Here is a 121,896-nt window from a genome sequence, read left to right as displayed (position 1 = left end):
GTCCCTGGAGGTGGAACCAGCACGTGCAAAGGCCCAGAGGCAGGAGTGCAAGGTGTTGCTTCTCATTGTGGCTCTGGGCTTATCTGTTGATGCTCTTACCCCTTGCTTCTCTGTGCCTCTTTCTGCTCACTTGAAGGCCACCACCATGGACCAGGGTGACAGAAATCACCTCACTGGCTCACTTCTCAGATCAATGTTTGACTGTTCCATCTTTGGATTGTTGAGGAAGAGGCTGGAGCCGGAGCAGGATGGATGGGACCTGGAGTTCAAAGTTGGGTTCAGGGACTTCCCTGGTGGTGCAGTGGTTAAGCATCGCCTGCCAATGCAGGAGACATGGGTTCAAGCCCTGGTCTGGGAAGATCCCACATGCTGCAGAGCAACTAAGCCTGTATGCCACAACTACTGAGCCTGTGTTCTAGAGTCCGTAAGCCACAACTACTGTGCTCAAGTGCCACAACTACTGAAGCCCGCCCGCCTAGAGCCCATGCTCTGCAACAAGAGAAGCCACTGCAATAAGAAGCCCATGCACAACAATGGAGAGTAACCCCTGCTCACTGCAACTCAAGAGAGCCCGTGTGCAGCAGTGAAGACCCAACACAGCCAAAAATAAATTAAAAAAAAACAAACAAACTTGGGTTCAACGCTCAACTGTGCTATGAATTGTGTTTTGGGGTAGGTCCTTCAGCCCCTGAGCCTCAGGCTCCCCATCTATAAGAAGGGTCTTTAACATGCAGAGTTTTAATTTATTGATAGAGTTGAGTAAAGAAGATGTTAGCAGATGCCATCATACAGAAATGAGGGAATAAGGTCTGAAAGCAAAAGCATCCCCAAATTCGTGGCTCCCCCTAGAATGATCCAGCATAGCCCTGATAAGGCTTCTGCAACTCTCAGCCTTGACTTCCTGTCACGTGGAGCTCAAACCACCCCCTAGTACGGTGCCTAGCAGGGGGTTGAGGAATGTTGACTCATGATAGCTGGCGCTTAGGTGCTGCTCTCAGCTCTGTGGGCTTGTTTCACCCTCACGACAACCCCATGAACTACTACCATCCCATTTTACAGAGGGAGGAACTGAGGCACAGAACAGGTGACTAACTTGCCCACAGTCACACAGTCAATTAATGGAGCCTGGCCCTGCATCCCCTGGAGAAGGTGCTGGAAGCAACCAGGGCTCCCCCCAAGGCTGCTGACCAAGATCAGAGATGTCCAGGCAGCCAGGACACTCTGGCGCCCTGACGTCGGTGAAACCCACACCCTTTTTGAGGAAAACAAACCCACCCAGAATAATTGTTGAGCCAACAGACAGCTTACGCCACGTGTTAAGCCTGGAGATGCCCAGGAGGGATGAGGCCAGGCAACATGCTGCTGCTGCCCGGACGGGCAAGAGTCGCCCTTTTTGCCAGCTTTTTTTTTGTGTGTGGCTGTTTTTATTGTCATTATTGTTTTGGGGGAGGAGAGATGGGCCATCTCAAGAATTTGCCTGCACCTTTTAAAAGATTAATTTTCACCTGTAGCATCATGTGGGGCTAATAACCACTCCCTTTCCTCTGTGCCGTCATGTTTTATTGCGCTCTTTCATTTCACCATGAAGAAACCTGATGGGAATGTTCTAGAAACTGCAGCCTCGGGGTGGGGATGAGGGACGCAGGGGAGAGGACAATTCGTTCTCCCTGGCGGCAGGACTGGGTTCAGATGCCAGAGAGGGCCACTGGGTGTGGGATCATGGGAGAGGCTTATTTTTTCTCCTGCTTCTTAAGACATTTATGGGCTTTTCGAACTGGCATAAGCAAAAAGAGTGAAAAAAAAATTATCGTGATAATAGCTAATATTTATTGAGCATTTACTCCATGCTGTCTTTACATGGATTAACTCATTTAACCCTTACAACCACCCTCTGGGGTGGCTATTCTTATCAGTCCTATTTCCAGATGATGAACTGATGCGCGGGAAAAGTAGGTAAGGTAATGAAAAACTCAAACTACCAAAATTTGAAAAGAGATTGGCAGTGGAAAGGAAGGCCCCACCGATGCTATAACATGGATGAACTTCAGAAACATGATGCTTGTGAAAGAAGCCAGACATGAGGGATCGCACATCGTATGATTCCATTTATAGGAAATGTCCACAAAAGGCAAATCTGTAGAGACAGAGAGGAGATTAGTGGTTGCCTGGGGCAGGAGGTGGAAATAGGGACTAACAGCAACTGGCACAGAGATCATACCAGGAGAGATGACATATTCGAAAACCAATTCATGGTGATGGTTGTGCAACTTGGTTAAGGTACTAAAAACCGTTGAACTGGGTGGATTATACGATATGTAAAAAACGCCTCAATAAAGCTGTCAAACCAAGAAATGTGATTAAAATGTGAAAATCTCACATTTATTGAACACCACTTAGGCACTTTACAGGAACTTTTTCCAGTGCCAACAGCTCATGCAGTTGTTTACTTAAACTCATCTTTGTTGAGGACCTATTATGTGCCAGGCCCCATGCCGGGACATGGGGGTGCAGTGGTGAACTGGACTTGGTTCTGGTTCAAGATCTCTGCCCTGATGGAAATCATGGCCTAGCAGGTGTTGGGGGGTGGGCTGGGGGTGGGTTGGAGGTGCTGATGAAAAAGCCAGCAATGGCAAGAGAGCGTACCTGGGGCTGTCATGCGGTAGGCGTGGTGCTGGCACAGCTCAGAGGAAGCACCCCCATCCGGAATTGGTGGGTGCTGGAAACACAGAGAGGCTGGGACCTGAAGAATGAAGGCAGTTAGCAGGTGAAATGTCAGGGGGGTAGGGTGGGGGGGATGAAAGCTGTTTGACCTTTCATTCATTCATGCTTTTGTTCATTCATTTAGTAACTGTTTATTGAGCCTGCCAGGGGCCCAGTACTTTGACGGGGCAGTCAGTCAGTGTGGCATGCCAGAGGCAGAGGGTATAAGAAAGGCCTTGTGGGTGAAGTCTTACCCATTTCACTGATGGGCCTCAGAGAGGTAAAGTGACTTGCCAGGATACACAGCTGGGGTAGAGATACAAACCTAAACCAACTTTGGTTCAAAAGCCCATCTCTGGAAACTCTCTTCTTCCTGCCTCCAAGAAGAGGCCAGGCAGGTCAGACACACCACTGTGATTTTGCGGGCCATGGGTGGGTACCCTGCTAAGAATACCCCTCCTTGATCAGCAGGTGGAGGCTGGCATCCCTCTTGGGGACCCTTCTTTGTTGAAATGACCTCTCCCCGAACCCGGAGAGGACCCATCTGTAGCCCCTTTGGATGACGGATGGGGGAGGTGAGGGTATCCAGGGCTGAAGGGAAGGGACCACTGATTTCACTGTCCAGCTTAGGGAAGTACTGAGCATTGGACAGGGAGTGGGGCCAGAATTCTAGGCCAGGCTTTACCACAACGTATCTGGGCAACCTGGGGCTAGTCCCCAACTCTCTCTGGGCCTCCATTCTCTCGTCTCTGGGCTTGCTGCACTCTCAGCTTTGTCTGACTGACCTTGATGACTACAACTTCTGGCCACACAAATCTCAGGAGCTATATGGGCTGGAAGTAGGGTGATCCGCTTATCACGGTTTGCCTGGGACTTTTCTCGGTTTTAGCGCTGAAAGCCCCACATCAAGGGAAATCCCTCAATCCTGGGAAAATGGGGACAGTTGGTCACTCCACCTGCAGGAACATTAGGTTGGCCTCCCCTGCCATCTTGCCCACAAAGAGCAAGACACACAGCATCTCACTTTTGCCCCTATGTGGCCACAGAACTACTTTCTAGCCATTTTGTTTGTACAAATCACGTTTCTAGGACTCAGCTGAAGAGTCCTTCAAGTCCAGGTGCCACCTCCTCCATTTTCTTCAGATCTCCTGGCCTTGCTCATCCATCTCCTCCGGGTCAGACGTCCCTCCTCTGCACCCTGTCCCCCTGTCTCAGGGTGGTCCATTTGGTTGTCTGTCTCCATTATCTCCCCCAGGGCTCCTGGAGCTCTGGCATTGCTCACGGCTGTCTGCCCAGCATTAGGGCAGGGTCTGTGCTGAATCAGGAGCTCAATAAATGACCTTGGACTATCCGGAGCTCTCCAGGCCCAGGACAGGGCTGTGTGCCCCCCGCCCCACCCCACCCCGCCCCCTCCAGGAGGGCTTCACACCCCAATTCCAGGGCAATGCTGCTGGCAGGACAGATCCTTCCAAGAAAAGAAGGCAGGAAACCACTCCCCAGGTGTGGCCTCTTAACCCTTTCTCTGGGTTAAGGCCCCTTGGACATTTGCTGAAGCCTGTGGATGCATCTCATAAGCATTTTTAAAAAATTGCATTTGGTCAACGGTGAAAACAAGTTTACTAAAATACAACTATCAAAATACTAAACAATTTTGTGATATAGTAACATATGTTTCTTTATTAATACATTAAGCTTCAGTGGTAAGTCAAATATGATTTTAATTTCAGAGTGTGGTAGCTTACATAATACTTTGAGATATATAGAAACTGAGGGTGATGTGAAAATATGCGTGATTTCTATTAGTGACAAAATCACAGGGACTTCTACTTGTTGCCTGCATGCATGATCAAGGAAAATACTGAATGCCACTTAGGGATTAGTGAGAATAAAGATATAATTGTTATCCATGCCATGGACCTCTGAGAATTCTATCCTCATCCCCGCACCGGGGTCGGTGAACTCCTGCTTTAAGGCAAAGGGCTTTGGTTCTCTATGTTAGATAAACAAGAAAATCACCAAGGGAGAAGAGAACAGAGTGAAGAACAGTGACCACATCGGGTTGGGTTAAGGAGAGAAAGGTTTCAAGACAGGTGAGTTTCAGCTCGGGGTGTTGGAAAGGTGAGCTTATTTTTGGAAGGGAGCAAGGAACTGGGGTTGAGGGAAGGAAATCTGGGGAGGGTTTGCTCTTGTGACTGAATCAAAAATAGCCAACTAACATCGCAGCCACGACCTCGCCCCAGAGCCTGCCTGTGTCTTCTTTGTGTCTCTTCTGTCACTGAGAACACCAAGCCATTGTCCCTGTGAGACAGGGTACCTGCCCTCAAGCCTACACACAAAGAACCGGAAGAAACACAAAGTTAATAGCAAGACAAAAAGTAAATTGCTATTCAAAAAATGCAGCCAGAAGAATGTGCAACATGCCACGTATCTAATTAAGTGCACACAGTGCAAGCCTCAGGCGTTCAAAGGTGGGGGTCACTTCCCCTCTAAGGTTTGTGGTGAGGATCCAACGGGGAAATGGACAAGAGGCCAGCAGCACCAGTAGGCGGGTTAGAACATGTGTTTGGGGATGGATCGCTGTTCCTCTAGTTTCAGCGACCTCTGTAAATTCGGGATAACAACTATGGCACCTGACATATACTTAGCACTCAATAATGGGAACTATTATTAACATTCAAAAAATAACCATAGATGTTTGCAAAATGGTTTAAGAGACACCGGGAGACTGGAGAACTTTGTCTTTACGGTAGTGAATCTGAAAACAGATTTGAATGAATGAACGAATGAATGAATGAATGCGTCCTCGGGTTGGCTCCGCCCTCTAGGCCTGTTCTGCCCTCAAGCTGCCCCCCACGCGGTTCGATGACGCGTTCTGGAGTCAGGTGCATCTCCACGTCTGAGCGTGCGGTGGTGGGGAGGTGGTCATTCAGGGCTGGGGAGCGGCAGCGGCCCAGGCTGAGCCTGCGGGTGTCACATTCCCAGAGGGTCTTCGCTCCGTCTCCCCACTCCTGTCTCCACCATCCACGCGGCACATCTTTGCGCTCGAGGACCAGCGGCCTTGGCATTGCCCAGGCCGTCTCGGGACGAGGCCCGCAGTTAGAGGCGGGGGCAAGCAGGCGAGAAGCACTCCCGGGTCCACCGCGTGGGGGACGTGCCGGCGGAAGCGCTGCTTTATCCTGGGAAGGTCGATCTAGGCTTCCCCAGGCTGTAGTGAGGATGGGGTGCGGATGCACCTTCGGAGGCTCTGGTCCCCCAGCCCTTCCAGGCCGAGGTCTCCCTCACCCCGTGGGAATTTGGGGCCGGGGGAGTCGAGGTGAGGTGGGAAGAGTAGCGGAGTCTCCTTGGCAGAGGACGTAGGGGAGAGGACTCCATAAAGGGGGAAGCGAGCGCTGCCGAGGCTGCTGGTCCCTTTAAGAGGCAGGGCTGGCTCTGCGGCGGTTCCACCTAACCGCGTGCCTGGTGCAGCTCTGCGGTCTGTGTCCCGGGGCAAAGAATCGGAGCCGAGCTGGGCGGCAGGACCCGGCGCAGGGGAGGGAGTGGTCCAGCCCGGAGCTGGGCGGAGACCAAGCTGCAGACGGCCTTTCCACCGAGCCGCGAGAGCGGCGGGGCCCGGGAATGGGAGGAGCCACGCGGCCGTGGGAGGGGCCCGGCGCTGCGGGCCTCTGGGGCCGGGCCTCCCGCTTGGCGAGCGCCGCAGAGGCAGGCGGGGTGGGCGGGGCGAGCTCGGGGGCGGGGCCTGTGTCTGCAGTGGGCGGGGCCCGCCGCAGAGGGGCAGTGCCGGCGGAGAGTCCTCTGGGCGCTGCTGCCGCGGCGCCTCCACAGCGTCTCTGACAGCCCCGGCGCCGGCATCCGAGACCCTCGCCACCCCGCGCAAGCCGCCGAGGCCTCCGCCGCGGCCCAAGTCCATCCCCTCGCCTCGGCGCCCACATCCGGGGGCGGTCCGGCTCGCCGTTGCTGCGGAGGCCGCATCTGGCACGCATCTGGAACCTCCCGGCCCGCCGCGCTGGATCCCGCGCCCTCCCTGGCCCGGCCGCGCCGGGATCCCTGCCCGGAGCTGGAGCCGCACCTGGAGCCGCGGGCCCTGGGCCCTGAGCCGCGCAGCCGGCGCATGGTGAACTCGCTGCTCTTCGGGGAGATGGCCTTGGCCTTCGGCTGCCCGCCGGGCGGCGGCGGCGGCGGCGGCGGCGGGGGCTGCCCCGGCGGGGGTGGCGGCGGCGGGGCCGGGCCAGGGCCATCGCCGGTGACGGCGGCGCTGCGGGACGACCTGGGCTCCAACATCCACCTCCTGAAGGGGCTCAACGTGCGCTTCCGCTGCTTCCTGGCCAAGGTGCACGAGCTGGAGCGGCGCAACCGGCTGCTGGAGAAGCAGCTGGAGCAGCAGCAGAGCGAGCGCGAGCGGCGGCTGCGCTACAAGACCTTCTCCCGCGAGCAGGCCGTGCAGACCGGGCCCGAGCTGCTGCGGCCACCCGCGCCCGGCGGCGGGCACGGCGGCGGCGCGGCGGCCGGCGCCAACGCCAACGCCGTGGCCCTGGGCGGCCTGCCCCCCGGCGGCGGCTCGCACCCGCAGCACTACGGCCGCCTGCCCGGGACCATCTGGAGCTACACGCAGGTGCGGCGCACTGGCGGCGGCGGCGTGGAGACGGTGCAGGGCCCCGGCGTGTCGTGGGTGCACCCCGACGGCGTGGGCGTGCAGATCGACACCATCACGCCCGAGATCCGCGCGCTCTACAATGTGCTGGCCAAGGTGAAGCGCGAGCGCGACGAGTACAAGCGGAGGTGAGTGGGGTCCCGCCCCTCCCCCTGCGCTCCCGGGGAGGGGTCGCCCCTGTCCCGGCGGCCACGGAATGTGTGCGTTCGGGAGGGGCTGGGGGCGGCCAGCTGGTCCTAGCAGGTGGGCTGGAAGCAGTGTTTGCAGAGCGCCCTACACGCGCTTGGAAAACTCAGTTATCCGGTTCCAAGAATGGGAGCGAGCGCTGACTACGGTGGGGGACACCTCCGTTCCGTCATTGGACCAGGCATATTGTTTTCTAGGTGACATAATGACCATCGCTGCTTTATGTGATCTCATCTAATCCTCATGGCAACGCAAAGTGTGGGGCGTTTTTATCCTCATTTTGCAGATGAGAAAACCGAGGCACAGAGATGCAAGTGACTTGCCTACGGTGGCTTGTCTAATAGGTGGTGAAGGCAGGATGTGAACTACTCCTGGCTATCTGCTTCCAGTTTAGGTATTTTCCCAGTGACGTATAAGGTGGGCTCCCCTCTGTCAATGGGTGAAAAGAAAGAACTCTTAAGTAATCCACTGGCTTCTTGTTCCTTGAATTAAAGGATCATGTATTTAAGGATGGTTGGATCTGCCCACTGAGGCCAGGGTCTGCTGTCTTGCTCCAGCTCTGTAAGGTCTAGCTGGCTGGGCTGGATAACCAGACCTACATCAGACCAGCCATGAGCTTTTAGAAACACCTCCTTTCACCTCTCTTCTCCCTACCCCCAATTGGCATGGCTTTTTTGGACCCCAACAAACTCTGCCCTAAAGGCCCACAGGAGGAGATAACCTTAGGCTGGAAGACTGGATACTAAATGGACCCAGACCACCTTCTCTGGCTGGAGTGTGGCGCAGACTGCCTGCTGAACTGGCTCGCACATTCCTGCCCAGCCCAGAATCCCCAGCTGGGAAACTGACATTGCTTCCTGCCTGCAACCTGGCTGACAGTATTGTCAAATTGGCCTTCTGATAAGAGGAGAGGGGTCTGTCTGTAGTATCTCAGGCCTGGATGGGGGCAGGGCCCTCTGCTGTCCCAGTCATGGGCAACTCTGCATTGGGAGCTGTGGCTCTGAACTCCAGGGCTGGGAGGATGCACTGAGAAGCATCTTTCCTCCACTCCTCGAGTCCTGGTGCTCACCTGAGCACAGAGAGCTGGGCATGGGTCTCCTTCCCTTTCCTCTACTGGGAAGGTTGGCCACTGGGCAGGATTGAAGTGCCAGCTCCATCACCTGCCAGTGAGAACCACTGGCTGAACCGAGTGGTCATTGAACCACTCGGAATCCTGTTTACTTATCAGAGAAATGGAAATTATAAAATCCATCCACAGTTGCACAAGGGGCGAGTAGGCTGGTGATGCTTTTTGAAAAGTGTAAAGTAATCAAATTGACATTATTAAAGATGATCAGCTTTGTCAAGCTGTCAGGAAGCAGTTGCCTGGAGTCTCAGGTCTCTCGTGCAGGGCCTGGCTTCCTGGGGTTAGGTCTTGGACCCCATGGGAAGACAAGCTACTCTTCTGGGCTGGTTGTCTCTCTTGAGGACTTGAGAATGGCCTTGTGCCTTGCCATGGGGAGGCCACATCTCTGCCCCTCGTGGGCAGCTTCCTTGGGGTGGGGCAGGGAAACAGGCAGTTGCCCTCAATGGTGAAACTCGGAGGGATGGGCCCTTCTGTCTGCTACTGTTGATTGTGTCGTCATGCCCCAGGCTTGTGCTGTGTTTGTTTTATTGTGTGCGTGCTTTTTGGACCTGGCTACTAAGGAGATGGAAAAACCGTGCCCAATCTTAGAGGGAGTTGGGTTGGCATTGAGCAATGCCCTGTTCAAGTTGCACCCAGGGTGTGGGGTGTGATGTCAGCTTCTGGCACTGGCCTGGAATGACATGGGCGCTGCTGAGACAGGTGGAGTGTGGGTGTCTCTCTTCCCGCCCTTCTAGGGTGCGTGTGCACCTTCTTGGGTGCATGTGTACTTTCTCTTCCCCCATCTTTTTTTGTGAATTGGGGAGATGCATCTTTTCTGAAGTTGATTCCAGACTCAAGTTGGATTTTTTCCAAAGCAGATCTACTCCTTTCTTTGGGCCTCAGTTTCCCCAGCTGTAAGTGTGAGAGGAGGGTGGGCTAGAACCATCCCAGGCTGCCTCAGAGATCCCTCAGGCGGTTCCTTGAATATTAAAGAAAAATTAATATTTAAAAAATGTTAAAATGGGCATAACGTGTGCTCAGTCACCTTTAAGTTCCTACTGCTAACACAGGAAGTCTACTTAACATTGATTTGTTAGTACTTGGCCTCAAGTTAGAGCCCCCCCCCCCGCCCCCGCCTTCTCTTTGTTGGAAGAGTATTCTGCGATTACAAAGCAAACTGCTAAAAGCTGGTCCCATTTGTAGCTACTAATCTGTGTGAGTCAGGATTTTCTTGATACTCTGCAGCCAAAACTGGGGATAGAATTAAACCGAAGGTGGACTTGTCATCCATAATCCCAGTTCTAAATGTTAATGGATCAACATAGCCTCATCCACCTCATGAATTGAATTTAGAATAGGTAATTTATATCGTGGAGCCCACAATATAAATGTATACAAGTCACATTCTGTTTTTACTTGTTTCTATATTTGGGTTTCTGATAAGAATTTTCTTTTTGGAAGAGGATAGGCATATGATCAGCTTTTTGAAAAGCCTAAGAACCACTGGGCTGGATGATCTCAAAGGGTCTTCCCAGCCTTGACAATATATAAACCTGAGTTTGAGCTCCCAGCCCCCTTTTCATAAGAGAATGAGACCAAGGTGTTTACCTGGGCTCTGGGTCACTAAAGGCCTCAGATCCTTCCAGGATGTGTGGCATGGAGCCCCAAGCAGTGACCAATGGAAGGAGTCTGTGCCGGGAAAGGAAAGGTTCCAGGGTTTCCTGTGGTCCACCTGGAAGAAGTCACAGCCTTGGAGATGCTCACTCTGGTTCTCCAAAGGGCAACCTGGGATGTGTAGCTCAGTGTTCTCCAAGCTGGGGGCCTTTGGGGTTCTACCTCCATTAACTGTAGTCATATTCATGTATCACCATCTATATTATTACTTACATAAAATATTTTAAACAGCTTTATTGAGGTATAATTTCCATATCACAAAATTCTCCTATTTTACACATACAATTTATTGATTTTTCGTCAATCCGCTGAGTTGTGCAACTATCACCACAATCTGGTTTTAGAACACTTGCATCATCTCAAAAAGATCCTTCCTGTTCTTTTGTAGTGAATCCCTGTTCCCACCCCAGACCAGGCAAGCACCGATCTGCTTTCTAGTTCTATAGATTTGCCTTTCCTGGGCATTTCATGTGAATGGAATCATACAGTATGTAGTCTTTTGTGTCTGGCTTCTTTCACTTAGGTGATGTTTGTGAGGTTTACCCATGCCGTAGCTTATATCAACAGTACGTTCCTTTATAATGCTGAATAATATTCCACTGTGTGGTAGACCACATTTTGTGTATCCATATTCATGTACGTAGTCAATAAAATGTAAATTTAAAACATCACCTGTGTACCACCTCACATCATCTTGTGCTGTCAGTGTTACAGGATCTGTGCTTTGGAAACACTAACCCAAACCAGAGCCCCTGGCCTGGGATGCCTGGGCCCTGGCACCGTCTACTCGTGCTTTGATTTCCTTTTGGTCCAATCAGCTCTGAGCTCTACCATGAGGGAAACGTGGTCACTGAAACTGTAGCCGACAAGGTTGTCAAGCGTTGATTTGGAAACCAAAACAAACATCTCTACCCTGTCACCACGCAGTGCCACCAAAATATCCTGTTCTGAGTTTGCAAGCTGGGGGCCTTTCCCGGGGAGATTTCTGCTGAAACTAGCTGAACTTTAGACAGGCGGGGAGTTTTCTGAATGGGCATCCTAGAGACCCAGACTCTAGGTCTGGCTCTGCCACTAGGCACTGTGTGACCTCAGGCCAATTGCTGCCCTCTCTGAGTCTTAGGTCCTCCACCTATACACAGCGGAGTTCCTTTAGGTGATCCCTCCCAGCTTGCTCTACGTTTCGGTCTGTGACTTGGAGGGGCCCAGTTCAGGACTGCTCTTTCTGCCTCCTGGGATGACAGTGTGGCCTTTCTCTGTTCTGGGCCTCCCCTTCTCCTGCCTTGGCCCAGCATGGTTTGGAACCAGCTGGTTTTGTTCCCTCCCCTTGCAAGTTGCTGAGTGTCTGTGCCCCTGACTCCAGTCAGCCTGAAAGTTTGTTTTCCCTAGAGCTTCATTTGAGAGCCAGGAGGACCGCAGTGACCATTTAGACTGGTGGTTTTTAAGTGGACTCTTTGGAGCCCTGGGGTCCAGAGCAGGGTGCCTTGGGGCAATTCTGGGCACAGTCGGGGGGCTGAGCACCTAGGGTTTGGTCAACATCAAACACAGTAGCTCCATTTTCATGACTCTCAGATTGATATTCCGAGGGAGATTCGATTGGAAACCAGGATTTTACAGTTTAGAAGAAAAGAAAGAAAGAAATCGCTGATTCAGCTGAATACTTTCATTTTTAGAGATGGGGAAACTGAGGCCCAGAGGGACCTGACCCACAAACCGCAGCTGGGCAGAACTTCTTTCTGCCATTGAGAGCTTTCTCCCCTGCCCCGAGGTGATGCCCGCATCATTTGGGGCTCTGCAGAATTCCCTCCACCTTTTTATGTGTCTGCCTTTAAGCATTTTCTAAAAAGCCACTTTCAGGGATGGGAGGGACTTTTGTCACAGCTATTTCCGATCATGAGCTGGGCGGGGCTGGGCTGTTGGCCCGAATGGCGGGCTCCAAAAAGGGCTGGTGGGTGAGCCAGCTGGAGTGTCCCTTGCCTTTTCCCATCACACCCTGGGAGGCCCTTGAGCAGGTGGGTGCTGGTCCCTGAGTGCCCCAAAGCCACAAGACTGCCCGGGAAAGCTGGTCAGAGGGCTTTGTTCCCTGCCACTTCCATTGTTTCCAAAGCTGCTGCTGATAGGGAGTCTTTATTTCTGATTTTCCTGGGAGGCAGCCTGGGATGGTGGAAAAGGGGATTGAATCCCGGCTCTGCCACTCTCTGTGTGACTCTGGGCAATTGCTTGGCCTCTCTGAGCTGCCTGAGCCGCTGCTTTCTGTAAAAGAGGGAGAGTAACTCTCCTAGAGATCGGAAAGGAGTAAATGAGCTCATTTGTTAAGGCGCATGGGGCTCCCGGGGGTCGTCCCCCATCCCCGCCCCCCCCCCCCATATGTTCCCTTCATTTACAAAGATTTCTCGGCACAGCGCTGGTCTGCCCGCCACATCCATTTCAGGACACGTCGCTGTCTGTCCCGTGGAAGGCGCCAGAGATGGTGCTGGGGGCGGAGGGAGAAAGGGCTACTTCTTTGTCCAACATCTAAGGCGGCTGTTCTTCCTACTCTTAGTGGTTGATTTGTGCCTCCGGAAATCTCTGGCCACCCCCTGCCCTTTCTCCCAACCTCCTTTAAAAGAAACACACAACACCCTTCCTCCCTCCCATTTAACTCCTCAGTGTTCCAACGTCTCATGGTTAGGCTGGCAGGCTCTTTGGGGACAAATTTGGGAGGGATTTTCAGAGCCTCCAGCTAGAAGGAGGGGAATGAGGTCCCAGAAAAGAAAAGGAAGCAGGAAGCAGAGAGACAGCTGACGCTGAAGATTCCTTCTCCCAGGAATTCGAGGCGGGGCTTTTGCCTTGGCCACCGGATGCAGGGCCCCTGGGCCCCACCAGCGCGCGCCTGTGCCCGCGCTCTCAGGCTCTCACTCCAAGCATCGTCACATGTGTCAATATTTGAAGGGCATGGAAGGATAGACCCAGAACTTGCACACATCCTTTGCTGCTGGAAATACATGGACTTCTGGGGGAGTTGATTTGAGCCATGCCATGTGTCAGTGATACCCACGGCTATGGACTTTGCATGTGGTGTCTTGGCTTTTGATCACATTGATGAGATGCAGCCTGGCTGGTGCTCTGTTTATTTCCCAGGTCATAGATGGCTGGAGGCCCACGACAGGGAAGGAGACAGCCTTGTTGTCCCCTGTGCTCAGGTTCAGGATGTGTTGCTCTCCCCTGACTTCTTGCATCGGGCATTCTTGAGCACCCCCTACCTCCCTGATCACAGCATCCTGCATCCTGAATTGTAATTGCCTGGGGTGTATCTGCCTACTCCGCTGACTGTAGGCTCTGTGGGGGCCGGCTCCTGGTCTGCCTTCTTCGTCTTGTGCACAGAGAGCCCAGCCAGGGCCTGGCCAGAGTCCATGCTGAGCAAGCATTTTTGCAGTGAGGGAGTTCTGTGCCTGGCTGCTGCATGCTGCTAGGCCCCAGTGGGCTGGGTGGATATGGATGCCCCACATGCATGGACTCTACATCTGGCAGACTCACAGCTCGTGGAGGGAAGGGTCTGGACCTGGAGTCAGGAGACACGCGCTCTGGTCCCAACACATCGGTTCAACAAGTTTGAACCAATACCTGTCTCCAGGTGTCAGATGCTGGGCCCTCAGAGCAGGAGTTAAAAACTGAACCAGCTTGGGCTATCACTTTGCCTCTCCCAGCCTTAGTTTCCTCATCTGGAAAAGGGGGATGCTGAGAGCTGTGTCCCAACATTGTGGGAGCAGTCCGTGGACTCACGGAGCTACAGTACGTTGTAGATGGTGAGGTTCCAAGAATTACCTGGCCAGATTTCACAGGGCAGAAGGGTGGGTGCACTAAGGGGTGAGCAGTGCTAGCTTTGTGAGGTGGGCAGAAGTCAAGAACAGGGCTGGGACCTGGGGAGAGGGTGGACCGTGACCTTGCTGGCAGCCTCCAGGGGTTGTGCCGTCTCTGGGCATGACTGGCCGTGAGGTACTTAGAAGATTCCAGGCCAGATGGGAGGCTGGTGAAGATTTCTGATGCTGCCGCCTGGCTGCCAGGGTAGTGCCCTCCCACCCCCAGTGGGCACCCATTCTTGGCTTCCTGGGCAGGATGTGGTTTCTTACTCTAGTTCTTGGTACAAGAGTAGTTGTCACCCAATACTAAACCTGACAAATGCCTGTGGTTCCGTCGAGGGGCTGTGGCCTGGCTGAGCCCCCTGGGGTGTGGCAGGGGGCAGCTAGAGCCTTGTGGAGTCTAGGTCGTGGTCCTGGCTTGCCTGGGTGTGATCTAAGCTTCTCGTTGCCCACCTGGGAATGGGGTCGGTGGGAAGATGGGCTCGCCCTTGGACACTGTTGTCTCTAACTTTATTGGAGTGATCTGGACTCTGTGCATGCCGTTTAATCTCTTGCACCTTGATGTGTTGCTCTGTAAAATGGGGATAAGGTTTCTTATGTGTTCCACTTCCTAGGGTTGATATAAAAATCAATTGAAACAGTGGAGTGTGAAAACATTTGTAAAAAGGTTGAAAATAAATCATAGTGAGTTAATAGCCTCCATTCATTGAGTACCTACTACGTGCTAAGCTCTCTGATGCATTCTTTAAATAAGTGAGATTTAATTATTAGAGCAATTCCAAGAGGTGGGATTGATTATGTTCATTTTACAGATGAGAGGTTCAGATGGGTGAAGAAATCTGCCTCAGATCTCACAGTGAGTCCAGCCTGGGTCTGTAGACCCCAAGTTCAGTGCTCTTCCCAGGGGAGATACAGGTTGGTGCAGATGTCTCATGCCGCCTGGTAAAGCTGGCACAGGGTAGAGGAGGCAGGCGGGAGGCAGGCTGAGGTGTGGGTCTCCCCGGTGCCTGTCACAATATTGCCGCGGCGGGTGGCAGAACAGGAGGTGGCTGCCATGCAGGGAAGACTTCCTGCTGTGACTTTAGAGTAATTATTTCTTGCGAAGCCAATGAATCACTGGCAACGGCAAGCAGATGAGCTTCCTTGGCCACCGTAGAGGGTGGTCCAGTCCCCCTGCTCTCTGAGGACTGGGCTGTGGGTAGGGGGGTTCCTGGGTTGGCACATCTAGGCTGTTGGCGGGGGCGGCAGGGATGGCGAGCACGAATCATTACCTGTCAGGCACTTTCCATGTGATCCGATTTAAACCTTGTGACAACCCTGTGCAATGGAAACTGAGGCTCAGAGAGGAAAATTAACTTATCCCAAGTCACATAGCAAAGCCAGGGCTGGACGTGGGTCTCAAACCCTAAGTTAATGCTCCTTTTGTCACACCCAGCACCGGAGCGCTCCTAAGGCAGTGGCCAGGGGCTGTCACTGCCTGGTGACAAGCAGGAGAGCAGCGGGTATTCTGGTGGCCGGAGGGAAACCGGCCTCCATCCTGGGCTCAGGTCTGATTTTGCTTTCGGTTGGTGCTGTGAACTTTGCCAGGGTACAGGGAACTTGCTATAGTCATTCTGTGCCTCTTGTTGGGGAAGATGAGATTGCTGCGTGTGAGTGTCTGAGACACCAAGGTTCTGTTCTCTGGACAGTGGCTGGGCACCCACCATATGCCAGGCCCCATGCTGGGCACTGGGGTGAAGCAGACACAGCCCCTGCCCTCAGGAGCTCAGAGTCTGGGGACACAGGCAAATGGAACAATGCCACATGACAAATACCTGCCCAAATAGTGCCTAGGTGTACTAGAGGCACAATAAATATTAACTAATTAATTGAAAAATATTTAATTCCGTTTACTCTCTGCCAGGCTCCATTCAAAGCAGTTTACGAACATTTAATTCATGTAAGCTCATAATAAGCCTATGAGTTGGGTACTATCATTAGCCCATTTTAGAGATGCTGAAACTGAGCCACAGAGACATTGAGGGAAGTTGGTCCAAGATAAGAAGCGACGAGCCAAGATTCAAACCCAGGAGGTGAGGCTCCAGATCCAGACTCTTACCCTGTGTGGTACGCGGGAAGGGGCATGTCCATTGCGAGCAGCTTTCCTGCTCTGAGCCTCAGTTTTCCCTTCTGTGAAATGGGCGTAATAAATCTGCCCTCATGAGGCTGTTTGGAAGATTACATGAAGTGATGCCTGTGGAAGCATTTTATAAACTGTTGAGTGCTGTGCCCACGGTGACTAGGTGATCGGAAACCCTGGGCCCCACTCACACTGCTGTTTCTTCTCCAACTTCCTGTGCAATCTGGGGCTACTTGAAGCTCCATAAAAGATCTTATCCTCCCCTTGCCTTTTATCACATCTCCCCTAGATCCCAAGTCAAGCTGGGATGGAGTGCTGGACAAAAACCTTTGAAACTAAACAGCTCGGAGCAGAGCGTTTGTGTGGAACTTGGAAGCTGGGAGGAGAGGAGTCTGAGAGTGTTTCCACTGTTTATCAGTGCCGTGACCTTGACAGAGTCCTTGCTTCCTTATCTGCAAAATGGGGATGGATAGGCATATTGCGTGGGTGGCATGAGGAAGGGAATGAGGTGACGGTGCTCAGACGTTGGCAGCTGCCATGGTGATTCTTTTTTTTCTAAACTAATTTTTATTGGAGTATAGTTGCTTTACAATGTTGTGTTAATTTCTGCTGTGCAGCAAAGTGAATCAGCTGTACGTATACATATATCCCCTCTTTTCTGGATTTCCTTCCCATTTAGGTCACCACAGAGCATTGAGTAGAGTTCCCTGTGCTGTACAGTAGGTTCTCATTAGTTATCTCTTTTATGCATAGAGGTGTGTATATGTGGTGCGATGATTCTTCAGTGAGGCTGGGGGGTTCTAGGAAGAGGAGCAAGGGGGCGCTCTGGTGGCACTGGGGCCCTGAACTGGGCTGCACTGGGCGGGGGCTGTCTCTGCGCCGGCTCTGAGATGCTTGCTCAGCATTCTCTGGCCTGTGTGCTCCGACTTAGGGATGTGCAGTTGCACACAGTCCCCCCGCTCGTCTGCTGCTCGATGGAGAGACACCCTCGCAGTGGAGACACTGCCTTCCACCCTCTTAATTGGCCATTTTTATTACTTGGGTTATTTAAGAAGCTTCTTGGCTCGCTGCCACCTGTTTGCCATCTGGGGGGAGGGGAAGAGCTGCTGGTCTAAGTGGACCTTGTGAAATTCCCTGGCAGACAGGCTCCTCTCTGGGCAGGGTCGGTACATCTTCCCAGGGCCCATGGGCACCCCTGTTTTGCCCCGGCCTGCTGTAGTAATGGGCAGAAGACCATCTGGGGGCAGGGTGGGGGTGGAGACTGAGACTGGAAGAAATTTGGGGAACGCTTGTTGCAAAGGCAGAACACTGGACCAGAGAGAGCCTTGGAGTGCAGGGCCAGACCCTGGTGGGACCCTGTAGTGCCTGGAAGCCAGGGATTCTGGAAGGCAGCTTAGGGGCAGTCAGGGAATGCTTCCTGGAGGAGATATCGGCTGAGTTGTGTTTTGAAGGTCCAGTAAGAGTGGAAGAGAAGGGGGAAGGGTGCTGCGGGTAAAGAGAACAGCTTGTGCAAAGGCCTGGAGCTGAGATTGCCATGCTGGTGCGTAACCCAGGCCCGGGCTGGAGTCAGGACACAGCCAGAACCCGGCCTGCCTGCTCCTTCTCCTCCCTCTTCCTGGCCTTCCTCCCTCCTCGTGGGCTTCTTGGCTCTCTTTGTTCTCTTTTGCCATCTCTCATCCTCTCTCCCCTCCCTCTTTCCCTTCTTTCTTGTCTTGGTCTCTCACCCTGGTCCCGTCGCCCATCCCATCCAAGGCAGGGCAGGGCTCTGAGGGGGCGCTGTCGCCCAACCCCTTGCCCAATGCCAGGCCTTGGTGGGGGGCTCTTTGTCTGCCGCTGGGGCTTTGTGAGCCCGTGTGTGAGCCTGTGTGTTTGCTCGTGTGTCTGTGAGCACAGGGCTGAGAGCCTATGTCTTGGAGCCCCTGGGGTCAGGACCCTGCCTCTGTCCACCCCAGACCCCTTGTACGACAGGGTTGGGGTCTTGACATCATGGTGGGGGCAGGGGAGGGTACCTGGTGAGAGGGATAGCTGCTGGGTTAGAAGTCAGTGCCATCAGGGGGGCCGGCTTCGGCTTCCCTGGCCCCCATCAAGGTCCGGGCCTAGGATTAGACACGGGTCGGGAGTGGGCTGGGGAGGAGGTTAGGCTGCTCACCTTACCTCTCCCGCCTGACGGCCTCGCCTGCCCCTTCTCCCTCGTACCTGTGCCTTCCTCTTACCCCTTGATGGGCCCAGAGGGTTTGAGGCTCTCTCTGAGGTCATTTAGTCCATCCCCCTGCTTCTAGGAGATGTCGTTCCCCTGTCATCTCAGGTGACTAGGTTTGCCGGTGATTTTTGAAGAAGACCTTCTGAGAATTCATCCCTCAGTGTTTTATCTTTTTCTCTCTCTGCCCACTCACATACCCATCACTGTTTTACAGATGAGAAAACCGAGGCCCAGAGGAGAGCAGCTCCCTTGAGGGCCACAGCACAGCAGCGGGGCTAGAACCCAGGTTCAAAAGGAACAGAGTTCCTTTGAAACCCTTGGGCTAAGGAATCCTTCTGGAGGCTGCTGGTCCTTTAAGAAGGGGTTTGGAAAATTCCCAGAGGCCAGAGAACTTAGAGTGAAGAGGCCTCAGAGCCTGTCAAAGTGGAGCCCACAGAGACGGAGCCCTGCCCCATCGCCAGACATCCAGGTCCTCAGTGCTGCAGATGAGGCTCTCTTGGCTTATAAAAGAGGCACCCGGGGTCGCCTTGGGTTTGTCTCCTTGCAGCAGGAGGCACTTCCCTGAGCTCGGCCTGACGTAGGCGCCGTGGGGTATTGACTGACTGACTGATCTACCGTCCCCATCTGCCAGCCGTGTGCTACGCTGTGCATTTCTCTGTGCCTCAGTTTCCTCTTATATAAAGTGGGATGATGAGACCCACAGGATTGTTGATGAGCCTGGTCCAATGAGGGCCATTCCCACCCCCTTTTCTCTGGGATGAGCCCTGGAGTTGGAGGTCTGAGAACTTTGCCAACAGTGAGGAGTTGGGTGAATCACAGAGGCCGATCCCCCAGTCCCCCTAAAGACCATGTTTCTTGAGTCCCCAGGCTGGGGCTGGGGCCTGACAGATAGTATGTTTGGATTTGGATACAGTTTTATATGGAAAGTCTTAATATTACATTGCAACTGGTTTGACACTTGCCTTTGAAGAAAATGCTGACGTTGAAAACATCAGGACTTATTCAAGTTATGAAAACTGAGGCTGAAGCTCGCCAGGCTACAGACAGAACCAGGATTAACCTGATGCTGAGTTCTGGGGAGCCGTAACTTATAGGTTGTTCCTTTCTGGACTTAATGCATAATACATCCTTGGAGAATTAAAAAAATTATTTGTTTACTCTTCCTTGGTTGCACTGTTGGCCTGTGAGGGCCTTTCCTTGGGTGGGAGCTCTGATCCTGGAGTGAGATTGCCTGGGTTCGCATCACCATCCCAGGCCTCAGTTTTCTCATCTGTAAAATGGGGCTGACAACCTTAGCTCACAGGTTGTAATGAGGATTCAGTGAGATGGTGCATGCCAAGGGCTAAGTGTGGTGCTATGTGTGAGCTATGATCGCTCTGTCCCTTCTGCCCCAGCCTGGTCTTGCCAGACCCCAGACACCACACAGTGAGGACTGCCTCTTCCCTCCCGCTTCTGGCTGCAGAGTGGCCTTTGTGCTCAGAACACTTCCTTTCCCCAGAAGAGCTGCCTGTCCTCCCCAGCAGACTGTCAGCGCAGGATCACTGGTAGGGCAAGACCTAGCATTCGACGCTGTGGCCAGCATAGTGTGTCGCCTGGAGCCTGTGGCTTCCAGTGGCCTTTTTGGAGCGTGGTCTTGAGTGGGGAGTCTGTCCCTGTCCCTGCCTCCCTGGGCAGGCGCCCCCCCCAATTCCCGGCATCCTTGTGCAGATATGTAGGCAGCCTCAGGAGGTTCTATCCCTGGCCTGAGGTCTCACTGTGAGGCAGGGGCAGAGCTGGGATTGGAACTTGAATCTCTTGGACTCTTCCAGAATACTTCTGCCACCACACTCGCAGGCTCAGTCTCCCAGGTAGAGGAATGGGCTGCATGTTCCTGGCCCTGGCCCTTGGGCTGAGATACAGGGGTTCAAGTCCTATCTTGCACCTCAGGGGTCACTGAGGCAGCTCTTCTTCCTTAAGGCCATGCAGTGATGGCTTCCGGGTTCTTGTCCAGCCCATAGACCATCTCTGCGAGGCCTTGTGGGTGAAGCGCTCGCCCCCAGACCTTGGCAGAGAGGTGACGTTGAAGGCTGTCCTGGAACTATTTTTCCAGGATTGACGTCAGAGCAGCTAGTTTAGGGTTTCGTCTTGCAGACAAAGGCGGCTTTGTAGCTTCTGCTGGGTTTAAGTCCAGGCACATCACCCCCCAAGGTGGGAAACGAGGTGGAAGGGATTGTAGGGCCCAAGCAGAGAAGCCCTGGGAGACTTGGCTCCTCCAAGAAGGAAGCCAGGATCTCATAACCCTGTGATACTACTCTCATCATTCCCTGAGCACATTCCATGTTCCCAGTGCAGTTCAGAACTTCCCAGGTGTGTTCTCTTGAGCCTCACAACACTCTTGAAGGGTGGCTGTGGTTATGCCCCTATACAGATGAGGTGAAATGACTTGTTACTTGTCATGGCCAGGAAGTGGCAGAGCTGGCATGTGAACTTGGGTATTAAAAGATCGTCACTGGGGTTCCACCACTGCCCAGTGTCATTCCAAACCCAGCTTTGGGAGGGTGCTTCAGGAGGCGGAGGCGCCTGGAGCAGATAAGTCTCAGGGCTTTTGGGAGCCATAGCTTCTATTCTCAGGATTCAGAGTTGGGTCACAGTGCTTGGAGCATGTGTTGCATATTTAAGTATGTGTGTGTAGGTATGTGCACATCTATGCACAAGTTAGAGAAGGGGGTTGAACACTGGAAGGACTGTAGTCATGCGAAGGTGATTCCAGGGAGGCCTTGAGGGCAAGTGTAAGGAATCATCCCAGGGGATGCCTAGAACCTTCTGCTCTTCTTTTTCAGGAATTATTACACTTGATCAATCATCCTCCATGCATCCATCCATCCATGCATCCATCCATCCATGCATCCGTCCATCCATGCATCCATGCATGCATGCATCCATCCATCCATCCATCCATCCATCCATCCATCCATCCATCCTTCTATCCATCCATCCATCCATCTATTCATCCATCCATCCATCCATCTATTCATCCATCCATCCATCCATCCATCTATTCATCCATCCATCCATCCATCCATCCTTCCATCCATCCATCCATCCACCCATCCATCCGTCCATCCGTCCATCCATCCATCCATCCGTCCGTCCATCCATCCATCCATCCATCCATCCATCCATCCATCCATCCATCCGTTCATCCATCCATCCATCCATCCGTTCATCCATCCATCCATCCATCTGTTCATCCATCCATCCATCCATCCATCCATCCATCCATCCATCCATCCATCCTTCCATCCATCCATCCATCCATCCACCCACCCATCCACCCATCCTTCCATCCATCTATTCATCCATCCATCCATCCATCCATCCATCCATCCATCCATCCATCTGTTCATCCATCTGTTCATCCATCCATCCATCCATCCATCCATCCTTCCATCCATCTATTCATGCATCCATCCATCCATCCATCCATCCATCCATCCATCCATCCACCCACCCATCCACCCATCCTTCCATCCATCTATTCATTCATGCATGCATGCATGCATCCATCCATCCATCCACCCATCCATCCATCCATCTGTTCATCCATCCATCCATCCATCCATCCACCCATCCATCCATCCGTTCATCCATCTGTTCATCCATCCATCCTTCCTTCCATCCATCCACCCACCCACCCACCCACCCTTCCATCCATCCATCCATCCTTCCATCCACCCATTCATCCATCCATTCATCCATCCGTCCATCCATCTGTTCATCCATCCATCCATCCATCCATCCATCCATCTATCTATCCTTCCTCCCTCCCTCCCTTCCTCCCCACCCCATCATTTTTAGGGTGCTTGTGCTTGGCCCTATGCTTTGGCCCTGGGGAAGTTGCTGCATGGACTGGAAAGGCAGACTTCTATCCCTAGGGAGCTCACCAAATGACTAAGTCAGAGCTGCAGGAGTCCTCAGGCATGTTCGATTTCTCCCCCAACATACTTTTCAGAGGGGTAATGACTTGCTGAAGGTTATGCAGTAAGTTGGTGGCAGACCTAGGACTCAGAGCCAGGTGTGTGGACGCCAGCCTCAGATTCTTGCATCTCTGCTGTGCTGACAGACGGCTCCACTCCTGGCTGGCAGCCCTCTTGACCAGCCCTTCTCTCCTTGGCTATTTTGATGTGTTCTTTGGCTTTTCTGGAGTCCTCTGTCCTAAGAGACACCCAGAGATCCTGGCTGGACCAGCGTGCAGGCCCCAGGCTCTAACTGAGCCTGGCTGTGCTCTGCCCGGAGATGACCATTTGGAATGTCAGGCTGCCTGGGCACCCGAGTGCAGAGACTCTGAGGCCCTGCTTTGCTTGTAGACACCGGCTTGCTGTCCCCAGAGGGTCTCCAGAGGGCATCTGTTCCTCCCTCACCTCAAGGGTAGGACCTCTGCAAATCCCACTTAAAGATTTTATTGCCTGGGAAGGACATTCCAGAGCCTTCTGCTAGGTGTGCCTTGTAGCATCCTTGTAGCTTTTTCCATTGAGAAATGCTTCCTGGTCTCTAGCCATAATCCCATATGCTGCACTTCCACTTGTTTAGCCTTCCATCGAGCAGGAGAATGGGTGGGCATCAACTTCCTGGTAAAGACCCTTCCCACCTTCTGCAGGCAGCATCAGTCCCCCTCTGAATCCCAGATGCTTACCTTCTTCCTGCCTGAAGTGCGTCTTGACTCACGCACACGTGCTTTTGTTGGGACGTGCTTTTTGGGTAGAAAGAATCTGGCTGGTCCTTCTAGGATTCCACAAGTTCCTGGGGTGGGGGGCGGGGACGGGGAGGAGGCACATTCCTTCTTCTGGAGTCATGGAGCCCTCTAAGCCAGAAGTGGCCTTGGAGCCCAGGGATCACCCTGGCCCCACCTTTCCTGATGGGGAAACTGAGGCCCAGAGAGGTTGAACAGCATGTCTGCAGCCATTCTGCTAGCCTGGCGGGGTTGGGTCTCCTCCTTCACAGGGCAGTGCTGTTTCTGGGGTTTGGGTTGGGGAGTGGGTTTTCCAGACTGATAAAGGTAACTGGTGGCCTTCGGACCTGGCAGTCCCTGCCCCAGATGGGTGTCCTGGAAGTGAGGCAGCTGGCTCCACGGGGGTCCCCAACCAGGAACCAGTGCCCGCGCCACTCATCCACTGGGTTGGCAGATTCCTGGCGGGCCAGGCCTGCCCTCAGAGCCAGGTGACGGCACCTCTTCCACTCCCACCTGCCCCGTGGTTCCCTCTCACCCCACTGCCTCCCTGACTCCCCTTTGGCCCCTGGGAGGCCCCTCACCTCCGAGGGTGGAGGGCAGGAGGCCTGAGTGATTAAGTTTCCAGGGGGATGCTAACTCCTCTGGCCGGGGTAGGAAGGGGTTAAGCAGCTCTGTCTGCTGGGGCAGGACTCCCAGCTGGTGTCCTGGCCCCTCAAGCCTACCAGGCCATCTGGCTTGGCAGACATCACAACAAGTTCCATCTGTCCCAAGGCAAAGTCACCAGGAGGAAGCTGCCTGCTGCCTTTGTGGCCCTGCTAGGGTGGGCGTGGACCGGCCTTCTGTCCCTAGGAGGCCATGCAGGTTGGGAAAGGGCCCACCGCTGGCAGGCTGCCTGGGGGTGGCTGGCGGGGTGGGGAGGGCCTGAGCTCCCGGGATGGCAGAACTTCCTTGTGCAGATGGGTCCCAGGAGGGGCTGGGACGCAGGCAGAGCGGGACTTGCACCCGGGCCCTGCTTGCTGCTCTGCCCTGGGGGCTCCAGCCCACAAGCTCATTCATCCATCCAGTGCGTAAATACCAGTTGAGGGCCTGCATGTGCTGGGTACTTGGGGACTTGGATACCAGACAGCTCCCCAGTCCCAGCGTGGGGCAGAGGGCCCCTCTGAGGGGCATAATGGCGCATCTCAGCCACACCCAGGACCCTGGCCCCTGGGACAACTCCCTCTCCCCAGCAGCTGGAATTGAGGTCTGCCCACTAAGGTGAGCAAAGTAACATGAGATGCTTGGTGTTCGTGACCTTGTATAATCTTCACAACCCAGTGAGGTACGTACTGTTGTTAGCCCATTTTACAGATGAGGAAACTGAGGCTCAGAGAGGTAAAGTCATTTTTACCAGGTCACCAGCTGGGGCATGGCTGAGTCTGTCTATCTGACCTGCAGGTGTTTGGAGATAAGGAGCAGCAGTGGAGCTGTGTGAGTGGCCTCACCCCTTCTCCCAGGCCATTCCTTCTTGTCCCTCTGTATGTGACTGTCTCCTTTTTGGCTTCCTGCTGAGTCCAGGCAACGTGTGGCTGGAGGACCAAGTCTCAGGGGAAAAAGAGGCCCCAATTGGGTTTGAGTTGAGGAAGGAATCTCTGCTGGTCCCTTGGCAGGGCTGGGGTTGGTGACCCTCTGTCTCGCCCTAAGCTGGGCACCTGGTAGGATCCGGGCAGCTTGGGGCACGGGAGGATCTCTAGTGTCTGCAGGATGCCCTGGCCATCTGAGGGTCCTGGGGGCTGGGCCAGGCCTAGGAGAACCTCACTTCAGGGGCCACTCTGTTGGGGTCCAGTGGGGCCCAGGGTGGGGCCTCTGTGCTTCACTTTTACATTTTGGAGGCGATGCCACTTAGGGTCCATTCTGACCCCCGGGAGACTGAAGTACACACTCCCTGACCTTCTGCATCACGAGGCCACCTGGCACAGAGAAAGGAGCCTAGGCTTTGGGATCAGAGGGGCCCATGTTCTACTGCAGCATCCGCCGCTCTGTACAGAGAGCAGAGGCCGGCAAGTCTGGTAGTTACGAGTTTGGGCTCTGGAGCCAGACTGCCTGGATTTAAATCCTGGCTCCATCACTTCTGAGCTCTGTGACCTTGAACACATTGCTTCACTTCCCTGGGCCTCAGTTTCCTCATCTGTAAAATGGGCATAATAATAGCACCTACCTCGTAAGGCTGTTGTGAGGATTAAATGAGTTGATAGTGCCTGTCACATTCTAACACTGCATGTTGTTAACCTGGACAGGTAGCCTTACCTCTGTGAGCCTCAGTTTCCCCATCAGCAGAATGGGGGGTGAGGAAACTAGAGGCTCCAATAAAGTGCTCTGCCAGGGGTTTATTGTCGCAGAGGGTTCTCTGGGAGTCTGCTACTTTTGATGTCTCTCTTCTCTGAGAGGCGTACCCCAGCCCTCTGGATGGATGGGAGGAATGCTGTGTGTGTGTGTGTGTGTGTGCGCGCACTCACGCATGCTTTGGGGGCGCCCCAGTGCCCTCCCCACTGGTTCACATCAAGTTGAAGGTCAGGGCTGCGTGGAGGAGGAGGCTGGAGTTAAGTCATGAGTCCGTCCCCTTGAGCTGTGTGTAGTCACTAATCCCGCTCAGCACGGGTGACCACGGTCTAATTACCTGTCCTTGCTGTGCCTGCAGCTTCCCGGCCAGTTATGACAATGACGGCTCTGCATGCAGGCAGAGCCGGCCCCAGCCCGTCCCCTGTTGCACCAGCCGCACGTGTAATTGGTTCCCTGGGTCCTTGTCACTCTTTCCTCCTTCCTTCCTGGTGATTGTTCAGGACTGTGCTCCTCCCCTTAGCAGCAGCACGGCTGGAAGCACATGGGCTCTGGGTTCTGGTCCCGGTTCTCCCACTGCCTGGCTGTGTGGCCTTGGGCATGTCACTTCACCCTCTGAGCTTCTCATTTACAGATGGCCTGGGCTTCTGAGCATCCCCTTCTGAGGTCCTGGGGGCCCATGTTCTGTGATTTTTCTTTTCTTCTCATTACATCTGGAGCCTGATGTGCTTGCCAATCCTCATTTAATCCAGGAGGGGGGTCATTCTCCCCCATTTCACAGATGAGGAGACTGAGGCCTGGAGAGGTGACTTGCTCGAGGCTGCGGGGTTTCGGTTTAAACCCAGGATGGGATATGTGCCAACTCCCGCCTGGTGGGCTTTGCTTGGTTGCCGACTCCCCTATTGGTCTGGGTGTACACAGCTCAGAGTGAGTGACGTGGCTTTGATGGGGAGATGATGTTGAACTGCAGGCCCGCAGTGCCATGCATTTACCTGCGGGGCGGCATGGTCACTTGAAATAAACAACAGAGAGGCACAGAGTGCACATTAGGTTTCCAAAATAGCCTTGGGAGTTGCTGTTTTTCCTCAAAGCTATAAACATATCCTTGGGTGGGGCTCCCCCAGCCTCCTGGGCACAGACCCCCTGAGCCTCCTGCTTCTTTGGCCTGGGTGCGCAGACCCCCTCCTGGCTTTTGGACTTGAACAAGAGGTGGAGTCCCAGAGGCTGAGAGCTGCTGACACCAGGGGTGGGTGTTGGGTGACGGGCCTCTGGGGACTCGGCCAAGCAGAGCGGGCAGAGAGGCTAAGTCCTGGGAGACTGTGAGCACCAACCTGCCCATCAGCTGCCCCATGAGAGGTAGGCCCAGGGGTCAAGGTGAGGGAAGAGAATCGTTGGAGAAGAGTAGAAGAGCTGGCAGGGACTGTGGAGGTTGTCTGGGGAAACTGAGGCTGACAGGGAGGGGTAGGGTAGGCAGGGAGGTCATGTCTAAGGCCACACAGTGAGTTGGTGCTACACTGACTCCAGATTGGGTCTCCTGAGGAAAGCCCTGGAGGTGACATTCCATGGGCCCCTTATCCAGCAAACATTTATTTAATGCCTACTGTGTACCAGGAGTTGCAGCTGGGAGCCAGAGATGGGTCTTATCTGAGAAGGGCTGAGTTAAGTAGAGGCAGCCAGTGGGTACCCAGATAACCTCTGGAGTATGCACGAGGACCGGCACCTTTGGAGTACGGAAAAGGGGCATTTGACCCTGACCGAGGAGCTAGGGAAGGCTTCCTGGAGGAGGGGGTATACAAGCTAGTCCTGAAGTTGGCATAAGCTAAGGAGAGAGAAATGACAAAGCGGAAGTGTAGAGGGAGCCTTCCAGGCAGAGTGTACAGCACAGGCAAAGGCTTGGAGGTGTGATGCAGCGTGGCAGGCCCTGGGCTGGAGGTGTCGAGGGGGATGCTGTGTTGTCTCGCCCCACCCTAGCATGTGGCCACTTGCTCCAGGGCTCGTCACACACCAGGTGGAAACTTCTACCCTTTGGAAGAGAGGTGATGGGGCCCATTTCTCATCTGAGCTTGATCACCCAGCCCTTGCTCCTTGGGGAAGGCCAAGTGCCACCCCAATGAGGGTGAGGAAGGACAGTATTTATGGTAGGGTCTTCCCCCACCCATGGGAGAGTCTTTTGACTAATGGGGAAACCGAGGCACAAAACAATGTTGCTGCTGAGCTGGGGTGAGGACCCAGGGACCCTGCTTTTCCTTGGCTCCCTGGGCAGCTGCTGAGCCCCGCAAGAGTACAGCCTTGTCACGCTCAGCGCTTTTGAGGGGCACAGGAGCCTCTTCTATGTCCGTACCCTTGACCCAGCAACCCACTCCATGGCGATAACTAGACAAATATGCAAATCTGTGTGTACCGGGATGCTCTTGGCAGTGTTGATTAGATTCTAGGACTTGGGCATGACAGCGCAGGACCCACTATATCAGCGGTGCCACGGCCGCCTGCTGTATCAGCCACTGGGAAGGGTGCTTGCCGTGTGTTGTTACGTGAGAAGAGCAGACTTGAAAACCACACATGGTCTGATCCCACTTTCACTATTGAAAGATCTCAGAAGAAGAAGGTCTCATAAGAAAGCATCAGGAAGGACACGCAGCCAATGTTAACGGCGGTTCTCTCAGGGATGGAGGATTAGGTGTGTTGTTAATTTTTTCGTTTGTTTGGCTTTATCTGATTTTTTCAATCTTTCTGGTGTAATCATTGTAAAATGCTCAGGCAATTTAAAACAAGGGGAAACTAACGGGTACTTTTGTCTTTTTAAAAATTTAAATGGCTTTGATTTTTTTGACTAGGTAATAATACGTTACATGATTCAAAATTAAAAAGATACAGAAGGAGAAATTTGGACACCGGCTACAACATGGATGAACCTCGAGGACACTATGCTAAGTGCAATAAGCCAGTCACAAAAAGACAAGTACTGTGTGATTTCACACGTATGAGGGACCTACAGTAGACAGATTCCTGGAGACAGAAAGTAGAATGGTGATTGCCAGGGGCCGGGGGGAGGGGGAATGGGAAACTATTGTTAAATGGGGACAGGGTTTCAGTTCTGCAAGATGAAAGAGTTCTGGAGATGGGTAGGGGTGGTAGTTGACAACAGTGTGAATGTACTTAACGCCATTGACCTGTACACTTAAACATGGTTAAAAAGACAAATTTTATGAGTATTTTACTACAATTTAGAAAAAGGTACACAAGAAGACATAGTGACAAGTCTCCCTCCCACCCTGTCCCCAGCCACGAGGCCCTCCCTCTGGAGGCAACCACTGCTTTCAGTGTGGTCGTGTAGCCTTGCTTTCTTCCCTCCTGCCCTGGGTACCGCTGGGCAGGGGCAACTCGGATGGGGCCCCTTCACTGATGGAATGAGCAAAGATCCATCTCGCCCCAAGAGCCCAGGATGAGCACGCCCTCCCATCTCCATTTCCAGGGCACGAGGCAGCGGTGCCCAGACCTTCCAGCCCTGTTGGGTGGGGGGTGGGGCAGAGGTCCTGCCTGGGGAGAGCCCCAGAACTCGCTGCCTCTCTTGCAGTGGGAGGCGAGTACTCTTAATTCAGTCCTGTGCCTCTAAGTGGGCACTTGGGAAATGTTTGTTGAATCTGTCGTGGGGAAAGAAGATGGAATCTAAGCCAACAGCCAGAGGGGTTGAGCTGCTGTGGACACAGGCTGCTGGGCTGGGCATCCCAGAAACACCCACACTCACTCACTGGGGCATCCTCAGTGCCGGGTCTCGTGCCAGCGCTGGGATGTGGCACTGGATTGGACACGAGGGCGGTGAGACATCCTCCTGAGATGAGACAAGCCTCCAAAGACTTGCTTGACAGCCCCATGTGTCACTAGGCGTTGAGAGCAGGGAGTCTGGTTTGGTACCCAGGGATGCTGTCTGGTGCCTAGGGCCCTGGCCATCCACTCAGCAGAGCTGCCACCCCAAGCTGAGCAGCCCATTTTCCGTGGCAGGAGAGCCAACGTAAAGACCACGTTCCGTGGCTAATCAGTGTCCCCCTAGTGCGAGTTTACTGAGAGCTGAGCTCTGTGCTAAGCACATAATGGATGCTGACTCATTTAATACAGCAGCCCCACAAGGCAGGTGCTGCCACTAGCCCCCACCTTAAAGATGGGCGCCAGGAGCACAGCAGGTTCAGTGCTTTGCCCCAGCCGGTTGTAGGGCTGGCATGGGTGGCAGGGCTGTGGGCAGGTCTGTCTTGGCCAGTGGAGGTGGAACACTAGGGCCTTTCTCCACCCGGGTTCTGGGGCTTAAGAAGTGAGTAAACAGGCAAAGCATATGCCCTGGCTAAGCCGCTGTCTTCCAAGTCAGTGACTGTGACCCAGGGGTATACATGTGTGCTGCCCCCGGCAGGGTAATTTGGGGGTGCTTTCCGAGCAGTGTGCTGGGGGCATGGTAGGCAGTGGGGTTTATGGAACTGATGGGACACCCTGCTGCGAGGCTGCTCAGACTTGGGAGTCAGATGGACCTGGGTCTGGCCTGGAACAAGTCCTTTTACCTGGACCTCAGTTTTCTCACCTGTAAAGTGGGAAGGATAACACCTGGCTCACAGAACTATGGTGGGAGTAAAGTGACTAGACTAACACAAAATAAGCATTATACAGTGAAAGCAAGTCCTTCCTTTCTCCGGGAGAGCAGAATCTGATGGGAGAGGCAGAGAAGTGAATATTTACAGAACCCTGATGCCATGAGGAAGGCATGTGCTGGGGCTGGAAACACCAGGATGGGTGTAGTGACTCATCCTGGGGAAGTCATGAAGGGCTTCCTGGAGGAGGTGATGAAGGTGTCGCAAGCCTGGAAGAGGTTGCCAGTGGTGCCCCAGAAACTTCACGGTGGCCTGCATTTTGGGACACAGATTCCTCCTCACCATGAGCTGTCATTGAGCCACTTTCCTTCTTGGAGTGGCCTGCTTGGTGGGGGACAGTGCCCACATGGGTGTGGTTTCTAGACAGAGGTGCTGGAAGGAGGGTACTGCCCCGCCCCTCCCCGCAGAGCTGCCGGGTCTCCGAAGGGGCTTTCCATAAATGACAGTAAAGTGGGAGTGACTCTGGGCACCCTGCATAGATGTGGACGCTGGGTAACTGGAACGGAAGACTGGTGTAAACAGCTGGAGCCTTGGATTGGCATTGGGACAGGTGACCAGGGGCATCTCCGGACCTGGGAGAATGGCCTTCAGTGCCTTGTGCCTGCCGGGGTGGCCCCATGAGACCAGCTGGGCTCTGGCTGGCCGGACCCCTCCTAGGCCTTAGTCTCACCTGCTGTCATGGTGGCCCTTGTCAGGACAGACCTCAGAGCCTGAGCATGTGCCCAGTCATTCTCGGGACACGTCTGGGGGCATGGAGGGCAGAAGCGGATACTTGCTGGGTTTTGCCGGCAGTGGAATCGCTGGTGTCGGCATCTGTCTCAGTTGCTTCCAGATCCCCAGGGGGTCAGGGCAGGTTGGAGAAGTGTCCTTGCTTAGGTGGTCCTGTCCCTGCCTCTGCCCTCACCCACCTGTCCCTGCCTCCCCCAGACAGGCCTAGGCAGGGCAGTGCCAGTAATGGGAATGGCCATCGTCCAGCAAGGGTGCCTGTGCACCTTCACTTGAGCTCATTTAATGTCTGTGAGCCCTACAAGGTAGGATTGCTACCCCCATTTCACAGAGGAGGAAATTGAGGTTTCTAGCTGGTGGTAAGCGGGCCCCCCGGGGACCACACAGTGGCAGACGGCTTTCTCAGTTTGCTGCCCTTCTCAGTGGGGCCAGTGGAGACTCCTCCAGTCTTTGATTCTGTCAGGCCCAAGCAGCTCGTGGCAAGCACTCCTGAACCAATCATGGAATAAACCAGTGGACAAATGTTAAATCCATGCACGCTGCCACGCCACCCGCTGCTTGCTGGTCGCTGGTGGTGAGGGCAGGGGCCGGCGGGCCGATGCTGTTACCCAGGATAACTCTGGATGGCGGCAACGTTCCTGAGGCTGTCCCCTCTTTCGGGCTCCAACAGAGGGTCACATCCAGGGTCTGCACGTCATATCCAGAGGGACTCTTAGAGATCATGTTATAGATGGGGAGACTGAGGCCCAGGCGGGGAACGGTCTTGCTGGGGTCGTGTAGTGAATTAGCAACAGAGCCAGGACTCGAACCAGGATCTGCTCCCTGGGCCAGAACTCTCTCCTCCACTGGGTGCTTCCCTATGGATGTTAGACCCCCACTCACCCCGAGGAGCCTTGCGCAGACCTCTCTGCTGGGATCCCTGGAGGCGGCGGCTGTTTCAGGTTGAGATTGAGTCCGCGTGCGTGCGTGTGTGCGCGCGCAGTGGCAGCATGCTGGGGAGAGGTGCACGCTTGATATGGCGGCTGCTCAGCCCGGCCCATCACTAGCTTGCGGCCTGTGCTCCGGCCTGCCCGGTCCATTACCGCCCGCCTGTAATGGAATCGGCTGCCCTGGTTAAGTGTTCACATTAAATTAATACCTCCTCCGCGGAGACAATCAGTTGGCATTTAATTTGTGTCTCCTTCAGAGCAGCAGAGTACAGCTGGGCAACTGGGCCTCTGATGGGCACGTCTGGGAGGAGTCCCTTCCCCGCATCAGGGGCTGGGTGCTGATGGGGGCACCAGAGTCCACAGGGAGGGGGCTGGTGAGCGCGGGGGTGGCAGGGCCAGGCGGTACCCGTGAGGGCGGCACTCGGGGGATGGAGGGGCCCTCCTTTTACTGGAGAGAGAAGATACGGTAAACCAGATGAGAGGAGGAAGTCAGGAGGTGGAGAGGCTCCACGTGGTTCAGCGATGGGCTGCCTGGGAGGAGGAACTCCCTCGGAGAAAAGTGGTTTCTCACCATGTATCCCGGGCCCCGCCCCACTCTCGCTGCCCGTTTGCTTATCTGTATTTTATTTTCTGCCGCAAATGTGAATTGTTTGTGATCTTGGACAAGGGTGGTGGCATGGGATGGGGACATTGACCCGGTCGTGATTGCCCAGCTCTCTGGGGGGCGCAGCAGACGCTAAGGGGTGGGGACCCACCGAGCGCCCGCTCTGATCTGTTGCCCGTCGGCATCTGTGAAACTGCTTCGAAGCAGAGTCCCCCGGGTCTGCCTCGTCCTCCAGCTCGGATATTAGTCTAGAGAAGGACCTGCCAGTCAGGGCCCCAGCCCGGCCCCAGCCCTGCAGCGAGGCGGGGGCAAGGCCGGGAGACGAGGGGCGCCCCTGTGCGTCTGTGGGTGGGCTCGCCCAGAAGCCAGGGGCAGCTCAGAGCCCCGGGGACGGTGGGGCAGAGCGGCTCCAGCACGCCCCCGGCCGTCTCCTGGCGGCCTGCCGCCGGCCGGCCGTGCTGCTGTGGGGGAAGCGCCCCGTGCCCGGGTGGCAACTGCCTTCCGCCCATCGGCCCTTCACCAGAGGCAGGGCCCACGCTTGGCCCAGAATGAAGTTTTCCACGGACGGCTCTGGCCCAGCCACACCTGAGCTTGCTTCCCATCACCTGAGTGAGTCGGCCCGGGCGTGTGCCGGCGGCTTGCCTTCCCTGGAAAGGTGTGGACCATTCCTGTGGCGCCCTCCCAGCTCTCTGAGGTCTGGCCGCTGGAGCCAGCTGGGAGATTCTGCAGTTCGAATTGAGCTTCAGAGCATTTGTTTTCTGCTGTGTGCCGGGGGGTGGGGTGGGGGGCGGACTGGGTGTTTTCACCCATCCCACCCCCACCCCACCTCATGTAGTTCTCACAACCCAGCCTCAAAAGGGGTGGTATGTGTCCCATCTCACAGATGAGGCAGCTGAGGCCCAGAGAGAGTAACTGACTTGCCCAAAGACACGCAACTGGGAAACGGCAGGGGCAGTATCTGAACCCAGTCTCCTGCTGCCCAGGACTCTCTGGGACTTTCTCCCCAGAAGCGCCAGCGCTGTCCCAGGAGCCTACGTGGTTTTGCTGGGGCTGTACCCACTTTCCTCTGGAGCTGGAGTCCCGGAGCCTCTTTCTGTGACTGCACAGGAAGTGAAAAATCTGTGAGTCAGTCCCTCTGCCAGTGACTTCAGCTTGGCTTTCCGCCCCTCAGCAGGCCAGGCTTCGTGGCCCCTTTCCTGTGGGTCTGTGTGTCATCCTGAGCCCATGGGGGAGGGGAGACACTGGCCCAGAGTGTTGGCTGGGGCTGGGGGCTGGCGTCAAAGCTGCCCCTCCCCTCCCCCCCAGTGGCCTGCCGAGACTTCTCGTCCATCACGTGGTCCAGCGGTGGCTCCTCAGGAATGTGGGGAGACCACGTCTGGCTGAGGCGGGGCAGCCACCTCCCCCTCCGGGCCACCTCCTCACACACAGTGCTCCGTCTGCTAAGATGGTAGCTGAGCCCCGCCAGGATCTCAGCTGCCGTGTGGGGCTGGGGAGTCATTTCCTCTCCCTGCTCATTGTCCTGACATCCCTGCTTTCCCGTCCTGGCCTGGAGCTGTGGGAAGGAGGAGAGGGAAGCTTTCTCCTTCTCCCTGCCCGCTTCCTGCCCTGGCCGGCCCTCCCCCTGGCCTGGCCTCTCCCCGGGGGAGGCTCCGGAGCCGCGTGGACGGAGGAGTCCCCGGGCTGGGGCTGTGCAGACTGAGGATGTCCGAGGGGCCCTGGCTGGGGAGGGAGCACGTAGGGGGGCTGAGTGGTTGCCGCTTGGGTCACTCATTCATTCAACAAATCCATTCAATGACTGACTCCTTACCAAGCGCGGGCGGGTTTAGGTGCAGGGAGAGCAGCGGTGTGCAGCAGTGGTGGTGATCACCAGCTCTCCGGCTGGGGGAGGGGCCGGACCTGATGATTTGTGTGATGGCGGCCCTCCTGTGCGCCCCATTTCCCACCTAGGCATCTCCCCCCATGTTTCCTCCGCGCTCCGACGGGCCAGGGCACGGGGGGCCTGAGACCTCCTGAGATGGGCAGCACACACACCCACACTGCGATTTGTGGGCTGCCCAGCCTGAGCCCCTGCCTGTCCTTTGCGTGGGCACAGCGGCCCCCAGGACTGCCCTTGCACTTGTCCAGCACTGCCCTGTTGTGGATCACGCCCAGTGGGTTTGGACACCGGTCAGTAGAGGGACTGGAGTGACTAAGTCACGGGGGGAGGAGGCTGGGCTGGGAGATGGTCCCTGGGGTCCAGTCCAGCCAGAATCAGCCCGTGGCTGGGGACCAGTCACGTGACCACCAGAGCGTATGGGCACAGAATGGCTTTTCCGGAGTGCCCCTGGGGTGTGCTGGGCTCACACTCTGTCTCATTTACAGATGGAGACATCGAGGCTCTGAGTGGTGGAAGGACGTGCCAGGGAGGCAGAGCCGGGGTTCAGACTCACGTCCTTCTGCCTCGCTCCTCGTGAGTGCTGGCTTGGGCTGGGGGAGGGGAGGGCACTCTGCTGTCCACTCCCCGGGTGACCCTGCACCTCGGTTTCCTTATCTGTACACTCAGAGGCGTGGTCTAGGTGACCTTCGGTCCCTTTTTCAGCCTTCGCTTCTGGAGATTGTCTGAGTCTCTTATTTCTGTAAAATAGAAACAACCCCCGCTTGTCAGCTGTGTGATTTTGCGGGAGGTGCTTCATGCTTTTGGAATTTAGCTTCATCAATGACATGGAGACAATAATGACCTGACTTAGAGGTTACTGTGAAACTGAAATGAGGCTCTGCCTGTGATGCACCTGAGGACGGTGCTGGGCACATCGTAAGCGCTCAGCCTGTGTTAGCTGCCCTGTCACATCATCATCATCATCAGCATCAGTATCACCGCCACCATCATCCATCCCTTCTGCTTCAGAGGCTGGCGTGAGCATCCGTAGCCGGAGAGCACTTTAAGGAGCTGGCACGCATACGAGGCTGCTGTTGAAGGGTGTCTACAGGTGGGGGGGAGAGAGAGAGGATGCTGGGGGGAGATGCTGGGGACGAGAGAAGGTCCCCGTGGTGTTGTTGGGGCATGAGCCAGATCTGGGGCCTGAGCACGCTTTGGAGGTGGAGGAGATGGAGGGTGGTCCATCGCTGTCCCTGGCATCATGGGCCGGCTCTTGGGGTGAGAGCCACGCTTGATGAGATGTCACAGCCAAGCCACCCTGGGAAGATGGCATCCTGAGGCCTTCTGCCTCAAGCCTGAGCTCAAGGAGGGAAAACAATGGAAGTGGCTGCCGAGAGGCTCGAGACTGGGAAGAGATGACATTTGAGACAAGCCTGGGAGAATGGATAGATTTCAGGAGGCTGAAGGGGAGGGAGGGAAAGGGGCATCGAGTTACCTCTGATTATTTCCTCATCCACAAAATGGGGAGCATCCTTAGGGGAGGATTAAATGACATTTTTTTAATGTATACGAAGGCCCAATGTGGTGTACACCACCCGGAAGGTGACCAGGAAATGTCCCTCTGTCCACTCCATTCAAGAGAAAAGAATTTGGAAGTTTTATGAGCTGGTGGGTCAGGACAGGCAGGGGTGGATCTAAGTGATTCAGGCTGTCTTGGTCTTGGCTAGAGTCGTCTGTGTGCTCTGGGCCTTCATTTTCCCACCTGTAAAATGGGGAGGAGGTTTCTCTGCAGCTTCACAGCCCACTGTATGAGCTCCTGCAGTGGGCTGCACGTGAAAGTCAGGAAGACAAAGGCTTAAAGGACGTGACATCCACCAGCCCCCGTCCCATAGTAGGTGTGTGCCCTCTTGGTGACAGTTGACTACTCCCTGGCCTTCCTGCTGGCCCATTTTTGCTTATGTTGGTTCTGCTGCCTGAAACTCCCGTCCTGCTGAAACCTTACTCCCGTGGGCAGAGCCAGGTCAGGGGAGGGGACCGTGCCTGGGAAGCCGGTTTGGGAATGTCAGAGCCCACAACATGGTTGACCAGTTTTGGGTTAAGCCACATGCTCCCTCCCCCTGGGCTGAGTTGCAGGGAATCTGGGGCGCCTTAAGAAACATCACTCATGCATCCTTTCACCCCAGTTAGCCAGAGCAGCTGAAGGGCAAAGCTTTTCTGCACTGTCAACATCGAAGCTGGCAAAGCCAAGCTTTCCTGCCGCGGCTGGGAGGGGAGGTGAGTGTAGGCAGAGGGTTTGGTCTGTCAAGCCAGCTGCTATCAACACACAGGGGTCCTTTTGGGTCTCCTGGGGCAGGTGCACCGGCTGCCCACCCGTCCAGCTCTGGGAATAAAAGGCTTATGAAGTCGTTTGTGCAAGCTCATCTGGGGTGCAGCTTAGCGAGGTGAGGGGGCCACTGAAGTACCTTCTGCAGGGGAGTGCATTAGAAATGAGCCCCACCCCAGACCTGCTGAATCCGTGTCTGCATGTGAACAAGATCCCCGGGTGATCCCCACGCACATCACAGCTGGGGAATGGATGCTTTAGAGCATGAGCTTGGCTTGAGTCCCATCCCTGCTTACTAGCTGTGTGACCCTGGAAAAGTTACCTCAACTCTCTGAACCTCAGTTCTCTCATCTGTGAAATGGGTTTGGGGAAAATTTCTTTACCTGAGAGGGTTCATAATTCACATGAAAGCCAATGAGATGTGTACAAGGCCCTGAGCCCGGTGCATGGGACTCAGACCGTGCTCGCCCATCAGTGGCTGCTGCAACTGCAGCTAATGTGTCTGGGGATGCAAAGACATTGCTTTCCTGTGCTGGGCCTCACTTTTCCTGTCTGTTCAGTGGGTCTGCTGACCCCTGCCCCACCTTCCTCACGAGAAGTTTGCGTAAAGGAAAAGTGAGGAGGGGCTGGGCCTCATCCCCAAAAGCCCATCTGGGAAATGGGTGTGCGTGGGGGGAGATGCCCCGGTGTGCCTGCATCTTCATTCCTCGCTGCCCCCTCCTCTGCTGCGCCTGCTGTGGTTGTCAGATGCAGCAGCGAGGCCGGCCTCAGGAGCCAGGCTGCAGCCAGCACCACACCGGGCCCTTCCCTGTCCCTGCTCTGCTCCGTGGCTTCGCCCCTCTCAGGGCAGCAAAGCCAGGAGGGATGATACAGCTTGGGACTTGTGTTCTGGGTCGTGGCCTCCCTTGAGGGAAGCCCCAGATGCCCCATGCTGCTGGGTGAGGTGAGAGCAGCCTTGAACTTCCCCCCACCTGGGATTCCTAATCCCTACGCTGGGCCTGGGGCTGGACTTGTGGCCCTGCCCATGACACACTGCGTGACCTTGGGCAGATTCCTTTTACACACTGGGCCTCCGTTTCCCTGTTTGTACAATGAGGGTGTTCAGTGAGATGATCCTGCCTGGGTTAGACCGCAAGATTCTCCTACTGTCCCCCCTTAGCTTCATTTGTGTCCCTCATCCCTGCCAGGACCCCTGCCCCAGCCTCACTGCCCACTGGGTTCTGAACTCTGCAGCCCATGGCAGGTCTGGGCCTGGCCGCCACCACTGGGGGCTGGTAAAGACTGAGAGGAACGGGGGAGGGGGAAGCGTGTGTGTCCTCTGGGAGCCCCAGCCAGGGCCGTCGTGTCTCGTGTGGGAAAGAGGAGGAATTTTCCTGTGTGTGTGCAAACAGTATTCGTTTTCTCTTGTTTCCAAAAGCCGGTGACGTAACCCACTCTTCAGCCATCCCTCCCCTCTGGCCTATTTTTAGCTGGCCCCGACAGCATCCTAAAAGGCTTCCAGACCTGCCTGCTCTGAGGCCATGTAGGGAGGTAGCCATGGGGTGAAGAAAGAGTGAAACTCCCGGTCTGTCTGTCTCAGGATGGAGAGGGGATAAGGACCTGCCCCTGTGGGGAAGAAGGGGGATCTGGGTGGGGAGCGGGTTAGGGCTCTGATGGGTCCTGGACTTACGGGGAGCCTGGCAGGGTTACGAGCACTCGATCTGGAGTCTCCAGCCTGGGTTTGAGTCCTGGCCCCACCTGTCCTCACCCTGACCTTGGGTATCTAACTCTGCCTTGCTTTCTTCGCCTGTGACATGGGGATCATGGTGGCAGTGAGGCTAGAGGGCTGTTTTGAGGATTGAATTACATCATGTAGAACTGGTGTCTGGTACAAAATAAGCACTCAGTGAAGGTGGGCTAGTACTGTTGTGGTGACTCTAAGTATGATCATCCCAGCCTGCCTCCAGTTAGTGCTGGGGGTACACTCAGAGCCCCCGTGTGCCTTCTCCCCTCTGTCCTTTCCTGTCCAACTTCAGCCAGCGTGTACACAAGCAAGGGGACACATGTAAAGGCCCTGGAGTGAAGCCTGGAGCTTAATAAACATTAAATAAGTGAGAGTTATATTTATTTTTTGTTTTAATGAAATAAAACAGACCTGGGTTTGAAATCTAGCCCCACCCCCTAACTAGCTGTGTGTCTTTGGGCAAGATATTTAACCTCTCTGGGCCTCAGTTTCCTCATCTGTAAGACAGGGATGAGAACAGCTAGGTAGATATCTTTGTTGGTTAGGGTAGGTTGCAGGACAGACTCCGTGATTATAGTGGTTGACACAGTAAAATTTGTTTCTTGTGGGTGCAAAGGGGAGCCTGAATGTGGTGCTGGCTGCAGCCTGGCTCCTGAGAGCAGCCTTAGTACCATGTCTTACAGGAACAGCAGCATTTGTAAAGCACTTTACAGTTTGTGTGAAGGGGGTGTGGCAGTCCCTCCTGCCATCGTCTTCCTATGGTGCCAAGCTCATGCCTGGAGCCTGGCCCTCGTAGCCACCACCTGGTATCATGGTTATGCGTCAACCTGGCTGTCGCACCCACCTAGTGTCCTAGACTGGGAGCTCCCGAGGGGCAGGCAAGGATGGAGTTGCTGCTGTGCCCTCCTCGCCCAGCCCGGGGATGGGCCCAGGGTGGGTGCTGGCATTGTGTCTGAGGCTGGACTGGCCTGAGGAGGCCACCCTCTGACCACCTGTCCCTCTTGGCTCTTGCAGATGGGAGGAGGAGCTCGCCAAGCGCATGAACCTGCAGACCATGGTGGACACGCTGCAGGAGGTAAGAGGTCCCGACCAGCAGAGGCTCTTGGAAGAACCACGCGGCCAAGGGGCAAAGCCGGGGGCATTTCCCAGCAGACCCACTATGCTGTGTTACCTCCTTATGCCTCAGTCTCTCCTCGATGGAGCTGGGGGCCTCTTCCGCTTCCCCTGCTTCGGGGCTGGGAAGGCGCCAGCAGAGAGGTGCGGAAAAGCTCGGGCACAGGAGTCCTGGTACTGCCCTCGGCTTGCAGGAAGACTCGGGGCTGAGTGACTTGGAGAGGGCAGTGGCCATGTCACCAGGTGGGCTCCCAGCCCCAGCGGGTGCTCTGTGGCGGGTGTGAGGACTTTCTTTTGCTCTTCTGGCTCGGTGGCTCTGTGTTCGGGGCCCTGCTTCTCACTCGCCTGCTGTGTACCCTGGGCAGCAAACGTTACCTTCTCGGCCTCTGTTTTCCTCTCAGCCAAATGGGTACGAGAATGGCGACCCCACAAGAAAGCATGAAAAGCTCTTTTTCATATTTAGAAACATTGCCTTCTGATATTTAAAGCATTGATCGTCTAAATAAATAAATAAATAACCAAAAAAAAGAAAATAAGCAATGATCTTCTAAGGAAGTTTGAGACAGATTAAAATAAAGTCCATACGCAGAAGGAAAAGGATGAATGTTCTCCTCTACCCCGCTTTCTTTTATAAGAAAAGTATTTTTTACTTTACAAACATAACATCCTTATGGTCAAATATTTGGAAAATTCAGAAAAGCACGAAGAAGAAAATAACACTTACCTCCAGTTCTCCCCCCCTCCACTGTTGATAAATTGGTGTGTGACCTTCTGGTCTTTTTCGTGCAGATACATACAAGCCCTAGATGTGCACTTTCAAGTAGGTTGATGTATGTGATGTTGCCATTCTGGAGATTGGAGATAGTCAAATATTGGCAGTTTCACATGAATTGACCTACTATTTTAACCTATTGGGATCCCTTTTACATCCACTTTTTACATCCACTTTTTCTCTTAATGTCTGCCATGGATTTTTCCATACAATCAATAACCCTTGGAGAAGTGTTTTAGGCTGAGTGGTGCCCTGTGCTGAGCAAGGGCTGAGTGGGGAGCCAGGTGGGGACAAGGTCCTTGGCACCCCTTCCTTCCCTGGCACAAAGGCACCTGGCGCTTGGTTGGACGTCAGGTGTTTGGGGCTTTGGACCCAGGTGTCCAGCCCCTCCCTCCATCAGGCAGCCCAGCCCCCCTAAAACCTGCCCCATCTCCGTCCCCCATAGGCAGCGCAGGAGGCGGAAGCCATCCAGGAGGAGATGAACGAGAAGATTGAGCGTCTCAAGGCCGAGCTGGTGGTGTTTAAGGGGCTCATGAGTGACGTAAGTGCCACCGGCCGCCATCCCCAGGCATCCTGACCTCCCCCCACACCCATCATGCCAAACGCTTCATTCACTCCGAGGCTCCGGAGCTCGGCTTCTAGTTAGAGTCCTGGCTGGCTGCGTTTGACCCGTGAGGATGACGGATGCATCGGAGACCAGGCCCCCCTCCCCGCCCCCTCCCCACTTCCGCTTCCTTCGGTCTGAGTAGAGATGCATTAATCTGCCGCTTAACCCATCCCGCCCTCCCCGGGCTCCTCTGATGGTCTGTGTGTGTTTGCTCCGACTCCTGCCGGCTCACCACGGTGAGGGCAGGTGGTGGCCGTGGGCCTCAGTGTCTAGACGCGGTGGGGGGCCAACGGCAGGTGGAAGGAGACCACCGGTCTGGTCTGCGCCGGTCTGAGAGGCTCCCCGGGCCAGCGGTCTTCAGCAGGGTTTGCTTTGTAAAGTCGGGACAGGCCAGTGTGTGCGTCCTTGGGACGGTTGGAGCCCCTCTGAGTAGCTGTGGGCAGGGGCAGCTGTTGGCAGCAAGGACCTCCTTCCTGCTGGGACCCGGTTTCCTGCCACCTGCAAGCAGCGGGTAGTATGTCGAGAGAGTCTCCACGAAGGAGAAGGAGCCCAGTAGACGTGACTCGGCCTGGTGTGGCTTCTGGTCCTGAAGGGTGTGAGGCTGGGGTGGCTGGAAGAGGCCGCCTGGGGTCCCCTCCCCGGGGTCTGGGGGACCCCCCTCCTCCTAGGCACCCCCCCCACCATCAGTTGTGGGAGAAATCTGTGCAGGGGACAGGTGGGGCAGGCCCGGTGGGAAAGCAGGGAGGTCTTTCAGCCGTGGGACTTGACTTTCGTTTTTCTTTGCTCTGACAAAATAAACACTGACGCTGTGTCTGCTGAGAGGATGCCTTCCAGCCCTTAGGGAGACCGGCAAACATGGTCTCACATTGTGTCCACTCGGCGCCGAAGCCCTCGGCTCCCACAGTCCCTCCACCCCCTGCCCTGAACCCGAGCAGCTGTCCCAACCCTTCATGCCCAGAAAAGGCTCAAGGACCCCTCGGACGGCAGGGCCTCCCGCCCGAAACCTGGGGGTCTCCCCACCCCTCTGTCCAGCCGGAGCCTGGGAGCGCCTCCCCAACCCCCCATGCTTGCTCCATCCCTCGCTCACGTAACCCCCTGCTGTCCTCCCTGCAGCCCATGACAGACCTGGACACAAAGATCCAAGAAAAGGCCATGAAGGTGGACATGGACATCTGCCGCCGAATCGATATCACGGCCAAGCTGTGCGATGTCGCACAGCAGCGGAACTCGGAAGACGTGTCCAAGATCTTCCAGGTGACTAGGGCTGCCCTGCTCACCAGCCACCACTCCCAGCTGCCCGCCACCCTCCACCCCTCGTTCGCCTCACGCCCTGCCCATGCCCCTTCCCTCCCGAGGTAGCGTTTGCCCAACCCTCTGGCCTCCCCAGGAAAAACGCAGAATCAGGGACGCATAGACTCATAGGCAAGTCCGACTCCATCATCAAGGCTGACCGCTTCATCCTGTGGCTGAGGACACCACTCACCCGGGGGGTGCGGGGGTATGTGTGACGGGCTCCAGGAAGGACATGGCAGAGCTGGGACTAGGACTTGGGTCTCTGGACCCTCCAGGGCTCAGTCCACCCGTCCACCCTGGGTCCACTGCCCTGCTTCCTGCCTCTTCCTCTGGGAGCCGGAACTGGGTATCAGTGCTATGGTCGGGGAGCCCTGGCCAGGCTGTGGGAGCCCTGGGTGAGCTGGCCTGAGCGCTGGTCCATGAGCCTCAGAATTCAGAGGAGGAACTGTTGACCTGTTGACTCTTTTTCATTCCCACATCGAGACTCATTTAATACCCCCCTCCCCCATCCCCCCACCCCCTCAACGAGCAAGTGTGTGTGTCCTGAGCGAAGGCAATGGGTTAGCCCTGGTGAGTGTCCTCCAGGGAGGGCTTGGGGGCTGGTCCAGCTGCCCAAAGGGCGTGCGTCATTCTCCAAAGGCTGCTTCTTGAGTTTTGGGTTGTGGTTTGGCTTTTGCTTGAGTCCAGGGCAGTAGGGCGTGTTGTCGCTTTAAGTGTGTGACTTTGGATGTAGTGGGGTGAGGTCTGGGCTTCCCTGGGGCCCACTGTCCACCTCGTGCCTTCTTGCTGCCCCTCTGCGCGGAAGCAAGGGATCATTTCAACCTTTGTCTGGTTTGTCACGTCTTGTGTGCTTGGAGTGGAGGAAGCTTGTTGAACACGGGGCTGCCTGCCTGTCACCTTTGCATGTGAGCAGGAGGGCTCTGGGAAGCATGGAGCTGTCTGCGCCTCTGTAGGGTTCTCTGTCTCTCTGGGTGGCTCTGAGACATCCCAGTCTGGCCTGCTCCTCTCCCCAAATCACGGGGCAGCCTCTCTGGTGAAGGGGCAAGCTGAGCCGGCCCAACCACCAGGCCTCCCAGGGCAGGGAAGGGTCCAGGCCATCTGTTCCTCCATCCTGCATGTCTCCCCACCTCACGCTTCCTGCTAACGCCTCCTGCTTCTTAGAGGACCCGGCATCTTTCCTGGCAGTGGCTGCCCCAGCCACGCTCCATCCATCCTATGGGACGCTGTCTCCCTTCCCAGTCCACCCCGCCCTCCATCCCAGCAGAACCTCCCAGTGACCTTGATCTTTTCCTTTCCGGGTCAGGTGGTCCCCAAAAAGAAAGAACGTAAGGTGGCTTCAGACGATGACATCTCTGAGCAGGACGGGGAGGTGAACCGGTTCTCTGATGACGAGGTCGGCTCCATGAACATCACAGATGAGATGAAACGCATGTTTAACCAGCTGTGAGTATCCCTGCTGCCCTGGCGCTGGGGGCTCCTCCCCGTCTCCCCAGATTGCTGGGACAGGGGTGGCACACCGGTGAGCTGGGCTGAAAGTAGTCTGCAGATGTTTTTTTTGGCCGGCACAGTGTTCTGAAAGGATTTGGATTCATTTGCAACATTTATTATTTGGGGGGTTGCACATTTTCACAAAGGGCCAAATTGGTAATGGTGGTCATATTGGTGGGCGAGTCTTTTTTTCTTTTTTTCTTTTAAATTGAGATATAACTGAAATGTAGCATTCTATTAATTAATTATCTATCTATTATTTATTTATTTTTACAGATCAGTGTCCTTTATTAACATATATAAAAGGTCTTTTAATGATATATTAGCAGGTCACAGGCTAATCAGATAACAAGAATAATAAATGATAATGAACTGGAGTATATCTCTGGGCTTCAAACTCAGTTTAAAAATTGAAAACCAATCAATATCATTCACCATATTAACAGAAGGAAAAATACAAACATATGATCAGCCCGGTTAAATGAAAAAACTGCTTAGCAAAATTCAACACCCATTGATGACAAAAACTCTCTGTAAATTAGAAGTTGAAGGAACTTCCTCCACTTAATAAAATTCATCTGTAAAAATCTGCAGCTAATATCTTAGTAACGCAAGACAAAATGCTTTCCTACCAGGATTAAAAGCAAGACAAAAATGTTTGCTCTTCTGCCTCCTGTACACAACTGTTCATTCTAGAGATGTGACATCGTTTTGGTATTTGTATATGTTGTGAAATGCTCACACATTCTAGTTAACATCCATCACTACACCAAGTTACAACTTTTTTTTTTTTTTTTCTCCTTGAAATGGGCTGCTGCCTGGGTTAGTGGCAGAGTCTGAGCTGCGTATGGTCAGTGGTGGGCTGGAGGCGGTTTGTACTGGCTCGTGGGAGCTAATTGAATGCATGTCTGCCCACTCCAGGTTTAGCGATAGCACATTAACTTAAAATTTGCCATGATGGGAAATTGTCACATGCTGCCAATCTGGGCAGCCCTCTCCCGCCCCTGCAGACAGCTGGTTTACTAGAAGCTGGCTTAGGTACAGGCATCTGGGGCAGGGAGGCATTGTAGCCTTGGTCCATCTAGTGCTATACTTGCAATGCTGGTCCACCTTTGCCTCTAATCCATAGAGTATCCTGGTGTGGGGTGGGGGAGGGGAGGGGAGCGTGCAGCTGCGGGCATGGGCTGACTCACCTAAGGGCCTTGAGTCAGAGGGCAGGCTGGGACTGGGTCTCTGGAGTCCATCTTTCCCTCTGCCCCGCTGGCCTGCTCTTGCCTGCTCTCTTGCCAGAGTCCCTTGCAGTTGGGACCCTGAGCCCCGAAAACTCAGCTTTTGCCCAGGACTAGAGTCCTCTCTCTCTACCCCCACCTCCCCCCACCCCCTTGCATTTGAGTCTCAGGTCCGAGCATGCTTTCTGGCCTGATGCCCCTTCCTTGGAATCCTGGGTTTCCAACAGCAGGGCTGGATTTGAGCGCTTGGCTCTGAAGAGCTGTCACCGAGCTCCCAGTGCCCCTCCGGAGGGCACCTCCTATCAGCAGATCCTCCTGCCATCATACTCCTTTCAAAAGCCAGGGGTACAGGCCTCTCCTGACGCAGTCTACAATGCTCAGGGCTGGCCTAGCGTGGTAGAGTCCAAAGATCACTCCACCTAACCCCTTCATCGCATAGATGAGGAAACTGAGGCTCAGAGAGGGTGGGGCGATTTGGGACAGAACCAGGCCCCGGACTCTCAGTCCAGAGCTGTCTTTGTGCTCAGAAGAGGTTTCCCTCTTCTGTCTCCCCTGCCACACCATCCCCACTGTGCTGACTCGTCAGGAAGACAGGAGTCGGACCCTGGCAGGATGGGTTTGCCTGACACTTCCCTATGCTTGCTGTTCCCTTGAAACAAAACTGAGATGGGGCTGTGTTTGTGGGGTTTGCTGTTTTGAGGGTGACAAGGAGACTCCTAGACTTTTGAGTCATCTTTCAACACCCCCCTCCCCCAATTCTCGTATTCTCATCTTTTGCTAATGAGAGGGGCTTTGGAAGAGAACCCTTGGTTGGGTCTAGGTTTTCTGAATGTGGCTGTGGGCATTCCTGAGTGTAGAGCAGGGTCTTATGCTCCAGAGACCCAGGCTGGGTTCATTTGGTTAAATTAAAGGACTTCTCTGAAGAAATTATTGTCCCTAGTTTTCATAAAGTCACGAGGAATCCATAGGTTGCCCAGGAAGGGGGTGAGCCGAAAGCTGTGCTGCCGGGTGTACGAAAGAGCTTCCTTTCTGATGCTGCAGAAATGGGCACCTGAGTGTTGACAGGTCGAAACTGGGTTCAGTATCCAATCAGATTGATCTGGTTGTAAAGTTGCCTAAGTTAAGAAAAAATCCTCTAATCACCCCTCCACCCTTGTAGTTCTAGCCAAGGCCATGCAGACCGTACCCTAGGCGGGGCCCTGGCCCCCTCCCACTGACAGCTCTGCAGGGCTATGGGCTGAGACCCAAGCCAGAAGCTGCTCGCGGCCAGTTCCTCTGAAGTCTTTGAATAAAGCACCTGTGTCAGGGCTGTTTTGTTTTGATCAAAATAGGTTGCTTAGGTTTCAGACCAAGGGGAAGGGAAGGAATCTGCTCCTTTCTCTGCACCGTGGCCAGCTCTCCTCCTTAGCCCTGCCCTCCAGATCTGGGGGGAGTGGAGGTGCCTCTTCCCAGCCCTTTCTCTTGTCCAGCTTCCTGTCCTTTCTAATTCCCCGTTACTCAGCTGGGGTTTCCTTTGGGTCCCAGCCGCTGGGAAGGAAGTGAGGTCAGCAGTCTAGTATGTGATGCGGCCGTGGGTCGACCCTTGACCCAGGGGCTCGCCTGGAGCTGTCTCTCAGGGGGAAGGGGCAGTGCCTCACTCTGCAGCCCTGCCCCAGCTCTGGTCCCTGGATGCAGGGAGCCATCTGCAGGCTCCCGCAGGAACCACTTTTTGGTGGGGAACCTGGCTCCAGGGGTGCTCTGGACAGCTCTTTTCTTGAGATTCTTGAGCTCTGCCCAGTGGCTCCAGTCTGGTCCGTTGTCAGCAGGTTGGGAGCAATGCCCTATACAGTCCTGAAAGTAGTTGAAGGAGTGAGTGTGGGCAGTGGGGAGAGCCCTGGGATGGGAATCAGGACTTGGGACTCACATCTTCCTCTGCAGCTGATTCACCCGCTCAAGTGATTTCACTCCTGCAAACCTCAGCCTTCCCATCTGAATAATGGTTATATTGGGCTGAATGATTTTTGCAGTCCCCTGTAGTTGGAATAACCAGTGCATCTCCAGAACCTTTTCAGCCCCAGGCACACTGGTACTGTCCATCACCCTACTTCCAATTCTAGTGAATAGGGAAGCCCAGAAATCACTCAGGCTTTGCGTTCAAATCCAGTTTACAGCTTGTATTATTCTAGAAGGCCACCTAATCCCTCTGAGCCTCAATTTCCTTACCTGTAAAATGGGACTAGCAGTCATGCTCACCTCATAGGATTGTTGTTGAGGATGGAATGAATTGCATTTTAATATGTGCCTAGTGGCCAGTCCTGTGCCCAGCACACAGTAGGTGCTTGGTGATGTTTTGATGGGCAGGAAAAAGCCATAGGAAACAGGAAGATCTGGCTTTCAGTCCTAGTTTCTTTTCCTTTTTTCTAAAAAATTTTATTGGAGTATAATTGATTTACAATGTTGTGTTAGTTTCAGGTATATAGCAAAGTGAATCTGTTATACATATACATATATCCACTCTTTTTAAGATTCTTTTCCCATGTACCGCCATTATGGAGTGTTGAGTAGAGTTCCCTGTGCTGTACAGTAGGTCCTTATTAGTTATCTATTTTATGTACAGTAGTATCTACATGTCAAGCCCAATATCCCAATGTATCTCTCCCTCCCTCCCTTACCCCCTGGTAATGGTAAATTTGTTTTCTACATCTGTAACTTGATTTCTGTTTTGTAGATAAGTTCATTTGTACCCTTTTAAAAAAAACCTACATATAGGCGATATCATATGATATTTGTCTTTCTCTGACTTACTTCACTCAGTATCTCTAGGTCCATCCACGTTCCTACAAATGGCATTATTTTGTTCTTTTTTTTTATCAGCCCTAGTTTCTGGTACAGGCTGGCTTAGTGTGACTTTGGGCAAGTGAATTATTCTTTCTGAGCTGCAGTTTCCTCATCTGTAAAATGGGAATAATAATACCCACCTTTCCAAGTTGCAGAGAAGGTTATCACCTTGGGCATAGTAGGGCCTCCAGGAATGATTTATTAAATGACAGGAAAACAGTCATAAGATTGGACTCAGGAGGAAAATATCTTTAGTCTCCGTTAATGAAAGCCCAGCATCTTTAGGAATATACATTTTAAATTGTATAAATAGTACATAAATACATTCTGCATTTGAAAAGAGTTAAACTCCAAGGAGTTTATGTGGCCCCTTCAGCCACCACCCCTGTCTTTTTGGACAGCCACCTGGCAGGAGCCCACCCATCAGGGCAGTGCCCCTCACTCTCCCCCATCTGGGTCCCTGGAGCCTGGCTCCGTTCACTCATGCCCTCCTGTGTCCCCCCACAGGCGGGAGACCTTTGATTTTGACGATGACTGTGACAGCTTGACGTGGGAAGAGAATGAAGACACATTGCTGCTCTGGGAGGACTTCACCAACTGCAATCCGAGCATCGACCTGCAGGGCGAGGTGAGCTGGGCCTGGCTTCCCAGAACCGCGAGGTGGGCACTGGGGGCACCTCCTTTCCATGATCCCTCATCCCCCGTTCTTTCCCTGCAGCCCCCACCACCCAGCTAAGTTGTCCCCTCTGTTCTGTTTCCCCAGCAAGACGAAAACCTGGGCAACTTGATCCACGAGACTGAATCCTTCTTCAAGACGAGAGACAAGGAGTACCAGGAGACGATAGGCCAGATCGAGGTGAGGGGCTCGCTCGTTCATGTCACCCAGTCGTGATCCCCAAGACCCTGGTGATTAAGTACCGGTGTGGATGTGGGCTGGGAGAGCGGGGCAGGCACAGGATCAGGAGTCAGGAGACCTGCCAACGCCCTGCCTGGTGTTGGGCAAGTTGCACCCCTCTTAAGGCCTCAGTTTCCTAATCTGTAAAATGGGGGTGCTGGTCCATGTCTGGCCCAGAGAGCTTTTTATTTTAAGTTACTTGATGGAGATGATGATCGCAGAATAATGAGAACTGATATTTGAGTGATGTCAAGTGACACTAGGCACTCAGCCCTTTAAAAATACACCCTTCCTGGAAGGGAGGGAATACGGGGATATGTGTATAAAAACAGATGATTGAACCTGGTGTACCCCCCAAAAAAATAAATTAAAAAAAAAAAAAAAACACCCTTCCTGGTATCCGCACACCCTATGCATGTACCTAGGGGGACGTGGGTGCCTGCACCCTATGCAGTAGGTACTCTGTGCCCCATGTTACAGAGGAGGAAATGAGGTTTAAAGAGACCAAGTGACTTGCCCAAGGCCCCCAGCCAGGAAGCAGGCTGCAAGCCCAGTTTGCTCTGCTCTGGGGCCAGTGTGCTTGGTCACATTTATCAGTGACAGTCACTGCTGTTGTCATGCTGGAGAAAGAGAAGGCTGGCTGCTTCCCTGGGGGATGTATCTCTTGGTAGAGGAGAAGGGTCAGAAACATAAGAGATTTCAGGACTTTTCTAATCCAGTCCACATAAAGGGGTGCAGGGATGCTGGACGGGCTGGTGTTGCTAAGCTGCCCCAGTAGTTGCTAAGCAACCATTCTCCTTCTACCAAAAGTGGTTCTAGGAACCCTGGATCAGTATACAGAAAGCAGAGGGAGGGCCCTGAGGGTGTGGTGTCCTGGGGTGGCCCTGATGCCACCACCACTGAGGATGGGAGGTTACTGAGAGGTCTGCTACAAGGATGACTTGGCCTCCCCTTTATGCCATGTTGGTTCCTCTCAGCTGGAGCTGGCCACGGCCAAGAGCGACATGAACCGACACTTGCACGAGTACATGGAGATGTGCAGCATGAAGCGGGGCCTGGACGTGCAGATGGAGACCTGCCGCCGGCTCATCAAAGGCTCCGCAGACAGGTACCCGGCCCTGTCCTCCCTGGCGATGCAGTGCTGATGTCCTCTGGGGAGAGGAGGGGATTTGTGAGGCTGCAGCTTACAACCTGGCGGTTTCATCTGCCCAGCCCATCTGTCCATCTGTCTATCCACGTGTCCATGCATCCAGTGACTATTAGCCACCTACTGTGTGCTAATGCCTTACACATCTAATCTCACGGGACTCCCACAGCAATCCTGCCCCTGATGGTTCAACAGCTACTGTCGAAGGTTGCTCTGTGCAAGGCCACGGGGATACAGGGATGAACAGAACAGTCACAGCCCCTTCCCTCCTGGCACCCACACCCCACTTTTTGCCTACTTGGTGGGTGAAGAAGGTGGGTGGGGCTCACATGTGTCCTTAGGAAGCCATTTTCCTTTCTTTCCCATCTTCCAGCCCAAGGCCACATGGGTCTGTCCCTGGGAAGACTGACATGCATCAGGCCTCTTTTATTTGCTGGGGGGACACCAGAACAAAGACAGAGCCCCTGCCCTCAAGGAACATGCAGCCTTTCGGGGGAGACAGACATGCAAATAATAAAATGAGATAATACATGTAAAATGCTTGGCGCGAAGCACAAATATGTTAATTATAATTGTTTCTCTTATTATGACTATATTCTTGCAGGCTGTTGTTTGGACTGTAAGAGAGGGAGAGGCGGGGGAAGTCTGGTGTGTGGCCCTGGGCTTAGTGTGTCCCCTTTAGCTCATTGCTTCCTAGAAGCCACTGTTGTTATTTCCGTTGTTCGGATGGAGGAGCCTGCACGTAGGCGGGTAAATAGCTTGCGCCAGGCACCACCCCCCCGCTCAGCAGTGCTAAAGTGAGAATTCGAACCCAGTGCTATTAACCACTACCTGTGTGGCCTCCCTTTGGGCTCTGAGTTAATTGCCCAGACCTGTGTTAGGTAAGGGGATCATAAGAACTGAGCTTGACCCATGGTCTCTGCTCCCAAGGAGCTCTCAGTATCAAGCAATTAGAGGCGGGTGCAGGGCGTCCCAGAGGTCTCTATAGCCACATTCAACTCCTGAGCTTTGAAGATTCTAGGGAAAGCGGAGCAAGGGTGGGTCTCGGGACAGGATCCCCCTCTGAGGCTAGGTTTTCCAGGAATGGCTGCTCCATCTTTCCTGCTCTTTGAATCCCTTTGGGGCCCCTCAGGCTGTCCTCCCTCTGACATCCCCCGTTCTCTTGCACCTTCCAGGAATTCGCCGTCCCCCAGCTCCGTGGCCAGCAGCGACTCAGGAAGTACAGACGAGATCCAGGATGAGTTTGAGCGGGAGGCGGATGTGGAGCCCATGGTCAGCTGATGACTGAGGCCCCCCAGCCCATGCCTGGTGGTCTTGGTGATGGGGCCTCTGCCCGCCTCTCCCCACGGGGCCAGGAAGTGGGGCTCCAGCCCTTGCCACGCAGACTTCCTACGCCCTCCTTTTCCTGGAGGCCCCGAGGGACCGCTGCTTCCTTCCTTCCTTCTGCCCACCACCAACCAGTGCCCCTTCTCCATCCACCCACCCAAGGAATGGTGCTGTCAATTTCTATTGTTCTCCACATTACAAATGCAGACTTCTGTCCGGATGATGCAGTGTTAACTGTGCCTTTTCCCTTAAGCTGAGCCACTTTGAGCTCCAAAGAATTATTCCTAGCAGGTGTTTTTATACAAAACTCTAAGGTGAGGGCGGGGGCCCCTGGCGTGGTACAATGCCATTTTCTACCCTCCCACCTGCTCCTATGATTGGCCATAAGCTCTGCCCTCCCTCCTCAGCCGGCATTGGACTTGGGATGGCCCACCTCCCCCCAGGAAGGAGCTGTTTGCCTTGTCGACCTTTCCAGGCCGGGGTGGGGACTTCCTGAGGGTTTTTCACTTACTGAAAGGGAGAAAAGATGGAAGGAGGGAGGGAAGACAAATTTTCCTTTTCTTTTTGGATCGAGTGGCAAAGCAGAGGGACAAGGCACTGTGCGGGAAGGTGGAACCTCACTGTGTTTAAACTACTATGCAAAAAACAAAACAAAACACAAAAAAAGCAGCTTGCCTTATACCATTGTGGAAGGGAGGCCCTCTCCCAGATCCCTGGTTTTCTCCTGGAGCTGGGAGGGAGGCAGAAGCTAGGGCGATCTCTCCTGCAGCCTCTGAGGGTGAGCACTGACTTGGGAAGGGTTTCAGTCAAGGTCGGTAGTGAGGCCTGGGTCCTTTAAAGCCCTCGGCCACCTGACTGCTTGCTTTCTTGGGACTTCTGTGGGGTGGGGGGTGGAGGGGGTCTTTGATTACCCTGATGACTTGATGTTTTTTTCCCAGCCAACAATAAGGGGTTATAGATCTGTGCTTTCTCTGTGAGAAAGTCTGGAGGGGGCCAGACCTGGTATCCACCCCCTCCATTGTGAAGCTGGGTGGGTACCGCCTGCCACCATCTTGGTTCTCCACTGTGCCCCAGTCGCCCACTCTTTGGCCACTGGCAGGCATTAGAAAGGGGAGGGGAGGGAGGCAGCGGCGGCTGCTGGCAGAGAGCAGGTGGCAGGAGTAGGAGCTCGAGGGAGACCTGTCCATGTTCTGCTCGTGGACATAAGCTCACCTCTTTCTATGTTTCACTGATTGACCAGTTGGGGAGTTAATCTGAGCCAGTGTCTCCCCCAGCTTGAGTGGGCCCGAGTCAAAGGGCACTGTATGGAGGCTACCCCGAGATCTCAGCTCGGAACCAGCAGAGCAGGCTTTGCTTTTTTTTTTTTTAATTTCTTTTGGGACCCACTACTGTGGGTATGATTGCCAATTTTTGTTTTTGTTGGCCCAGGAGCTCCCCCTGGAGGTCAGAGGAGCAAAATGTGCCCAAGGACCAGAGCGCCTCACTACCTACTGCTTGTATTGCAGGCAGAGGAGGGGCTCTGACCTTGAGTAGATCAGGCCCCCTGTCTTTTCTCCCCAGGGTACCAGTGATCTGTAAGGGCCTCCTCTCTATTCCGTTTCCCCCACCTATTTTGCAGTCTTAAAACCATTGTATATAATATTCATATTATATAAATATATATATGTATGGAGAGAGAGAGGGAGAGTGTTAGAGATTGTGTGTAATTTTTATTTATCAGAACTTGGTGGCCTTTATTGTGAGTTCCTTCCTTTTGTTGTTGTTGTTGTTGTGGGGGACCCTCCTGCTGGTTCCCTGGGAAAGTCTGGCTGAAAGTCTTCCATTCCCAGAATCTCTTATTAGCCAAATAGTCCCTTGTTAGGTACGTGGAGGGATGAGGTTTTGGAGAAGAGATAACCCCTTCCCCTCCTTCTCACTGACCCTTGTTCTAAAGGTTACAGGGTTGAAACATATCAGATTATTATTGTTGTTATTATTATCGTTGTTTTATTTTTATTTTAACCAAAGGTTGTTAGAGCCAGTTGGGCTTGGACCTCAGCTGCTGAAAAGATTTTCCGTTTCCGGGAGGGTGGGAAATTGGCCACCCCCCGGGCCTCCTCTGCCTAGGGTGAAGGAGGCATTGAATGCCATGGGCGGGCAGGCAGGCGGAGTGGAAGCCTGCCCTGGGTTGTTCGTCAAGGTGGTGGGAGGGTGACAGAACTATCTTTAGAGTTAAGGCAGTAAGGCAACAATATAAGTATTGGGGGGTAGCTAAGGTTACCATGGTGATTGCTGTCTGATGGTATTATTTTTGCTTTCCCCCTTGTATACATAGGATATTTGTCTTTGGGGACTAGGGTACTTTGAATTTATCTAGGGAGTATGAAAACAGCAGGAGCCACAGTCAGGTGCTGGCCAGAAAGATCCATGCTGCTGGTTTTCAATAGCCGTTCTCCCTGGGGAGCAAGGATTTGGGGCCGGTGGATGGGGAGACAGCAAGAGTGTTAGTGACCTGCCTCCTGGGTGCCATCCTGGGTTTTGGCCTGGCTGCCTCCCTCCCCACCAAGTTCTTTTTTGAGTTAGTTGCCAGTGGGCCCCGCTTGTCCCCTTGCCATGGGCCCACAGCTTGCCAAGAAAGACCCCAACGCTCGCTGGGGCAGCACCAGGTCCAGTTGGGATGAACTGGTCCGTCCTTTGTAAAGATGTAAATACTTAATTTTGGTTTTCTATTTCTTAGCCCAGTGTCATATTGACATTGGTATTTTAGAATTGTTCTCAGATGGGCTCTCCTGTGCTGCCCTCTCTCACTCTCCTATTTTGGGGGGTTTTATAAAAAGAGAGGATTGGAGAGGGGCAGGGAGAGTAGTTCCTTTGGGCTCCCTGGTTGTGGAACACACACACACACACACACACACACACACACACTTCTCTGAGACTCTGAACAGGGAACAAAAATGATTGGCAAGTAAACACATTTTGTTTTCTTGTGGCAGTATGTCTAGAGGTCTCTGACGGGCCTGTCCATCATGGACTTTGCTCTGTGGATGTAGCTCAGATGACCTTTGGAGAATGAAGCCACTTTGGCTTGGGATGGGGGAGAGGGTGTGGGGGCAGGGGATCATATAAGGTGTAACTTAAGCTAAATGTAATCTATTTATAAAGCAAGAGACTCTCATCTATTTTTATGAAAGGAAAGGTTTTGTTTTTAAATCTAGGGTAGGCAGTTATGGTAGCCCAGCATTTTTCTGTGGACAAGATGCATGTTGCTGCTGGATTGAATATACTCAGTACCCCTCACCTGTCTCCCCATCCTTACCACCTACTCATCCATACCCACAAGCGGCTTCAGCAGAGTGTAGGTTATCCCTCACCTCATTGCCTTGTCCCTGATCTCCCAGCTCCTTGGTCCTTGGAAGTCCCGGGGAGGGGGGCACTTGTGGGAGTGGGTGGGCAGCGGGGAATTCAGAACAGAGGTGGGTGGTGGGAGGAAAAGGGAGCACTAGGAAGGGGACACGCTCCGCTTTAGAAGGTGAGCTCTGATTAGTTGCTCGAACTCTGGTCTGCGAAGACCCATTGCCAAGTCAGCTGTATTTGGGAGAGAGCTGAGAAGCAGCGGACTGTGGGTGGCAATGGCTGTTGGTTTAGAGAGCACACAGCTTCCTTGGGGCCTGGGCTCCGGTGGGTCCCAGGTTGTCAGGCAGCTGGAGCAGGAATGCAAATGCCATGAGATGCCCATAGCCCGGCCCTGGCTGCGCCAACCCCAGGCCAAGGCCTGGGATGTAGTCCTTGCTATGCTTTTCCAGGGCCCTGGATGAGGAACTAGGGTGCTGGGCGCTTCCTGGGTCCTCCACCTTGAGACACCAGGCTCTGGTTCTAGAAGGGCACTCTCCTAGACTGGGGAGTCTGGAAGTGGCCGGGTGGGTGTGGGTAAAAGAAGATTCTCTCTGGAAGGGAATTTTCCATCAGCAAAGATTTCCAGGCTCAAGGCGGGCTGTGTGTTCGTCTCAGGCAAATCCCTCACTATTCCTCCCGCCAAGCCCTCAAAGAAATGAGGCAAAGGCGCCCCCTCTCATAGACCCCTTCGTGGACATTTTAGCATCTACCTGATTTTTAGTCCCATCCAGGGAGACTTTCTGTCCTGAAGTCCCATCCCATCCCACTGTTGCTGTTTGTCTGCCAGCTGGGTCTAGTGTCAAGGGGAAGGGGGGGTTTATACTCATTGAAAGACTACTGATCCTACCGGAAACCAACCTGTTTACTGTACTGTTGTAAATATTATGCCCTTTATATCCTGTATATTGGCTTCTTTTAAATAAAGTGAAATGTCTTAGAATTGATGGTGCTTTTTTTTTTTAATTAAGGATAAAGTGGTGATGGGGGAGGGGCAAGAGGATGGCAGGTCACACAAACACTAAAACAAAGTAATTAGTTGATTAATGGTCAAATAGGGACATTTCACATCACCTTTTATATTTGCATCTCACAATAAAATCTTTGGAAGTATTTAAAGAAGGAATTATTATATACATTTTACAGAAGGGGAAGAGAACCAGAGAGATCACAGACTGAATAACTGGCATAGCCTGGTTTGGAGTTGAGATCCTGTTAATCACATCGACCCCATTTCTTACACCTCCTCAGTATGCCCTTGAAAGACTACCTCCCAGGCTCTGGATTTGACACTGTCCAATATTCTAGTTTCTTTTTGTAAATGGCTGAACTCAGGGAGACATTGCCCAGTGTGAACTGGGCCCCATGATTAGGGTTTTCTTTCTTTTTTTTTCTTCTTTTTTCTTTAAGAACTTCTATTGAGATGCAATTGACATACAATAAACTGCATATATTTAAAGTGTACAATTTGATTTTTTTTCTTATTAATAATGTATATATGGCAATCCCAATCTCCCAATTCATTCCCCTCCAACCCCCCCCCCCGCCTCCCTCCCCCTTCCACCGGCTTGGTATACATATGTTTGTTCTCTACACCTGTGTCTCTGTTTCTGCCTTGCAAACTGCTTGATTTGTACCATTTTTCTATATTCCGCATATATGTGTTATGATATTTGTTTTTCTCTTTCTGACTCACTTCACTCTGTATGACAGTCTCTAGGTCCAGCCATGTCTCTACAAATGTCCCAATTTCGTTCCTCTTTACAGCTGAGTAATATTCCATTGTATATATGTACCACATCTTCTTTATCCATTCATCTGTTGATGGACATTTAGGTTGCTTCCATGTCCTGGCTATTGTAAATAGTGCCGCAATGAACACTGGAGTGCATGTGTCTTTTTGAATTATGGTTTTCTCTGGGTATATGCCCAGTAGTGGGATTGCTGGGTCATATGGTAGTTCTATTTTCAGTTTTTCAAGGAAACTCCATACTGTTCTCTATAGTGGCTGCATCTGGATATTTATATTTATATTCCCACCAACAGTGCAAGAGAGTTCCCTTTTCTCCACACCCTCTCCAGTATTTACTGTTTGTAGATTTTCTGATGATGCCCATTCTAACCAGTGTGAGGTGATATCTCTAGGGTTTTCTTCAAGGATGAAGAAAAACAGCCACTACCAATTCCAATTTACTTTCTACCATCTCTAAGACTTGTGGTTAATGTACAGATGGCTCTCTGAACCTGCAGGTTTCCCATCCTTGGATAGGGAAGGCTGACTGTACTGTGCCATCTTATGTAAGTGACTTGAGCATCTGTGGATTTTGGTATTTTCAGGGGCTCCTGGAATTAATCCCCCACCAATACTTGGGGACGACTGTAGTTTCCCTTCCCACTCTTTTCTTAAATTCTCCAAAGTTCCTTAAAGAGTGTGATCTCCTGGAGAAAGAGGAGTAGCATGAAAAAAATGAGGGCATTCTAAGATGGGTATTATTACCCCCACTTTACAGACATGGAAACTGAGGCCTAGGAAAGTTACGTATTTCGCCAGAACCACGATCAGCATCGGAACTCTGACTCCTAAGCATGTTCTCGGTACCTGCTGCCAGAGGTAATATAAACAGATACGTTAGAAGAGAGCGTTAGAAAAGCTATAGCAGTACTTTAGGAATAGAATGGGTCCCTAAGATTACATCCTCAGGAAGACTTCAGAGTCCGAGTTTTAAATAACGTTGACATGTTCATCACGCAGACTTTCCCAAGAGAAAATTCAAATTTTGGTGCGGGGCGCAAAAATAAAGCACAGGAGTAACTGGTTCCGCGTCCAGACGCTTTGAAGGAAAGTCTGAGCAAAGGCTGGCTCCAGTTTTATCTTTTATTGATCGTAATCTGCAAAGAAGCAGGCTGATTTATCTAAACGCTAGGCCTCAGGAAGCTGGGTGGCCCCGCGCCAGCCAGGGAGGGGGTGGAGGGTAGCTGAGTCCCAACCAGGAGGCTAGAGCCGGGGGGAGCAGGCTCATTCTAGGGGCTGCAGCCCCCCAGTTGAGGCGAGGGGCTGGCCGCGATGCGGCCCAGCACGGTCTAAGTGTCTGGCAGCCACTGGCCAAGGGCAGCGGGAGTGGTGGGGCTGGGACTCCAGCTGCACCTGACCTGCCAACCCGCTGTCCTTCCGCCCCGCCTCACACGTGCCCCACTCTCGCTCTCTCGTTGGCTGTTTCAGCCCCTCTATCCCGGCCTAAGAAGGCTGCAACATGCCCGCCCCTCTGATTGGGCCAGGAGCTTCCATGGCTCACTCTGATTGGTCGATGGAGCTCACTCCCTTTTGCCCTCGGCCCCCTATGGAGGGAGACTGGGTCATACCATAAAGAGAGGAGGGGAAAATGTGTACAGTTCAAGGCTTCTCTTTTGGGCTATTTTGCCCTATGTCACATAACGCCCTTTCTCATGCCCTCAGAAGAGGGTCATTTTATTAGCAGAAGGTAAATATGGAGGTGTTTCGGTTGAGCCTGACTTGGAGGACGGCCGGAGTGACAGGTTCCCCCCTCAAGCCGAGGTGGTGCGCTCCGGGCGGGGCCCCGCTGTTGGGCCGCTCCAGGGGAGAGCGGTCCAGCGAACAGCCTTGCCGCGAGCTCGAGATGCTGCTGCCGCCGCCCGCGCTGCGCCGCACCCTGCTGGCCCGCCCGTGGAGGGCGGCCGGGTGAGTGAGCACCGGGCCTGGGGAGGCCCCGAGCGGCGCCTGCTGGCCCGGGGTCCCGGGAGTCGCCGGGCGCTCCCCCGCCCCCGAGCCGGACTCCCTCCCTGCCGGACACCCGCCGGGTTTCCCAGGGGCTCCCCTCCGCCGGGGGTCACTTCCTCTGATGCCGCCCGACCCCCATGCCGGCCTTGCTCGCACTGCTGTCCTCCCCGTCTCCCAAAGGTCTTCTTGCAGCTAGGGAGACCCCCTTCCCGAATCCTGCGGCGGGGTTGGGGTGCTTCGGTGACCTCTTGGCTCCCACGCTTAGAAAGTAGCCTCTTAATTACTCGTCTTTCTCCTGATACTGGAGCTTCAAAATGTGTCCACCGCCGGAGAGCAGTGGCTCCCTCTCAGGGCACGTCTGTTTTTAGCACCCCGCTTCTCGCCTCCCTACCCTCGGTCTCACATTCAGGACCCTCCCTAGGTCTTCCCTCTCTTCTGTCTACCGGCATTTCTGTCTCTCTTCTCCTTCCCGTTTTTTCAAGTTAAGTGTTGGGCAGAAAAAAAAGGACTCCTTTCTTCTGATAGGTGGAATAATAATACTTATGGAGTGCGTAGAACGTGCCGAACCTGTGTTACGCACTTAGGCTATGAGCCTTATTGTGATGAGTAATAAATAAGTTACTACATGTAAAGTGCATTGAGCAGTGCCCGGCTCGTAGGCAGTGCCCAGTTCCTATTAATCATGGCCGTCACTATCACTCGTATGTAAACTTCTCCTGCGGGTAGCTGTTATCCCAAATTACAGAAGAAGAAACCAAGATGTAGTTTCAGGGTGGAGCTGCCCTGCAAACCCAGACTTGCAAACCCGCACACTGTGGAGTTGGGTTCCTGGACCCTCGGCCACGCAGTGACAAATGTCCTCAGAGCCCCTTTCTGCCTCTGAGCTTGGTGGAGGAGGTAGGTAGGACACAGATCCAGCCCCAGAGGGGCTCACAGTCTGGTGAGGCTGCATCCCGTGTTTCTGTCCACCTCCCTTTGAGAGCTGGGCAGCTGCTACCCCCAGGAGTTCTGTTTGCCTGACCTCTAGGACTCACCAGTTATGTCTTCCCTGCTGTGCTATGCCCTTTCTGAGTTAATCAGTGTCCCAAGGGATGGTGCAGGGGTGCCCTGGGCAGGGAGGAGTCTCAGCGCTGCTGTGTATTCTGTGGGAGGGTGGGGGTGGGACACGGACAAGAAGGGCTCTTTTTCCAAACTGAGGTTGGGGGCCACACTCAGGACATCCGCAGCATGGTCCCATTTGCAGCCTTCTCCCAGCACTCTGAGACCACCCCTCTCAGACTGTAGATGGAAGCCACGTAGATTCACCTGTTTACTGAGGACCTACTTTGTGCACATGCTGTGCTAAACACTGTGGGGGGTGGGGGTGGGGGGCGAGGTACTCAGGGGATTTACACGTGGATGGGAGCCTTCCAAGAGTTTTCAGTTAAATGCGGAAGAAAGCCTTAAACGTAAAAGCAAACAAACAAACCTTCTAATACCTGGTAGAAAGAAATCCTTATGTTACTGAGTCCAAGCATCCAAGCTCGCTCTGCTCACCACATAACAGGCCAGTTAATCGGAGACGAGGTGTTGAGGCAGGAATATGACTTTACTGGAAAGCTGGCAGACTGAGAAGATGGCAGACTAGTGTCTGAAAAAACCATCTTATCGGGGTCTGGATGCCAGGTTTCTTTTGTAGAATCAGAGAGGGAGAGGCGGTGAGGAAGTAAAGTAAGAAAGCAGAATAGAGAGGGAGAGTGCAGGGGTTGTAAAATAAAAAGGGCCATCAGTCTTGCAAAACATCTCTGGGAATGGCCAGTGTAGGGGAGGGGATTTAACTTCTTTTCTGCAGCCATTCACAGGTGGGCAGGGTTCTCTGAGGCAGGCCGTTATGTATAATTATAATAACAAAAGCAAGGAAAAGCAAAGGTTAAACAGATCCAACATGGAGTCCTATTTAGCTCTTCCCAGTTACACCTATTCTGGAAAAAAAAAAAAAAAAAAGCTCATAACGGCAATAGTTATCAAGCAATCAAGTACCATAGGCTTGATTGTGCAGATAAGCCCTGCTATTACCATTTTACAGATGGGAAACTTATCTTCCTGGTAAGGCAAATGTGAGACTAAAATCGCAGTCTGACTCCAGGCTCACGCTCTTAATTACAAAGCCTCCTGAGTGGAGGAAAAAGCATTTTGCAATCAGAGAGAAAGCGTTTTGCAACCAGATCTGCAGGTTCAGGTTACCTCTTAGGATTCAGCAGCTGGCCCGCTGCCCCAGACAGGGTTTCCCAACCTCGGCAGTATTAACATTTGAGTCTGGTAATCCTTTGTGGTGGGGGCTGCCTGTGCATCGTAGAATGTTTAACAGCATCCCTGACCTTTGCCCACTAGATGCCATAGCATCCCCCAGTCGTGACAACCAAATACTGTCTCCAGACATTTGCCAGATGTCACCTGGGGGGCAAAATCACTCCTAGTTGAGAGCCCCGGTCTAGGAGAACAGTTTTGGTGTGTGGTCACTTGTTCATTTATTCGACAGGTATTTAGAACACACCTGTGGCATGCCATGTCTGCATCTGTGGAGAAACAGCTTTAGGATGATTTTAGTGATGTCTCTCAGTGTCAGATACATGAACCTCTAGGGCTGAGAAAAACCATCTCTTGGGGCACTGGGACGGGTGATGTTCTGTAGTGTTTCCCTTTTTGCCTGGAGTGCCAGGAATCTCAACCAATTTTTAAACATACTCTTGATTGTGCATTTTTTAAATGTAATTAGTAGGTGTCCATTGTACAAGGTACAGATAAAGCAAAAACAGAAATCATCTGACAGCTCACCACACAGAGGTAACCACTGCTGTCACTTTGATTACTAGCCTTTTGATGTTCCAGGAATATATATGCTTTAGAAAAGCAATGCAAAAATGGGCTCCTCTGCAAATAATTTTTTGTGGCTTGCTTTCTCAGCTGAGACTTATCTACCTTATTACATGTCCCCAGGGTCTAGAACTGTGACTGGTACCTGGTAAGCCCTCAGCAAACATTTGGTGAATGAAAGAATGATCACGTGATTCCTCCTTGTCAACACAGATTTATCACAACCGGACTGGGAGCCAATCACGACAAACGGCTGGCCTTTATGGATGGCCCAGGGATGGTCCCTAAGGGCTACCATTTACCTTTCATGAGGACATTGTTACTTAGCTCCTCAGCAACCTATGATGGAGGTATTACTATCCCCACTTCACAGATTAAACAACTGAGGCCTGTGGAAGTTAAGAAAACTTGTCCAAGGCCTTAAGGTGGTAAACACCAGACCTCCCAATTGATTGCCTTTCTGTCTTTTTTGGCCCTGACCTGCCCTTTTCGCTGTTTCATTAACATTGTCATGGGTGTCCTCTGCAAATTCTTTTTGGAAAGAGCCAACATACACATTTATATATAAATTTAATAAATAAAAGAACTAATCTGGGCACATAGGAAGCGTACAATAAATGTTAATTTTTGTCCCTTATATACTCTTGTATCAGACTTCGCTGGGTGCTGGGGTCCAGAGGCGACTCCAATTCAGGCCCCCAATGTCAGAGGGCTTGCGAGCTGGAATTCCCCTGCAGGTATCCTGGTATCTTTGGACTCCTCTCAGCCCACCTGCCTAATTTTCCCAATTTCAAAACCACCCAGCACTTGTCCCAGCCTGCCTGCCCCTGGGATGGACACAGGCTGTGCTGGGTGGGGCCCGGTTACCTCCCACCATTCCCTGGACATACTCTGCCCTTTCACTCCTCCAAGCAGTGGCCAGGGCGGTGCCTCTTGCCTGGAATGTCCTCCCCCAGTGAACCCACGCTCACTCAGCACTTCGTGGCCTTGCCAAGGTAGCTCTCTTTTGACCCTTCAGCGCCCTGTCTGGAAAATGGGAATCATCCTTATTAACAGCCATGTAGCACAGGGACTAGAGATGGTGTCACACGTGGCTTGCTGGGGACCTGGGACCCAGTGTGTGTGCTCTGTGAATATACTGAGTAAAAGTATCAGTGGAACCTACAATGACCATAATACTTGCTTCTGAAGTCGTCAGAATCCCCACTCAGGCAGCAGTCGGCACCTGCACACACACCCTGGGGTGCTTGGCTCCCGGCGCCCAGCGCCTGGCTCGGCACATAGCAGGTGCTGGACAGTTGTTGGAATGGCCCACGGGACAGCCTGGGGTGGATCCTGGCTCCACCTCTTAGCAGCTGTGTGGCCCTGGGCAGGTTGCTCGACCTCTCTGTGCTGCCTCTTGTTCTCACTTGGGAAAGAAAGCTAACAGTAGCTACCTCGTAGAATTGTCTCAGAGAGTAAACGAGTTCGTACCCGAAAACCACTTTAAAGAGTGGCCAGCACCTAGAAAACTTAATGTGTTGCTTCAGGCATTATTTTTGACCCCCTCCCCCACCAGCGGGCATCATTATGGAGTGAAAGCCCTGAGCTGAGCTGGCAGGGCCGGTGGACAGCCGTGTGACCTTGGGTAAGCCCACTCCCCACCTCGGGGCAGCCTCTTTGCTCAGGTGGGAAGAGAGGAGGTGCCAGCCAGGCGGTGAGGATGAACCTGTCCCGTCAGTTGTCAGCTGGCCAGGGGTCTCTGAGATGCTCCACTGCTTCTGCCAAAGTGTGTCTCCTAAGCGGGGAAACCTGGGTTCAGGTCCTGCAGTGTCACTCCACAATCTGTGACTGCGGAGCCTTAATCTCTGAAGCTCAGCTTCCTCCCGTGTAAAATGAAGGTAATGCTAGTTTGCAGGGTAATCCGTTTGTAGGGTGGATTCAATGAGGTCATCACTTAGCACCGCACCAGGCATATGCCATAAATACTTCAGAAAGGTTCTTTGAAGTTTTCCAGGGCAGCTCATCCTGGGCTTCAGGCCCCTCCCTTCTGGCCCCGCCCTGGGCTCTGTACTTTCTCTCAGCTCACCTCCATCACCAGTGCCTTATCTCAGTGATTAGGAGGATTGGTCTTATCAGGGCCCAGATAACAGCCGAAAAGCCCGGAAGCTGAATGAAACAAAGGCAATTTCCTTTCTAGTCCTGGCCTTGGCCTTGGCTGCCCTAACCCCAGCCACAGGGGACCTGCATCCAGCAAAAGAACATTGGCCTGGGAGCCCCTTCCGGGGGCCTGGTGTCTGCTTGTGTGTTGATTGTTTGAAAGGTATTTCTCAGGTGCTTTCTGTAGTGTGAGCAGTGTGGGAGCACAGACAGTCAGAGCTGTGTAATGAGGGCTGTCATCTGTGAGATGATCTACTAGGGGTCCCATCCAGGCTGGGCGAGGCTACCATCCCCTGCAGAGTGGGGTGGGAGACCAGGGTGGCAGGATTGCAGCAGATGAGGTGGGAGGTGGGTAGGGGGTGATGGGAAATGAGTCTGGATGCCTCAGTAAGGATTCTGATTCTTTTTTTTTTACTTTTCGGCTGCACTACACGGCTTGCGGGATCTTAGTTCCCTGACCAGGGATTGAACCTGTGCCCCCTGCAGTGGAAGTGCAGAGTCCTAACCACTGGACCGCCAGGGAAGTCCCAGGATTCTGATTCTTTATTGTAGAAGAAATAAGAAGCCACTAAGTAGTTATGAGCTAAGTGCTTACCCTCTGTCTCTCTGTGTTGATCACGTTTTCTTGTTAAAACCATGAAAACTGGTAGTTGCTACCTTTTGAGCTTCTGCCTGGGTGGGACACAGGGCTAAATTTATTCCAGCAGTTTGGAGAGGAGCTTGGAGTCAGTGGAGCCAGAGTGGCTATTGCAGCTGTCCAGGCAAAAGCCGATGGTGCCTTGGACCAGGGTGGAGGCCAAGGGACTACCTGGGAGCTCAGCCCTCCCTCCCCCGCCCCACTTGCCCTGTTTTCCCCTCTGTACATTTCGGAGCTTGCTATCTCCTGTTGCAGGAGATGTTTTGGTGTTGCCGCCTTTTTAGCTCAGATCCTGGTACGTGCTGAGGGTAGGGAGGGGCATCTGTGGTCTCAGGTCCAGGCAGTGAAGTCCCCAGGTGAGCAGAAGGGGCACCTCAGATTGTTAGGGGAAATTGAGTCAAATTCAGACTCTGCCTTATGCCTCCTTCCTGAAGCGGGAGGGCTGAGAACTGCCCTAAGAAGGTTGGGGTGGGTTCACCTCTGTATCCCAGAGCCAGGCACCTGCCAGGAGTGATGAACACGCAGGTGGGTGAGCCGTTTGACCTCATCTGAACTATCTCTGCAACCTTGCCGTGTGGGGTAGATCTGCTGACTGCATGAATGAGTGAATGGATGAGGAATACAGTTCTGTCTAGAAGGGTCTCGAAGATCCTCGCAGAGGCCCCAAGTCCTGCGAGTGGTTCACTCTGCCTTCCCTGGAGCCAGTGGAAGGGTGCTCGTGTTATCCCAAAGGGCCCATGAGCCAAAAAAAAAATGTTTGTCAGGCATCCCTGGATTATTTTTCGCTCTAGTTGACTCAGGCTAATCTTTGAACTAGTCTCTGTTCCCTAAACTACATTCGGACCGATGGACAGTGGGGCCAGGGCCTGGCAACTTTCCAGGCAGAGAGAAAGCCATGGGGTCATGTGATCCTGAGGTCACAGTGGACCTCTGCCCTGGAGAAGGTAGAGGGAGACGTGCAGGATTTCTGATGTTGTTTGGGAGGGAACAGGGAGAGGAGGGCTGGTAGCTACTACCTTTTGAACTTCTGCCCTGGTGGGACATGCATCTATGTTTATTCCAGTAGTGTTTGCTGAGCCCCTGGGCCAGCCCCCGACCCTGGGGGGTGTTCTGGGAACCAGTTTGCCTTTGAAAGCCCAGCCTGGTGGGGTAAACATCTTGGAAGACATTTACAGTTTCTTAGGAAAACTGGAGAGCAGGAAGGGTGAGGAAAGGCAAGGCTTGTCTTCACAATGACCCTGCGAGGAATATGGTATCACACATTCTTCAGGTGACAGAGGCCTGAGGAGTTTGTAATAATGTGCTGAGGTCCCGCAGCAGGTGTGGGGGTTCGTCTGGGATCTGTCTGCTTCCAGAGCCTATGCTTTTCACACCTGCCAGGACCTGGGGTCCAGAGAGAGCTTGGGCGGTGCACCTCCTGGCTCCCAGCCCAGCACACAGTGGCTCTGTCTTGGCTTGAAGAGGACCAGGTGATATGTGATTCACTGCTTTGTGGTGGTGCGCTGCTACTGAGGCCCAGAGAAAGATGTCTGGAAGCTTCCAAATGGTGGGGGGCGGGGAGGTAGATGCTACCCTCTCCTTTCCTGCTGGGCTGTTGAGACCCATGGCTGCTGGAATTTCCCAGCCTCTGCATTCTTCCTCACCGCAGTAGGTGGAAGGGGTCCACGTGGATTTTCCTTTCCTGAGCACACCTATAGCTTTGCATCATAATCTCTTCAGATCTGCAGAGCAACCCCATGAGCTGGGTGTCCCCACGTTACACCGAGGGAACCAGCTCAAGGTCACACAACTCCCGCCAGAGGCTAAACTAGCCCCACGTTTTCTTTCTCTGTTTGGGGCAGGGTGGGGCCTAAGGAATGCCATGGGCTGGCTTCCTTGGATGTGGTGGGCGTGGCGGGGGAGAAAGGAGAAAGCCCCAGGGGATTCACTTTGCCTTCGGGGATCTTGGGTGACTGGCCCTGCCCACCCCCACCACCTGCCCTTTCTGCTCTTCCTAACTCATGCTCCCTGCTCCGGGCCTTTGCCCTTGCTTGTCCCTCTGCCTGGAATGCTCTTCCCAGCCCTAATCAGACCTCCTCCAGGTCTCCAGCAGAGGGCACCTCCTCCGAGAAGCCCTCCCTGACCACCCCGGCTGAAGTAGCCCCGCCTTCCTCTTCCTTGCTCATGTTTGTGTCCCCTCTGTCACTATTGGGTTCCTTTCTTGTCTGCGTCCCCCACTGGAGGTCAGCTGTGTGCAACCAGAGGCTTTGCTGTCTTGGTCACTGCTGTGTTTCCAGAGACAGAGCAGGTACCCAGTAACCTTGTAGAATCAATGAAGGACCTGCCCTCATGGCCTCTGGTTTTGTGTCCTTCCTCCTGACCTCCCAGGCTGGGTCTTTGAGCCCCCAGACCCCATCTCAGTGAGAGAAAAAAGTGCCCAACACATAGCCAGTCCAGTTGGTTCTCGGGCATAAAACAGCCTTGCAGAACCCCAGCCTCAGACAAGGTCACCGGAGGCCTGATGAAACGGGCAGAACAGGCCTGCTTCAAACTTGTGTCTAAGCACAGAGGTCACTGTGCCACCCCCAAAGTACCAGGCATCCCGCCCCCCCCTTGCCAAATAAGGAACTGCTACTTTTTCACCCACTATAGAACAGCTGCGCTTCCTGGTCCACAGCCAGTCCCAGCTTCCTTAACCCTCCCCAAATCACCCCGCCATAACCCAAATCCTACAGCAGGTTCTTTCTAACACCCTCATCCCGAGAGGCCCTGTGGTCCCCCAGATGTGCGTCTTCCCTCCCTGGGCGACCAGTAACCCGACTCCTCCACCTGCAGGTGTGTTCCTCCTGGGCTCTGTCCGAGGGGCGTTGACACCAGAGGGAGATAGGTCTGGTTTTCTCTGGACTCAAATCCAGGTTTCTTTTGATCTTGATCTGGAACTAGTCTTTTTTCCTTTTAGGACCTAAATTACCTTATTTCTATCATGGGGCCACTGGAGAGGCCATTTGGATGCCACGATGATGTTATCAAATCTGATGTGCCCGTGTGCTCTAGGTGGCCTTTGTCCTCATTTACAGATGGGAAAACTGGAGCCTGGAGGGGAAGTCCCACTGCTGGGGTTCCTCCAGCTCTGGAATGACTGACTTTTTTTTTGAAAAATTTAAGGCTGTATTTATATAAGAGCTCTTTTCATTTAAGTATACATTATTTTGTTTACCATTTTCACCAATATTCAGACAACAGAATACTGTGTGGCTTATTTGGAATCCCTTGTGAACAATAATTCTTCATTAATAAAGATTGTTTTTACATTGAAATATGGTTGATTTATAATGTGTTAATTTCTGCTGTACAGCAAAGTGATTCAGTTATACATATATATACGTTCTTTTTTTTAGTACTGTTTTCCATTATGGTTTGTCATAGGATGTTGAATATAGTTCTCTGTGCTATACAGGAGGATCTTGTTGTTTATCCATTCTCTATATAATAGCTTACACCTGCTAACCCCAACCTCCCACTCCATCCCTCCTCCAGCCCTCTCCTCCTTGGCAACCACAAGTCTGTTCTCTGTGTCATGAGTGGAATGACTGACTCTTACCCACCTGTCCTCCCACCTCGGAGTCCCTCAGACACATTAGGGGTGGTGGCCACTGGTGGGCACTAATCAGTGAGGTCATACAGGTTCAGACTGAATAGGGTGTCCAGGACAAGGAGTTCTTGGAGCTCACTACCCAGGAATCACACCCCGAACCCCCACAGCAGCCCTGCCTGTGGCTGTAAACCGAGCTCAGGGCACTCCTCCAAGTTCACGGCCCACCTCTTGGATGTTCTTGCCCACCCGGAGCTCAGCTTTTTGTGCCAAGGGAGTCTCAGCTGGTTCACATTCCAATGAGACCGAGCTCTGGAATGTGCTGCCTTTTCTGCTTAGAGAAAGAAGTAACTCGGGTCTGTTTGGGAGAAAGTCTGCTTTGTGGGGAAATAAAGGGAGAACAGGCTTTCTCTATGTGCAAAACACTAAGCCATGGTTTTGCACCTATGAATTTAAACTTCAGGCAACCAGGGACTTCCCTGGCGGTCCAGTGGTTAGGACTCCGAGCTTCCACTGCAGGGGACACAGGTTCGATCCCTGGTCGGAGAACTAAGATCCCACATGCCGTGCGGCGTGGCTGAAAGACAAAAACCAAAAAACCAAACCAAATCAAACCAAATCCCAACAACTTCAGGCAACCACGTGAGTCTCAGGCAACCATGATTATTCTCACTTAATACATGGAGAAATAGGCTCAGAGGAGGCAGGTCACATGCCCAGGGACACACAGTGGCAGGACCTGGACTTGAACTTGGGTTTTGGATTCCAAGGCTGGTTCTCATCCCCCCGTTCTATAGTTGCTCTGGATTTCAAGATTCTGGGCCAATCCAGGATCCCTCCGTTGGAGATCGAGGGGCTGGGAATGCTAGCGGCCGCTGCTGACCTCTTCCTCTCTGTTCTCTGCTCTTGCCCCCCAGGCTGTGTTGGAAGCACATCTCCTCCCTGAAGGTGGTCAATGAGCCCATCTTGGCATTCACACAGGGCAGCCCTGAGCGAGAGGCACTGCAGAAGGTAATGAGAGGTGGGGGGCACTCAGTGGTGCAAGGCCTGGAGTGGAGACAGCCTTCAGCAGCCCCCATGATACCTCTCCACACCGACAGCCACCCACCCCCTCCTGCCCCTGCTCCCAGCCCTGGAAGGAAACCTGGAATCTGGGGAGAGCTCTGCATCTAGAGCAAGGGAGGATCTGGGAGCAGAAGGGTGGCAACTGGGGCCTCTTTGGGGCCCCAGGTCAGGGGTCATAAGTCCACAGATATTTTATGCTTAAAAACATTCTCCCGGGAATTCCCTGGTGGTTCAGTGGTTAGGACCCTGTGCTTTCACTGCTGAGGGCGCGGGTTCAATCCCTGGTCGGGGAACTAAGATCCCACAAGCCACATGGCGCGGCCAAAAGAAAGGAAAAAGAATTCTCCCATTAATTGCCAGTGTTTTAAAATTGTGAGATTTCACAGAAATTTCAGATGCAGTTTTTTAAATCTTTTCTCTAGTGGGAAGACCTGGCAACACTGGCCTTACCTTCCTGCAGGAAGGTGACACTGTGGGGGCCTGAGTCCCCCCCCTCCGCCCTCTGCCCTCTCCGCCCCCCGCCCCTGAGAATTACAACATCTCTGACCACAGACCCGGCCTCCTCCTCATATCTGTTCCTGCCTGGGCATCTGTTTTGCAGAGCCTGCATTGGGCTTTTAGGCGGAGAGCAGAAGGGAAGGAAGTGCTTGTCTGACCTCTCGTCCTCTCCCCAGGCCTTGAAGGACCTGAAGGGCCGGACGGAAGCTGTCCCGTGTGTGGTGGGGGACGAGGAGGTGTGGACCTCAGACGTGCGGTATCAGGTGTCGGTAAGTCCAGCGGGCGGGCAGGGCTCAGCCTGTCCCCTGAATCTGGGGTCTGTCTCTTAGGCAGCGCATAAGCAGGTAACGAGGGGTCTCTGCCTCCAAAGGGGATTAGCGTCCACTCTCAGATTTTGAGTTCCTTGCACTGGTATACAACTTCCAAAGGCAATCTTAGGGGACTCTCATAAAAGGTGCCAACATCACACCTGCCGAGAGGAAGTTAGCAACAGCAACTGCCCCAGCTTTGCCATCGCTTTAGAAAAGTTGACCCAGTAACCACCTAGGGAGTTGGAAGCAAGAATAGAATGTCAGAATCGAAGAAGTCCTTCCGTTAACAGATACACACTGCTGTGTATACAATAGATAAGCAACAAGGATTCACTGCCAAACCAGGGAACAATATTCAGTATCTTGTAATAACATGTAATGGAAAATAACCTGAAAAAATATATAACTGGGGGACTTCCCTGATGGTGCAGCGGTTAAGAATCCATCCGCCAATGCAAGGGACACGGATTCGATCCTTGGTCTGGGAAGATCCCATATGCCGCGGAGCATCTAAGCCCGTGAGCCACAACTACTGAGCCCATGAGCTGCAACTACTAAAGCCCGTGCACCTAGAGCCTGTGCTCCACAACAAGAGAAGCCACTGCAATGAGAAGCCTGTGCACTGCAATGAAGATTAGCCCCACTCGCCACAACTAGAGAAAGCCCACACGCAGCACTGAAGACCCAACACAGCCAAAAAAAATATATATATATACATAAAACTGAATCACTTTGCTGTACACTTGAAACTAACACAATATTGTAAATCAACTAAACTTTAAAAAACAAAAAGAATCCTTCCAAAGAAAGACAGTCACCAAAGCCCTGGTCTGTATTTGGGAACCAGTGGTCTAGCTAATGATGAACTCAGTAGAGATAAGCACCCAGGGTGTGGCCAGGTGTCACCTCCTCCTAGAAGCCCTCCTGTTGGAGCCCAGGTGTCCAGCCACAGACATCTGTGAGACCCTGTCCCTTCTGCACAAGTTTCCCCCTCAGTCCCTGCCACTCCCTTTGGAGGCTGGGAGAGTAGGAGTTTAGCTGCCCATTTTACAGATCAGGGGAGAAGCTCAGAGATGTCAGTGACCCGCCTGGGGTGGCGCAGTTAGATACAGAACAGGGATGATGGATCCAGGTTCCCCAGAACCATATCCCCTTGATTTTGATTCAGATGAATTCACTCGCACCCTGGCTGTTTCTAAAGGGGATTTAGAAGCAGTGTGTGAATTAGCATATGGCAGCAAGAGAGTCTTGCTGTGACCCACGTCCACTACTGGGGTGGGTTTTCCATCTGGCGCTCAGGCTGCAAATCAACAGCTCGCAGCTTTGTTTCCAAAACCTAAAGATGGCGCGATCTCATGTACAAATTCAGATGTCTGGCTTCTCTTGAGAGAAGGAAGATGTGGCCACACGAGTGGCCTACCTGTGACCCCCTCCCCACGTGGGGTGACCCTCCAGCGACCCCAGTCCCCACCGCTCCCTAGTGCACCATGCCCAACCCTCTCCACTCATCCCTCTTGCCTCTCAGAGCCCCGGCCAGAGCAGTAGCTGGTCTGCGTGTCCCTTGGGTGTCCTCCTTCAGTCTTTCTCTCGGCAGGGATTTTGCTAGGTATGAGACAGCAATAAAGCAGGCTGCGTTTCCTAACAAGTCCCTGGGAGGCGTCCAGTCTGGCTTGACAGTTAAGAAATGGCACCCACACCTGTGCCTCAGCTGTCAGTCTGTTCAAGGGTGAGTGACATTCTTCGGTGACTGGGGATCTTGACCAGGACTCAGCTGAATGGAGGTCTGCGGTGCCTCCCCACAAGGTAGCCTGAGGGTGAGCGTCTGGGTCTGCTCCAACCCCAGGCAGAGGCCCCACCCCATCCCTTTTTATCCCGCGTTATGGCCGTGACAATTTTAGCCCAGAAATACTTAAAGCAAATACCCACCTTAGCAATGAACAAAAGCAAAATGTGTGTGCGTGTGTGTGTGTGTGTATATATACATATATGTGTTTTGATTTATGGATATACATGGAGTTTCCAGCTTTGTGCAATGCAACTGGTTGTAAAATAAATGCCACAGTATGTAAATGAAGTGGTTTACTCTATGGCATTATTAGCTAGAAACCTTTATTTATTTATTTATTGGCTGCATTGGATCTTCATTGCCTCACGCGGGTTTTCTCTGGTTGCAGCGAGCAGGAGCTATTCTTCGTTGCGGTGTGCAGGCTTCTCATTGTTGTGGCTTCTCTTGCCTTTTTTTTTTTTTTTTTTGGTGGCACACGGGCTTAGTTGCTCCTTGGCATGTGGAATCTTCCCAGGGCAGGGCTCGAACCCGTGTCCCCTGCATTGGCAGGCGGATTCTTTACCACTGCGCCATCTAGGAAGTCCTTCTCTTGTTTTTTTGGAGCACGGGCCCTAGGCATGTGGGCTTCAGTAGTTGTGCCTCATGGGCTCTAGAGCTCAGGCCCAGTAGTTGTAGCGCACGGGCTTAGTTGCTCCATGACATGTGGGATCTTCCTGGAGCAGGGATCGAACCCGTGTCCCCTGCATTGGCAGGTGGATTCTTAACCACTGCACCACAGGGAAGTTCCTAGAAAACTTTTTAAAGTTGGAAGACAGTTTCCAAAAGGATGACTTTAGCTCTTTCTAAGGGGTTACTTGTAAATCATGATAATAAAACCCATCCATCCATTCATCCAAGCCTCCTTGGCCCCAGACCCAGGGCCGGGCGCTGGGACACAGCGGTGAATACGGCAGATGTCTCCGCCCTCACAGTGCTGGCCTGGGGGGGGTGAGATTGGTGTACCTGTCAGCAAAGAAACCAACAGGAGAATTCCAGATGCGAGAGGGGCTGTGGAAGGTGCAGGTGATGGGCTGGAGGTGGGAAGGCCACGTAAGGTGAGGTAGTCCACAGGCCTCTCTAAGGAGGTGACGTCTGAGTTGAACCCCAGGGATGAGGAGGGCTGGAGACTCACCGCCAGCAGAGGGGTCTGCGGGTGCAGAGTCAGGAGGGGACTGGGTGAGCTGTAGGACAGGGAGGAAGCCAGTGGGGCTGTAGGATTCAGGTGTGGTTCTTGTTGGCTGTGGTTAAGAGCCTATTCTAAAAGCCCAGGGAGCCGGTGGGAGGGGGTTAAGAAAGGTGAGACTTTCGGGAGAAGCCCATTGCTCATTAGAAGAATGCTTTGGGGGTTGTTGTTGTTTGTTTGTTTTTGGTTTGGCTTTTTTTTTTTTTTTTTGGCTGCACCATGCAGCATGTGGAATCTTTTTTTTTTTTTTCTTTTTTTTTATTGAGATATAGTTAACAGCTAGGGAGCTGGGATGGGCAGGTGGGTGGAGGGCCACGATGAGGAGTCCACAGCAGGTGCGTGGCCCAGGAGGCCAGGAAAGGCATTGTGCAGGAAGCTGTGGGAACAGCTCGGAACAACGTGAGGTGGAGAGGCACAGTGGGCATCTTGCAGGGGGGCGGGGGCAGTCTGCCCAAATCGATGAGCTCCTTGCTTGCCCCCACGCGGTGGGCTAGGGCAGCCTTTGAAACCTTGTGGTGCCTCTCCCTGAGGGATGCTGGGCCCAGGGATGGGCACCTGCCCCCAGCTGGGCCAGCTGGGATTACCTGCCCTGGGAACTTGGAACTGGCAACAAGCATCTTTCTTTGTGAGGCTGGGAGCTATAGGGAGGGCATTGAACACCTCCCCACAGAGGACGAGAGGAACTTAAGGAAGCGGGTTTGTTGAAAGATGCAGGCTGCTAGCTCTCAGAGGAGCAGAGGTGAAGGAGAAGAAGCTCAGGGATTTCAAACCAGGCCTCTCGAATCTTCCTAAGACCCAGCTGTATCCCATCCTAGGCACCACAAGGAGACCCCAGACTGTAACAGGTCCCTCTTTCTGCTCACTTGCTGGTTATGAATCTTTGACCTCTGTACCTCAGCTTCCTCATCTGTAAAATGGGGTAACAGTCGTGCCACAGAGGGGTGTCGTCAGGGTTCAGTGGATGAATCTGTGTCAAGCACTTCGTGTCTGCACACAGGAAACTGACAGATGCTAGCTCTGACGTAACTGTGACTGTTCCTTAACCAGGGGCTGGCAGCTAGCTCATGCAAAAAAGAGCTGGTTAGGGCTTCCTGGGTGGCGCAGTGGTTGAGAGTCCGCCTGCCAACGCAGGGGACACGGGTTCGATCCCCGCTCCGGGAAGATCCCACATGCCGCAGAGTAACTAAGCCTGTGTGCCACAACTACTGAGCCTGTGCTTTGGAGCCTGTGAGCCACGGCTGTTGAGCCCGTGTGCTGAAACTACTGAAGCCCACGCACCTAGAGCCTGTGCTCCACAACAGGAGAAGCCAGGGCAATGAGGAGCCCACGCACCACAGCGAAGAGTAGCCCCCACTCACCACAACTAAAAGGAAAGCCTGCACACAGCAAAAAAGACCCAACGCAGTCAATAAAATAAATAAATAAATTTATAAAAAAAAAAAAAAAAAAAAAAAAAAGAGCTGGTTAAAAAGAAGCACGAGGCAGACCTGTTTTAAAGCATTGGAAGTTGTTCACTGCCTTGTCAAGAGACTTTCTGCTGACCTGCCCTGGTTCTCACGCAGGTGCTGTGCGGGGTTTTGTGATATCCCTGAGTCCTGTCCACAGGCAAGAAAGATCCTGGGGGGTCCACGCAGCATCTTCTGTTATTACCGATGGATTCTCCGCAGGGGGGTTTACAGGCTAATGGTGGGCTCGGGTGGGACACTGGGCTCCAAGCCCCGTGATGACATTGGCCTAAGAAACCCACCTCTTTGGAGTTTATGAAGCCGAGAACTGGCGTGCACTGTGGAGGGACCAGGAAACTCACAGGTCTCTAAGTTGGGGGAGCGAAGGGCTGGCCCTTTTGCAAATGGGTTGAGCACACATCTGTCCAGATGGAGCTCTGAGCAGCGTGTGCGGGGTTAAGGGGAGGGGCCCAGGGCACCGACTGAGGGTTCCGAGGATGGCCTGGGGCAGGGGTCGCTCGCAAAGGTGTCCTGGGTCCCAGTGGCTAGATCAGCGGCCAGAGGGCCCACACCTGGAGCGTCAGAGCACAGCCTGGGGTCTGCAGGCTCGGCAGGTCTGTACAGGTGTGTGCTAGGTGCCAGCCCAGAGCATCTCCCACGGCCTCGATCCCTGGGTCTCTGTAACCGCCCAGAGCCCGCCCTCACCTGCAGCTCCGCTGGTCTCCATGGCCACTGCTGCACCTGAGTTTTTTCCAGTCGCTGGGATTTTGATAAGCCCCTGGGTGGGCGTTTCCGGTTTTCATTTCTCACATCGCCTCACGGACCTGGCCACATGTCATCCTTAGAGCCCCGGCATTTGCTGGGATGTATTGCTGACTTGAGGTGTCCACAGCCCACTGGGATTGGATGTGCTGAATTGAACGGCCCGGGAACCGGCTGCCTTTTTGGCCCCTAAGGGTCGCAGGCCAGTCTCAGGTATGGACCGGATACAGGTGACTGTGCCAGGGGTTCAAATGAAGGTGAAAGGGCCACTTTGCATTCAAACCAGACCAGCGCTGCTGAGTAGACCTTTCTGCGACGACGGCGGAAACGTTCTGAGTGTGCTCTGTCCTCTTTGGCAGCCACCAGCCCCACGTGGTTGTTGAGCACATGCAAGGTGGCTTGTGCCACGTGAGTTGAAGTTCCAGTAGGCGTGTGTGACTAGTGGCTACCTTAGACAGGAAAGCCCCACGGTGCATTGGAAGACTTATAGGTGGTAAAAGTGCTGATAATTATGGCATAAAGTATAGGTCAGGGAAAGAAGTGGTGTTTTCCCCACCTCGTTGCTCAGGCTGGCGTTCAGCACCGCTGGGTTCTGTTTGTCAATCTTTGTTGGGGTTCATCCCTTTTAGACAAGTTAATCTGGGTCCCATACAAGGGGCTCGAGAAGCGGTGGCTCTGTCCTTGGGGGCTTTGGGGGTGGCAGAAGTCCTGAGCGTTTCACAACATGGTGCGTTGTCTGGGGCCTTCCGTGGTGACAGCCCATCACTGGGCCTCATGCCAGACCTGGGTGTGGGGGCAGGAGCTGTATTGGAGGACTTTTCACCTGTTTCCCCATTTGGTCTTCCTCTCCGTGCTTTCCCAGATGGGGAGACTTGAGAAGGAAAGTCAGTTTACAGAAAGCCCCACAGCTAGTAGGGGGCAGAGCTGGGATTTGAACCTGTGTCTGACCACAACATCCATGCTTTCCCTCAAAGACTGTTCTGCTCATTGCGTTTCTCCTGGACCATGAACCTTCCAGAGCTCATCAAACAGCAGGTGCCCCATAACCCTCAGGACAGAGAGGTCAGCGTGGGCCGGGGTGACCGGAGACAGCCTCATGAGGATTGGAGGGGAGAGAGCGAGGGGAGAGGGCGTCATCTGGCTTGGACTGCAAACTCTGAGCCCGACTCCATCCCCACCTGCCCTGGCCTCTCCCCCCTGGACAGTGACCTCACTCTTCTGTCTTCTTTCAGCCCTTTAACCATGGACACAAGGTGGCCAAGTTCTGCTATGCAGACAAGGTGAGTCGCTGGCGACTTTGGGGTTGGGGCGCTGCCCTGTCTTGTCCGGTTAGTTGCTGCCATGGGGGTAGAGGTCAGTTACTACTTTCCTGTCGGGCTGTGGAGGGTGGTGGTGTCCGGGGGCGGCTGGCACTGAGGGTGACCGTGGGCAGGTGTCTTTGACCGAGCCAGGCATGCCAGGGTTAACTTGAGCCTAATGAGAGCTGCCTTGGTCAGGGCTGGGACATCCCCGGACACGCCCCTTGTGAGTCTACCCTGATTTAGGGAGGGGGAGGGGGTTCTGGAGTCAGGGTAATTGGAAGCATCGTGGATGGAAAGCCAGGCAGAGAATTGGCATCAGGGAGGGCCAGTGAGAGGCCACAGGGTCAAGGAGCTGGCGTCACGTGGTGAGGAGGGCAGCTGGAAGCTGGGTGGCCAGCAGCAGGTGTCTGTCTCTAGCTGCAGTTCTGGCCTGGCAAGGGCAAGGTCAGGGCTGGACCTGAAGGGCTGGAGGCTCTGGACAGCAGGCCCCAGGAGAAAGGTGGGGAGGCCCTGATGAGACCACGAGAGAAAACGGTGCGAGTTCTTGGCATGCTGACACACCTGGCAGGCCCCTTGGACTCCTCCAGCCTGGAGCGGGGCAGGCTTGGAGCCCGGGGAAGCCCAGCTGGCCATGAGACACAGCATCTGCAGCGCTGGGGGGAGGGGGCTGAGGGCCGAGGGGAGCCAGGGGTCTTCCCTGGGTGAAGAGTGACCTCCAGATCTCTCCTCCCTCCCTCACTCCTCTGGGACCCTTCCTGCTGCAGGAGGAAGCCCCCAACATTTCCCTCTTCATCAGGCCCTGCTCCACAGAGCCATCGAGGCCTCCTTGGCCGCCAGGAAAGAGTGGGACCTGAAGCCTGTGGCAGACCGGGCCCAGGTCTTCCTGAAGGCGGCGGATATGCTGAGTGGGCCGCGCAGGGCAGAGGTCCTGGCCAAGACCATGGTGGGACAGGTAAGGTGCCTGCGGGCACAGTTGGGGTTGTGGGGGGAGGCAGTCGTACCCCATCCGGTTCAGCAAACGTCAGCTGAGCGGCTTCTGGGTGCCCAAACATGCTCTGCTTGCTGGAGCCTGGGAGGCATCCTTGAGCGACCAGGCTTAGGAGACGGGACAGACCAATATACATTGTAGACAAGGTGGCTTGTACTACGCTTGTGTGTCCTATTCTGGAAATAGCCCCTCCCATCCGTCTGTGTCCCCATCCTGGGCCAGGCCCTTGTTGTGCTTTGCCTAGATTGACAGTTGCCCTACGTGGTCCTTCAGGCTCTGTCAGACCCCTGCAGCCCTCAGAACGATCTCTATGACACCTCCAGCAGGTCACTCCAGGCTTACGAACCACCGAGATCTCGATCTCTGGCTGAGGGTCACGTCCCAAGTCCTGAGCCCATCCCCCAGAGCCCTTCCTTTCCCACCTCTGTCCAGCTCGCCAGCCGCTCTGCCCTTCCCTGCCAGGCCTCCCTGCCCACGATATCACCAGTCTGGACCTAGCAAGGCTCCTGGACACGTCGAGCATCCTGTCTCCCACCTCTGCCCCGGGTGTCCTGCCTGGAATGCTCCCTGTCTTCTCTGCCTTGTGAACTCTTAACTGTCAAGGTCCAGCCCAGATATCACCTCTTCTGTGAGGCTTCTAGAACCTTCTTAGCCCCCCCCCCAACATGCTGTTCCTTTGTCAATTACAGCTCAGATTACATTGGGGTGTAATGACTTCCTATGTGCTTGTTGCACCTTTATGAGCTTCTTGGGCATAGTAATCACGCTTTTGGTTTGTTATGTTTTTTTAATTTATTTTTATTTTTTAGTTTTTTTGAGAATTTTATTGAGATATAATTGACATACAATAAACTGCATCTATTTAAAGTGTACAATTTGGTTTTTTTTTATTAGTAATGTGTATATGGCAATCCCAATCTCCCAATTCATCCCATCTGAAGCACTCCCCCTCCCCTCCCCCGTCCCCATCCCCGCTTTCCCCCCTTGGTGTCCGTGTTTGTTCTATACATCTCCGTCTCTATTTCTGCCTCGCAAATTGGTTGATCTGTACCATTTTTCTAGATTCTGCATATGTGCGTTAATATACGATATTTGTTTTTCTCTTTCTGACTTACTTCACTCTGTATGACAGTCTCTAGGTCCAGCCATGTCTCTACAAATGTACCAGTTTCGTTCCTTTTTATGGCTGAATAATATTCCATCGTATATATGTACCACATCTTCTTTATCCATTTATCTGTTGATGGACATTTAGGTTGCTTCTATGACCTGGCTGTTGTGAATAGTGCTACGGCGAACACTGGGGTGCATGTGTCTTTTTGGATTATGGTTTTCTCTGGGTATATTCCCAGTAGTGGAATTGCTGGGTCATATGGTAATTCCATTTTTAGTTTTTTAAGGAACCTCCATACTGTCCTCCATAGTGGCTGTATCAATTTACATTCCCTCCAACAGTGCAAGAGTGTTCCCTTTTCTCCACACCCTCTCCAGCATTTCCTGTTTGTAGATTTTCTGATGATGCCCATTCTAACTGGTGTGAAGTGGTACCTCACTGTAGTTTTGATTTGCAATTCTCTAATAATTAGTGATGTTGAGCTGCTTTCATGTGCCTCTTGGCCATGTCTTTGGAGAAATGCCTATTTAGGTCTTCTGCCCATTTTTTGATTGGGTTGTGTGTTAGTAATCACACGTTAATGTTTTCCATCTTTCTGCGTCTTGTACGGTGTCTCCCTGGAGTCACAGAAGCTCCTGATAAGCGTTTTTTGAGTGAATGCATGTTGAGCCAGTGAGTGGCACTAGCAGCCCAGAGTGCTGGGGAAGGAGCAGAGGGAGAGGGGTTAATTTCACCTTCAGGGGTTTGGGCTTCCCCCCACCTCTTCCTGTTCACCATCCCGTGGTGGGAGCGCCCTCTGCTGCACAGAGCTGGTATGACAGCTCCCCGCCCAGCTAAACGTCTCCTGATGCAGCAGAGCCTCTGGGGTGGGTGTCAGCCTCTGGAGTGTCCCAGGTGAGGCACACCTGGACAGAAAGAGACACAAACACTCCAAGACCGCATGAAGGTGCCTCTTGATTTGACTTAAGACTTAGGAGCGTATAGGAAGCACGGTGGCCACGCAGAGCAGGAGGCACTGCGTCTTAGCTCAGCTTCCCCTGCTGTGCGTCCTGAGCGGGGCGAGCAGCTGCCAGTGACCCTGTGTGCCAGGAGGGGCCGCCTGATCCGAGAAAGCCCGATTCTTGCTGTCCAGAGTCCCCTCCCCACCTCACGTTCGCCATCAGGAGGAACAGAAAGGCCAAGGAAATCTTTACAGTCCTCAGGTCTCCTGGTTCTTGGCCCAAATGCACCTGCACACGACGTCACCGTGGGCACAGGGTCCAGTGTCAGAAGCGAGCTATCAGGAGGCACGTGCCCCACCACTGACCCCCCGGCCCTCCCATCTCGCAGGGGAAGACGGTGATCCAGGCGGAGATTGACGCCGCGGCCGAACTCATCGACTTCTTCCGATTCAACGCCAAGTTTGCTGTGGAGCTGGAGGGGGCGCAGCCCATCAGCGTGCCACCCAGCACCAACAGCGTGGTGTACCGGGGGCTGGAGGTACCCCCAGGTGGTGGGGCGGGCGGTGGGGGCTGCTGGAAGCCCTGGGCGTGGCCTCACTGCCTCCCCGCCTCCTCCCTCCCCAGGGCTTCGTGGCGGCCATCTCCCCCTTTAACTTCACTGCGATCGGCGGCAACCTGGCGGGGGCGCCGGCCTTGATGGTGAGCTGTGGGCAGCGGGCGGGGGTGGCGGGAACAGATCATCACTCCCCTCTCGACAGTCAGGAGGCCACGTCGGTGCCCCTGGGGTCTCAGCCCTAGTCACGGGGAGAAGCACAGAAAGTGGAGGCAGCTGGGGCCATGGAAAGGCTTGGGCGTCAGAGGCTGGTCTGGGTCCCTCCCAGCTTTGCCCGCCTCTGTCTGGGTGACCCCAGGCAAGCCCCGGCCCTCCTCTGAGGCCGTTTCCTCATCTGCAAAGTGGAAATAAGAGAAAAGCTTACGTGACAGCGTCGTGAGGAGCAGATGGGACCGTGCTTGTGATACGTCTAAGGCCAGGCAGGTCTGGCCTGGTGCAGGCTTAGCATCATGTAGGGGCTGCTCCTGAGGCTGATAATTAGAGCTCACCTTCGAGTGCTTGCTCTGTGCCCGGTGCCATTTGTTGGCGTTGCGTGGCTAGTAAGTGATGGAACAGGTAGGGGTTTGGGCTTCCTCTGTCTCTGGGCAGGTGGTCTCAAAGTCAGTGGGCTCCACTACTGTTATCAGGGTGAAGGTGGCCATCGGCTCCCAGCTGCTGGGGGAGAGGCAACCCTCCCCTCGGAGGGTGTGGGTGGCTCAGGGAGCAGCAGGAGGAGGGCTGACAGCTGTCAGGGAGGCTGGGTGATCCAGAAGGGTGCCTGTACACAGGGCCGTCCTCGTGTATCTGCGCTCAGACAGACACGCCACACCTGGCACCCACGTATCCCGATCCAGGACACGTGCAGTCAGAGCCCTGTGAGCGCTTGCTCCTTGAGTACGCAGCGACTTGGAAACACCCAGAACAGACCTGCCTGAGGGGTGCCGGCAGGACCAGTTGGCACCGGCTTCCAGAGGAAGGGAGCCTTGGCAGACAGGGCAGGGTGTGAGCTCATTGGCAAGGGCCGGTGCCCAGCACCTGGGGGAAGGCAGTCAGGTAGGAGACATCCTGGCCTGCATGGGGGCCTGGTGGCTCCGGGTGAGGGATGGCCATGCTTTTGGGTAGGGTGGGAGTCAGGGCTGGTGGCCCCTGACCTCAAGAGTCATCACCATGCCTCCTGGGCAGGGCAACGTGGTCCTGTGGAAGCCCAGTGACACTGCCATGCTGGCCAGCTACGCTGTCTACCGCATCCTCCGGGAGGCCGGTCTGCCCCCTGACATCATCCAGTTTGTGCCAGCTGATGGGCCCACATTTGGGGACACCATCACCAGCTCAGAGCACCTGTGTGGCATCAATTTCACAGGCAGCGTGCCGTAAGTCCCTGAGGTGGGGTGGGCAGGGTGGCCTGGGGATGCTCACCAGGTCTCGTCACCTCTGTCCGGGAGCTGGGCCTGTGAACCCAAAGGTCGGGGACTGACTGTTCCCCCTTCCTTGCTGTGTGGCCCTGGGTGAGCCACTTCACCTCTCTGAGCCTCCGTTTCTTCACCTGTTTGACAGTAGTGATGACTCCCACCTTGCAGAGTCATTATGAGGGTCAAACTAGTTAATGGACAGGAAAGAGTGTCACAGGCTGGAAGCAGCCTACACGTGTTTGGCGATATGGATTTCGATGCCACCTCTGTCCCTGGAAAGGGCACAAGGAAGCGTGGAATAAATTGGAGGAGAAGTCAGGAAGACTTCTTGGAGGAGGTGGCTTCTAAGCAGACGAGTAGGGCAGACAGAGGTGGAGGAGAGCGTTCTAGGAGGGGGAGCAGCATATGCAGAGGCATAAGGCTGTAGCTCTGGGAGGTGGATGCAGTCCCGTGGGGCTGGGAGTGTCAAGCTGGGGGCCAAGGGCCAAAGGGTGGGGGCAGGACATGGTTTGATCAAGCCTGCGCATTGATTCACTCACTCACTGAGCTGGTGTTTATAGAGCCCCTGTGTGTGCTGGGTTCTACCGGTGCTAAGGGTGAGCAGTGAACGTGTGGAGTGGGCAAGGTCCTGAGCCTGCAAAGGTGTCTGGACTTTATCCTGAAGATGATGGCAGCCACAGAAGGTTACGTGCAGGGGGCATGGCTATCAGACTTCTGTTTCAAGCAGAGATTCCTCTGCTCGGTAGCTTGCAGAGGTAGCTCTCCAGTTGGACCTGGCAAGTGGCTCTTTGTTTCATTGACTCCTAGTAGAGATGGACCAGCCTTGTACTGTTGGGACAGTCTCATGTAAAAATCCAAATGTTGGCTTCTCTTAAGAACCTGGTCCCACTGGGCCTGCATTTCCATGTGGCACCATTGGCCGGAGACGGGCGGATGGTCTCTGGTTCCCCATCGTCCCGACAGGCCTTGGGTCTCTGCATACCTGGATGGCCTCACTTCTTCCCTGCCCAGCCCCTGCAGGCCCCTGGGTGGGCAGCCTCTGACCTAGATGACCACTCTGGCTGCTCTGAGCACATCTCCAGTGGCTGGAAGCAGGAGATAGGTTAGGAGGTGTCCACGTCCGGGGAAGGGTGGTGGGGGCCTGAACCTGGGTAGAGTTGTGGGACGGGGAGAGGTGGGTTGATATAAGTGAGGAGGTAGCAGGGAATCCTGATCACCTGTCTGTGGTATCGGGGCAGGGGCGGGCTGGGGGAGGTCAGTGGCAACATTGAGGTTTGGGGCAGGAGGTGGGCCTCGTTCACCAGGGTGGGCACCCCAGATGGCTGGGCACCTGGGAGCCTTGGGAAGAAGAGGAATCACACGCTGGCCGCTTTGAGTTTGCAGTCCCCACGGGTCATCTGGGTGGAGATGTTGGGGTTTGCTCTCCGGGCCTTCCAGGTGTCCTGGGGACACCTGCGGTGGCTTCTCGCCCTTTCTACCTGGCCTCAGGCTCCCCCTCTGCAACCCCCACCAAGGTTTGCCGGGTGGTGATGGCAGCATGGGTTAGAATTGCTGAGGAGAGCTGTTTTCCAGAAGGTCCGCTGTGCCAGCCGCGGGCCCCGTGGGTCCCTGCCTATTAGCGGGCGGAGCGGGCCTGGCACCCGTTTGCTACGCTCTGATGAGCAGCGGGCTTAAAGGTAGGAAAGTCATAAATTAGTATTAGCTGCTGTGTCGCCAGTTCCCTGGTGATTAGCATTTTTATTGTTTTGTGGTGCTGAGGTTGGTCACACTCGGAGCCCGGGGAGGAGGCGGGGGCCTGAGCTGCTTCTCCCGGGACCCTCCTTGGTCTTTGGAACCTGGGTGTGAGCTCGGGGTGCCCCTCGCAGACCACGGTGGCGTCTGTCCCCTGACCGTCACCCGCAGTGTGCCCAGCATGGTCCTGAGCACTTGACTCACATTAGAGCCATCACAGAACAGCCCTGCCAGGCTGAATTGTTCTTTCCAGGTCTCAGGTGTGACATAGAATTTGAGGCTCAGAGAGGTTAAGTGATGGGCGCAAGATCACACAGCTGTGTGCGCCTGCGTCAGGACTAAAGCCCAGCACCCCCTGGCCTCAAAGCCTGGCACTTCTCTGGGCCATCTTGCCGCCAAGCCCCCCCTTGCTCCATCTGCTTAGGCCCAGAATGCAGCCCATTTCCAGCTGCTACCACCTACTCGGTTCCCCATCACCACCGCCACCACTGTGACCCCTGCCCGCCTCCTGTGGGACTGCTGACCCTAGCGCTCCTCCCTGGGCTTTCCCGCCCCTTCCTCTGGTAGGACCTGCTTCCCTGCCTCCAGGCCCCTCACCCTCTCAGGTACCTGAGCTGGGATCCCTAATCCCTGCCCTGTCTTCTGGTTTCAGCACCTTCAAACACCTGTGGAAGCAGGTGGCCCAGAACCTGGACCGGTTCCGCACCTTCCCACGCCTGGCTGGAGGTAAGGGGCCCTCTCCCTGTGCCCTGCTCTCTACCCCAGGGACCCCTTCCTGCCCTGGCCATCAGGAAAGAGGAGGAGGCGGAGGTGATGTGCTCAGAGGTGGGGCGGCCCTGCAGGAGCAGAGAACTCCTTCAGGGTGGAGCCCCTGCTCTGGCAGGTCCTGGGGGTGGTAAAGAGCGCTTATGCCTCAGAGCGTGCATTTTTTCTTTTGTTCATTCATTCATTCTTTCAGTCATCATTCAGCAAGTAAACTATTAAGTATGTACATAAGCACTTTCTGGGCACTGGGGATGCAAGGATGACGAGGCCCAGAGACCCAGCCATCATGAATTTCTGTCCCAGCAGTGGGAGGCAGACAGAAAACAGCTAGATAGGTGATGTCAGGGAGGGAGAGGGGCTGTGGATAACTAAAGGAGGGCAAAGAGGCGACAGGCAGGGACCCCCAGGGGCTGGGCTGGTGGGTGACTGACTTAAGGTGCCTGGGCGGTGGGGAGCCTCTTCGAGGAGGGAACATTTGCTGAAACCTGACCAACGAAAAGAAACCAGCCTTGCAAAGGTCTGGAGAATGGACCGTCGTGGGCACCTGCACTGTCCAGTAGAACTTTTATTTTTTTATTTTTTAATTAATTATTTAATTTATTTTGGCTGTGTTGGGTCTTCGTTGCTGTGAGCGGGCTGCCTCTAGTTGTGGTGAGTGGGGGCTACTCTTTGTTGCGATGCGCGGGCTTCTTATTGCAGTGGCTTCTCTTGTTGCGGAGCACGGGCTCTAGGGCGCATAGACTTCAGTAGTTGTGGTGCACAGGCTCAGTAGTTGTGGCACATGGGCTTAGTTGCCCCACGGCGTGTGGGATCTTCCCAGAGTAGGGATCGAACCCGTGTCCCCCGCATTGGCAGGTGGATTCTTAACCACTGTGCCACCAGGGAAGTCCCAGAACTTTCTGAGATGATGGACATGGGCTGTATCTGCACTGTCTGATACAGTAGCCACTAGCCATGTGTGGCTGCAGGGCACTTGAAATGTGGCTGGTGTGGCTAAGGAAGTAAAAGTTTAATTTTGTTTAATTTTAACTAATTTGAATTTAAATAGCCATGTGTGGCTGGTGGCAACTGTGGTGCACAGCCCAGATCTAGGCCAAGGGAATGGCAAACGTAGAGGCCACGAGGTGGGAATGAGCTTGTGTTTGAAAAAACAAGGCCAGTGTCGCTGGGGACGGGAGGGAGTGGGGTGGCAGGAGATGGGGCTGAGGGGTCGGCAGGGCCAGATCTTGTGGAAATAATACTTTTCTCACAGAGAAACAGTTTCATGGTCAAGGACATTTGGTATGCACTGTGTTTAAAGCAAAACTGATTCCTACCTGCAGGACTTCTCAGAGCCTTTAATGCGCTGATATGCGTTGTTCATCTTCAAGAGCAAGGGCTGATGTGCAGTGTTTCCCAAACTCTTTGGGCTCCACAACCCTGTAGCCCCCATGGACCACATTTTTCATGGAACATACTTTGGGGAAATGCTGAGACCTCTCGAGAGGGAGGGCTGTCCAGGGTCACACAGCACAGTAACGGCAGAGCTGGGGCTGGTGGTTCAGCATTCTTGATCCGGGGGTGAAGTGGGGCCCATGGGGATCATCCTGGACCCCACTCCTGAGCTGGTGGGAGCTTTTTAAAAAAAATTTATTGAAATATAGTTGATTTATACTATTGGGTTAATTTCTGCTGTACAGCAAAGTGATTCAGTCATACATATATATATATTCTTTTTCATATTTTTTTCCATTATGGTTCATCACAGAGTATTCAGTATAGTTCCCTGTGCTGTACTGTAGGACCTTGTTTATCCGGTGTATATATAATAGTTTGCCTCTTGAGCTGGTGGGAACTGTGATGGGGGTGTCAGGGCAGGTGACCCTCCTCAGGGCCAGCTACAGCATCTCCAACTTCTAGCCCCTCAGTGCACCCCAGTGCAACCTTCATGAGACGGGGAACAGTGCACCCTTAGGGTGAGCTATCTGTTTTCTGCTCTCTCTCCTTCCCACCGTCTCCCAGAGGGAGAGACTGCTGCTTACTCTACCATTTCCCAACCTTGAGTGTGAGACGTAATCTCTCTGTGCCTCAGTTTTCTTGTCTTTAAAATGGGATAACAGTGGGAGGTTGCTGTGAGGCTTCAGTGAGGCAGAGCACAAAGTGCTTTGAACTGAGTCTGGCAGGTAGTGAGTGCTTTGTAACATGAGCTGCTATTAGCGGATATTTAACTGAGTGAGGAAACCAAGGCCCGGAGGGTGGAGTGATCTGCAGAGGCTCCCTCACGCCAAAGAGATGGGGGAGGGGTGTCCCCACTGTGGGTAGGGGAGAGGGGCCAGCCCTGGCCGTGGACCTGGGGTGGCCCCCTCTCCTCTCGCTGGGTGAGGAGGGGTCAGGGGAAGGCTCAAAGGAAGCCATGCCCACTGCTGGGAGTGGACTGGCTTTGGGGAGGCTTGGATTCTGGTCCTTCCTCTGCCTTTACGTTGGGCAGCAGCTCCACCCCTGGGCTCAGTTTTCTCATCTGTGAGATGGGGGAGCTGGTCCCCTGGTCCCCTTTGCCCTTGCCTGGGCCTCAATTTTCTCACCTGTGGAGTGGGAGGACAGGCCTGGCTGATCAGTTTCTGGGAGACTGTGGGGCTCAGACTCTGCCTTCTCACGCCCTTGTCCTCCTGGGTGCTGGGGGCTGGTCGCAGGGCCCTGTGGACCAGTGTAGGCAATGCGTTGGGCACCTGGGCCGGCCGGCCTCCCCCACTCATCCCCCCCACCCCCCCGCAGAGTGTGGTGGGAAGAACTTCCACTTTGTTCACCGCTCGGCCGACGTGGACAGCGTGGTGAGTGGGACCCTGCGCTCAGCCTTCGAGTACGGCGGCCAGAAGTGCTCGGCCTGCTCCCGCCTCTACGTGCCGCGCTCGCTGTGGCCGCAGATCAAAGGGCGGCTGCTGGAGGAGCACGGCAGGATCAAAGTGGGCGACGTGAGTGGCGCCGGACGCCCTGCCGCGGCCCAGCGGGGGGCTGATGGGATTGGAGGCTGGGGTGCGGGGGGGGGGGGGGGGGGGAGGGGTGCAGGGAGGGGGCTCCCTTTGTCTCGGGCCCGCGGCAGCTCCATCTCCTCCTGTGTCTCCCTCGCCTCCAGCCTGCAGAGGATTTTGGGACCTTCTTCTCCGCCGTGATTGATGCCAAGGTACGTGCAGGCAGCGGGGCATTCCTGGAGGCCCGTGCCTGGGCCGGGTGGGAGGGGGGAGGAAGCGCTACAGGGGCGACCCGGACCTGCTGCTTCGAGCAGGGCAGCCTGGTAGCCACGCGTGCACCCCCCACCGTCGCCGCCAGCTCTGAAAAGGGCAGGAGCATCTGTACCCAGAGAGGAGCTCGCCCCCCACACACCCTGCCACCAGGCTCCACAAGCCCCCTTTAAGTGCCTGCGCTCACACGTGCACATACAAATAGGTCTACACACGTAACCCAAACACACGTGTACGTTCACAGCCGTGAACATGTTCACGTAGATCTCTGTGTGGGGGCATGCATGTAGGTCCACCCACGTGAACACACGCATACGTAGCCTGTGCAGAAGCATTTGTGCACAGGTTTATATGTGTATATAGGCATACGTGCGGGTCCGCACGCAGAAACACATACATGTAATGCAGGCATGGGTGTCCCTACGCACTTACACCTCAGCATTCATGGCCCTGCATTTATATGTGTGTTTGTGGTGTTTGTATGTAAGTCTACATGTAGTTCTAACACACACACACACACACACACACACGCGCGCGCGCATGCACACCTGGCCTTGTCTTTGCCCTGGCTCAGCCAGGCCCCAGCTTTTACCCTCAGCCCCCCCCCCCAACCCCCTTCAGAATTCGGGTCCTTCAGGGACTGGTGTTTGGGGTGAGAGTGTTGGGGGGCTGCTGCTGGGCATGGCCTCCAGCTGGCCCTTGATGCACACCCCTCCCCCCGCCTCCCCCCCCAAAGTCCTTTGGCCGCATCAGGAAGTGGCTGGAGCACGCCCACTCCTCGCCCAGCCTCACCGTCCTGGCCGGGGGCCAGTGTGACGACTCCATGGGCTACTTCGTGGAGCCCTGCATCATCGAGAGCAAGGACCCCCAGGATCCCATCATGAAGGAGGTGATGGGGCGGGTGGCCCGGGGCCGGGAGGAGGCAGCCTCTCCCCCAAGCATGGCATGTGCACAGGGCCCTGGCGCTTCACAGGCATCATCCCATCTCCCAGATGAGGAAAGCGAGGCCATACGGGGCGAGTCTCACGCCTGGTGAGAGCAGAGCCAGGCCTTGAGCTCAGGCGCCTCACCTCAAATCCAGTGCTTTGTCTTTGACGCTGCTGACTCGGGCTGGTGTCATGGCACTTACACTGCCCACAACCACTGAGGCCCCTGCAGCCATCTCAGTGGCTAACACGTATAGATCCTTAACTGTGGGCCGGGCATTTGACAGAGGTGAGGTGGGCATATCGTTCCCATTTTGCAGATGAGAAACTGAGGCTCCAAGAGGTCAGGGCACTTGCCCAGGATGACAGTGCAGGGGTGAGGGTCTTCCCCCAGGCCCTCGATGGCTGAGGGGACCCTGGTACCATCAGGCAATTCCTAGGCCGGCTGTTGCCAGAAGTCTCCCTGGGTGTGGGTCTGGCTGACAGGGAGGCCAGAGAGTCCTGATCTTCTGCCAGGCTGGGGTGGGGTGGGCAGGGCAGGAGCCGTCCCCAAGGGAACCCAGCAGGAGGCAGCACCCGGCCCCTCCTGCAGGGGCTGAGGAGGGGGACAGGGAGAGGCGGGGGCCAGAGCAGGGAGATGGGGGGCCTCGGGGTGCGGGTCCAGGCGGGGCCTGACCCTGGGGCTTCTCTGCCAGGAGATCTTTGGGCCTGTGCTGACCGTGTACGTCTACCCAGATGACAAGTACAGGGAGACGCTGCGGCTGGTCGACAGCACCACCAGCTACGGCCTCACGGGGGCAGTGTTCGCCCAGGACAGGTGAGTGGCCGCAGCCCCTCCGCTCTCGTCCCGATGTCCTAGCCCCACAGGACCCTGCTGTCCACGGAGATTGCCCTCCTGGACGCGGACCCTAGTAATAATGCAGCCCTTCTTCTCTCCACTCCCCTCGCCTCCGCCCGGACCGCCAGGCAGACAGAGGCAGCGGGCCTTTTGTTAAAAATGCAGCTTCTGGGGCTGCTGAATGTAGGTGTCTAGGGCCGGGGCCGGGGAATCCGTGCCTTTGACCTGCTCCCCCGGCTCTGCTGGGGCTGCAGAGTGGAAGACAGAGGCTCGGGCCCAGGTGCACGGCTCGTCTGGCAGAGGCAGGACTCCAGCCTGGGCACTGTGACCCTAAACCTGAGGCTTTGCCCTTTCCTTTCTCCGTGGCATTGGTGGCCTCCCCGTGTCTGCCTCGAAGAGTGGAGGCGGGAACCTGAGGGCAGGCTGGGGGTCTGCGGGTTCCCCGGCTCCCATGGGCAGGAAGATTGGACCAGGCTGGGCCCCTTCGCTGAGCACGCGCAGCCTGGCCCTCCTCCCGCCCTTACAGATGCCCTGCGAGGGAGGGTGCTAACCCCCTTTCCAGAGGAGGAGGCTGAGGCCCAGAGGCTCCCGGGAGCCTTCAGGGGCCCGCAGCTGGCAGTGGGCCTTGGGCTCACCGGGACGGCCCCTGGGGGCTGCGGCAGGGTGTCAGAGGTGGGCCCTGGGTCTGGAGGGAGGGTGAGCCGGCCGCCCTCCTACCACTGCCCTGCCTTGTAGGGACATTGTCCGGGAGGCCACCGAGATGCTGAGGAATGCTGCCGGCAACTTCTATATCAACGACAAGTCCACTGGCTCAGTGGTGGGCCAGCAGCCCTTCGGAGGGGCCCGAGCCTCGGGTGAGTGGGTCCTCCTTTCTAGAAGGGGGCCGAGTTCCTGGCAGGAGACCCTCAGTTCTTCATCGGAAGGGTGTGAAGAGAAACAGGAGTAGCACCATTTACTGAGCACTGCGGGCCAGGCCCGATGCTAACTCAGAGTCCTGCTGACAGCCTCCTGAGCTCAGGTGCGGCCTTTCTTCCCATTTTACAGAGGGGGAAACTGAGGCCCAGGGAGGTGAAGTGGCTTGCCCAAGGGCACATGGCTAGGAAGGGGTGGAGCTGGGATTTGGCTACCTTTTACCGTCATACTCCAGGCCACCACAGTCCATCCCCCTTCTGTCTACAAATGGGGAAACTGAGGCTCAGTGAGGGGCAGTAACTTGCCAGAAGTCCCAAGTGCCGGAACCCCGGTCTCCCAACTCCTAGTCCAGTGCCCTCCACGGTGCTCCCCTGCCTTCCAGACACCCCTTGCAGGTGGGGCGCAGGGACCCGGGAAGTATGGGTGTCCCGCCTGCTCACCCGACCCCTGGCTGTGTGCCCTCCTCAGAGATGCGCTCAGGAAACCCTGGCCACTGGGAATGTGTTAGAGTGAGTTTAGCTGTTTGCTGCCTGTGCTGTTGCCCCATTTATTCCATCAGCGTCTCCCTACCCCTTTCCCTTCTGCCCAGAGCCGTTGTATCTTTTCAGAGATGAACAGAGCTGTCTTTCCCACAGGGACCAATGACAAGCCAGGGGGGCCCCACTACATCCTGCGGTGGACGTCACCCCAGGTCATCAAGGAGACCCACAAGCCTCTGGGGGATTGGCGCTACCCATACATGCAGTGAACCCTGCTCGGCGCCTCGGCCATCCACCTGTCTGTCCGTCCAGATGACTGACCTCAGTGCACTGACCCCACGCCAGGCCCTCCACCCCGCTCCCCATGGGACAACACTCTTTCCAGGGCCAAGGCCTGCCCCTGCCCCCCACTGGCCTGTATCCTGGCCCATCCCACCCCTCGGAGTCAGGTGCAGGGCTCTGGTTTGAGATCACACTATGGGGAGAAACAGGGCCGCCACCCTTGACCCTATCGAATGTTCTAGAAATTCCATCTGGTTGGTGTGACCTTGGTGCCTGGCTGGTTCTCCTTCTGTCCCCTTTTCTTTCCTCTACACTATAGCCTAGTGGCTCAGGGACCTGGGGAATCGCGCTGGAGTAGCTCGCGGATCTGTGGAGGAGAAGGAGGCAGCTCTGGGCCCCCTGGCAAACCTCACCACCCACGGAGGCCCCTGGCCTTGGCCCTGACTTCTCCGGGTCTCCAGGATTAGGTGTGACCAGGGTGGCCTGCAGGGCTGGCAAGTTGTGGCTGCAGGGTGTAGGGGCACCAGCTGGCCTTGCCTTTGGTCCGGGCCGCTCACTAGCTCTTTGCCCAGACGCACCTGTGCTAGCAGGTACCTGTGCCCAACCAAATGCCTTAGACCCCATGTGCCTTGCTCTAGAGTGCCTGAGCTCCAGAGGCCCACGGATTCCTGGCATCTCTGTGTGGTGGGGCTGGGGGGCTGCTGCAGGCCACCTGCCAAGGTGTGGGCTGTGCTGGCCCTTCCTGTGTGGGCTGTGAGGTTGGCAGACTTTGAGGGGACCTTCGTGCAGCTTCCTTTAGCTCTTGGGTCCTGCCTCTAGAGCCTCAGTTGGCCTGGGGTTTCCTGCAGGAGCTCAGCGCCCACTGTCCTGGGTAGATATTGCTCCCACCTTCCCCAGCGCCGGAGACCTCGCCTTGGGTCCCTGTCCAGCCCGGGCGGAGGCTTGACTATAGAATCGCCCCTCCTTTGCCTGTTAGTGGCTCTGTGTGGACTGGCCCCTAGGAGCCCTGTTCCTTGATGCAGCCAATCGGCGGATACTCACAAATGTATCCTGGATAGATTCTGGGTGGCCGAGGAGTGGTAAGGGGTAACTTTGAAGGACAGTTTGTAGGGGGCCCTGAAAGGGCTGGGCCCTCCTCTAGCACGGCTGGCATGGGACCCCCGTGGGGCTGGAGTGGCCATTCGCCAAGTGCACGGTCACATACCTTGGCCCGCAGTCAGGAGTGAGTCCTGATGCCGCCAGGCCTGTTTTCCACAAGGGGCCAGGTCAGGCGGCAGGGGGGCTGGGGGTGTTCCTGGCCCTACTGGTTCTACACTGTGAGGTGGCAATAGAATTTGCCCCGATGCCACCTAATAAAATGCCTCTTGCTTAACCAAATTGGTGGTCTTTCTGGTGGGGGTGCTGGGGGCTGGTCACCTTCTAAATGAAGACAGTGTTGCCAGTGTGTCATTAGGTGCAAGGAGGGCAGTGCCTTCAGTGTGATGGAAGGAAGGAGACACTGATGGCGGGAATCCCTGCTGTGCATGGCGGGAACTCTGGAGCCAGAGGGCCTGGGTTCAAATCCCAGCTCTGAAAAGTTGTGCAGTCTCTCTGACCCTCTGTGTCTTCATCTCTTAGATGGAAATAACCACACACGCACACACATGCACGCACACAGGTTGTCTTGAGAATTCAATGAGTTAATTCATATAAATGCTTAGAACAAAGGCAGGTATGGAATTAATGATTCAACAATGTTATCTGTTTACCCATTGTTATAACCACCACTGTTATGTGCTGTGATTGTTAAGTTTATGGGTTAGCTTGGCTGGGCTATGGTGCCCAGATACCTGTTTCAGCATTATTCTGGATGTTTCCATGGAGGTGTGTTTTGGATGAGATTAACATTTAGTTCAGCGGACTTTGAGGAAAGCAGATTACCCTCCGTAATGTGAGTGGGCCGTATCCAGTCAGTTGAAGGCCTTGACAGAACAAAGACTGGCCTCCCCCCAGCAAGAAGGAATTCTGCCAGCAGCTGCCTTTGGACTCAACTGCAACTCCGTGCGTCCCTGGCCCGCCAGCCTGCGCTGCAGTTTGGACTTTGCAGCCTCCACAATTGTGTGAGCTAGTTCCTTCTCTCTCCCTGTGTCTGGCTCTCCCTGTGCCTCCTAGAGGTTCTGCTTCTCTTCAGAACCCTGACTCATACACGTGCCAAAGACTCTGCATGTGTATTTTTCACTCATGACAGTCTTATGAAGGACATGCTGTCACGCTTCCATTTCGCCGATGAGGACACCAGGGTGCAGAAAGGTGAAAGGACCTGCTGAGGGTGTGGTCTCGCCGGGATGGAAACCCAGTTCTGTCTGCTTCCAAAACCCATTCTCTCCTCCACCCAGATGTCCACGCATGGCTTGCACAGACCCGCTCAGCTGGCCAGGTGACATGGCGGGGGGCAACCGTGGCCAGTTCGCTTGAGCCCAGAATCCACGGGTCCAAACCCACCTGGGCCAGCTGACTTGGAGGGGAAGACACGTGTGTCCTGGCCTGTTTCCACCTGCAAATAATGTAAGAGGAGGTGCTCCTAAACCACATAGACACCATCGTTGTTCCCCCCACCCGCGTCTGAGAGTCCATCGGTTAGAGCTGTTGGCTGGAGGATCTCAGAACTGTGGGGAGGGGAGGGGACTTGACCCTCAGCAGAGCCCCCGCCCTGGCTTACCCGTGGGCTGCTACTGATGGGTGCCCAAAGGGGCTTGAGTCAGGGCCCAAGGGCAGCACCCAGAGTGCCCCGGCTGGGGCTCACGAAGGGGAAGGCAGGCAGTTGCCTTTTGCAGCTGGGGGATACATAGGCCCCATTAATGTTTCTGAACAAATAGAGTGATATTCAAGGTCACACTGAGACAGCCGCAGAGTTGGCTGATTACTGGCCAAGTGCTTTACCTATCTAGTGTCAGAACCTTGACATTGATCTTACCTGGTAACTGTTACAGCATTCTATGGAAGTACTAGTGGAGGTCAGAGGTAGAATGATGAGCCCAAGGTCACAAAGGTGATTGCTAAAAGGCTGGGTTTGAACCCAGGGCTATAGATGCCACACTCCATGCTCCTTACCACCTGCTCCGTCAGGTCCCCGACTCCCAGCTGAGCCTCTACTAATGTCATTTTATCCTGTCTCCCCCCCCGTACCCCCCTCCCCGAGCTCGGTGCCTCTGACTCCACTGAATGAGGGCAGTGAGTGTCTCAAAGCTGCTGCTCACTCCATTCTCTCTGCCATCCCCTGTCCCCCAGACTTGGGGCTGGTGGCTCCCGAGGGCCCAGTACCCACCTGGGTGCCTGAGGCCTCTTTGCATGGTCACCACAGTAAGTCCCCCGTGTCCACAATGGCCCAAGGAGCCTCTTCATTTCCCTGCTGTGGCCGGGGGCCCAGCCACAGGTCTGGGCTGGAGCGTGAACCATTTGACTGAGGCCGGATGTCCCTGCCACCGCCGTGCGGCAGCCTGCCAGTGGGGCGTGCGCACTAAGGAAATGAGGGGCCACCTGTGCCCCGGTCGCCAGGCTCCTGGGGGGCCAGAGGAAGCGGCAGGGTGCAGACCCACCCTCTTCACAGAGTCACGTCTTCATTTTCATTACTTCACCCACCCACGCATTTGTCATCCCAGTTCCTGTATGTTCTCTGTCTAGAGGCAGCGTAGGAAATAGAGCCACCATTGCTTGCACACAGGCTGTGAGCCAGGCATTGCGCTAAATGCTTTAGACGTCACACCCTCGGATCCTCCCTGCAACCCCCAAAGGTAACTCCCATTCTGTTAGTCCCATTTCACAGATGAGGAGACTGAGGCACGCACGGGTGATGTAACCAGCACACCAGTAAGAGACGACCCTTTGGATTTCTATTCCCCATCTCCACCTGCCTGGCCACTGAGCACCTTTACTGCTCTTACCTGTGCCTTGGCCTCCCCAACCTTAAATTTGACGTTTCTCCGGGGAGCTGAGGATTGAAAGTCATGTTTTAGAACAAAGTGTCAGCTTCCGTGCCCTGCACAGAGTGAGATGCTCGATGAATGAGAACTTACCTTCACCCACTCTCTCAGCACCCTCATCCTGGATGCCTGTGCCCAGGAGGGAGATGAGGCTGGGCTTCCCTCAGCACCTATCCGTGGCCAGGTGCTCCTGCTAATTATCTTGGGCCACACCACCCTGGGAGGGAGGTGGTATTATTTTGACCCCACTTCACAGATGAGGAAACTGGGGCTCAGGGAGGCTCAGGGACACCTGCTCAGTAAGGGGCAGGGGCGAGAGCAGAACTTGTTTCTAATGGCTGTACCGGCACCCCCTTGTCCGGGTCCCTCCAAGGAATGCAGTGGCTTCTGGGTGGGAGCCCTCCAGCAGGGGGGTGGGAGGAGGCGTGGCTGACACTGGCTCCAGACACAGGCAGCCGGCCTTGTCCCCCTCTCCCGGTTGTTGACAGCCACCCTGGATGATGGAGCATGACCGTCACGTGCACGAGGTACATCAGCGCTCTGTTCCAGGGCTCTGCTGTGCCCTCCCTCCAGGCCCCAGGTGCCCAGCAGGTACTGCTCAGCCTTGCAAGCATTTGGTGCAGAGGCCGGGGCGAAGCGAGGGAGCCGATGTCCTGCCGGGCACCTGCTCCGTGATGCGTATCTAGACAGGTGTTATGGGAAGTAGAGCGAGGCTCAGGGAGAGAAATGCCTGGAAGAGGTCACAATGCCAGGGAGTGGCAGGGCCAGGATTGGAACCCAGGTCGGTCAGATCTGAGTCTTAGGAAGAAGGAGAGTCATACAGTGTCATAGGCCCCAGCCCTTAATTAGGGCTAGAATCGAGGGTCCCATCAACACTGTAGTGGAATATTCACTGTCATTTATCAAGTAGGAGCTTGATGTATTCATCTCATTTAATCACCCTTGTTTGAGAGTGGCTGTGCCCATTTTACAGGTGAGGAAGCTGAGAGGAGCTAGAGCTAGACTAGAGCCTCCACTGGTCCAGGCTGGGCCCTCTGGAGCCCCACAGGATGGGACCAGCCCTCTTCCCCATCCCAGCCCTTTACGCTCCCTTTAGTGACTCTCACCTTTTTGGATCTTATTGAGCTTGTGGTCATTTGGAATCTTCAGATCTTTTTCTGGATGTGACACAGCCTGCTTGAGGTCACCCAATGAAGTTTAGTGAGTGGGCTTGAGTGGCCCTCTGGACTTAAGAAGGTGTCCCAACCACAGCAGAGTCCCTCCTTCCATCCTCAGCTGACGCCTAGATCCCCAGCTTCTAGGGGTCACCCTGCCCACTCCACTTTTGACATCTCAGGGGGGCAGCAGATGAGGCTAGCTCCACTGATAACCAGTTCTGAGGCCTCCCCTGTGTCCTCTTCCAAGGTGTCTCTGAACCAAGCCAGCTGGCCAGGGGCTGCCCAGCTCCCAGACCCTCCTTCGAGAAGCCCTGCCTACCTACCCCTGCCCTACCCTCAGCTGGATTGGAGCTAGGTTTGCAAGCTGCCCAATTTTGTCCTGGAGGAGGCAGTACTGGTAGGAAAGAGAGCGGAAATGGGGCGGGGAGGGGGGTAGAGCAGAGAAGCAAACAGAGGACGGGCAAGGGTGGGGTTGGGTAGAGGAGCTCATGCAGCCCCCAGTCCCTGGGGTCGTGCCCCTCTTGGGGGCTCCCCCTGCGCTGCAGCCCCCTCCAAACCACCATGGCAGGGGGAGGAAGGAAGGTCAGGACAACCCCCTTCAGCCCAGAGCAAACATGGCCAGTACCTCTCCGTAAGCCCCCAGGGAAGCAGATGTAAGGCAAATGGGCAGCATCTTCCGGGCCAGCATTTCCACGCTCGCCCCCGCCCCATGAACTTTGCATAAGTCTGTCATGGTTCTCCATCACTTTGGCAACCAGTAGCCACACAGGTGTGAGCATGGGGACCTCGGGCCCTGGACTGGACCGTGAGGGTGGCAGTTGTGTCGGGCCTGGGCCACCATGGGACATATGCCGTGTGCGCAGCCCTGAAGGAGAACTGCAGGGCCTTGGTGTTCCCAGGCTTTGTCCTCAGGGCAGCCGGTGCCCCAGCCTCAACCACTTGCCCCTCGTAGGTGATGTCCAAACCAGAGGGGACCGCGGAAATCATCTAGCCCAGGGCGTCTCTAGGGTCACGGACTTAGCCTGTGTCATCCCGGATCTGGGCGCACGGCTGCATTTGTTGGTATGTGTTAGTGTCCAGGGCTTTCATCAGAATCTCAAAAGGATCCTTGCCCCTGAAATGTTAAGAAGCACTGCGTCCGCTTTACAGGTGGGGAGACTGAGGCCCAGAGAATGGAAGCCACTTGTCCGAGGGCAGCCTTTAGATTGGGGCAGAGCTGAACCAGAAACCAGGACTTCTGACTCTCCATCCAGGGCTCCTTCTGCAGATTTTGGTCTTCAGAGAAGATCATCCGTCCAGACTGACAGCCCCCACTAAGCAGGGGGACCACATCATCCCTTCCTCATTGGAGCTCCTCGGTCACTGCCACTCCCGTGAGCCCCATTAGGGCCTTAGATTCCTCCAATGCACATACTTGCCATGTAGCTTTGAGTGTTACTGTCCCTCTCTGAATCTCAGTCTTCTCATCTGAGAAATGGATAGATCATAGCAGCACCTCAAAAGGTACTGAGAGAGACTTCCTTGGCCGTTCAGTTGTTAAGACTCTGCACTTCCAAGGCAGGGGGCGCTAGTTCGATCCCTGGTCAGGGGAACTAAGATCCCACATGCCGTGTGGTGCGGCCAAAAAGAAAAAGTAGTGAGAATAAACTGGGATGGCAGCCCGGCGTGGAGTGAGCCCTCCAAACAGGTTAACAGTAGAAATAACTCATGCTCATCACCATCCTCCTCCACACGTCGTGGCACAGATGCTGCCTCCCCATGGAGCTCTTGGCTGGCCCACACCTTCCCTCCTCCTCACCCCATCTTGGTGGCCGGCACAGCTTGGGGCATCACAGAGCTATCCCGACATGCATTTGACTTGATTGGAGCCCAGGGGAAATCAACCTACTTTTCTGGCCCTTTGGCGAGTGGCCCTCTCCAGGCCTCAGTTTCCCCATCTGTATAATGGGTAGGTTTGTGGAGCTCTGCAGGTCCTTTTAGCTCTGACAGCATGCGCCACACGATAGATGGCCCTGGTGCCCCTGGCATCTTCCAGCGTGTGCTGCCCTCACGAGGGCCTTGATTTCTGTCTCCAGACTGCACCCTGTGTCCCTCATGGGTCCTGGCTTTGTCCCTTGCACCCCACTCAGCCCTGCCATGTAGTGAGCTTGGCCAGTGTCCTCTGGATGCATGGCTTTCTCAGCCACTCTTGTCCTCCACAACCCCACACCCAGGGAGCTCCAGTTGACTTAGATGCTTTACCTTCCCCTTACCCCATCCCCTTTGCGAAGTAACCTGACTTGGCTGGGAGTCTCCAGAATATTCCAGGGCTGCCAGCAACCGGCATCTTTATTGTCCCTTTTCAGAACTGACATACACAGTCATTGTGCCTGAAACTGGTCCTTTACCAACACCTTGGCCTTGAGGCGGGACCTGCACTGGGGGAGGGTAGCACCAGTCCCCACCCCCATGGTGGGTGTAGCGGTGACAGCTCCTGTGGACAGAACACACACAAGTCAGACAGAACAGGGTTGAAGACTTGGCAGCCTGAGTCTAAATTCTAGCGTCATTGGGAGTTCCCTGGAGGTCCAGTGGTTAGGACTCGGTGCGTCCACTGCTGTGGGCCCGGGTTCAGTCCCTGGTTGGGGAACTAAGAACCCACAAGCCACCCAGCATGGCCAAAAAAGCAAAAACAAAAACCAACAAATCTAGCGTCACCACCTGTTAGATGTGTGAGTTTGGCAATTGCCTAACAGCTCAGTTGCAGTTTCTTCATTTTAAAAATGGGAGTAAAAATGGTTGCTTTGCAGGGTAGTTGCAAGAACTAAATGATCTAATACATATAAAGTGTGCTCACCACTGTCCCTGGCACACAGTACACTTCAGAAAAGGTGTTATTTAGTTCCTATCCTCACGACTCTCTAAGTGTCTGGCAGGGCAGGGGACTGTGGTCTCGGCAGCTCCTAGAATGCCACCAGGGACCCCATTCCATGGAGGCCAATGTGGGTGTAGTTTGAGGCACACAAAGCAGGAGAGAGCAGCCGGGAAAGGAAGGGTGAGCTGGGGCCAGGCTGGGGAGGCCTTGAAAGTCAAGGCCAGGAGCTCAGCTGTGATCCTGCAGCAATGTGGAGTCCGGGGGGTGTTAGAGCTGAGGAATGATAGACTCAGAGCTGTCCTTCAGGGATTTAAACTGTCGACGTGAGATGGACGGGGCGGTCCAGACAGGAAGTGATGAGAGTCTGAGCTTGGAGTGTGGCCAAAGGGGGAGGGGCCTGGAGAGAACGGATAGGACACAGGGTGATTTAGTGCTGGAGATTTTGACAGGCTGACACGGAAGGTGAATAAGGGCAGTCCGGTGAGGACCTCCCCATTGTACAGATGAGGAAACCGAGGCCAGGAGAGGGGAGAGCCAGGCCCAGAACCCACACCTCCAGACATCCTGTGCAGGGCTCTTCCTTTCATTCTATGGGTTCAGCCTCCCTCTCCCCACACTGGTTTACGTGCACCCAGGGAGGGTTAGAGACAAGCCCAAAATCACACAGCAAATCCTGTGTCTTTCCACAGCACCAGGAGGCTTCTCCCTGTTGTTTTCAATGGAGGTCAGGGATGAGGTAGGGGGTGCTCTCTCTTGAGCTGCTAAAGACACAGCCAGCACCTTCCTTTCCTTTTTTTTTTAAGATTTTTTTGATGTGGACTATTTTTAAGTCTTTTTTGAATTTGTTACAATATTGCTTCTGGAGGAATGTGGGATCTTAGCTCCCAGACCAGGGATTGAACCCTCACCCCAGGCACTGGAAGGTGAAGTCTTAACCTCTGGGTCACCAGAGAACTCCTCACAGCCAGCATCTTTCAGGGTAACTTTGAGAAGCTCCCGGCTCTTTCAGCAGGACTCAGAGCCTGGTGTGCTTCGCTGGGGCAGTTTGCTGCATTACAAGGAAGGATGCTCTCTCACTCCGGCAAATTCACCTTTCTCCAGGGTCTGCTCTGCACCTCGCAGTTCACACATGCCATTTTATTTAATCCTCACATCGATCTCATGAGGCTAGAATTATTATTCCTATTTCAGTAGGAAACAGAGGCTCAGAGAGGTTAAGTAACCTGCCCATGCTCACCCAGCACAGAGAACTGATGTCCAGTCCAGGCCGGCTGGAGCCATGCTGCCTCAAGGTTCCTCGTGTGTAGACACTGCATCAGCAGGAGCTTGTCAGTGAGGTAGGTCTGTTACCGGGGGCCCAGTGCTGATACAGACGGGAGGGTTACTGCAGCGCAGAGCAGAAGTGGTTCCCATGAACTGGGACCAGGAAAGGGTTCTGCGAGGAGGTGAGGTTCCAACTGGGCTTTGAAGGAGGAGCAGAGCTTGGCAGGGGTGGGCAGGGGGCCAGTACTGAGTTTCTGTTCCCCTTTTTGTCCCTTGGAGCTTCCTGCTCCCATGACCTTGGGCCCCAGGAGCAGCATTCAGGCCTGTGAAGACCCATCTAGGCTGGGCATTTTATAGCAGGCCCCCAAGGCTCCCACTAGGCCATGCACTGTTGGGGCCGGAAATCACCAAAACAGCATCCTGTGGACAAGGGTCTCTGATTCAAACAGGTCCCTGATTTGCTGGAGCTATCTCCCTCCATCCCACTCCTTGGGGGTCATCACCTTCAACGTCAGAGATTTTCAACTTTCCTTTCTGCCAAAACCTCTGCCCCTGGGTGCTAGATCGACAGGGGGACACCCAGAGGGGTCCCTCTGCAGAGCTGATGAGGGATTGTTGGGCTGACAGATGGCCCCCCTCCCCCACTCCCACATCCCAATCTCTTTGCTGCCCTTCTGCTGCTTTTACTGAAAGTAAGGCCCTCATGATGTAACACGGCGTGGAGGTTAAGAGCCGAGCCCTGAGGTCTGGCTGTGTGACTTGAATCCCATCTCTGCTGGTTGTGCAACTAATGGTGAGTTTCTTGACTTCTCTGTGCCTCAGTTTCCTCATCTGTGAAATGGGGTTAGTAACAGTCCCAGTTACTGTGAGTGTTAAATGAGATGGTGAAGGACAAGCATTCAGAGTGATGCCTTGTTCTTTGTATCATGGCTGCTGTTTTGGAACAACTACTATGGGTCAGGGACCAGACACATGATCACATGCCAGCCCCAACTTGGTCAGGCTCTGAAGCGTTGGCTCCATTTGTGGGCTCCCCCTACTCTGTCTCCTGATGGGAGCATCTATGTCCTTTACTCCCAACTGTTTGAAACATCAGGGAGATGTGACCTGAACTGGCCCAAGTGACAGAAGGTGTAGATGTGGTCAGATTAGCAGGACATGTTCTCTCTACTGCCAGATGGGGTTCTCCTGGACCACCCAGGCCCCGCCATGCCCTGAGAAGGGATCAACCTAATTCCAGCTCCCTCCCCTGCCCCCAGAGCTCTCAAACCTCTCTACCTGTCCCAGGTGCTTTCCTGTCCCGTGGACAGGACCAGTATGTAAACGTCTGTGCAAATTCCCTGGTGTCAGGTTGCCAGATCTCTGGGGAGGCAGAGCCACCTCTGGGACCTCTACTTCCCAGCCATGGGACCCCAGAACAGGGTGGTCTGCTCCCTGATCTTCCTGCTGCAGGCCCTGGCTGAGCTGACTGAGAACTCGGAGTTCTACCTGCCTGGGGATTACCTCCTGGGTGGCCTCTTCACCCTCCATGCCAACGTGAAGGGCATTGTCCACCTCAACTACCTGCAGGTGCCCAAGTGCAAGGAGTGAGTCTCCAGTGTGAGGCTGGATGTGAGAGGGTGGGGGTGGGTGGGAGACGAGTCTGGTCCTAAGGTCCTGGGGAGGCCAAGCCAAGGTCAAGGGGTCAGAATGCGTCTCCTTTTTCATTGCCAAACCCCCATCCTGGATGCTCCCAGGGAGGCCCCACACCGTTGGTGTTATCAAAATCTACGGTGATTGTGTTCTGCAATTTTGATACCTGGATTTTCCAAAGTCACATCTCTTAATAAAGAGTTATGGGATGTTTGAGCCTAGAGGGATCTTAGAGACCATCAAAACCAACCCCCTCCCTCTGGCAGCGGCAGGACTCCCAGTGAGTCCATGCCCAGGCCCGGGTGTTATACCTTTGGGAGGCAGACTGATCTTTTCTGTAGCAGGTTCTTGGACTGGAAGGAAGGTTTGTATCTTCCCAGGGCTGTGGTTGGGTGGGCAGGGGTGTTTCCAGGACTGGAGGGGCTCTCCTCTGCACGCCCTCCCCTGTGAACCCATGGGGGTGGCAGCATCACTCTGACATGGAGGGGGCCACCTTCGGGCAGGCACGGAAGCTGGGGTACTGGACCCAGCCTGGGAGTATAAAATAGTGATTTTGTGTAGGGAGGGTGAGGCATTCTGAGAAAGAGAGAGAAAGGAAGGAGAGTGCAAAGGTGATTAAAGCCGGGCTCTAAGAAACGCACCATGTACGTGATGTTGGGGAGGATGGTATGTTGGCTTGAGAATGGTGAGGGTGATAGTATGAAGCAGGATGTTGGATGTTTTGATGCTTGTGATGATGGTGGGGAGTCCAGTGAAATGATGGTGGTGATAGAAGTGATGGTGATGTTGATCACGTTGGTAGTAGAAATACTGGTGATAATGAAAATGGTGGAGTGTGGTGGTGGTGGAGGTGACGGTGATAGCGGTGATGGTGGAGGTGGTGGTGGTGGTGGGTGATGGTGGTGGTGGTGGGTGATGGTGGAGGTGGAGGTAGTGGTGATGGTGGAGGTGGTGGTGGTGGAGGTGGTGGAGGTGACGGTGGTGGTGGAGGTGGTGGTGGCGGTATTGATAATGACGGTGACAGACATGGGGTGACTGTGATGGCAGTGGTGATGATATCCATCATAGGAACAGTAGGAGATGATGGTCCCAGTGGTGACAGGGATGATGGAGGCTCCGGTGGGTAATGGTGGTCACATTGGTGGACATTGATAGAGTGATATAGAGGTCATAGGGACAGTGGTACTGGTGGCAGTGGTAATGACTGATGGTGGCCACAGAGATCCTTGCATCAGAGGTGGTCCCAGGGATGATGGTGACCTTAGAGCTATGGTCTGGTGAAAATGATGTGGCAGAAATGCCAGCACTCTCTGGAGTTCTTGGGCGATGCCTTGGCTTTCCTACTGCAGGCAGGAGGGACGGGCTGGCTCTCCCCTCCGCTTTCCTGCTCTCTCCTCCTCACTCTAGACCCATTGCCCACTCCACCCCACTGTGGCCCCTGCAGGTACGAGATGAAGGTGCTGGGCTACAACCTCATGCAGGCCATGCGCTTTGCAGTGGAGGAAATCAACAACGACAGCAGCCTGCTGCCCAGTGTGCTGCTGGGCTACGAGATGGTGGACACCTGCTACCTGTCCAACAATGTCCAGCCCGTGCTCTACTTCCTGTCACAGGATGACTACTCCCTGCCCATCCAGGAGGACTATAGCCACTACGTACCCCGTGTGGTGGCCGTCATCGGCCCTGACAACTCCGACTCCGCCATTACCGTGGCCCACTTCCTCTCCCTCTTTCTCCTTCCACAGGTAAGGCCCCTGGGTCCTGGGAGAAGGAGCTGGGGAGGAGGGCCCGAGTGCTTGTCCTGAGGGCTCACCGCGCCCACCCATCCCCGGGGGGTTGGATGGAGGAGCAGAAGCAAGGTTAGGACATCCACCCCTGCGCTGGCAAGGCAGCCAGCCTATTGGTTAAGAGCTCAGGCTTTGGAGGCAGGCAGACCTAGGTGTGCATCTTGCCTCTGAGTCTTGACCGTTGTGAGACCTTGAGCCAACCTGTTGACTCTCCCAAGCCTCAGTTTCCCCATCTCTAAAGTGGGATCATGAGAGTCCCATCGTTGGACTGTCTGAAGATTAAAGCGTTCAACATAGGAAAGGATTTCTAGTGCACCACAGGCAGTCAATAATGTTACTGTTGTTATGTAAAGCATCTTGCAGGAGAATGAAAACTCAGACAGTGTTCAATATTATCCTATGCAATTGCCTAGCACAGAATCTGCCTCACAGCGGGTCCTCAGAAAAGTGCTATAGAATTACTCCTGCTATTCTGACTCTTCATCATCATGAGCAAAAGGCTGTAGTCCAGAACTGGCATAAAATATCTGCTCATTAAAGAGCAGCTAGCACAAGACTTGGCACACAGTGGGTAGTTACACACACTGCAGTTTTTGCTGTTGTTTTTATTATATCAAGCCCCAAGGATCTGACTCATAGTAAGTGCTCAATAAATGTTAATATTCTTATGTGAAGCATCTAGTCCGGGACTGAACTCGTTCTTTCATTCATTTAACAAATATTTATTAAGCACCAACTGTGCCAAGTACTGTTGTGGGTGTTGGGGATGCAGCTGGGGAAATACACAGAAATGTATCTTCTAATGGAGAGAGACAGACCATCAATGTAAATAAGTACATGATACAGGACGATAGGAAGTGAGAAGTGCAATGGATAAAAGGAGAAGTCAAGTCAAGGTTAAGGGAGGAGAGGCATGTCGGGGAACAGGTGGAGTGGGTACAGGGAGACTGGATGGAGGCTTGAGGGAGGTGAAGGAGGAAGGGAGCTCTGTGGGCATCTAGGAGAAGAGCATCCAGGACAAGGGGTCAGCAAATGCAGAGGCTAGGAGGTATCTGATGTATTCATGGAACTGCGTGAGCAGAACTGGGACTAGTGGGAGAGAAGGAGATGAAATCAGAACAGTAAGGGCTGGGGTCAATGACAGAACCCCTTAGGAACCACTGATGGACTCTGGCTTTTCCTGAGTGACATTAGGAGCTGTTGGAGGGTCTTGAACAGAGGAGAAATGTGACTGGTGTGTGTGTGAGCAGGGTCACTCTGGAGCCACGCTAAGTGTAGATTGTAGAGGGGCAGGAGGGAGAAGAATTGGGGTAACTCACAGCAGGAATGATGGTGGCTGGACTAGGATGGCGTGGGGAGGTGGTAGGCACTTTGAATGGACACACTTTGAAGGTAGATTCAGTGGGGAGCGCTGATGGCTTGAGTGTGGCATCATTGGAGACACAAGCTAAGGAGCACTCGACAGTTTTGGCCTGAGTAACTGGAAGGATGGATTTACCATCAGGGGAGATGGGGGAGGTTGTGGGTGAAGCAGGTTCAGGGGAGACAGGCATTCAGTTTTGGCTATGTTCAGTTTGAAATGTCAGGGAGGCAGTTGCAAGCATGAGTCTGAAATTTAGCAGAGAGGTCCAGGGCAGGGCTCTTGGGTGTTGTCAGCCTGGAAATGGTATTTAAAGCCAGGAGCCTGGATGAGATCACCAAGGGAGGGGGAGCAGATGGAGAAGACACAAGGACTGAAGGCTGAGCCCTGCGGTCCTCCAAGGTCAAGAGGTCATAGAGAAGAGAAGGAGGTGGAGCAACCAGTGAACGGGGAAGAAAACCGAGACTGTTCCATCCCAGAGGCTGAGGGAGGAAATGTGACTAATCTGAGGATGATGATGGTGGGGAGGAAAGCTTTATGCTCAGGGCACACAGTAGGCGCTCGGTAAATGTTACCAGATCATGAGAATGAGAATGATGGAAATGAACTCGTCCGGGGCTTGGCGCACAGCTGGTGGTCAATAAACGTGGCTGGATGTTGAGCATGGGGCTGACGTCAGTGCAACACACCTCGCCTGGCACGTGGTAGATGCTCACTAAAGGCTACTATGCTGATGACCGTCGTGAGATGGTGCACATCACCTAGCCCAGGGCATGGCGTGCAGTAGATGCTTGGTAAGTGTTACTATGAGGATGATCGTGATGATGCTAATGTAAAGCACCTAGCCTAGCGCCAGGCACAGGATAGAGTCTCGTGAAATGTTATTACAGTAATGACTATGGTGATGATGGAGTAAACCACCTAGTTCAGGGTCCAACACACAGTAGGTCCTCACTAAATGTCACTACAATGATGACCATGGTGATGGAGTAAACCACTTAGTTCAGGGTCCAACACACAGCAGGTTCTCATTCACTGTCATTACCCTGATGACCATAATTATGGTGGAGTAAAGCAGTAAACCTGGGCATGGCTGGCATTATGTGCTCCCCAAATGCCACCAAAATGATGATGGCGGGTGGAACCCCGCTGGGGGCACCCTGTGAGGCCATCGCTAATGCCTACGGACCCTCCCCTCCGGCAGATCACCTACAGTGCCATCATTGACGAGCTGGGCGACAAGTCTCAGTTCCCAGCAGTGCTGCGCACCGTGCCGGGCGCGGATCACCAAACGGAGGCCATGGTGCAGCTCATGCTGCACTTCCGCTGGAACTGGATCGTTGTGTTGGCAAGTAGTGACGACTACGGCCGTGACAACAGCCAGCTGCTCAGTGAGCGCCTGGCCCACCATGACATCTGCATCGCCTTCCAGGAGACACTGCCTGCGCCGCAGCCCAACCAGATCGTGACGCAGCAGGAGCAGGAGCGCCTGGAGGCCATTGTGGGCAAGCTGCTGCAGAGCACGGCGCGCGTCGTGGTCGTGTTCTCGCCAGACCAGGCCCTGTACAACTTCTTCCGCGAGGTGCTGCGCCAGAACTTCACGGGTGCAGTGTGGATCGCCTCCGAGTCCTGGGCCATCGACCCGGTCCTGCACGACCTCACCGAGCTGCAGCGCACTGGCACCTTCCTGGGCATCATCACCCAGAGTGTGCCCATCCCCGGCTTCAGCGAGTTCCGCGTGCGCCGTTCCCAGATCAGCCGGCCCAAGCTCAAAAAGAGCAGCCAGGGAGCCACCTGCAACCAGGAGTGTGACACCTGTCTGAACACCACTGAGTCCTTCAACACCATCCTCACACTCTCTGGGGAACGCGTGGTCTATAGCGTGTACTCTGCTGTCTATGCTGTGGCCCACGCACTGCACAACCTCCTGGGCTGCAACCAGACTTCCTGCCACAAGGAGGTGGTCTACCCTTGGCAGGTGAGGTCCAGCCTGTGGAAAGCCAGGGCCCCATGGCGCAGGCACTGACTCCGTGGTTGCCATGGAGACGGCAGAGCATCCACTGCTTTGCTCTATCCTCCCCTTCCCTTGGTGGGTTCTGGGCAAAGGGGTGGGAGAGGCCATGGACCACGCCCTGCCTCCAGACACATAAGGGTCCTTCGTGGTGACAGAACAAAATTCCTTTAAAAAAACTTTATCACCATCCATGATAGTCTGTCCTTGGAGATTTGGGTGAAATTCCCTAGAAGGAAGCCCCGTGGGCAGCGGAGCCCCAGTTCTCCCCCTGAGCCTCTCCAGAGTGGAGGCTCTGGGGATGAGCTTGTGTGTTCCTGTAACTCTCAGGTTCATGGATCTTCTCGATGTCCCAGTTCTGCATTGCCTTGATTCAGACCTGGAATTTAAAGCTGTGCTTTTCTGCTTTATGTGTATGTACACACACACACCCTACTGCGGGCCCATGGAAGGTGTAGAAGGTTTCACTGAGGATCCAGAGAGGCAGAGGAGACACACACCAGAGATGTACGCTTTCTACCTGCAGTTAGACATCTCTGCTTAAACAGGTCACTGACTTTTTTCATAGTTTGGAGCCAGCTGCCCACTCTACTGCTCCGCCACCCCCACCCCCGTCTTTATCCTCCCCTGACACCCCTCAAGCATCTCCGATACAGCCCATCTGTTAGGAGGCAGGAGGTGATGAACTGAGCAGAGCTTTGGAATCAGGCAGCCTGGGTTCGAGTCCCAGTTCTGCCACCACTAGCTGTGCAACTTTGGGCGAGTTATTTAATATCTCTGAGCCTCAGTTTTCTCATTTATTAAACAGAAGGATAAAATGGATGCTGCTGAGTTATTATGAAGAGTAACAATAATGTGCATACATTACCTGGTGCAGAGTGGAAGCTGAGTGTCTCTGTCTCCGTTTCTGACACCAGTGTCTGGCCTCAGGAGAGAGGGCGGGGCTTGGGGCTAGAGCCACTGCTGGGGTTGGGGGTGGGGCTAGATGAGGAAGGGGAAGCAAGGCTTGGACCCAAAAGGAGAGACCCAGGCCCCTGCCAGTAGTAGACCCCGCCCACTCAGGACAGTTGCAGGGAAATGGTTTCTGGCCCATGCCTTGGACCCCTGGAATCCAGGTTGCTCAGCCCAGCTTGGCCAGGTCACCGCAGGGCTGTGACATGGACACCAGCACTGGCTCCCCAGGGGCCGTCGCCATCCTGACCCTCGTCCTCAGGCTGACCACCGGGATGGAGCCTCCCTTCTCTCAGCTCCCAGGACCATTGCTCTCAGCACCATGTGCATATTCGAAAGAGATTTCTGGAGCCAGGTCCTCACTCTCCCGGCAGGGCAGGGAAGAGGCTAGGGATCACCTCCCTGGGCTATCTGTCTCTCTGTCAGTTCCTGAGGTGAGGTGAGCTCTGGGTCCCCAAGATGTAGTCCAATAGACTCTCTCATTTGTGGAGGAAAGACCTAGGAGCCAGATTGATGGGATAACTGAGCTGGAAGCCCTTTTGGGATCAGCCCAGAGAGCTTCAGTGACTTGCCCAAAGTCACACAGCAAATTGAAGACAGAGCTAGGACTGGAATTCAGGCCAAAGGATGCCCAGTCCAAAGCATGTTCTAGTTCGTACCAGCTTCTGCATAGTGAGAATGATGGGGGACGGGGTGGAGAGAGACTGAAAAGGGAGTTGGCTTCAAAGTGTGGGGCAGCAGGCAGGACCCAGGGGGCAGGGGAGATCCCAGCAGGTGGGAGAGGCGGTGGACTCTGGACCCCGGGTATTGGATCCTGGAGGGATGGCCAAAGTGGTTTTCAGGGAAGAGGAATAACACCAACATCTCAGCAGATGGTGAGTGCTGACTTTTTTCCAGGCACTGTTCTGAGCCCCTAACAGAGATTCACTCATTTATTGCTTCAGAGCCCAGAAGATCAGTCCTTTTTGGCTCCCACTTTGCAGAAGAGGAATCTGGGGTTTATAGAGGTTAAGTGACAGGTCCAGGGCCTCACAGCAGATGGTAGAGCTGATGCCTAAACCCAGGTGTATCTGACTCTAAAGCCACAGCTCTCAGCCACTGCCTCCAGACTGCTACATTTTCAAAGTTTTGGAAGTCAAGGCCTGGGCTGTTAGCATTTCTCCTAGGTCTGGCCCAACCTGATGCCAGCTCCACTTCCCTTCCCTTTGGCCCCTCTAGCTACTTCCGGAGATCCGGAAGGTCAACTTCACCCTCCTGGACCACCAAATCTTCTTCAACAAGCAAGGGGACCTGTCCCTGCACCTGGAGGTCATCCAGTGGCAATGGGACCTCAGCCAGAACCCTTTCCAGAGCGTCGCCTCCTACCAACCATCGAAGCGGCAGCTGAAGGGCATCCGTAACATCTCTTGGCACACCCCCGACAACATGGTCAGCTCTCAGGGGGCAGTGGGGGTGGGGCCCGGAGGCTGGGCTCCAGGGCTCATGCTGGGGTGGCAAGGGCCCTTTTACCTGGGATTTGTTATCGATAGCTGGCGGGATCTCTATTTGTGGGTATACTGTCTGGGGTCCCGGTCTTCCTCCTCTGATGGAGAACTGCTCAAGTTCAAGGCTTTCCAGCTCCTCAAGGCCAAGGGGCTCAGGACGTGTGTGTTAAAGACTTCAACTCTTACACTAACCCTGGGAAATCGATGCTACTCTTCTCCCTGTTTTATGGGTTAGAAAACTGAAGGCACAGAGGGGTTACATGACCTGCCTCAGGCCACACAGCTTGTCCGTGTCTCTCTATACAGCATTCAGGCCACGCCCTATCAAGGAATACATTTTGGGGCTGGTAGCTCTGCTTTCCACCGTGCCCGATATCTGTCAGTCTAAAGATTCGTTTTACTCTCTTTCTGTAATAAGCAGTCAGAATGCTGCTAGGGTGGGGAAGTTAGAGACCAAGACCTGTGGGGTGAGGGAGGGAATCAAAAAGCTTTTCAGAGCCTTCCTCACTCTCCCCACCCCTACTTGACCCCTGTTCCAGAGGTATTTGGTGCTGCTAGTTTCTGAACTTCTTGGGGACTTTTAAGGAGTAGATTGTGTTGGTGTCTTCATTAGTTTAAGGCTGCCATCACAAAGGACCACAAACTGGGGACCTTAACCAACAGAAACATATTGTCTCATAGTTTTGGAGGCCAGAAGTTCAAGATCAAGACGTTGGAGAGTGGATTCCTTCTGAGAGCTGTGAAGGATACTCTGTCCCAGGATTCTCTCCTAGCTCTTGGTGATTTGCTGGTCCCTGTTGGCTTTCCTTGGCTCCTGCCACATCACCCGAGCTCTGCCTTCATCTTCACATGGCGTTCTCCCTGTGGGTGTGTCTGTCTCCAAATCTCCCCCTTTTATAAAGACATCAGTCATATTGTAGTCAGGGCCCACCCTCCTCCAGTATGACTTCATCTTAACCAATTACATCTGCAATGATCCTATTTACCAACAAGATCACATTTTTAGGTCCTGGGGTTAGGACTCTAACATAAGAGTTTTGAAGGGACACGGGTCAACAAACAACAGTGTCTGAGCCTGCATTTCCCCCCAAAAGCAGAGCCTGAGACAAGGGCTGATGTGCAGATGGTTTATCCCAGGATATGATCCAAGGGCACAGGAGTGGGAGGCTGGGGAGAGTTTAACAGGGAAAGAGGGAAAGTCAGTATAAGGGAAAGTTCTCAAATTGGATGCTGCTGCGAGCAACGGGAGCTCAGTCTTTTCCGAACCTTATCAGGGGTCACTTTAGAATAGTCCCCAAGGGAGGGAAGAGGAAGGCACTGATCCATTGGCTCTGTATTTCCCTGTGGTCGAGGGTCAAGCCATGGGTTGTTAATTCCCTAGCATTTCCAGGTCGAACTCAAGTGATGCCCAGCAGCTCCCTACGAGCATCTCACCCTGCAGCCCCCAGGCAGAGAACAGCCAGCTGGGTCTCTGCACAATGGGGGGTAGAGTGAATCCAGCCACAGGCCCTGCTGCTGCCCTGGGGCCCGGACGGACCTCATTCATCCCTTTCTCTCTCTCCTGCCATCGTCACCTTGTCCTTGCTGGCCTGTGGTCCGGTGGCTGTCCAGTAGCAGTTGCCACTTGGCTAGAAGCACCAAGGGCCGCCACTGGGAATTGCCTGGATCCCAGACCTACCTACTCTTTCCTACCCCTCCCGCTAATCCAAGTCATTTACCTCTCCTTTCTTGGCCTTCTTGTTCGCTGGCATGAGACCCCTTAAGTATGCAGGTGGCAAATAGAGCCCTAATGTGGGAGTATTCTTTCTTTGGAGACCAGATTCTCTATTCTAGCAGAACCTAAGGTTGTGGAGATGGGAAGCCCCAATTCTGCAATGGGCCCCTGTGAAGAATGGTGAGTGTGGCCAAACCTTTTTCCACTCTGTGGTTGCTGGAACCATGTCTTCTAGAATGATCAAGTTCCATGTGGATTCTATCATGACAGACAGTAGAAGAGTAAACTTAACTCTGCAACAAGGTAGTGAATGGTAGTGATTTGAGGTCTTTCTTTTCTAATGTAGCATTGACAGCTAGACACTTCCCTCTAAGTACTGCTTTCACTGTATCTCATAAGTGTTATTTTTAAAAAGTTTATCTATAACTATGGTAAAAAAAACATCAATTTTACTATCTTAACCATTTCCCCCCCAATTTTTTTTATTGTGGTAAAATACACATAACATAAAATGTACCGTCTTGACCATTTTTAAGTTTACAGCTCAGTAGCGTTAAGTACATTTATGCTGTTGTACAACCGTCATCACCATCCATCTCTAGAATACTTTCAACTGACAAAATTGAAACTCTCCGCCCATTAAACAGTAACTCCTCATTTATTCCTCTTCCCCAGTGCGTGGAAACCACCATTCTACTTTCTATGTTTGAATTTGACCTAGATACCTAGGTCACTAGATACCTCATAGAAGTGGAATCACACAGTATTTGTTTTTTTTTTTTTTTTTATTACTGGCTTATTTCACTTAGCATAATGTCCTCAAGGTTCATCCATGTTGTAACATGCATCATAATTTCCTTCCTTTTTAAGACTGAGTAATATTCCATGGTGTGTGTATATCATATTTTGCTCACCTATTCATCCATAAATGGACACTTGTGTTGCTGCCACGTTTTAGCTATTGTGAAATTAATACTGTTATGAACATGATTATACAAACATCTCTTCAAGACTCTGCTTTCATTTCTTTTGAGTATATACCCAGAAATGTAATTGCTGGATTATATGTTAATTCTACTTTTAATTTTTGAGGACTACCATGTTTTCCACACTGGCTGTACCATTTTACATTCCCAGCAGTGCACAGAAGCTCACTGTTCCAATTCCTCTACATCCTCACCAACACTTCTTATTTTCTGGTTTTTTTTGATAGTAGCCATCCTAATGGGTGTGACATGGTCTCTCATGGTTTAGATTCTCACCTTCCTAATGATTACTGATATTGGGTATCTTCTCATATGTTCATTATCCATTTGTATAGCTTCTTTGGAGAAATGTTTGTTCAAGTCTACTTTTTGTTTTCATTTTTGAATCAGCTTGGTTTTTTAGTTTTGAGTTTTAGGGGTTCTCTGTATATTCTGGGTATTAATCCCTTATCATACATGTTATTTGCAAATATTTTGTCCCACTCTATAGGATGCCTTTTTACTTGGTTGATAGTGTCTTTTGATGCCTGCATTTAAAATTTTTCATTAAGTCCAATTTGACCATTTTTTCTTTTGTTGCCTGTGCCTTTGGTGTCACCTCTAAGAAACCACTGCCAAATTCAGTGTCATGAAACTTTTACCCTATGTTTTCTTCTAAGAGTTTTTATAGTTTTAGATCTTCCATTTAGGTCATGGATCTGTTTTCAGTGTATTTTTATATATGGTGCTAAGTATAGGCCACTTCATTCTCTTGCCTGTGGGTATCCAGTTTTCCCAGCATCATTGGCTTAAAAAACTATCTTTTCCTCATTGAATGGCCTTGAAACCCTCATCAAAATCATTTGACCATATATGTGAGGTTTTATTTCTGGACTTTATTTTATTCCATTTGTCTGTGTGTCTCTTTATTCTAGTACCACACTGATTACTGTCGCTTTGTAGAAAGTTTTGAAATCAGGAAATGTGATTCCTCCAGCTTTGTTCTTTTTCAAGATTGTTTTGGCTATCCTTGAGATTCCACATGAATTTTAGAATGCATTTTTCTATTTCTGCAAAAAAAAATCTAGTTGGAATTTTGATAAGAATTACGTTAATATGTAGATTGCTTTTGGTAGTATTGACATCTTAACAATATTAAGTCTGTCAATCCATAAACATGGGACGTCTTTCCATTTATTTGTATTTATGTCTTTAATTTCTTTTAGAAATGTTTTATAGTGTTCATTGTACAAGTCTTTTCCTCCTTGGTTAATTCCTAGGTTTTTTATCCTTTTTGCTGCTATTGTAAATAGAATTATTTTCTTAATTTCCTTTTTGAATTGTTCATTGTTAGTGTGTAGAAAACAACTGATTTTTGTGTGTTGCCTTTGTATCTTGCTACTTTGCAGAGTTCACTTAGTGGTCCTAATGATTTTTCTTTTTTCTTTTTTTTTTTTACAGAATCTTTAGGATATTTTACATATAAGATTACATCACCTGGGAACAGAAAATTTTACTTTCCAATTTGAATGCCTTTTTTTTTTCTTGCCTAATTGCTCTGGCTAGGACCTCCAGTCCTATGTTGAATAGAAGTGGTGAAAGTGGGCATCTTTGCCTCGTTCCTGATCTTAGAGGAAAAGCTTACAGTCCTTCTCCATTGAATAGGATATTCACTGTTGGCTTTTCACATATAGCTTTTATTATGTTGAGGTAGTTTTCTTCTACTCCATGTTTAGTGTTTTTTCTTTTTATCATGAAAGAGTCAAATACTTTTCCTTCATCAATTGAGATGATCATGTGTTTTATTAAATTTATTTATTTATTTATTTATTTATTTATTTTTGGTTGAGGTATACTTGGTGTACAATATTACATGTTCCAGGAGCACGGTGTGGTGATTCACAATTTTTAAATGTTGTACTCCTTTTATAGTTACTATAAAATACTGGCTATATTCCCTATGTTGTACAATGTATCCCTGTAGCTTATTTTATACATTATAGTTTGTGCCTCTTAATCCCCTACCCCTATATTGACCCTCTCTTCTTCCCCCCTCCCTGTTGGTAACCACTAGTTTGTTCTCTATATCTGTGAGTCTGTTTCTTTTTTGTTATATCCACTAGTTTGTTGTATTTTTTAGATTCCACATATAAATGATATTATACAGTATTTGTCTTTGTCTGACTTATTTCACTAGCATAATACCATCCAAGTCCTTCCACATTGTTGCAAATGGTAAAGTTTCATTCTTTGGTATTCATTCTGTTTTTTTTCCTTCATTATGTTAATGTGGTGTATTATATTGATTGATTTTCATATGTTGAACTATCCTTGTATTCCAGGAATAAATCCTGCATGGTCATGGTGTATAATCCTTTTAACATGCTGCTGAATTCAGTTTGCTAGTTTTTTGTTGAGAATTTTTGCATCAATATTCATAAGGGATATTGATTTGTAGTTTTCTTGCAGTTTTTTTGACTGGCTATGTTATCAGATTGGTGCTGGCCTCACAGAATGAGTTATGGAACATTCCTTCCTCTTTAATTTTTTGGAAAAGTTTGAGAAAGATTGGTGTTAGTTCTTCAAATATTTGATAGAATTCACCACTGATGCCATCAGGTCCAGGACTTTTCTTTTTGGGGAGATTTTTTTGATTACTGATTTAATCTCCTTACTAGTTACAGGTCTATCCAGATTTTCTACTTCTTCATGATTTAGTATTAGCAGAATTTGTATTTCTAAGAATTTGTTTCATCAAGTTTATCCAATTTGTTGGTATATAATTGCTCATAGTACTTGCTTATAATTCTTTTTTTATTTCTGTAGAATCAGAATCAGGACATTCTGTAGGAATGTCCTCACTTGCATTTCTGATTTTAGTCATTTGAATCTTCTCTTTTTTTCTTAGCCAATCTAACTAAAGGTTTGTCAATTCTCTTGATCTTTTCAAAGAACCAACTTTTGGCTTAATTGATTTTCTCTAATATTTTTCTATTTTCTATTTTTTTCTCTCTGCTTTAATCTTTATTATTTCATTCCTTCTGCTAGTTTTGGGTTTAGTTTGATCTTCTTTTTCTAGTTCCTTAAGCTGTAAAGTTAGGTTTTTTAAAAATTAATTAAATTAATTTTATTTTTAATTTATTGGGTGCACTGGGTCTTCGTTGCTGCATGCAGGCTTTCTCTAGTTGAGGCGAGTAGGGGCTACTCTTCATTGCAGTGTGCAGGCTTCTTATTGTGGTGGCTTCTCTTGTTATGGAGCATGAGCTCTAGGCATATGGGCTTCAGTAGTTACGGCACATGGGCTCAGTAGTTGTGGCTTGCAGGCTCTAGAGCACAGGCTCAGTAGTTGTGGCGCACAGGCTTAGTTGCTCCGCGGCATGTGGGATCTTCCCAGAGTGGGACTTGAACCCGTGTGCCCTGCATTGGCAGGCGGATTTCTTAACCACTGCACCACGAGGGAAGCCCAGTTAGGTTGTTGATTTGAGATCTTTGTTTGTAATGTTTATATGTAAATGTGTAATGTAAATGTAAATGTTTATAGCTTTAAACACACTCCCTCCCCCCACCCAGCACTGCTTTGCTGTATCCAATGTTTTGGTATGTTGTATTTTCATTTTCATTCATCTTTAAGTATTTTCTAACCCCACTTGTGAGTTCTTTGATTTACTGGTTGTTTAAGAGCATTGTTTAATTTTCACAAATTTGTAAACTTTCCAGTTTTCATTGTTATTGATTTTTAACTTCATCCTATTGTGGTCAGAGAAGATACTTTGTGTGATATCTATCTTTTAAAATTTATTTAGACTTAATTCATGGTTTAACATATGGTCTGTCATTATCTGGAAAATGTCCCATGTGCACTTGAGAATATGTATATTCTGTTGTTTTGGGGTAGAGTGTTCTATGTATATCTGTTAGGTATAGTTGGTTAATTGTGTTCTTCAAGTCCTCTATTTCCTTACTTATTTTCTCTCTGGTTGTTCTATCCATTATTGAGAGTGAGGTATGGAAGTCTTCAACTATTACTGTGGAATATTATGTGTTGAATTGTCTTTTCTCCCTTTAATTCTGATGGTCTTTGCTACATGTACTTTAAAATTTTATTTATTTATTTATTTATTGGCTGCGTTGGGTCTTGGTTGCTGCGCTATCTTTCTCTAGTTGCGGTGAGCCGGGGCGACTCTTCACTGCAGTGCACAGGCTTCTCATTGCAGTGGCTTCTCTTGTTGTGGAGCATGGGCTCTAGGTGCATGGGCTCTAGGTGCATGGGCTTCAGTAGTTGTGGCACTCAGGCTCAGCAGCTGTGGCCCATGGGCTTAGCTGCTCTGTGGCAGGTGGGATCTTCCTAGACCAGGGCTCAAACCCGTATCCCCTGCATTGGCGGTAGATTCTTAACCACTGTGCCACCAGGGAAGCCCCTGTTCCGTGTATTTTGCGGCTCTTTTGTTAAGTGCATATATGCTTGTAATTATTGTATCTTCTTGATGGAGATACACTTTTATTGTTATAAAGGTCCTTCTTTTTCCCTAGTAAACATTTTTGTTGGTATTTTCCCCTCTCTGGCTTCCTTTGAGATTTTATCTTTTTCTTTTTTTCCTTTACAGTTTGAATCTTATATACCTAAGTACAATTTTTTAAAAAGCATTTATCCCACTTGGTGTTCTCTGAGCTTCCTGGATCTGTGATTTGGTGTCTGTAATTAATAATTAGAAAATTCTCAGCCTTTATTCCTTCAAATATTTTTTTCTGTTCGTTTCTCTCTTCTCCTTTGGATATTCTCATTATATGTACGTTACATATTTCGCAATTGTCCTATAGTTCTTAGACATTCTGGTTTTATTTTTTTCCACTCTTTTTTCTCTTTGCTTTTCATTTGGGATGTTTCTATCGATATATCTTCAAGCTCACTGGTTCTTTCCTCAGCCATGTTCAGTCTACTGATGAGCCCATCAAAGGCCTTCTTTATTTCTGTTACCATGGGTTTTAAAAAATTTGTTGCATTTCCTTTTGATTCTTTGAGTTTCCATTTCTCTCCTTACATTACCCATCTGTTCTTTCATGTTGTCCACTTTTTTGATTACAGCCCTTAGCATATTAATCATAGTTTAAAAAGAATTTCCTGTCTGATAATTGCAAACTCTGTACCATATGTATCTGAGTCTCATTCTGATGCTTGTTTTGTCTCTTCAGACTTTTTTTTTGTCTTTTAATATGCTTTGTCATTTTTTGTTGAAAGCCAGACATGATGTATTGATTAAAAGGCACTGAGGTAAATAAATTTTACTATGAGGTTTTATGTTTATTTGGGTAGGAACGAGACTGTGTTTACTCTTTTCCATAGCTGTGGTGTCAGGGGCTAAAATTTTCTCTAATTTCCCCCTGTTTTGGTCTTCCCTGCTGGCTTTGGGTTTCCCTAGAGACTCCTTCTTAAATAGAATAGGAGACTTGCAGTTCTTTTGGTTATAACCCTCTGTTATTATACAGGATCCTGAATGATGTGGCAGTAAGATGTGGGAGGAGGGGAAGAATTCTAGAATGATCTGTGACCAAGCTTTATTCTTTCAGTGAGCCTGTGCCCTGGGCTGTGTCCTTTACAAGTGTCTTTCAGCTCTCCCCACCTTAGGTGAGACAGAAAGGCTAGAGGGGGCTGGAGTTGGGTACTTCCTTTCCCTTATGTCAGTTAGGCTCTAGTGAAATAGTTTGCCTTGAGGGCAAGCCTTTGTTAAAAAGAACAGAATGTTCTGGGTGTATTTCAAAATGGTTACTTCTTCTTCTCCCCTTGCTGGAGACCAGTCTTTACCCTGAGAACCTGGTGGGGCTCCTGAGATTAAGGATGCATCCCCAGGAGTCTCTTCTCTACAGCTTGTCTGAGCTTAATCTCCAGCAATTAGTCATTTACTCGTTAAATTGCTCTACAGGTTGCTGTCTCCAGTGGCCGTTTCTGCTCTTGGTAAACTCTGACTCTTTGTATTTGCCTATCTCTGCAGTTTTGGGGTCTGTAGTTTGCCTCATGACCCCACTTCTCTGATGGATCTAAGAAGGGTCATTGATTTTTAGTTTGTTCAGCCTTCTCTTGTTGTGAGGATGGAGGTGATGGCTTCCAAGCTCCTTACATGCCAGATCGGAAACCAGAAGTCCCTAGTCTCTCTTGAATCTACACCATTGAGGCTTTCATCCACATCACTCTTCTGAAATTGCTTTTGTGAAGGTCAGTGATATCTAGATATTGCCAATCCAACCATAATCATCATAGTCAACTTGTGAACATATGTGACACAGCTGATTACTTCCTCCCTTCGGAAACAATATCTTTACTTGAATTCTAAGCCAGTCTCTCTCTTGGTTCCCTGACAACCATGACTACTCCTTTTATGTCTTGTTTTCTGGTCCCTCCTTATCCCCTTGACCTTTAAACCCTGGAAGGTACCAGAGTTCAGCCATTGGACTTATTCTTTTCTCTGTCTTCATGGCTGGAAATATCATCCATAGGTTTATAACTTCCAATTTTATATCTTAAGACTGGACTTCTCTCCTCAACTTTAATTCAAATATTCACCTACTTACTCAAACTTGCTCCCCTGAGGTCTTCCCATTCCAGTAAAAGGCAACACCATCTTTCTCTTGTTTGACCCAAAACATTGAGTTGACTCCTTTCTTTCTCATCCAATCCAGCAGTAAACCTTGCCCAGCCTACCTTCAAAACACATCCAGAGTCTGACCACTTCTTGCCTCTTCCACAGCTCCCTCTTTAGTCAGAACCACCATCATTTCTCAGCTGGGCTATTACAATGACACCCTGCCTGGTCTCCTGTTGTGCTATTGCCTCTCACAATCTATATTCAAACAAGGCAATCCTGTTAAAACAAAGGTTAGATCCTGTCACTCCTCTGCTTGTGATCCTCCAGTAGCTTCTCATTTCATTCAGAGTAAAAGCCAAAGTATTTTGACTCCACCTCTTTGAACAGATTCACCTTTCTTCCTCTTGCTCATTCTGCTTGAACCACACTGGCCTTGCTGCTCTTCAACTATGCCAGGTCTCCCAACCACAGGGCCTTTGCACATACTGTCACCTCTGCCTAAACAGATATCTTCATGGCCTGCTCCCTCCCAGCCTTTACATCTTTGCTCCAATGTCACCTGCTGGATGAGGCCTTCCTTCCCCTCTCACCCAATTTGCAAGTGCAATCCGCTCCTCTGTCATTTTCCATCTCCCTTGCATGGCTTTATTTTCCTTCACGATATTTAACACCATCTGTTAGTATCACAAATTTATATGTGTGTTGTCTCTCTTCCCCATGAAAACATTCATTTCATAAGAACAAAGACTTTGCCTCATCTGATTCACTGCTATATTTCCAGTGCCTGGTGTCAGTATGTACTCAATACCTTTTTGAATGAATGAAGGAGTGAATATCAGGTAGAGACTCCGTGGGTGAGAGGTAGGATTAATTTGGTTACTTAGGGGCTAGGGGTTAGTGAAGAGATGAATTTGGATGAGGAGGAGAATACATGCAAGGGAGGGGTAGGGTATAGGTCTGGATAAGGTGTGCGTGAGTGTGTGTGTGTATGTGTGTTGGTGTGCATATGCCTGCTCATGTGTGTGGTCCCATGGGAGGCAGAAAAAGCCACACAGGGCCTGAGAAAGCTGGCAGGGGATCAGACTTAATTTTGGCTGATGGAGAGTATCTTCCATGAGGTTTCAGGGAGAGAACAAGACATCCAGAAACATCAGCTGATGCATGTGCAAGAGAGACTAGAGGGGTGGAACAGGAAAGCAGGTGATATCTGAGAGGCCAGGAGAGAAGGGGTCTGAGGTCAAGTGGCCCTACTGTGCCTCCCCTTGTCTGGGCCCTTGGTCCTTTATTTGTGTACTCTTGTGACATCCTCCTAATTGGTTATCAGAATGATTTTTATAGAACCTGAATCTAATCAGGCCACTCCCCACTCAAGAACCGTGGCTGCCTCCCGCTGCCCCTACATTTTTAGTGTCATAGTTCAGCCTTCCACCTTCTCCCACCTCTCCTCATGTCTCCTGAGCCCAGACACATCCTCTTCCTAAACATGCCATCCCCATCCTCTCCTCCACCCCATTGCTCTTACTGTTTCCTCTACTTGTAACTCATTCATTCATTTAGTAAACAATCATTGGAGGCCTCCTCTGTGCTGGGCACTCTTCTAGGTTCTAGAAATATAGCAGTAAAAACAATAGACATGGTCACTGCCTACCTGCGCTTGTTCATCTGAAAACCACTGCCCTTCCATAAAAGATGTGTCCATTAGGGTGGTAAGTGACAGAAAGGGATATAAGCAAAAAGTTGATTTATTGTCTCATATCACTGAGAATTCCAGAGGTTGACCATGAGGCTTCAGGCAAGGCTGGATCCAGGGTCTTACAGTCTCCATCTCCCAGATCCTTCCTCAGCCATGTTCTCCTCCTGGAAACAAGTGGCCTGCTAGCAGCCCCAGAGTCACATCCTATTCACTCAGCAACCTTAAGTCTCCATCTCAACAGTTGGGTGCTGTTACCCAAAGAAGGCAGATTAGGTCTTTGCCAGGCAAAACTAAGAGTGTCCCTACAAAGGTCCAGTTCAAATGGCAATCCCAGCACCCTCCCCCTCCCAGACAGGGGCCCGTTTCCCTCCCCTGAGCATCCTGCTGAGGATGAGTTAGAGAGAGTAGCGGGGGGGTGCCCAGAGGGTGGGAAAGAGGACTCAGGGTCTTTTGCCCTTCTCCCTCCAGATCCCTGTGTCTATGTGTTCCAAGGACTGCCAGCCCGGGCAAAGGAAGAAGCCAGTGGGCATCCACCCCTGCTGCTTTGAGTGTATTGACTGCCTCCCTGGCACCTTCCTCAACCGAACTATAGGTATGATTCACGGGACCACATGCTTGCCCTGCCCCTGCCCCTGCCCCGCCCGGGGCGGGGTGGTCTCCAGAGCCCTTCAACTTTGGCAGGGTCTCTGGGGTCTCCCCCAGGGGACATAAGTGTCCAAAGGCCAAGGACTATGTCTTTCCCACCAGAGAGTGAGGTCTTGGAAGGAAGGGATTATAGTTGTTTGAATCTGGGAGACCTTGGTTCAAATCCTGCCTCTGTAACGTCCTGGCTTTGTGACTTTACCTGGCTGAGCCTCAGTTTCCTCATCTGTGAGATGGGTTGCTGAGTTGATGAGCCAGGGATGTAAGGGACTCAGTGAACATCGGTTGCCCTTAGCTCTCTCTCGCCCTCCCGCCGGGGCCTGGCCCAGTGCAGGCCCAGAGGGTGTAGATGCTGAGAAGGCAGGTTCGGCTGACGGAAGTTGCTGTGGGCTCTTGCAGATGAATTTGACTGCCAGCCCTGCCCAAGTTATGAGTGGTCTGAAAGGAAAGACACCTCCTGCTTCAAGCGGCGGCTGGCCTTCCTTCAATGGCACGAGGCACCCACCATCGCTGTGGTCATGCTGGCTGCCCTGGGCTTCCTCAGCACCTTGGCCATCTTGATAATCTTCTGGAGGCACTTTCAGACGCCCATGGTTCGCTCGGCTGGGGGGCCCATGTGCTTCCTGATGCTGACACCACTGCTGATGGCATACATGGTGCTCCCCGTGTACGTGGGGCCCCCCACGGTCTCCACGTGCCTCTGCCGCCAGGCCTTCTTCACACTCTGCTTCACCGTCTGCATCTCCTGCATCACTGTGCGCTCCTTCCAGATCGTCTGCATCTTCAAGATGGCCAAACGCCTCCCGCAGGCCTACAGCTACTGGGTCCGCTACCACGGGCCCTACGTCTTTGTGGCATTCATCACGGTACTCAAGATGGTCATCGTGGGGAGCAGCATACTGGCCACGACCACCAACCCCACCGGCCGCAGTGACCCCAATGACCCCAAGGTCATGATCCTGTCCTGCAACCCCAACTACCACCGGCTGCTGCTGATCAACACCAGCCTGGACCTGCTCCTCTCCGTGCTGGGCTTTGGCTTCGCCTACACAGGCAAGGAGCTGCCCACCAACTACAACGAGGCCAAGTTCATCACCTTTTGCATGACCTTCTACTTCACCTCCTCCGTCTTCCTCTGCACCTTCATGTCCGTCTATGATGGGGTGCTGGTCACCATCCTGGACCTCTTGGTCACTGTGCTCAACCTCCTGGGCATCAGCCTGGGCTACTTCGGCCCCAAGTGCTATATGATGCTCTTCTACCCAGAGCGCAACACGCCGGCCTACTTCAACAGCGTGATTCAGGGCTACACCATGGGGAGGAACTAGCACTCCTATAATCTGTCCCCCGGGATGAGGGCCTCAGGGTGGGGAGATGGAGGCCAGGGGGCTTGCTCATTCAACTCCAGATGGATGCGGGGAAGCCACCCCCAGCTATTACCACCTCTCCTTGGTCTCTGATTTGGCCTCCCTCCAAGGTTCTCTTCATCCTGGTTGTCTTTACCCACCTAGTGATGGATGCCTGGAAACATTTGCCCTTTGTTCCTTTCCCGAGAGCTGTTTAGCTTGCCAGGCCCTGCCACCTCATTCTAGAAAAACAACCCAAGGTGACCTATTATTGGTCTCCAAGGACGGAGTCCAGTTTGGCAGCCTACAGCCGCCATCTGGTGGTCACCATGGGTACCTGCAGGTTCTGCCTGCAGGTTCACGGTGAAGGGACGCCTGCTGGTGGGCTGGCCTGGGGTTGGTGTGGGAGGATGAGAGCTCAAACAGTGCTGCCCTGCCTCATTCACTGACTCATTCACTGCTGCCCGGGTGTCCGCATCTCATCCCCTACATTCCCCCAGAACACGAATCCCCGGCTCATCCATTGTGTCTGAATACGGCTGAGTCCATAAATGCTTGTGAATAAACCTCACTTGGGTGAAATGAGTGAGTTTCCTTATTGTTTTCCAGAGATCCCCTGAGAAAGATGTGGAATCGGAGACCT

At 53.1% G+C, this 121,896-nt stretch overlaps 3 protein-coding genes across 4 annotated transcripts; all 3 read left to right on the top strand.

Moving 5' to 3' along the window:
- The first annotated feature begins 6,469 nt into the window (after window positions 1-6,469).
- Window positions 6,470-55,282, top strand: IFFO2 (intermediate filament family orphan 2). 2 transcript variants are annotated; one of them, XM_057697958.1, is made up of 9 exons: window positions 6,470-7,476; window positions 39,298-39,358; window positions 40,614-40,709; window positions 41,889-42,029; window positions 43,372-43,511; window positions 48,110-48,230; window positions 48,366-48,458; window positions 49,475-49,605; window positions 50,820-55,282. In XM_057697958.1, the coding sequence occupies exons 1-9, from the start codon at window positions 6,809-6,811 to the stop codon at window positions 50,923-50,925; spliced, it is 1,557 nt and encodes a 518-aa protein (XP_057553941.1). In that variant the 5' UTR covers window positions 6,470-6,808; the 3' UTR covers window positions 50,926-55,282. The 2 variants fall into 2 exon arrangements, with proteins under 2 accessions (XP_057553941.1, XP_057553949.1); XM_057697966.1 differs by lacking the exons at window positions 40,614-40,709; window positions 41,889-42,029.
- Window positions 55,283-57,916: 2,634 nt separating this feature from the next.
- On the top strand, window positions 57,917-91,959 carry ALDH4A1 (aldehyde dehydrogenase 4 family member A1). The gene is made up of 15 exons (XM_057697946.1): window positions 57,917-58,036; window positions 68,193-68,286; window positions 69,015-69,107; window positions 75,597-75,644; window positions 76,462-76,617; window positions 79,097-79,246; window positions 79,333-79,407; window positions 80,483-80,670; window positions 83,093-83,166; window positions 85,957-86,153; window positions 86,315-86,362; window positions 87,157-87,309; window positions 88,042-88,163; window positions 88,920-89,038; window positions 89,732-91,959. Exons 1-15 carry the CDS (start codon window positions 57,975-57,977, stop codon window positions 89,842-89,844), a joined length of 1,692 nt encoding a protein of 563 aa, XP_057553929.1. The 5' UTR covers window positions 57,917-57,974; the 3' UTR covers window positions 89,845-91,959.
- Window positions 91,960-100,494: 8,535 nt separating this feature from the next.
- Window positions 100,495-121,235, top strand: TAS1R2 (taste 1 receptor member 2). The gene is made up of 6 exons (XM_057710392.1): window positions 100,495-100,676; window positions 102,167-102,467; window positions 105,074-105,847; window positions 108,050-108,259; window positions 119,734-119,857; window positions 120,307-121,235. Exons 1-6 carry the CDS (start codon window positions 100,495-100,497, stop codon window positions 121,233-121,235), a joined length of 2,520 nt encoding a protein of 839 aa, XP_057566375.1.
- The last annotated feature ends 661 nt before the right edge of the window (window positions 121,236-121,896 follow it).

The sequence above is a fragment of the Hippopotamus amphibius genome, chromosome 1 (assembly GCF_030028045.1).
Source record: "Hippopotamus amphibius kiboko isolate mHipAmp2 chromosome 1, mHipAmp2.hap2, whole genome shotgun sequence".
Lineage (NCBI taxonomy): Eukaryota > Metazoa > Chordata > Mammalia > Artiodactyla > Hippopotamidae > Hippopotamus > Hippopotamus amphibius.
The sequence above is the reverse complement of the archived record's forward strand: the minus strand, read 5'-3'. Positions and strand labels throughout refer to the sequence as shown.

What these genes read in the sequence shown, in the direction of transcription:
- IFFO2 (XM_057697958.1), top strand. Translation starts at nt 6,809, where the DNA reads ATGGTGAACTCGCTGCTCTTCGGGGAGATGGCCTTGGCCTTCGGCTGC. An exon ending in TGGTGGACACGCTGCAGGAG is followed by an intron (nt 39,359 to 40,613) that starts GTAAGAGGTCCC and finishes CGTCCCCCATAG; the next exon opens with GCAGCGCAGGAGGCGGAAGC. An exon ending in ACGTGTCCAAGATCTTCCAG is followed by an intron (nt 42,030 to 43,371) that starts GTGACTAGGGCT and finishes TTTCCGGGTCAG; the next exon opens with GTGGTCCCCAAAAAGAAAGA.
- ALDH4A1 (XM_057697946.1), top strand. Translation starts at nt 57,975, where the DNA reads ATGCTGCTGCCGCCGCCCGCGCTGCGCCGCACCCTGCTGGCCCGCCCG. An exon ending in CGCCCGTGGAGGGCGGCCGG is followed by an intron (nt 58,037 to 68,192) that starts GTGAGTGAGCAC and finishes CTTGCCCCCCAG; the next exon opens with GCTGTGTTGGAAGCACATCT. An exon ending in CGGGGGCGCCGGCCTTGATG is followed by an intron (nt 79,408 to 80,482) that starts GTGAGCTGTGGG and finishes CCTCCTGGGCAG; the next exon opens with GGCAACGTGGTCCTGTGGAA.
- TAS1R2 (XM_057710392.1), top strand. Translation starts at nt 100,495, where the DNA reads ATGGGACCCCAGAACAGGGTGGTCTGCTCCCTGATCTTCCTGCTGCAG. An exon ending in CAGGTGCCCAAGTGCAAGGA is followed by an intron (nt 100,677 to 102,166) that starts GTGAGTCTCCAG and finishes TGGCCCCTGCAG; the next exon opens with GTACGAGATGAAGGTGCTGG. An exon ending in GGCACACCCCCGACAACATG is followed by an intron (nt 108,260 to 119,733) that starts GTCAGCTCTCAG and finishes TTCTCCCTCCAG; the next exon opens with ATCCCTGTGTCTATGTGTTC.